Consider the following 144,179-nt stretch of genomic DNA (forward strand, 5'->3'; position numbering starts at 1 on the left):
TGGGGGCACAGCGAGATCAGCTATCCACCCGCCGACCTGTCAATGGCCAATTGAGGCCATTGACAGGATAATTAAAACAATTAAAGGACCTGCCCGAATAATCTTAAGGTTGGTGGGCAGGCCAGGAACCCCAGCTGGCTTCTGAAAAAACATGAAACCTCATCCACTGGCGGGAAGAGGTTTCATGTTGGGTTTAAAAAGGTTTATTAAAGTTTCAGTGAAATTTATTAACATGTCCCATCTCATGTGACATTGTTACATGAGGGGGACATGTTAAGGATTTTAAAATTTTTCTATTTTTAATAATTTTAAAAGTGTAAGCAATCTCCCTGAGGTAGCACTTAGATTCAGGGAGATGTGCGCTCTTTTGTGCGCATGCGTGAAAGTGTGCACTCTCGCTTTTGGGGAATTGCCCCCCCACCCCCGGCGCACACATTTAGAAGCTAAAATGTGGTACAAATTTCTGGTAAAACCCATTCATTCCCAGAAATCTCAAAACTTCTCATTTTGTTTTAAGTACTGGAAAATCCACAATAGCCTTGACTTTTGCATCTCTCGGAGTCACCTTACCATGTCCAATGGAATGTTCTTGATATGTAACTAGCACTTTTGCAAATTCACTTTTAACCAAGTTTATCACCAAATTAGCTTCTTGTAGTCGAGAAAATAATTCTTCCAGATGCTGTAAATGCTCCTCCCACGTCTGACTGGAAACAATTGGATCATCAATATAAACCACACAATTGCTTGGACCTGCAATTACTTTGTCAGTCTTTGAAGTGTCGCAAGTGCATTCTTCATACCAAATGGCATCACTTTAAACTGATATAGTCCACTTGGCATTACAAAAGCTGAAATCTCCTTTGCTCTTTCCGACAATGGTACCTGCCAATATCCTTTGAGTAAATCTTTGTGATAAATTTCGATTGTCCCTTTTCTCAATGCAATCTTCCAACCATGGTATGGGATATGAATCCACTTTTGTTGCCGCATTCACCTTTTGATAACTCACACACAGTGTTTGTGTTCCATCTGGTTTCAGTACCAGTACAATAGGCGAGCTACAATTACTGCAACTAGACTAAGTGATATCATTTTGAAGCATGAAATCAATTTCTTTTTATACTTGTGATAACTTTGCCAGATTTAATCTATAAGGTTGTTGCCTTATTGAAGATGATATTTCTATACATACATTATGTGCAGCTAAATTTGTCCTACCCAGCTTATTTCCACAAATAGGTTTGTGTGACTGCAGTGGCTTTTCCAAATCACTTTGACACTTGGTTGGAAGTTAACTCAATGTTTCATTTACATTTTCAAGCACCCCCTCATTATCCAATTTTATTAGAGGAAAATAAATTTCAGAGTCCTCTTCCTCATCATCTACCATCACCAATATCTCTTTTTGTTCCTCTTCCCTGTCAAAGCACTTGTAAGTTTATTTACATGACACACCCTCTGCTTCTTTCTTCTTTCTGGAATATTTATTGAATAATTTACTTCACTCAACTTCTTTTCAATCCTGTAAGGCCCACTAAATCTTGCATTTAATGAATCACCTAGTGCTGGTAACAAAACTCGTACTTTCTCCCCAGAAACAAAACTGCGAGCTTTAGCTTTCATATGTGCCTTCACTTTCATCACTTGCTGTGATATCTTTAATTGTTCCCTAGCCAACTCACATGCGCTGTTCAATCTTTCCCTGAAATTTGATATGTAATCCAGGAGAATAGTTGCTGAATTTTGACCCACCACATTCTCATGAATCAGTTTCAGTGGTCCCTTTACTTCATGACCATAAACTAGTACAAAAGGGATAAAACCAGTCGATGAATTAGGAGTGTCTCTAATGGCAAATAACAAAAATGGAATCCCTGTATCCTAATCCTGTGCATAATCCTGACAGTATGCTCTTATAGTTTTTGAAGTTTGATGCCATCTCCCCCAAGCTCCTTGTGACTCCAGATAATAAACAGTTGAATTAAACTGTTTATCCCCAAATTGTTCATTACTTCCTTAAACACCTGTGACATGAAATTTGACCCCTGATCTGATTGCATTTCTTTAGATAAACCATATCTTGTAAAAAAAATGTAATTAACTCCTCCACAATCTTCTTAGTTGTAATATTTCTTAAAGGTATTGCTTCAGGAAACCTGGTAGACACATCCATTATTTTCAATAAATACTGATTTCCACTTTTAATCTTAGGGAGGGGACCTACACGATCAATCATGACTCTGGTAAAAGGTTCTTCAAATGCTGGTACTGGGATTAAGGGCATCGTCTTAATCATTGCTTGCGGTTTTACTGTTATTTGACAGTATAACAAGTTCTACAGAATTTGACTATGCCCCTATGCAATCCTGGCCAAAAAAAAACCTCTGTATCTTTTCCTGTGTTTTCCTAATTCCTAAATGTCCCCCCATTGGAATTTCATGAGCAATCCTCAGAATCTCATTTCTATACCCTAATGGGATAACAATCTGGTGCACCTCCCTCCAGCTTTCGTTTGCTGAGACATGATCCAACTGCCACTTTCTCATCAAAATATCTCCCTGAAGATAATAACATACTGGGATACATATTGCTTCTTTTCTGAATAAGCTTTCTGATATAACTGTTTTAATTGCAAATAATTTTTCTGTAACTCCACAAACCTTTTTGAGTTAAACATTTCAGTTGAACTTTCCTGTATTCCTTCCACGTGAACAATGTTATCAAATACAGTGCCAGCTAATTGGATTTTGACACTTTCTCCTTGCCTTTGAACTGCCTGCTTATCTCATTTGTCTTGTTATTCCCTATGAGCCTTTTATCTCATTACAACACAATCAGGAAGCAATCCAGGATGTTCCTTCTGTAACACCTCTGTTGAAAGCACTTATACAGGCTGCTCAGCTACCAGAGGCATCACCCACATTTGCAATCCAGCTATATCATTACCCAGACTAAATTGAACCCCTGCAATGGGCAATTTTTTCACCCCTCCAACTATAACTTTACTTGTCTTCCATTTGCTCTTTAAATTTATCTTCCACAATGGAATAGATTTAGCATCTCTATGAACCTCACTTATTATTACCTTCTCCTGCAATACTCCCCTTGAACAACAAATATCACTATCCCACAACATTAAGGATTGACTAGACCCTGTGTCTCTTAAAATTTTAATATCTTTACCTACTCCACCCTGTTCACATGGAAAGACTTTCCCTTCACATACAAAACCTTTAAACATTTCTGCAACCTGCTCCTCAGAATTCTCTTGAGTGAACTGTGAACACTTGTTCTGGTGCTGGCTGTGGACCTGTTCCTGCAGCTGCACTTCTGATGTGCTGATCCTGACTGCTGCCTATTTTAAAAGGTGATTTCACCTTTTTTTACTCTATTTTGCTCAGCCTTCTGGTGATTTGGCTATGTCACTTGACTGCCTCTGCACTCACTCAGGTCTGACAATGGACCTCCATGTGCCCTGGTGGAGTCCTTCAGCCTCCACATCTGCAATAGAGCTTTTTTTTAGGGGATCTCCAACTGTGTCTTCAATTTAGGTGCAATCCTCTCAGGTCCTGTTTTAGTTTCTTTCATTTTCACGTTTTGAGATTCTGGGTTCCTTCTCCAGCTTCTCTGGGATTTTGGAATCCATCCTTCACTGCCACCATGTTGTAAGGTTGTTTGGTGTCTCACTAAGGTCTGGAGGCTTGTATGGTTGAAAATAACTGTCTATTGCCAACCCATAACTATATATATCTATATATATATATATATATATATCTCCAAGGTACTGCCATGTGTGGGTGCTGACTCCATGCTGGCTCCTTCCAAACTCTACATACAGTTTACTATCATGTGACTCTCTACATCACACCATGAGTGGTACTGTTCTCCAGTCCCATATTAACTCGTACTCTGCCTGAACACCCTTATACTACGAGTTGCTATATATTGTTTACCAGCTTTTCCCCTGCATTTTTGGAAAGATCAGTGTGCTTAAATTCATTTAACTTTAAGAAGCATGAAAAGGCAATTATTTTGGAAAGTCAGTGCATCTGCAGCTTACTCATTCAGGACATTATTGTATCCCCTGAACAAAGCCTGATGTTACTCATCAGAATGCTAGACAAACATTAATGGCATCAGGTGATCAGAGAGAAAAAAATAGACACTTTGCTCACCCTACTTGTCAAAGGTTAAAAATCCTGCTAAAAGATGCACGCATGGTTGATGAAAAGTATACAAGGCTAATAGACGAGATTAGTGAGAAGTTTGAAATCTTTAAAAAGTGTGGGAGGATGCTGCCAAGTCCAATTGTAAGCCTTCTATTGGCATGTGATTTTAACAAGGTAGTTGCCATGGATGAAAAGCAATGGGACAAAGACGGAAATATTTTCATCCCCAGTTTGTAAACCTAGTGACCAGATTTAGTCTTTCTACAATAACACTTAGTCAGGACAACAGGATAAATATCTACTTAAAGATATATAAAACCCTGGGGAAATGGATAGGGACTGGACTGATGGCATCGCTCAAATTTCTGACTGAAAACAGAGGGGAGTTTGCCAATGACAAGTTCGCAGCCATATGTGAAAACATGGGCATCAGTGTCATGAATACTGCAGCGGAATGTCCTTTCAGTAATGGACTCTGTAAAAGGAATCACATGTGGTGATCGATGAAATGCTGCATAAAATGTTAGCAGGTCAGAGTGCAAGTTGATTGGTGTTATGATGCAGCGGCTGATGTGTGCCAGGCGGATCAAATCCACAAGGGAAACTTGATCGCGCTATCACAACGGTTTTATAATTTGTATTTATTTTGAGATGCATGCACTGAATTCAGAAGTAATAAGTTTAGAGATCTTTTAAAAATCAAATGCAGATATTTATTAATAAAAAAGATTTCAAGCACATACATAAGGCAGGATTTTCCCCCTATCAGGGGCAAAGTTGAATGGCAGGCGCCCACAGGCACGCCTCCGATCGGCACCCCCAGTCAGGGGCGCAGCGCCATTTTAAGTGGGAGGGCCAATTAAGGCCCGCCCAGCGTGACGTCTGCATGGAAGTGCATGCACGCGAAAGAGTGCGCTCATCTATCTGAGGCTAAGTGCTACCTCAGGGAGATCGGCGGTTCTGTGACAAAAATTAAAAATAGAAAAATAAATTCCTGACATGTCCCCTCATGTGACACTGTCACATGAGTTGGGACATGTCCATAATTTTTACAAAAACTTTAATAAAATTTTTTTAAACCTACATGAAATCTCATCCCACCCGTGGATGAGGTTTCATGCTTTTTCTAATTCCTGCCAGGGCTCCTGGCCTGCCCGCCAACCTTAAGGTTGGACGGGCAGGTCCTTTAATTACTTTAATGACTCTGTCAATGACCTCAGTTGGCCATTGACAGGTCAGCGGGCTCACAGCTGATTTTGCTGTGCCCCCGCCTACTGGAAAACTTAAATGGGGTGCGGTGACATCGGGAGTTCCGTCCGAAATCATCCTGCGTAATTTTACGTGTCGGCGAGCGAACCCCGCCCCCGCTCGCTGATGGGAAAATCCTGCCCATAGCGCTACAAATTCCTACTATAATATCTCCTAAAATCCCTAATCAACCTGACTCCCATTTACACCCCCTTTAAAGCAATGGTTCACAAATAGATTTTAGATTTTAAACAGATCCAGCAAATTAACACAATACTCTGGACAGTGGAATTCCAAATGACTATCTCCTCCAGCTTCATTTTCGGTAGACAGCCGGTTTATGCACAAATACTGGAGGCTTCATTGAGGCTATTTCACACACTTCTGTTAGATCTTACAGTGCCTTCCCCTGACACATAGCTTCATTCTCCTTTATATATGTTTCTCTGCTTTTTAATATGTACATTAAATTGCTCATATGTCTTTGAAACTGTATCTTCCTCACAATATAAAAACTTTCATATTGCTACTATTTATTATCATTAACCTTTAGGAAAAATAAACAGGTTCCTTAGCCTTGCTTGTCTGGCTATTTGTAAACAGACTGAGGTCCCTTTGAAATCCAAATTTCCCCTTCATCTATCTAAGAATGCAAATTCCCTTCACACCTTACATGCTACGTCAGCATCCATGTTTACTCATTAGCATGTCAAGCACCTAGCTTCTTTCGCTGAGTCAAAGCCTGCAGTCTATTTGACTCCAAACTAATTGAATCACATGCAGACAGGCCCAACTACTACTTACCCCCATAAACCTACTTTACAATAAACCAGAAAAAATTATGAAAATTATTATACCCTCATGACACTAGTGTAAGGCATTTTGATATTTTGCGTGCTTCTGTGATGATGTAAGGCCTCCCTTTGTTTTTTTAATATGTATTATCGTTATACTTGTGTCAAAATATAACCAGTTGTGAGGTGGACCAATGTCCTGAGCTCAGAACCGGGTGCTAGAAACATGGAGGACATCGGATGAAGGAAGAAGACTTTTGACCGAAGGCAGCAACTCTGAGGCTTATATGGAACTTATTATAAAAAAAATAAAGACTGGACAAAGATATACACACACACAGACACAGACGTGTCAGTTCATGCCACTGGGGCAGTGGCTAGCCACCAGACACCCTGTCGACAGAAACTGATCTAAACAATGGTCTCTCGGGTTTGTGTGAATGGCTTTCTTCCTGTTTTACCAAGATACAGACATCACATGCATTGCTGGCAGGTATCTGGAGACAACACCTACTGAGAGCAGAAAATGACCATGTGCAGGTTGTCTTTGCATGGCCAGGGTGGGATTGATAATCCAATCAGATGACTCAATTTAAGACATTACCTTATATTCTGAGAGACCAGGGTCAGAAAGGGGTATAAAGCCACAGCTCTCAAAATATTTGGGCTGCAACCAGGAAGTGTGATTTGGTTAGTCACTGGAAGTCGTGAAGAATTTGTTCAGCGGACCAACCACCAGGGATGAGCACGCGGGTCTTACTAAGCAACTGGTATTGTAAGTATATATTATTACTTAGTGGGTTAATAAAGGGTTTCCACATAAAATGGAAATTGTATCCATAGTTTGTTTTGTGTCGTTGATGCCAAAGTACGGGGTGAGGGCCTTAGAGGGCAGTGAGACCCTGAGGTCAAAAGTCTTGCACTGGCATAGGTGGTTCATGTGAATAATTCACACCAGAAGATAGTTCTGATCAATTAGCTTATGGGTGAAATCCCAAATTGCATTCTATGCCATGCGAAAATTTCTCCTGCTATAGAAAGTACTATACTCAGCTCCATTTTTTTCTGTACATTGGAATGCTTTGCATGCAAGGCTTTCATCAAGTCTGATGTCCCAGAGAAAATTTGGAATGCACTGAGGCATTGTAGAAAACTATCCTAATCAAGATTTAACTCAAGGAGATTTGATGTATTATAAGAAGAAGAGTCATAGGGAATTGAAATGCCCTGTGCTACGAGATCCAACTTACCTTATCATTGAGCCGGGGTGCGAACTACAGGTCCCAGCATGCCCTGAGAATTTCTGTGCATGTGCAGATTGGGAGCACACGCAGCCTAACGTTTGGAACTCTTCAGGCTAAGGACAAGAACCCAGTGCACCTGAGTGAAGGAAAGAAAAAGAAGTGGCATGAAAACTGGATCATGTGACCGAGGACAGGAGTGCCATATCACAGAAAAGTCCCAGACAGGGAGAGGTCCCCAAAGAAAGAAAGAAGGAGAAAGAGCAAAGAAAGAGGCTCTAAGTAGTAAAGATGCTGCAACTAGCAGGCTTGAAGCAGTGAGGAGTCTGGAGAAGCCCTGGAGATCTGAGAAGGAAGCAGAAGGTTGATGATTCCATGCTATGGGCTGTTAGGGTAAAGGTGACCCCTTGGAGCAGGAGTGTTCTGCTTGGCACAGTTGGTGCTGGGGTGCAGACTCAGAAGTCCAGGGTAATTACAAAGGAATGAGGGCAGAGATGGCTGGAGAGGACTGGTAAAGGAGTTTAGCGGAAAAGATGGTTGATGAACAATAGCAGATATTTAAGAAAATAGTTCATGACTCACAACAAAGATATATCCCAGTGAGGAAGAAGGATTCTAGGAAGGGGATAAACCAACCATGGTTAACCAAGGAAGTTAAAGATAGTGTCAAATTGAAAGAAAAAACATACAACGTGGCAAAGATTAATGGTAAACCAGAGACTGGGAATGTTTTAAAAATCAACTAAAGATGACTGAAAAATTAATAAAGAGGGGGAAAATAAACTTTGAGGATAAACTAGCAAATAATATAAAAATGGACAGTAAGAGTTTCTTTAAATATATAAAAAGGAAGAGAGAGGCCAAAGTGAACAATGAGGCTGGGGAAATAATAATGGGGAACCAGGAAATAGCAGAGGGGTTGAATAAATACTTTGCATCAGTCTTCACAGTAGAAGACACTAATAGCATTCCAAAAATACTAAATAATCAAGGGGCACAAGGCAGGGAGGAAATAAATACAATAACCATCACAAGAGAAAAAGTACTAGGAAAAACTAACATTATTGAAGGCCAATAAGTCCCCTGGACCTGATGGGTTGCATCATAGGATATTAAAGGAAGTAGCTACACAAATAGTTGATGTACCGGTAATAATCTTCCAAGAATCCTTAGATTCTGGAAAAGTCCCAAAGGATTGGAAAACTACCAATGTAACAACCTTATTCAAAAAGGGAGGGAGACAAAAAACAGTTAACTATAGGCCAGTTAGCTTAACATCCGTCATTGGGAAAATGTTAGAGTCTATCATAAAAGATGTGATAATAGAGCATTTAGAAATGCTTAGTATAATCAAGCCAGGTCAGCATGGCTTCATGAAGGGGAAATCATGCCTGAAAGATTTCTTAGAATTCTTTGAGGAGGTAACAAGTAGGATAGATAAAGGAGGACCAGTAGATGTAATATATTTGGATTTCCAAAAGGCGTTTGATAAGGTACCACACATTAGGCTACCTAATAAGATAAGAATCTATGTCGTTGGGGATAGTATATTAGCATGGATAGAAGATTGGCTAACTAATAGAAGACAGAGAGTTGGGATAAGGGGGTGTTTTTGGGATGACAGCCTGCAACTAGCAGAGTGCCACAGGGATCAATTATTTACAATATATTAATGACTTGGAAGAGGGAAGTGAATGTACTATCGCCAAGTTTGTGGATGACACAAAAATAGGTGGGAAGGCAAGTGGTGAGGATGACACAAAGAGTCTACAGAGGAATATAGACAGGTTAAATGAGCGGGCAAAAACTTGGCAGATGGAATATAATGTGGGAAAATGTGAGGTTATGCACTTTGGCAGGAAGAATAGAGGAGCTGAATATTATTTAAATAGAAAAAGACTGCAGAAAGCCGCAGCACAGAGGGATTTGGGGTCCTCGTGTAGGAATCACATAAAGCTAGCATAAAAGTTCAGCAGGTAATAGGGAAAGCAAATAGATTGGATTATAAAAATAGGGAAGTCTTGCTAAAACTATACAAGACATGAGTTAGATCACACCTAGAATACTGTGAACAGTTTTGGTCCCCTTATCTAAGGAAAGATATATTGGCATTGGACGCAGTCCAAAGAAGCTGCACTCGGTTGATCCTGGGTATAGAGGGATTTTCTTATGAGGAGAGGTTGAGTAGGTTGGGCTCGTACTCATTGGAGTTTAGAAGAACAAGAGGTGACCTTATTGAAACATATAAGATTCTTCGGGGGCTTGACAGGGTAGATGTTGAGAGGTTGTTTCCCCTTGTGGGTGAGTTTAGGACCAGACGGCATAATCTCAGAGTAAGGGGGTCACACATTTAAGACAGAAATGAGGAGGAATTTCCTCTCTCAGAGGATAGTCAATCAGTGGAATTCTTTACCGCAAAGGGCTGTAGAGGCTGGGTCGTGAAGTATATTCAAGGCTGGGATAGACAGATTTTTAATCAGTAAGGGAATCAAGGGATATGGGGAAAAGGTAGGAAAGCGGAGTTGAGGATTGTCAGATCAGTCATGATCTCACTGAATGGCGGAGCAGACTCGATGGGCCAAATGGCCTACTTCTACTCCTACTTCTTATGGTTATGATCTTATATCATAGGCACAGCCTTGAAACTTTAAATCCTTTGTCCACCTTCAGCATCTGAACACTTCAGGAGCACATGGTCACTGGTCTCAGAAGCTGAAGAGATGGTGGCCAGCCCCACCTTAAAGGTGCTGAGAGCACACAGAAAGAATGATGGAACTCTGTGACACCTGCCCACGACATTCTGGCAGCAATGACCAGCACATCGAGGTGCAGGCATCACTAATATGTCCAGGGAGTGTGAGGCCGGACCATTACTTTGGTCTGAAGACTGCACAAAGCATAGGGAAAAGAGGCCTGCACTGAGACACATGCCTTTATCTTGTGCAGAAATGTTTCACATCTGAGTGACACAAACACTATGTACAAGTGATTAACACCCGTGCCCAGACTGTGCAAATACATCTTAACTTTCCTAACACTGCCACTGTGTCTTGGTATTCCCTGAACATCCACAGGGGAGGTGGAGGCAGCCTGCTGACTGCCATGCCCTGTCTGTGATGACTTTGACGGGTGTCCTCTGAAGGTCTGATACCTGGAGAGCCCCAGCCTGCTTTCAGGGTCCTGCTGTGTGGCAGTGGCATCCTCCTCGGCCTGTGGAGCTGGAGCTACTGAGGTCATAGGAAGAGGGGATTCAGATGAGCCAGATACTCCCCATGTCACCTGGGTGGATGGCCCCGGGATGTACACCTGCTGATCCTATGGGTGCCTGAGGGCCCCTGGCTAATTCCTTGAGGAGAAGGGGTAGCTGGAGTGAGATTGGGCTGCCCCACACCCCTCTCACATACACACTGTTGGAGGTCAACTATGGCATTGGTGATGGAGTTCAGCCCATGCAGCAGTGCAGGAGTGACATACTGGACCAAGGCTTCCATGGCAGCCGCCGTCCTACCAGTGTTGACCTCAGTATGTTGACATGCCAGTGCTATCACCTCAGCTAGAAGGCAGACAGACCTCCCCATCGTGCCTTGCAATCTGAAGAGTGCAGCAGACATCCCTTCTTGATATTCCCGAGCTTTCCTTTGCAGCTCCATCAACTGTGACATGACCATGTCAAGAGGCTCATCATCTGACTTGGACTCAGCAACGTTCTGGCCCCCAACAGTCCTCCAAGTGCCGGACACCTGGGAAGTCCTTGCTGCCACCTACTGTGGATCAGAAAGTGCGATGTGCTCACCAGATTGTGATCCCGAGGCTACTCTAAAGCTAGGTCCCACCGAGGTGTGCATCTCTGCGCTGGTGGAGGGTGTGGATGAGCACTGTGACGGGACTTCAAGGAGGGTTTGAGTGGATTCCACTTCTGAGCTTCCCTTGGGGCTTGATTGGAGGCCCTGGGTCATGGACTCTCTTAGCTGTTTGACAGATGTGCCCCTGCGAAAGCAAGGAGAGCTTTTTAGTGCATGGCAGTGACCTGTGAAACAGGACATGTCACGCACAGCATGGTTGTCTGAAGGATGTTGCACTGCTGGATCCTTACTTGGTACAGCACCATCAGCACAGGACCAATCCAGATCCTCAATGGCCAACTGGATGGCTCTGTTTTCAAAGTCTGTGAGGACCTTGATTTCAGGCATTCCTCCAGCAGTCTATGACCTCTCCACCTTGTTGTCTGCCTGCTTGCCCTGCATGAATAGAGATGGAGAGTGTAAGTAGGATGCCTGCCAGGCCAGGATGATAAGCATGTCTGGCATGTGTGAGTGGTGAGTGGTCCCATGAACAGGATGAGGACAATGAAGGTGTGTGTGAGAGGGTGAATGGTGATGTCCCTTTAACTGGCAGTGAGTGAGGGCGTTGTGGATGTTTGATGGGTTTGTGAGTATGTGAGTTGAGAGTGATGAGAAGAGTGACTTACCCTGGTGGAACAGAGAAGATCATTCATCCTCTGGGTGGCTGTCTTCTTTTGCAGGGCATTGACGCTGACCACTGCTGCCACTGTCTCCTAAGCTGGGTTGGTGATGTTACTGCCAATCCTGTGGCCAGAGCAGGAGTAGAGGACATCACAGCTTGCCTCCACTGCATCCAAGACACTTGAGGGACACGTCATTCAACCGGGGGCTGCAGTCTTCTTGCCTTTCTGGGCCATGTCCTCCATGCAGCAGTCCTAGACTGGAAGCACTGAGGGGTGTGCATGTGGCTGCACTTTAAATATGGCACCCAGCATGATGAAGCAGTAAAGTGATGACATGCCAGGAGAATGGCAGCCCGCCCGCCATGGAAACAGCGTGTTTCCCAGGAATGCATAATTAATGCAGCAGGTTTGGGATTATACAGCGCCAGTGGCCGCCATTAAGGCCACTAGGTAAAATGTCATTTTACCCACCTGCTACCGCACTTAGTGCAAACCTGGGACAATTCCACCCATTGTAAATTGTTTTATCTTTCTGACCTTGTATTGTGAAGTTTATTTTGTTTGTTCAAAAACCATAAAATTTTGTGACTTTATTCTCGTAGCAGGTATCTTGAATCTCAAATTTTGCCTACTTTAAACAAAAAGCTATTGGTCCCTAACCTGATCATACCAAAACTTGGGTGGGTCTGGTCCAGGATTATAACATCTGGCAAGCTAATAGGTCATGATGGTAAGGCAATACTTATCAAATATGACAATCAAACTGTTGGGTTCATTCATTCCACATGATTAATTAATCGGAATTTATTCTAAGGTCTCAGATTCTGGGTAGGTGATAGATGTAAACAAGGCAGCTTATACCTCAAATGTTCATGTGTTTTGTGATGAAGACTCTGAGCAACAGAAACCGTTTCTCAAGGCTGGATGGTGGTGATGTGAGTGATCATCATACATAGGACAGAACTATCTCATCCACAGGATAATTGCCCAGGGTGGGTACTTGGGTGACATATATTCTGGAAGGGTCGAGTGAATGGATGGATGCAACAATTGTGGGACGTGCTGGAAAAGCTACTCCCATGTTGAAATACTGGTTAAATGTTCAGAGTGATGGCCAAGAAACAAGGTCCATGGACTGGTAGAAAAGGGTGAAATAGTGAAGAGTAAGAAAGCTGATAGTAGGTTCAGAAGTAAGTCTTGCATCAGGAGATGCGTACCAGAGAAAGACCCTCCAATATTGCAAGAAGAAGAACTCACAGTAGAAGCCTCAACAGACAAAAAAGTGCAAGTAGAAGTCATAACTTGAATAGATTAGACAATGAATTGAAGTCCATGAACAGTCTTAGAACAGAGCTAAAAGCATAAGTCCTCATGTTTGTGAAGTTTTGGTCATTGCCAATAAACTTCAGGATAAACTAATAAGAAAGACAAAAGAAAGTGTTTGGAGTTTATTCTGAGGTACCAGATAAGGGACAACCCCTGTTGTCGCATAGGTGGATTTATACTGAAAAGCTGCTTTCAGATGGGACTTACAAGGTTAAAGTGAGGCTAGTTGCTAGGGGTTTTGAGGAGTGATACAGATATTAGATTGGGCTTTCCCACAGCTGAAAAGGTAATCTTGAAAATCTTTTTAGCTCTTTTCGAGCATAGATTCTTTGCAGCATAGATAAGTCGACATAAAAGCTGTTTCTGCAGGGCAATATTTTTCACAGAGAAGCATTTCTGAAACTGTCCAAAGAGGCAGCAGGTGCAGGAGGAAAGCTATGTGCAGGAATTTTCATTCGGCGCAGGGCCGTAGAACGATGTGCAATGAAGTCAGGCATGCGTCCCGAGGTCAACGCGATGTTTCGTTCAGTAGCGCGCACCAGAGTGGGCTGCGCACCCGTTGATATTTAAACAGCCTATAAACGCCATTAAAGAAGTAATTAATGCAATTGTTAATACTGCCCATCCAACCTTAAGGTTGGTAGGTAGGCGAAAATGCCAAGCAGCCTTCACGTTTTTTAGGAAACCTCACCCATGAGGGGGTGAGATTTCCTAAAGCTTTCATTAATTAAATAAAAAATGTTTCCTAAATATAAAAGCATGTTCCATCTCATGTGACACATGAGGGAACATGTTAAAAAAAATATTTAATCCATTTATTCATTAATTGAAATAGCAATTCAATCTCCCTGAGGCATCACACAAAAGAGCACTGACCCCGACTCTTTTTCCTCCCTCACGGGTGGCAATCGGCTCCACAACTGCCCCCATCTGCTCCCACTGAGCCTGCCTGCCAACTGAAAAATCTTGGCCTATGGAAACTAAACAAATGCATCTATGATCTGAATGATGCTTCAAGAGTGTGACTTTTTTGGTGAGGTTGTGCTCAAATAAAAGCAGATCCTGCAATGTTTTACTGGTATCAAGAAGGAAAACTTTCAGGCATTTTCATGATGCATGTTGATGATTTCTTATGGGGTGTACTACAGAATTTGAGAAATGTGTGATAAATAGGGTTGGAATAGAATTTAGAATTGGGAGGCAAGATTGTGCGGTTTTAAAATATACTGGTTTAGATAAGCAAAATAGGCCTGGAATAACTTTAAATCAACAATCCTATTTAGAAAGTGCTACTCCTATCCTGATTAATCATACTTGATCATCACAAAAAAGATAATGTTTTAAATAAAGAGACAGAGCAATTGTGAAGCTTGATTAGTCAGTTGAATTCTTTGGGCATTCAGCCAGATGAGATGCTAATTTTGATGTATTGGAGTGTAGCGCCACAATGAAACGTTCTAAAATTAGAGAATGTTCTAAGGTCTAATAAAACAAAAAAAATTGAGAAATGTGTATTTAGGTTCTCACCCTTAGGTGATCTAAAGCTAATGAAACTAGTCATTTTCAGCAATGCTAATCTTCTTAAGAGGTATTCTAATGCAGATGGTTTTATAACATTTTTGATGGGCTAAAATGGTAAATGTTGTCCTTTAACTGAGGAAGCCAAGAAAATAAAAAAGGTTTGTTAACAGTGCTTCAGCTGCTGAAACACTGGCTGTTGTGGAAGCAATAAATATGGGATTCTACTTGTTAAATATTTTAAGTTGGATTACATACATTGGGCATACCGAAGATTGTATACCCATTGGAGTTAAGTAGATAATCCTTCGATATGGAATGTACACTCGGTACATATAATGTCAGTAAGGAAAGGTTACAGATTGATCTTGCTTGCTTGAAACAAATGCTGGGAGAAAGGAAATCTCTAAAATTATATGGGTAGATTCAAGTCAACAGCTGCCTGATTGTTTTACAAAAGAAATGCATGAACGAAGAAATTGTTAGGAGTCCTAGAAGAGGTGTGTCTCACAATGGCTTTGTAAAGGATATGGGCATTTTTGTTGCAATTTGTTTTGAAATTTTGATTGTGCATATTTATTCTAATTTCTATTTAAAGAGAGTAGGGAATATGTTAGTTGTTTATAAATTGTATTTGATTGTATGCATGTAGAAGGCATTAACTGGGGGGTTCTCTCGAGCCCTAACTAGAGATAATCTAAAATAGTGGTTGTGGGGTCAGGAGGTGTATGGTCGTGCTGTGTAACTCTGTAAATAAATATACATAAGCATAAATATTAACTCCAGTTGCATCCTCACCAAATGGCTTTCTGGATCAGATCATCCCATATTTGATTTTAACCTGATTTGCCCACATTTCTGCCATGAGAGGACTGGGTTAAAAGCAGGGATAAAGACTCCACCTCCACCTAAATAATTTGGAGGGGATGGGGAAAATAACATGAAAATAAGATGCAGGAGTAGCTTTGAAATTCCCTACCCATCTTCTGATTGGTCTGTGAGGAGTTGTGGCTATGTTGTATAGGCCTATATGAGGCAAGAGTATGGCAATAATCCCACCGAAGGAGTTAATGTTGCTTGATAAACTCAGGACAGGAAAGATGTAATTGGTAGAAATTTAATAATTTACAATTTGAATTGGTCTGCTCTTTGTGTACTCTACTGTGAAGACAGACACAAAATATTTGTTTAGGCTCTGTTGACCCTCCTCTTACTCTAACTCATGGACCTCAAACTTTGGAAGACTGGGTCCTGCATTTTTGTGGAGATTCTGTTGCATTTCAAAAATGGCGGATGGACCCAAGATCTGGAAGTCCTGCCCCATATCTGACAGAAACCATTTTCACCGGAAGGAAATGAGGGCAGGACAAGACTCCCACATGTGGCATACCCAAACACAGCAGAGCCATTTGAATTCAGTGTTGTGGGAGCTAAGAATCTTTTAGAGAAGTTGTAAAAGCCCTGAAGGGTGGATAACATCTGTGGAACTGGCACCTGTCAAGTTCATTAAGTTTCCAGCTCCTTAAAAATTGAAGAAATAACTCCCTGCCTGCCTGTGAAGGTTGAAAAACATTGTCCTTGCAATTTCAATTGCTATTTGTTGACATAATCTTAATTGTATTATTAAAGCATTATTAATGCTTGACTGTTTTCCTCAACTTATCATAATCACATATGGGGAATCTGTAAGATCACAGTTTGATTGACAATTCATAGAGGATATTAAAGGATTAGTTGTCTTTGATGTGGGGCTATACATACAAATGTTTGTTTTTTATAAGGGATTAAGTACTTGAAGGGTTCTAAATGTATTGAATGGATTTTTGTGAATGAGAGATTATATATATCCAAGTCTGAAACAGATATTTAGAACTTTATTTTACTTCACCCCAGCATGGTTCCTGAGGTCTGCCCATGGTGAATATTGGGTGAGTTGGCAACGTTATTTTACCTGCCCACTACCGCATTTGGGCAAATCTGGGATGATTCCATCCTCCATCTACATCACTCTCTGGGGAAAAGAGTTCCAAAGGTTCACGACCCGCTGAGTGAAAAGATTTCTTCACATCTCCATCTTAAATGGTGGATTCCTTATTTTTAAACTGGGTCCCTCAGTTCCAGTCTCTCCTATAAGGGGAAACATCCTCTCAGCATCCACCCTGTCAAGTCCCCTCAGGATCTTAAACGTTTCAATAAGATCACCTTTCAATCTTCTAAACTCCAATGGATACAGGATCAGTCAGTCCAGTCCAGGTATCAATCGAGTGAACCTTATCTGAACTGCCTCTAATGCACTTATATCCTTTCTTAAATAAGGAGACCAAATACATTTATATCCTTTCTTAAATAAGGAGACCAAAACAGTACAGTACTCCAGGTGTGCTCTCAGCAAAGCCCTGTTCAACAGTAGCAAAACTTCCATATTTTTATATTCCATGCCTCTTGCAACAAATGACTACATTCCATTTGCCTTCCTAATCCCGTGCTGCACCTGCATACTAACTTTTTGTGATCCAAGTACCAGGACACCCAGATCCCTCTCTACCTCAAAGTTTTGCAAACTCTCTAAATTTCAATAATATGCTGATTTTCTATTCTTCCCGCTAAAGTGGACAAGTTCACATTTTCCCACATTATACTCCATCTGCCAAATTTTTACCACTTACTTAGTTCTATGTCCCTTTGAAGACTCCGTATGTCCTCTTCACAACTTATTTTCCTACTTATCTTTGTGTCATCAGCAAATTGAGCAGCCATTCATTAGGTCATTTCATCCAAGTCATTGGTATAAATTGTAAATCGTTGAGGCTCCAGCACTGATTCCTGTGGCACTCCACTCACCACATTTTGCCAACCTGAAAATGACCCATCTATGTCTATTCTCTGTTTCCTGTTAGCTAACTAATCCTTTATCCATGCCAATGTGTCATCCCCTACACCACAAGCTCTTATTTTATGTAGTAACCTTTGATGTGACACCTTGTCAAATGCCTCTGGAAACCAAAGTACAGCACATGCACAGATTCCCCGTTAACCAGGTTGCTTGTTACATCCTCAAAGATCTCTAATAAATTAGTCAAACATGATTTCCCTTTCACAAAACCATATTGACTCTGTCTGAGTGCATTGAACTATAACCTCTTTAATAATAGATTCCAGCAATTTCCCTACAACAGATGTTAAGCTAACTGGCCTGTAGTTTCCTGCTTTCTGTCTCCCCCTTTCTTGAATAGAGGAGTCACATTCACTATTTTCCAATCTTATGGGACTTATCCAGAATCTAGGGAATTTTGGAAAGTTAAAACCAATGCACCTACTACCACAGCAGCCACTTCCTTTAAGAATCTAGGATGAAGTCCTTCGGACCAGAGGACTTGTCAGCTTTTAGTTCTAATAATTTTCTTAGTACCCTTTCCCTGGTGATTGTAATTGTTTTAACTTCTTCCCTCCCTCTCACCTCCTGATTCACAATTATTTTTGGGATGTTATTTGTATCCTCTGCAGTGAAGACAGGTGCAAAACATCCATTTAATTCATCTGCCATTTCCTTATTTTCAATTACTAATCCCCCAGACTCTCTCTGTAGAGGACCAGTGATCACGTTATTTACTCTTTTCCTTTTCAAATACCTGTAGAAACTCTTACATTCTGTTTTTATATTTCTAGATACTTTTCTCCTGCATTCTAATTTCTCTTTGCTTATAAATCTTTTAGTAGTCTTTGCTGTTCTTAATATTCTGTCCAGTCTTCTGACCTGCCACTCATCTTTGCAGAATTATATGCTATTTCTTTTAATTCGATACTATCTTTAACTTCTTTAGTTAGCCACAGATGGCTCGTCCTTCACCTAGAGTCTCTCTTTCTCAGTGGAATGTGTTTTTTCTGAGTATTCTGAAATAGCTCCTTAAATGTCCACCACTGCATCTCTACTGACCTATCCCTTAACTCAGTTGCCCAGTTCACTTTCGCCAGCCCTGTCTTTATGCCCTCATAATTGCCCTTATTAAGTTAAAAACACTAGTCTTAGATCCACTCTTCTGTCCCTCAAACTTAATATGAAACTCAATCATATTATGGGGCGCCTTCACTATGAAATCATTATGAATTTCTTTTCTTGATAGCTGTAAGTCTTCCATGATTCACAGCCATACAACAATGTGCTGTTACCCATCAGCTTGGTCCTAAGGGTCAGCTTGATGTTATTCCACGTGCATTTCGTGAGATAGCCAAAGTTGGTAGCTGCTTGCCCTAATTGAGTACCGAGCTTCGCATCAAGGAATAGATTGTTTGTCACCAAGGATCCAAGGAAACAGAATTTGCCTACCACTTCCAGCCGGGTCTTATATTTAGTGCGATCAGGGCAACATCTTGTCCCATGACCATGGTTTTCTTGACTCATATAGTCAGGGAGAACTTGGTCCAGTCACTGAGAGATAGTCTATGAGTTTTTGTAGCAGAGTTCCATGTAGGCAACTAGCACAGCATCATCAGTGTGGAGCAGCTCTCTGATCTGGATGTGATGTTCTTTTGTCTTTACCTTCAGGCCGGGATTTTCTGGCCCCGTCATGGGCGGGATCCCCCGTAGGTGAGGCAGCGCCTCAGCCAGAAGTTCATTGACTTGCGGTGGGACCAGAAGATCCCAGCGGCGGGCGGGTGTGGAAAATCCTGCCCTCAGTCTTATTAGGTTGTTGAGCTTGTCGTCTGACCTAGTATGCAAGTTGACTTCTATCATATCTGCAGGGAAAGAAAAGGTCAGGAACATGGAGAGGAATATGCCAAACAGATTGGGAGCTAGGACATAGCCCTGTTTCACTCTATTCTTCATTCAAAAACTGTCAGAAGTGGAGCCATCAAACTTTAGAATGCAGTGCATTTTTTTCTAATTCATTCATGGGAAGTGGGCATCGCCAGCATTTATTGCCCATCCCTAAATGCCCTTGAGAAGATGATGGTGAGCTGCTTTCTTGAACCGCTGCGGTCCATGTGGTGTAGATACACTCACAGTGCTGTTGTTGTGGAAGGAGTGGATGAGACTGAGGAGCTTTGGTGGACAGCCAAATTTCACCAAAGTCTTGAAATGAGAAGAGTTTGTATTCCTACAGTTTCTTTCACAGCTTTGATGTCCCAAAGAGCTTTACAGCCAATGAAGTGTGTTTGCAGTGTAGTTACTGTTGCAACATAGAAAATGTAGTAGCTAATTTGAACACAGCAAAGTTCTGCAAATAGCAATGCGATAAATGAGATGCTCTGGGTTTTACTGCATGATCCTGGTTGAGAAATAATGATTGGCAAGACCTAAGGAGAACTCCCCCTGCGGTCAAATCCCACCTCCCTGAGGAACACTCAACCCTGAATCAAACACCACCCCTTGAGATTCAATCCCATCCCCACCCCACATCCCAGGAAAACAGTCATCCCTGAATCAAACACGAAACCCTGATTTCAAACGGCAGCCCCTGAGATCAAACCCCCACCCTCCCCAGAAAACACTCACCCCTGAATCAAACAGCAACCCCTGAGATCAAACACCATCCCAACAGCACCCCACCCCCCGCCAACCCTGAGATCAAACCCTATCCCACCCTCCCTGGAAAACACTCACCACTGAATCAAATCCTGCCCCTTGAATCAAACCCCACCTCCGAATCAAACCCCACCCTCTAAGATCAAGCATCCCCCCCAAGGAATACATACGAATATACGAATTATGAACAGGAGTAGACCATCAGCCCCTCAAGCCTGCTCCGCTGTTCAGTAAGATCATGGCTGAGCTGATTTTAACCTCATATTCCTGCCTATCCCTGATAGCCTTTCAATCACTTGCTTATCAAGTATCTATCTATCTCTGCCTTAAAGATATTCAAGGACACTGCCTCAACCACCTTTTGAGGGAGAGAATTCCAAGCTCTCTGAGAGAAAAATTTTTTCCTCACTTCTGTCCTAAATGGGTGACCCCTTATTTTGAAACAGTGATCCCGAGTTCTAGATTCTCCCACAAGAGGAAATATCCTTTCCACATTCACCCTGTCAAGTCCCCTCAGGATCTTATATGTTTCAATCAAGTCGCCTCTTACTCTTCTAAACTCCAGTGGATACGAGCCTAACCTGTCCAGCCTTTCCTCATAAGAGAACCGTTGTGATGACTGTCACTTTCAGATCAGTTCAACGGAGTAGGGGGTCATGTGATTTGTTCAACCAATGTGTGGCTAGTGCAGGGGGAATGAATTCTCGGGAGGTGTTTCCTAGGGAAAAGAAGGTGGCTCTATGACAGGCTGGCTGGATACAAGCAGCCACGGAAGCTCTCGTGTAAATAAAGTTCATTTTGTTTGACTAAGAATCCTCCCAGAGTGTGTTTCTACATTTGGTGATGAGAAAAGAGCTACCCTGAGACTGCCTCCCGCCTGCATCTGTGAATATTGTGTTTAATCGACGACTGTGAATATAAAATTATACTAGTCACCGAGATGCCGCTTTTTGGCCGGATAGATCAATTTGGCTCCTCTGCAGAGAAATGGGATAATTTCCAACTGAAACCTTCAGTCACAGTGCAACATTTTAAGTTTAATTCACGGGTGAGAGTCCTGGGGAAGTCGATCACAACGCACATTGTGGAACCCAAACAATTATCAGAGCATTGTAATTTTGGCATGGCTCTAAATGATATGCTACGGGACTGATTAGTCTGTGGTGTGTGTCGGTTGTTAGTGGAAGTTGATATCAATTTCAAACGCGCGATGGAGATTGCGCTCACTATGCAAAGTGCTGAGGCAAATGAATTGGAACTGCAGGGCGCGCAAAGTGGTGCCCTTCATCAGTTAAGGCGGTGGTGCCAGCCATGTTGCCAAATTAGACGAGGCCACGGGAAAAAGGGAAGCAGTTCCAGTAAGCTATAGAACTAAAAGATACAGTGGAGGCAGTCAGGCAGTGATTCCTAACGTCCAATCTTATCCATTTGGGAGTAACTGCACTCCTGAATCATGTCAATTTAAGGAGGCTGTGTGCCATTATTGTGGAAATAAAGGATACCTTAAGGAGCAATGCAGGGCTAGGTCCAGGCAGTCGAAAAGCCAATCCAACAAGATGTTACAAGTACAAAGTGTGAAAGACGCTGGTACCAGTAAGTTTGATATTTACACTCTTTCCAACATCAAGGATGTTAAGCCAGATCCAATCATTGTAACACTCCGTGTAAATGGAAAGCCTCTAAATATGGAACTAGATATGGGTGCATCAGTCACTATGATGGGCAAGCAGACATTCCAGTATTTGAGAGGGGGTGCCCAGCCTTTGAATTTAGACAGCACTTCAGCCAAGCTAAAAACATACACTGGAGAAGAAGTAAAGATGAGGGGTACCACCAGTGTACCTGTAAGCTATGGTATACCTCATTGAGATACTCATCATGGGGGCTAGGGGGTCCGAACATCTGGCAAATTTAGAAGCGGTGTTAAAAAGATTTCAGGATGCTGGAGTTCACCTCAAGGAAGAAAAGTGCACTTTTCAAGCCAGGGAGGTGACTTACTGGGACACAGGATCAAGGGCTACACCCTGTCAAGGAGAAAGTGAAGGCCATAAAAGAAGCGCCTTCCCCCACGAATGTGTCTGAACTCAAATAATTTCTAGGAATAGTCAATTATTATGGGTGGTTTTTGCCAAATCTATTCACTGTGATGGCCCCCTTACACACCCTACTAAAGAAACACCACCGCTGGTCTTGGGGAATTCCTCAGGAAACAGTTTTCAACAAGGTGAAGCAATTGCTGCAGTCTTCAAGCCTTCTTGTACACTTTGACCCTTTGAAGGAACTAATACTGACTTGTGACTCCTCTCCACATGGCGTTGGGGCAGTACTGTTCCGTGAAATGGCTTGGAAAGGCCGATAGGAAATATGTCAAGAACACTGTCAGTAGCTGAAAGAGGATATTCACAAGTCAAAAAAGAGGGCCTATCAATAGTTTTTGGAATCAAAAAGTTCCATCAATATCTACATGGGAGACATTTCACCATTGTTTCAGACCACAAGCTGCCGTTGGTCTTTTTAAGGAGGACAAGACTATTCCACCAATAGCCTCTGCGAGGATTCAGAGGTAGGTCTTGATCCTGGCCACATATGAATACACCTTCAAACACTAGTCAGGGATATGTATTGCGAATGCAGACACCTGGAGTTGCCTGGCCTTGAGAGAAAGTATTACATTTACTCCTTTTATTCAATAAATTGTCTTGGCCTTAAACCTTTTGGATACGCTACCAGTCTGTGCGGAACAAATCAAAACCTGGAGCAGTTGGGATCCACTGTTATCCAGAGTACGAGATAAAATCCTTATGAAATGAGGAAATGAGGCAGTTTCAGAGGGCTTGAAACCCGACTCCATCCAAAAACATGAACTTAGTTGTCAAGCTGGTATTGAGCTATGGGGAGTCCTGTCCCAGGCCGAAAGCTACTCCTGATGGAACTACACAGTGGCCACCTTCGTATCTCGAAAATGAAAATGTTAGCCAGGAGTTATGTATGGTGGCCTGGAATCGACACTGATATTGAAACATGGTAAGGCATAGCCAACAATGTCAGTTGCAGCAAAACCTGCCAGCCACAGCTCCACTACACCCTTGGGAATGGCCTGGGCAGCCATGGGTTCGCATCCATGTTGATTACATAGGACCATTTATGGGTACTCCTCGTAATTGATGCTCACTCTACAAGTGTATAGAAATTTTTGAGGTAAAAACACTGACATCGATGGCCAGCATCGAAAAACTGCAGCGCTTTTTTGCAAATCATAGTTCGCCTTAAGTAATCATGTCCAGTAATGGGCAGTGTTCCTGAGTGCGGAGTTTCAAAACTTCGCAACTCTCAATGGTGTAAAATACATAAAGACAGCGCCCTACCACCCACCATCGAGTGGCTTAGCCAAGAGAGCCACCCAAACTTTTAAATCTGGCATGAAAAAGCTATCAGGTGGATCTTTAGCAACAAGAATCTCACTTTTTTGTTGAGTTACCTTACCATCTCACACTCAACTACAGGTGTTCCTCCTGCTGAGCTGTTAATGAAATGTCATCTCAGGACGAGGTTAAGTCACGTCTTTCCAAATTTGCAGGGGAGGGTAGAGCCAAGTCAGTGCAACCAGAAGACAAGTCATGATTCTCACAGTAGAGCTAGGAAGTTCTCGACTAATGAAAATGTGTATGTGAGAAACTTTGGTAGCTGTCCTAGGTGGATTTCCGGAAGGGTAATCTCTGAGACCGGACCTCTTTCGTATCAAGTAAGGATAGAGGGACGGATCATTCAGAAGCATGTTGACCATTTGAGGGGTAGCAAGGCACTCACACAGTCAATGTTACCACTGAGTGTTGGTGAACCCTGTATACATCGAAGATTCTGTTCAACCTGTAATAAATGTCAAAGACATCCCTGTGAAAGTTAATGATAATGAATTGTCTATACCAAATGTGGCTGCGAGCCCAGGGTGGCTGGAGTGGAATACTGCCAGGGAGGAGGAAGCTACCTGTTCATGTTCCTGCAAGACGAGGAGCTCCAAGCAGGGCAGAGCAGAGCCCGCAGGCCCACTCAAAAATATCAGGAGCTGGTGGTCCTCCAGTAGGTATCCGTTAGTGCAATTCCGGAAAATGTTGATCCAATAGAAGCCTCACAATCTGTCAAACTATGCCAATCAACGCAAATTCAGAAACCATCCAAAGACTTATTTTATAACTATGGGGTCTATTGTATGTATTGTGTAACTGAAATCCAGGCTAACGACACGTAATTATTTCTGGAATTCAGAAGATTCTTGGTTCAATTGTCTAAAGCAATTGTTAACTGAAATGATGTACAGAGGCGTTCAGTGGGCAGGGATGTGATGACTGTCACTTTAAGATCAGTTTGACTGAGTAGGGTTCACGTGATTTGTTCAACCAATGTGTGGCTAGCGTGGGGGGGAATGAATTCTAGGGAGGGGTTTCCTAGGGAAAAGAAGATGGCTGTATGACAGGCTGGCTGGATACAAGCAGCCATGGAAGTTCTCATGTAAATAAAGTTTGTTTTGTTTGACCATGCCTTCCAGAGCATGTTTCTACACCCCCCATTCCAGGTATTAATCTACAAAGCCTTCTCAGAACTGCTTCTAACATATTTACATCTTTCCTTAAATATAGGAGAACAATACTGTACACAGTACTCCAGATATGGTCTCACCAATGCCCTGTATAACTGAAACAGAGTCTCCCTACTTTTGTATTCAATTCCCCTTACAATAAATGACAACACTCTGTTAGCTTTCCTAATTGCTGTACCTGCATGCTAGCCTTTTGTGATTCATCCACTAAGACACCCAGATCCCTCTGTAATCACTCGCTGTTTAGATAATATGCCTCTTTTTTATTTGTCCTGCCAAAATGGACAACTTCACATTTTCCTACATTATCCACTTGCCAGATCTTTGCCAATTCACCTAACATATCTAAATTCTTTTGTGGTTTACTTATGTCTTCTTCACTTTCCTACCTCACCTGCTGAAATGAAAAAACACCCCTGGAGTTCAAACCCAATCCACTGAGGTAAAACTACACCCCTGAGGTCAAACTCCACCAGAGATCAAACCCCATCTGCTGAAATCAAACCACATCCCCCAAGGTCAAAGCCCGCCCCCAAGATCAAAACCCACCCCTTGAGGTCAAACCCCAGCAAATGCCACATTTTAACCACTCTGGTAAAGAAATTTCTCCTGAATTTCATATTGGATTTATTAATGACTCTCTCATATTTATAACCTTGAGTTTTGAACTCTTCTCCCACTAGAAAATTTCTTCACTATATACACCCTATTGAACAGCATCATAATTTGAGACACCTTTACTAGGTCACTCCTCAGACATCTTTTCTGGAAACAATGGTCCCAAACTGCTAAGTTTTTCTGAATATTATAACCTCACTTCTGGGATCATCCCTGTAAACCTGGTTGGCTCCTTCTGCAGTGCCTCCATCTTTTTTGTAATATGGAGACCTGAACTGCGTAAACAGTGCTTGCAAGGATTGCCACCTTGGCATGGTGGAGAGGCCTGTGCTCTGACAGTCCCTTGAGTAATGCCATCGGGAGCTCCTTGCTCTTGACAGGGCCATCCATGGAGGCAAGGTTGGGGTAGTGCCAAGCAAAGTGCAGTCCAAAAAACCCTCAAAAGGCAAAACAGGCGAAAGAAGACTGTGCATCTCACCTGAGATCAAACACCACACACTGAAATCAAACCCTGCCCACTAAGATCAATTTAATCCACTGAGATCAAACCCCACCCCCTGAGGTCAAACCCCGCCCCTTGGTTGTCCCTGTCCCTGGTCAAAGCCCAGCTCTGCAAGCTGAGCATGTGACATATCCGAGGCGCGGCTCCGACCCTCGCGGTGTTTTGCGGCATTTTTTTTAGATTTCGCGGCAGTGCCGTGTAGTGAGCTCTCGGTTGACGACGGTGCCCAATTGTTGAAGCCGGGATGGGGAAACCACGCAGGAAAGGTCGGTGTGGCCGAGGTTTATGGATAGGGGGAGTGTTGTAACGTGCGCGGGACCCAGTGATGAGATGTGAAAGGCCCGGCAGCTGGGGTCTGGCGTTAGCCGTGTCTGTTAGTTTACGTTGAAATGTCTGTTTTCCAGCTTGCTAACTCGGGTTTGACTATTCCTGGAGGTTATACAGCTCTCCCGTCTCAACCGGTCAAGGAACCTTAAAATCTCCAACAATCATAACTAACAAAGATGTTCAAAGCAACTTAAACTTGCCAGATGCAAATGCCCAACTGTCCTTCATTCACTTGGAGGTAGTAGCCGAATTACAGAACTGTCAACATTTCTGGTCTCCATTTTATATTTAAAAAGATGTAAAAGGATCCACAGGATAATAGCAGAACTGAAAGGTTACAACGATGAAGAAAGACTGCAGGAAAGGGGCCCTTTTCTCCAGAGAAGAGAAGGCTGAGGGGTGACCTGTTGAGGTCTTTAAAATTGGGGGTTGACAGGGTAGTCATGGAGAAGAGGTTTCTTGTTTGCGGGCAGTTCGAACCAAGGGGGACATAAATAGTCACTGACAAATCGAATTGGGAACTCAGGAGAAGCTTCTTTAGCCAGAGTGGTTAGAATGTGGAAAAACCACAAGGAATAGTTGAGGTGAATAACAGGTACATTAGAATCAACACAGCAGGAGGTCATTTGGCCTGTCATGTCTTTGCTGTTTCTTATTCCCCATAGCCTTGCATTTTTTTTCTCTTTGGATACAGCAATTACTCATTTCTTTTTGAAAGCCTCAATTGAATCTGCCTCCACTACTCAAGCAGTGCATTCCAAATCCCAACTGTTTGCTGTGTTTAAAAAAAGTTTTTCCTCATGTTACTGTTGTTTGTTTTGCTAGTCATCTTAAATCAACATCCTCTGGTTCTCGATCTTTCCACCAATGGGTACAGTTTCTCCTTGCCTACTCTGTCCAGACCCCTCATGATTTTAAGTACCTCTATCCAATCTCCTCTCAACCTTCTCTTCAAGAATAACCCTAGCTCCTCCAATCTATCTATGTAATTGAAGTTCCTAACCTCTGGAACCCTTCTCATGAATCTTTTCTGCACCCTCTTTAATGTGTTTACATCCTTCCTAAAATAGGATGGCTGGAACTGTACACAGTTCTCCAACTGAGGCAGGTTTTTCATAGCTTTCTTGATTTTTGTCCCCATTTATAAAGCCCAGGATGCCATATGCTTGTCAATCTGCCCTGCTGCCTTCAATTTTGCGCACAAAGCTACTCCCATGTCCCTCTGCTCCTGCACCCATTTAGAAATGAACCCCTTACATTGTCTCATTCTTTCTACTAAAATGAATCTCTTGACAATTTTCTGTATTAAATTAAATTTCTGCCCTTGTCCACCTGTTCCACCAGTCTGTCTATGACTGTTTGAAGTTCTAAATCATACGCCTCACAGTTCATAATACTTCCAAGTATTGCAAATTTTGAAATTTTGCCCTATACACCCAAGTCTAGGTTATTAATATATATCAAAAAAGCAGTGGTCCTAACACCAATCTCACTACAAATTTTATTCCAGTCCAGAAAACAACTGTTTACCAATACTTTCTGTTTCCTGTTACTCAGCCAATTTCGTATCCATGTTGCTTTGTCCCTTTTATTCCAGGAACTTTAATTTTGCTCACAAGTCTGTTGTGTGGCACTTTATCAAATGCCTTTTGGAAGTCCGTGTACACCACATTAACGACCCCTTTAATCACATTTTGGTTTAATGTTTGTAAGTTTCCTTTAAATTTTGCTCTTGGTTTTACAGCTGACCTAAATTAGGGGCTGTGCCTGATTTATCCCAATTTTGTTAATTTTGTTTAATTGTTTTAACTCAACAAGAGTTACACCACATTAACAGCATACCCTCATCAACTCTGTCTCTGTTACCTCATCAAAAGTTCAAGTACGTTAGTTAAATATGATTTGCCCTTAACTAATCCCTACTGTCTTTCCTTAATTAATTGACATTTTCCCAAGTTTCTGTTAATTTTGTACTGAATTTTTTCCAAAAACTTCCCCATTACTGAGGTTAAACTGACTGGCGATAGTTGCTACGCTTATCCTTACACCCTTTTTTTGAACAGAAGTGTAACATTTAAGAAAGCATTTGACAAAACATGAAGGAGAAAGAAATAGAATTATATGTTGATAGGGTTAGGTGATTCGGGGTGGAAGTAAGTTCATGTGGAGCCTAAACTTGTAAGGACCAGATGGGCCAAGTGGCGCAATTTCTTGCTGAAATGCTATGTCATACAGGAATCAAGTGCAAATGTGGTTTCTGGGTGAAATGAGGTCAGAAGGGGAAGAGGCCATTCAGCATTTTCAGCTTGTCCCACCATCTAATTAGATCACAGCTGTTCTGTATCTTACCTCCATTTACCCATAGTTACTATGTATCCTTTGGGTCATGGAGTGCAGATGTGAGCTTGCCTTATTTTCCAGCCTTGCATTCTGTCCTAATTTTTACATGTTTGCACTATGAAATTATATGGCACAGTTTACAATGGAATTGCTTATAAGCTTGTGACACTATAAAACACTGTTGTTGTGAGTATTGATACTGCTGTAGCACCTCCTCTGATTGAGAGTGTCATTGCAGTGTGACGTGCATTTTGACAGCTTTACAAATATGGAATATATAGTGCAAAAGCTTAGCGGAATCTGGAAGACTTATAAAGTTAGATTTTGTCTGCAGGCAATGCCACAGGAGATTGCGCTTGTTGAATGCGACTGGTGTTCTGTAGCCCACTAAAATCTTTTAGATTGCTGTTAATTTCATGTCATTGAGGAATTTAAAATGACGCCAAGGGCCTGATATCCAATCGATTATGATTGCCTATTAAGGTTGGGAAGGATGAAGCAGTGGGTGACTTGTTTAACATTCACTCTCAGGTTGTGGGTGTGCACTGGCAAGTTGGCATTTTTTCTCCCTGCTCCTGGTTCCCATGTGAAGGTGGTGATGGACCACCTTGAATCATCATGTAACTGTTTTGATGCAACTGAGAAACTTGCTTGACCACCACAGAGGGAGTTAAGAGTCAACTGTGCCGGTGTCACTTATAGATCCAGACCAGTTAAGGATGGATGGTTTCTTTCCCTAAGGACTTTAGTTGAACTATTGAGGTTTTATGAATATCTGGCAGCTTCGCAATTATTTTTACTCTCTTCAATTTAGAACAAATCTAGAAATTAATTCAAGTTTGTGGTGGGCTTTGAACTCATTCTCCTGATCATTCATCCAAACCTCCAGATTACTATTTCAGTAATATAACCAGTTCTGTATCTTATCCCATTGTATGTGGCAATATGTGCAGGAGAGGCTTAGGATAATAGTTGTGGATTAACGAGTGCTTCTAAAGGATGGAAGTGAGGAGGATGGTGAGTGTTTGAGATGCTTAGGGTTTTTTAAGGAACATAACTAGGAACAGGAGCAGGCCATATATCCCCTCAATCCTGCTCCACCACTCAATATGATCAAGGCTGAACTTCTGCATAAAGTCTACATTACTGCTTTATCCCCATACCCCTTGATTCCAGTCGTGCCCCAAAAATCTATCAATCTTAGCTTTGAATGTAATCATCGACGGAGCATCCACAGAAGCCCTCTTGGACAGAGAATTTCAAAGATTCACAGCCCTCTGAGTGAAGAAATTTCTCCTAATCTCAGTCATAAATGGCCAACCCCTTATCCTGAGACTGTGATTCCAAGTTCTAGACTCTTCAACCAGCAGAAACAGCATCTCTGCATCCACCCTGTAAAACGTTTTAAGAGTTTTATATTTTTTAATGAGATCATCTCTCATTCTTGGAAACTCCAGATAACATTTTACTCAATTTCTCCTCATAGGATAATCTTCCCTATCCCAGGAAAAAAAACCTTGTGAGCCTTTGTTGCAACCCTAAAAGCAAATATGTATTTCCTTAAAATCAGCACTCCAGGTACAGTCTTGCCAAAGCCCGATATCATTGCAGCAAGACTATGGACAGGATTTTCTGGCCCCACCCACTGCCAGGATCATCCGGTCCTGCCGAAAGTTAAATCCAAATCTCCTGTGGCAGGTCCCGCCCCAACGGGGCTGGAAAATCCTGGCCTTTCTAACTCTTGTACTGTGACACCATCCCCCGCAATAAAGGCTAACATGCTATTTGCTTTCCTGAGTGTTGCTGTACCTGCGTGTTAAATCTGTGATTCGTATACAGAAGCCCCCAAATTCCTCTGCCAACATTTACTAGTTTCTTATCAAAAAAATTCTGTTTTTCCATTCTTCCAACCAAAGTGGATAATTTCAGACTTTCCCACATTGTGCTCCATATGCCACCTTCTTGTCCAATCACTTAATTGGTCTATATATCCACAGCCTCTCTGTCATCCTCATAGCTTACTTTCCCACCTAACTTTTTATCGTCAGCTAACTTCGAAATATCAGCTTCGGCCCCCCTCATTTAAGTCATTGAAATAGATTGTAAATAGCTGAGTCCCAAGCACTGATCCACAATCAGCATTCCATAAGTTACTCCCTGCCATCATGAAAGTGACCTGTGTATTCATGTACTCTCTTTTCTGTTGACCCTCAATCCATGCCAAAATACCCCAGTACCATGAGCCTTACTCTTGTGTGGCACCTTATCGAATGCCTTCTGAAAACCCAAAGATACTACCTTCACTGGTTTCCCTTGTATACTATATTAGTTACACCTTCAGAAGAACTCTAATAGGTTTGTTAAACACGATTTCCCTTTCATAAAATACTCTGCTCAATTATATTGTGATTTTCCAAGTGTTGTATAAATATGTCCTTAATAATAAATTCCAGCATTTTTCCTCCGACTGATGTCAAGTTAACTGACCTAAAGCTCCCAGATTTCTCTAATCACCCAACTCTGACCCTGGCTCTGCTGCTGCAACTCTCATCCATGCCTTTATTACTTCTAGATTTGGCTATTCCAGTGTTCTTCTGACCAACCCCCCATCTTCAACCTTGCGTAAACTTCAGTTATCCTGTTTCATATCCTATCATGCATCAGTGTCCTGCTCATGAATCACCCTTATGATTGCTGACCTTGGCTCCTGGCCCACCAACCTCTCCAGTTTAAAATTCTCAACCTCAAATTCAAATCATGCCTTGCTCTGCCCTATTTCTGTAACCTTCTTCACTCCTAAAATCTCTCCAAACTCTCTCTCTCCAATTCAGTCCCTTATGCCATCCCTTGCCAATTCCCTTCACCTCTGCATTGGAAACTGTGTCTTCAGCTGTCTAAGCCCTAAGCTCCGGAATTCCTTCCCTAAAGCTTTCCACCTCTATCTCCTCCTGAAGACTCTTTTTTAACCGGGATTTTCGTCACCTGTCCTAGTAATCATGTTTAGCTTGTGGTCTGATTACAGCTGTGTGAAGTGCCTTGGGAAGTTCCTCCACGTTAAAGTGGTTTTATAAAAGCAAGTAGTTAACTTCTGATCTCTCTTACAGTGGAGTTTAGCCATGCTGAACGGATGATGATGACGATTGCTGACGTCCTCAAGCAGCTGATTGAAGCACATGAGCAAGGGAAGGATGTCAACCTTAATAAGTAAGTAGCTGCACTAAACTGCTTGAGCAGCATGACAGAGGTTACCAAGCAGAGCTCTGCAATAAAACGAATCTAACCAGTTTGTATAGCCAATTCGTAGGAGAGTGAGGAAAGGCCCAGATATCACCCAAGTAGTCTCCTGCCCAATTCAGTCAGTGTCCCTCCCCCATCACTGGGTTGAACTGACAATAAATTGTGCTGTTGTGAAACTTTGGTTCTGCTAAGATTAGCTTGTACACAGCTCGCTTAGAGCCTCTAGCGGTAGCAACAATACAGTGCAGAATTCAGTACAGCGTCATAGGAACGGTAGGTGACCATTCAGCCCTTCGAGCCTGTTCCATAGTTTAATTAGATCCTGGTTGATCTGTATCTTAACTTCATTTACCTGCCTTGGTCTGTAACCCTTAATACGCTGAAATTTTTAATTGACTCCCAGCCTTAAAATCTTTTTGGGGGAGAGAGTTCCAGATTTCTGCCATACTTTGTGTGAAGAAGTTCTCCTTGATTTCACTCCTAAATGGCCTAGTTCTAATTTTAAGTTTATGCCCCCTTGTTCTGGATTCACCCCACCAGAGGAAAGAGTTTACCGCATCTACCATAGTCAATCCCTTTATCATTTTAGTTCAAAATCATAATTCAAATAATCCAGCAATTCAATTTGTTTAGCACTAAGCTTCTTTTGTGTCGTTATTTATAGTGTTTAATTGGAACGATTAGATAATTCAAATCTTTTAATGCAAAATGAAATAACTTTGAATTATCAGGTGTAGACTGTGCCATGGATACTGTCGGGCCATCAATATCACCATGGAAACAAGAAAAGAACTACAATGTGATTTGCTGCTAGGAAGTCAGAGTAGCAGGCTGCTCATATTCTTACCTTGCACTAATTCTATTCCTTGCCTGGTCCCTCCCTTATATAGACACTTTAAATGTTGCTGTTTTTGTCTGATTAGACTTCTTGGTCTGTTTCTCCATGTTAAAAGATCTATGTAAATGCTTATTGCTGGATAAACTGAGGCTGGATTTCAACCGTGTTTTGGTTGTAACTGCAAAAGTTCCTAAAGTGCCCATGTCAAAATGTAGATTTTCAGCCAACAATGAGCCTCACCCAAAAAAGTTGGTGCTCTGAACTCTGGAGCCAGCAGGATAATCTGTGGTGTTCTTGTGCAGCCCTGATCACTGCTGCTACATTTTTGATTTATTTTCGTAATTTGAGTCAGATTACTAATTCCAAGAATGGTCTGGTGCCAGATATACTCCCGACCCCCTCACCTCATCCCGCGTCAGTGTTTGAGTAGCTCCAGCGGCTCCAAACACAGACTCTCTGAAATGTTGGGGACTGTAAAATATTAAAGCTGCAATGTGTTTTATGGTTTAGTTATTCAATTAATCAAATGTATATTACAATCATGAATGTACAGTAAAATCACTATTTACTACTAATTGTCTAACAACAACTTGCATTTAAATGGTGCCTTTAACGTAGTAAAACATCCACAGGAACCAGAATCAGTATCAGTCAAAAATAGACACCGTGCCACAGAAGGAGATATTGAGAGAATTGACCAAAAGCTTGCTCAGAGAGATAGGCTTTACGGAGAATATTAAAGGAGCAGAGTGAGGCAGAGGAAGTGTGGAAGGGAAATCAAGATCTTAAGGCCTAGGCAACTAAAGGCACGACTGCCAGTTATGGTTAAAATCAGGGATACTCGAGCCAGAATTAGAGGAGGGCAGAAATTTCAGAACCAGGATTCTTGACACTGACAGCAGTTGGAGCAGGAAAAAACATTGCTGATGAAGAGGTTATTGAACTGTAGGCAGTTGGATCCCAGGCTTTCCCTCGCAGCCATGATTGATGAATTGCTTTGTGGTGATGTTGGACTGCAGGCTGGTGTCCTGCAATAAGTGACTGTTTATGAATGCCTAACTCTAGCTACCGAGTTTACTGGTCCTAGTGGAATTGGGTGCTGCTGATTCCAATTTCCTATCTAATGTTTTTGTGATATCAGTCTCTTAATGCTTTTACCTTTACTTTTTTTAAAGAATGAAAACAAAGACCTCGTCAAAGTACGGACTGACCTCACAACCTCGCCTTGTGGACATCATTGCGGCTGTGCCCCCTCAGTACAGAAAGGTGTTGGTACCAAAACTGAAAGCTAAACCCATTCGGACAGCCAGCGGGGTAAGAAGCGAAGTACTACATACTGGATTAAAATAAAATCATGGTGCATGTACTGACAAATGCGGATACAGATGCAGAAATATGCACACAGTCAGGCACACGTGGCAAACAGAAAGAATCCTATTGTCTGAGTTCACTCTTAAACTGTTGAGTGATCTCACTTTAAGGTTTTTATTTTTTTGACGTGGAACTAAACCATGTCTGAGTTTGTCTCCCTGATTGACTCTCTCCATTACATTACAGCCTGCAAACCCCTCTACTTCCCTATTACTTCAACATTTATCAGCTGAACCCATTAATCAGATCCATCTGTCTCCCCTTCAACTCCAAGCTACTGTCCTACTCACTGTTCCTGTATCCACATTGAGACTCATGGGAACAGGGTGCCAATTGCAGAATGTCAATCCCATGCCTGGTGTCACCAAGTGTATCTGTCTGACAAGGGCCCTGCCAAGGAGGAAACTGTAATCTGGCATTGACTGACTATCAGGGACAGATGTTGGCTGAATGCTTACTGCTAAATGGCATGCAATCTTTCAATTCTGACGATAACTCTTTTTCTCCCTCCACAGCTGCCTGATCTGCTGAGTGTTTTCAGCATTTTCTGTTTTTATTTCAGACTTCCATCATCAACATTATTTGCTTTTGCTTTAGCCTTTCAATTTCTTCAGTGATTATGAAGAGCCTAGTTCTTTTATCCAGAGATGAGAGTGACCCCAGCAGGGTGGGACATGGGAACTGGTGGGCACAGCGCACTTTGGGCATCATGCGCTGGGTTACTAAGTTCCATCTTGATCTCCGAGCCACTCTGGTTATATCCAACTTGCTGCTACTATTTGTCTCTCACAGACTCTCTCTCCTCTGTCCATAGATTGCTGTGGTCGCAGTGATGTGTAAGCCTCATCGATGTCCTCACATCACCTTCACGGGAAACATTTGCGTGTAAGTTCTGTGCTCTGAAAGTAAAGCTCCCTCACATCTGCCTCCATTCTTTTAAGTGATTTTAACTTATTTGCTGGTGGTCCCTTTGTCCATAATACTGGAAACAAGATAGTTTGCCAGCTAAGCTAACACTCATGCTTAAGTGCTTGAATGGGGGAATTTTGGCTACTAAATATTCCTATACTTCTCTATGTCCAGAGCATATTGTTCATTGCACCGAGATTCCTATCAGTGGATAATAGAAACAGATGTTCCCTGGGGGCTCTCTAGTTTTACACAAAGGAACTGTAACCTTATTATCATTACGTTAACAATGATGGTAACCATACCAATCCTACCAGTCCAGGAAGCAAAAGTATATCATTGGTGCTGATCTACATCAACCAGCTGGGGCGAGGATCCTGCTTGGTAAAGGATCCTGCTGGGGCTGGACGGGTCTCGTTTATTTTCTTTTACTCTCCTGTGCCAAGTGGAGAGCTTTATCAATTGGAAACTAGCAAGACCAGCCCTACTGAAGATGTGGGTTTGAGTGCTGTTGCGGAGCCACACTGTAATGTCTGTCCTTTAGTTACAGGAACTTGTTGGCCTACAGAGATTAGAAAAGAGGCCAAAAAAAGAACATGTGGAATGCAATGTCCACAGGAATTGTGGAAAGGTTACATGCTGCTATTTGTTGCTGAAATGTTGCAATAAACGAGTTCACAAGCTTTCACTTCATGCTCCAGGCATTATCTTTTCACAGGGAACTGTCTCTTCACCTTCCCGACTCCCAACTGCTCATGTTCAACACAAATACAAAGAGCTTTTGGATTTCTTTGTCAGTCAAACCTGGACTACCCATGTAGCCCACTGCAATGCCACCTTCCTTACTGCTAACATACCCATCTGTCCACAAGCTCCTGTCCCTCTAACACTTTATGTCTCAACTACTTCCCCAAGCTCATCATTTCGATGAGACCCTTATCCTACCCCCTCAAAGTGTTTATCCTACCCAGCGGCTGATCACCCACTGATGGGGTTCTGATCCATGGGCGCATATCCTTGGACCCAACCTGCAGGAACTCCCGACCCCTCTCAGTCCTAATCAGCAAGGTTGCTCGTTAACTATATCGTGGTGGTCTATTTTCATTGTGATAGGAGGACCTATACAAGGCAGCCCTTGGATTGCCACCTGGTCCAGCCGTCCAAAATGCATTGGCATTTAATTGGCAATCTCAGACAGGTCACAAGGGTGGTTAGCATGCGAACTGGAAGTGTCAATCTTGTTGTAGAAGATGTTTGTCCAAGGTTGATTCTAAGATGCATCTTCCAATCCTCTTTGGACAACGGGTGGTGCCAGAGGGTATTGGAAGATTACAAATGTTGCCCTTGTTCAAAGGAAGGGAAAAGGATAAAGCTGGCAATTGCAGACCTGTCAGTGTAATATCAATGGTGGGGAAGCTTTCAAGAAAAAAAAGGTCTGGAAATAAAGTAACAGCCACTTTGAAAATAATTGACTGATAAAGGAGAGCCAACATGGATTTGTTAAGAGCCAATTACGTTTGACTAACTTGTTTTGAGTATTTGATGAGATAACAAAGGATGGATGAGGCCACTGCTGTTGATGTTGTGTATGTTTTTGTTGAAAAAGTGTTTGTTAGCAAAACTGAAGCCCATGCAAGAAAATGGGCAGGAGTAACATGGATGTAAAATTGGCTAAGTGACAGAAAAATAAGCTATGAATGGCTGTTTCCCAGTTATAGGCACTTATACATTGGAGTCTCCCAGGGTATCAGGACCACTGGTGCTTTTAAAATACATTAATGACTTGGACTTAGGGGTACAGGCCACAATTTCAAAATTTATAGATGACACAAAACTTCTAAACAGTGAGGAAATTAGTAATAGACTTCAAAAAGATGTTGACAGGTGGGTGGAATGTCCAAACACATGGCAGGTTCTTGAGCCTGCTCTACCATTCAATTAGATCATGGCTGATCCTCAACCTGACTCACTTTCCTGCCCGATCCCCATATCCCTTGATTCCCCTTGAGTCCAAAAAACTATCAATCTCACCCTGAATATCCTTAATGACTGGATTCCACAGCTTGCTGGGATAGAGAATTCCAAAGGTTCACAACCCTTCTCATCTCAGCTGTAAATGACTGACCTCTTAACCTGAGACTATAGTCCCTAGTTCTTAACTCTTCAGGGAAAACAGTCTCTCCACGAAAAATAATTCAGTCTAAAACTCATTTTGTGAATTCTAGATACTGCCCAGGGGGCCCAGATTCGGACTTTGAATATTCAACCCAGTCTTACACAGGATATGAGGTAAGGAAGCTCTTGTGTTACCAGTAACTGCAGGCATTTTACCAACACTCATCAATCATCTTATGTACTGCTTGGTGTCAGTAACTTTTGTACTCCGGTCTCTCAATTACATTTTCCATGCGCTGGAAAACAAAACAAAAAGTGTACATCTCCAGCCAAGAACCCGAGAAGTGTATTAATGAAAGTATAGCATTTCCTGATCAGCAGTCACAAATAATTGGGCTTATTAAGCAATCTCAGCACAGATCAGAATATCAGCACCACAGTGTTACTTCCTTGTCTGTGATCTGCACTCCCATGTAAAGCTGTGAGCAAGGAATTGCTGGGTCTGCCCTTGAATTTCTGTGTAAATTTACAGTAACAACTCTCTTGTTAATCCTTCAGTGACATGTATTGTCGTGCATCAGTGACTGACAAGCACTGTCCTCAATTTTCACAGCTATAGGAATGCTCACTTACATGTACTCTTTGTACTCTGGCTAACTCTGTTCTTTCTGTTTGTCTCTCACTCTGTCTTCTCCTGTTTCTCTTTATTCCCCACCTTTCCCTCTCAGGCCCCTCTCCCACTGCCCCTCTCGGCCCCTGATCTTCCCCCTCCAGCTTCAGTCACATTCCCACATAAAATAGTCCCGCAGGGCTGATAACCCAGAAAGCTGCAAAATGATTTGGGAGCATGTATACATTCGCACAGAACAGACTGGCATATAAAGTGTGATCATTCTGAATGAAATCATTAAATAATTTTTGTATTAAAATAAAAGTTCCAGACCCAAAGTGTTTTCAGGTTATTACTCACGGCATGGTGCCTTGGTGCTTGGGAGTGTGGTTCACAGACAAGGACGTGACACTGTGGTGCTGATACTCTGTTCCCATGCTGAGACTGCTTAATGAACCTAATTATTTGTAATTGCTGATCAGGAAATGTTGTCCTTTCATTAACGCACTTCTCAGGTTCTTGGCTGGAGATATACACTTTTTTTTTTGTTTTCTAGTGCATGGAAAATGTAATTTGACGAAAAGAGGGACAAAAGTTACTAACAGGGGATGAATTGTCCCCAAAAAAAACATTGTTCTCTGAGGATACTTTTTTTAGGAACTTGGTGAATTGGCTTCATTAGACATTTACCTTTATTTCCTTTAAACAGCCAACCTCTATGAGAGCCATACGTGCAAGATATGACCCCTACTTACAGACAAGACACCGTGTAGAGCAGGTACGTACAGCGAGGGGTCTATCTGTTACCCCTGTCAGCAGTGATAAAACTCTCCTCAAGTGCTATTGTTTCTTAGTCCAGCTCCAAATAGTGAGATAATTTAATAAAGAAATTTTAGTGAAGTGAGTCATAGGGCAGGTGAAAGATGAGTATCTGAGATTATGGTCCCATCAGCCTCCATTTGATTTCACACTTCCATACACGAGAGATGTTATTTTGTAGAGCAATGCTTTGTAGTGTTTTTAGTAATTGCTTTAATTCTGCACGTTCCTCTATAAAGCTCATTTGAAAAAAAAGTCATCAAAAGGGGAACTGCTATCATTGTTGCGAGGTACTTGGATGCATAATCGTATTTGACATCAAGGTGAAGCAGAGAAGCAGCCTTTTCACCCCCCCACCGCTTTCACATCTGCCCCGGTGTTTTCTTCCTATAACAGATCTCTCTGGGAGGGGCTGTCTAGTGGTCTCAGCTGCTTTCAACAGGGAAGACAAAAAAGGTGATCAATGTATAAAAAGTGTGCGAAGGTTGTGGGGGAAATGGAGAGATTGTGGCTGGTGACCCACCGCGCCACCTAGTTTGAGATGAGGAACTGTGAGAACTCTGTGAAAAGAACATAAGAAATAGGAGCAAGAGTAGGCCGCACAGCCTCTTGAACCTGCTCTGCCATTTATTAAGATCATGCTGATCTTTGATCTCAACTTCCTGCCTGATTTCATATACCTTGATTCCATAAAGAGTTGAAACTGTATCAATTTCAGCCTTGTATATACTCAACGTGTGAGTATCCACAGCCTTCTGCTGTAAAGGTGACCAAAGAATCTCAAACCTCTGAATGAAGAAACTTCTCCTCATCCCAGTTCTAAATGCTGACCCCTTATCTAGAGACTACGCCCCTTAGTTCTAGACTCTCCAGCCAGGGGAAACAGCCTCACAACAACTACCCTGTCAAGGTCTTTCAGCTGCAAGTATGTAATATAGATTTTGCATGTCTGTACAGGTTTGACGAGGAACTGTGATGAAACGGGACAGTGTTACAGGATGTAAGTGATATTTACAGGGAGTGTGAGCATACGGAAGACTTTCAGTATTGTGGTTACACTGTAATTTACACAGGTCTTTACAATGAGCCTTTTCAATGTGACATTTCCCCTGTCCTCTTTTCCTCCATCTTTATCTCATTTAGCTGAAACAATTGGGACACAGTGTGGACAAGGTTGAATTCATTGTGATGGGTGGGACATTTATGGCACTGCCAGAAGAATACAGGGATTACTTCATCCGTAATCTGCATGATGCCCTCTCTGGGCACACCTCCAACAACGTGGCAGAGGCTGTCAAGTAAGTAATTGGTTTGAAGAGTTTCAGTGAGATGATAGAATAGAAATCCTCTCACTTGACTGAAGCTGTGATGGCTCTGTGTTGCTAGGGCCGGTTCCCCTGTTAGTTTAACAGAATCTGTTGGTTGTAGCATTAACAGAGCCTTTCCCAGATCTGTTCTTTCAGGTAAAGCTTCATCCATGTTAGCAGTCAGTGAGGAAGATCAGTTTCCCTGCAGTAACCACTTATTTCCAGCAGAGGGAAACCCGCCCTCAGGTGTGTGGATCTTTTGCAAATCCTCTCAACTGTTTGCCAACTTTTTCTTGCAGCTGCTTGCATCCAACTAGCTGTGATCCCTCGCAGCTACTGGTGCTCAGCTAGCTACAAACCCTCACAGCTACTCACATCGACTAGCTGCGGATCGTTGCAGCTACTGGCATCCGACTAGCAGTGCACCCTTGCTGCTGTAATTCTGAGTGAGTGGGATCTGCAAGGCTTGCATTATAGCCATCTCACTCCTTCATTGCTCCTTTTTTCTCTATCTTCTCTCTCTTTCTGTCACTTTTTCTTTCTCTGCATCTCTTTTTTCTATAACCCTATTTTTGTCACTTTCTATCTCTGCCCCACTCTCCCTTTTCTGCTGCTTTGTCACCTTGACAGCCACCTGCTCCATCATAGGTGTCAGCCATCACTCAGTTGGTAGCACTCTTGCCGCTGTCAGAGGTTGTGCATTCAAGTTCTGCTTCAGGACTTGAGGGAATGCTGCACTGTCAGATGTCTTTTGGATGAGATGTTAAATTAAGGCCCCATTTAGCCTCTAAATTGGACAAAAAAGATCCCAAAGCACTATTCAGAGAAGCGCAGGGGAGTTATTCCTGGTGTCCTGGCCAATATTTATCCCTCAATCAACATCACAAAAACTGATTAATTGTTCATTATTACATTGCTCCTTTTGGGAGCTGCTGTGCTCACATTGGCTGCAACATTTCTGACAACACAGTAGTGACTACACTTTGAAAGTATTTCATAAAATGCTTTGAGAGAGCTGGTGATCATGCCTAGTCGTCACCATGCTTGCCACAACTTGCACACACACAACCCCCCCAACCCCCAGCTCCATGTTCACTTGTCCCCTGCAATCCGCCATTGATCTGCTGCCTGCTTTCTCTGCTCCCCACCCACACGGGGTTTGCATGGATAAACTTAGTGGTGCTTTCTCCTCTGATAGTCTGATAGTTCATTTCAGTCCAATAACAGAAGGGAAGTGAAGTAGGCTTGTCTGAGCTCTCCAAAACTTTGCTGTTTGCCTACTTGGCCTCGTGACTCAGCTGGGTGACTAGTTATACAAATGTTCCAGTGACTTGTGAAATTGGACAGTCATCAGCCAACGAAGGACATATGTACAGGGTACATTTGTTGATCAGATGGTGGCTGTTTAACGATTTAAATTCACATAAGCATCAAGCAAATCACTCAGTGCTCAGACTTTTAAACCAAGGATCACAGCATCAAGGCAGAAGAGTGATCTGTTCTCTCATAGCTCTTAAAGTTTCTTCTTGCTGGACCTCCTTCCTCTCTGCAAATCTGCTTGAGTTTCCTCTGACTGCACTAAAGAGTCTGCAGCAATGTCCCATTTTTATGCTATTTTTGTTAGTTCAAGCGTTGAGTTAAAATTAGGAGAAGTCCTATTTTTGTCACTCCCTCAGTGTTGTCTTAATGATGAACGTTGGCTGGGCCACCCAAAACTGTTTGAAACAAGCAAATGTTTGGGTGAGACCAGGCCTAAACTTGTACTTATCTTTGTCCAGGATTTCAAGCTGTCCCAACACTGTTTTTCCAAGTTGATTTGAGAATCACACGCCAGCTTGAAGCTTCTTAAAGTTTCTGCACGTTTGCAGTTTCAACTTACAATGTCCAAAGGAGCAAAGTTACCCTTTCCTTCAGCAATAGAAGCTTTTTTCCCTGCTCCCTCGCTCCTTTCCCCACCTGTGCGAATGTGAGTAAAAGGATTGTCCCTCTGCTGCTGGGCCATATGTTAGGATCATATCCTAACTGTTGGGGATGAAAGTTACCCTCTTTCCAGCAGTGATGGTTTAAAGTGAGATGGCTCTGGACTAACCGATGAGTTATGATATGAGTTCACACGGAAGAAAGCTCCTCTAAATGTTTACTGAGTGGGGTGGTTGGAGTGGAACTGGTCTGATCAGGAGCACTTTCCTGAGGTCAGGGTTTAGACTTGCTGCAAGCAACACAGGAACTTCACTCTGATTCAGAGCTGTACTATTACAGGAATCTACTCTTCTGCAAGTTGACACTGACCCCAATTGCGCCTCCTTGTCGTAACTTCAGACAGGATGTTGGAAGTTAATCAAAAGCAAAGGTAGATTTGTGATACTGGAGATGACACAATGGGCACTTGTATTTAAATAGCACTGCCCGCATGTTAAAGAACAGTACAGTATGGATGAGATGGTGGCATGGTGGTGATGTCACTGGATAGTAATCCAGAGGCCCAGTTAATGACCTATGGACGTGGGTTCAGCAGCTGGTGGAATTTAAATTAAATTAATAATTTAAAATTGAAAAGCCAGGAGAGGCCACAACTCTGAGGTCAGGGAGCAGCGAGAGGCTGCTATGAAGGATATTGTGAGATTAGTCAAAAAGAAAAGGGAAGCACTCGTAAGGGCTAGAAGGCTGGGAACAGATGAAGCCCATGGAGAATGCAAAGCAAGTAGGAAGAAACTTAAGCAAGGAGTCAGGAGGGCTAAAAGGGGTCATGAAAAGTCACTGCCAACCACGATTAAGGAAAATCCCAAGGCCTTTTATACATATGTAAAAAGCAAGAGGGTAGCCAGGGAAAGGGTAAGCCCACTCAGGGACAGAGGTGGGAATGTGTGTGAGGAGCCAGAAGAAATGGGAGAGATACTAAATGAATACTTCTCATCAATATTCACCAAAGAGAAGGACTTGGCGGTCGATTTGTCTAGGGAAGAGTGTGTAGATAGCCTGGATCATGTTGAGATCAAAAAAGAGGAGGTGTTAGGCCTCCTTAAGAATATTAAGGTGGATAAGTCCCCAGGGCCAGATGGGATCTACCCCAGAGTACTGAGAGAGGCTAGGGAGGAGATTGCTGGGGCCTTGACAGAAATCTTTGTATCCTCACTGGCTACAGGTGAGGTCCCAGAGGACTGGAGAATGGCCAATGTTGTTCCATTGTTTAAGAAGGGTAGCAGGGATAATCCAAGAAATTACAGGCCGGTGAGCCTTACGTCAGTGGTGGGGAAATTATTGGAGAAGATTCTTTGTGACAGGATTTACCACCATTTGGAAGCAAATAGGTGTCTTAGTGAGAGGCAGCATGGTTTTGTGAAGGGGAGGTCGTGTCTCACTAACTTGATCAAGTTTTTCGAGGAAGTGACAAAGATGATCGACGATGGAAGGGCAGTTGATGTTATATACATGGATTTCAGTAAGGCCTTTGACAAGGTCCCTCATGGCAGACTGGTACAGAAGGTAAAGTCACACGGGATCAGAAGTGAGCTGGCAAGATGGATACAGAATTGGCTTGGTCATAGAAGACAGAGGGTAGAAGTGGAAGGGTGCTTTTCTGAATGGAGAGCTGTGACTAGTGGGAGTTCCGCAGGGATCAGTGCTGGGACCTTTGCTGTTTGTAGTATACATAAATGATTTAGAGGAAAATGTAACTGGGCTAATTAGTAAATTTGCAGATGACACTAAGGTTGGAGGAGTTGCAGATAGTGAAGAGGATTGTCAAAGGATACAACGGGTTATAGATTGGTTGGAGACTTGGGCGGAGAAATGGCAGATGGAGTTTAATCCGGACAAATCTGAGGTAATGCATTTTGGAAGGTCTAATACAGGCAGGAATTATACAGTAAATGGCAGAACCCTTAAGTGCATCGACGGACAGAGGGATCTGGGTGTACAGGTCCACAGGTCACTGAAAGTGGCACGCAGGTGGATAAGGTAGTCAGGAAGGCATACGGCATGCTTGCCTTCATTGGCAGGGGTATTGAGTATAAAAGCTGGGAAGTCATGCTGCAGCTGTATAGAACCTTGGTTAGGACATACTTGGAATATTGTATGCAATTCTGGTCGCCACATTACCAGAAGGATATGGAGGCGTTGGAGAGGGTGCAGAGGAGATTTACCAGGATGCTGCTTGGTCTGGAGGTTATTAGCTATGAGGAGAGGTTGGAGAAACTCGGATAGTTCTCACTAGAGTGACGGAGATTGAGGGGCGACTTAATAGAAGTTTACAAAATTATGAGTGGCATGGACAGAGTAGATAGTTAGAAGCTTTTACCCAGGGTGGAAGAATCAATTACTAGGGGACATAGATTTAAAGTGAGAGGAGAAAACTATTGAGGAGATGTGCGGGGCAAGTTTTTTATGCAGAGGGTAGTGAGTGTCTGGAATTCGCTGCCAGAGGAGGTGGTGGAAGCAGGTACGATAGTGGTTTTTAAGAGGCAGCTTGACAAGTACATGAATAGGATGGGAATAGAGGGATATGGACCCCGGAAGTACAAAATGTTTTAGTTGATGGGCAATATGATCAGTGCAGGCTTGGAGGGCCAAAGGGCCTGTTCCTGTGCTGTACTTTTCTTTGTTCTTAAAGTGGCATCAGCCACACAGGAAGTGATGTTGAAATGAATCTCTCAAAGCTTCAGGAGAGGGAAGCAGCAAGTGGGAGCACTTAGAAAAAAAACATGGATTGTAGCAGCCCCAGCTGGATACCTCTGCACCATCAGCACTCGCATTTCCACAACATCGGATCTGGATCTTGAATGGGAATGCAAGTCCAGGAGAGGGAAGTAGCGAGAGGGTGAGTCAGAAAGTGGGAGGTTCTGCGAGAGGGTGGGTCAGAGAGGGGGAAGAGGCCCCAACTTGAAGGTTGCTGAGGGTTGAGGAGAAGGAGGAGGATCTGCTGTGACCGGGGAGCAGGAGGTACAGGAAGCAGGATTGGTGGCAGGCAGGCTGTACTATAAGTAGAAAGTTACATTTTTCTTTTAAAACAGAATAAGTCTAAAAATATAAAAAATATTTCAATAACCAATGTAGGAATTTAGCTCTTCCAAGTTTTTAAAGTAAGTTTTGCATTATTCAGCTTTTAAAAAGTTTACTTGCATAGGTGTATTTTTAATTCCTTATATTTTCCTGTTTATTGTTTTATAAATGCTGTTTTTTTAATTGTACATGTGTATTTTTAAATATAATGGATTTTGTTTTAGGTATAGACGTTGCACTGTAACATTATATCATGAAGGAGTAGTAAGCAATGATAATTTAGTAAAGTAGTTTTTTTGCTATAGTGGCCCTTGCTTGAAAAGTAGTGAAGATCACTGGCTTAGATTCTGCTAGCTGGATTAGAATGGGAGGAATTTCCTGAAAAAGGCAATAGAGTGTGGGGGGAAGGTGAGGGGCACAGGGGTCAGGTTAGATAATGAACAACAACAGCATGTGAATCCCACACTGATTCCCTACATTTGAATTCTATTAGCTGCTATTCACAGAAGATCCTTAGGATTGTTGTAGATTTCAAACCTAAACATGGAATATTGGAAACAAGAGTGAGCTAGTTCAGAGGGCAGTCCAGACACAGAGCCCTTGTCCAGAGAGTGGTCCTAGAAACAGACCACTGGAGGGAGGTATCGAGAAAACAGCAAATACACAGAACCCTGGAAGGGAAGGATGCCAGAGATCAGCTCAGCCAGAATTCCCCTGGAGGCTGAGACAGTCCAGGCAGCAGTCTAAATGTAGACCCCTAGAGGCCAAGACTGTCCAGGGAGCAGTCTAGAAATTAACCCCTGGACAGGAAGGGTGTCCAGAGAGCAGTCCAGTCCAGGACATTGACCCCTGGTTGATGCTCCCTGAAGATTGTCCATGTGAAAGACTGGCTGTAGATTGGCAAGTCTGTGACCCTGACCAGGAAGGACATTGCAAAGAGGGCAGATCAGTTGCAAGGCAACAAAGAAAAAGTGGCAAAAATGTGAGATGGGATCGCACCATTGCAGATTCCAATACCCATGGAACAGTCCAGAAACATTGACTGGGAGGAGGCACACTGCCATGATCCTGCAGCCAAGTGACTGAGACAGTTATTGATACAACACTCAGAGTGTGGTGTTCATCATCATTTTCATTGGAGGTAATTTTTCTGCAGTGGGATTTTAACAAGTTCTTATTCCAGCACCTGCTCAAATAAGCATCTGGTGATTGAATATTGATTGGTAAAGAATGCCATTTATTAAAACAGATATTTTTATGATTTTGTGTTCAATGAGATATTTAAAGTTTCTTGTGTTTACTTTCTAAATGATGGCTTTTTAATGAAGCATCAATCTGAAACCATGTGTGAGACTATTGTGGGTGAATCAGCCAAGAGAGTGTTAGGCTGGATAGAGAGGTGGGAGCTGATCAGTCATTCCAACAGGCCGGCAGATTCAAGCAGCCAGCAATCCTCATGCGTAATGAATGTGAAAAGTTAGCTGCAGAGCGATGGGAGATGAGCTTGTGCTGACTATTGTCTATCGTATGTCATGTTCCAGTGTTAATGTTCCCTTTGAGACTTCGAAACCTAAATGATATTCACCAGTGGTGTTGACTGCCCCTGGACAGATCCCTCTCTGTGGCACATCCAGTGTGTTGCACCAAAATGAGGGAGCACTGACGGCTGAATTACACTCCTGTGAGTTACAAATAATCTTGGGCCATTTAGCAACCAGTAGTAAGTGCTCCGTGAACATAAACTCATGCAAAACTGTTGCTTGAATCAAGTTTTGCTCAGCCATCACCCTCCCTGTGCTTGCTGGCATACAATTCCCTGAAAACCTCTAATTCTGGCCTCGTGTGCATCCCTAATTTTAACCCTTCTGCCATTGAAGGCCATGCCTTCAGCCTCTGGAATTCCCTTCCTAAACCTTTCCTCTTTTCCACCTCTCCACCTTCAAGACTTTAATATCCACCTTTGTCCAAACTTTTTGAATGCTCCTAGCATTTTTCTTAATATTTTGGCTGGGTGTTAATTTTTTTCTGACTCCCCTCTTGTGAGGCACCTCAGGACATTTTACTATGTCATAAGAGAGGTGCTATATAGCTGCAAGGTATTGCTGTCATTGATTGGGAGCGGCCAGTGTTGAGTTAGGTGATGCCATGAGATTGAGCCAGTTTACACAGGGGATTGGCAGAGTGGCTTCAAGCTCTTCTTCTACCCCTCCCAACAGAAAAATTAAAAGCTGTTTGTGTAGGTGAACCGTGTCTCACAGAGGGAAGATTGGTGACAGTAGAATGTTTTCCCCCATAATCTTCCTGCGCAATATTTGATTTTTTTTTTACTAAGTGCTTCTCATGGATGCCGACCATGGTGGGGACTGCCACCATGATGTAAAGTGCTTGAAGCTGACTTGTAGTGGATGTAGCCTAGAAGTACCAGTGACCCAGCATTGTGTGAGAGCTGATCATTGTTTTGCCATTACCTTCAGGTAATCTTCAGGTAACCTTTGGATCAATGGATTTAAATTGATTTCAGGTATTCTGAGCGCAGCAATACCAAGTGTGTTGGGATCACCATCGAGACCAGACCAGACTACTGCCTGAAGCGCCATCTCAGCGACATACTGCAATATGGGTGCACACGACTGGAGATTGGGGTGCAGAGTGTCTACGAGGATGTGGCCAGGGACACCAACAGGTGGGGCATTTGACTTGGGCACTGTTAAAATTGCCACTTAGAACATAGTAACAGGAGTAGGCCATTTCGCTTCTCGAGCCTGTTCTGCCATTCAGTAAGATCGTGCTAATCTGTGGCCTAACTCCATATATCTACCTTTGCTCCATAGTCCTTAATATTTTTTGTTTAAAAAAAAACTATCAATCTCAGATTTAAAATGAACAATTAAAAGCATAAGAATTAGGATTTGGGGCAGCATGGTGGTGCAGTGGTTAGTGCTGCTGCCTCACAGCACCAGGTTCCATCCTGACCTCGAGCGTCTGTCTGTGTGGAGTTTCTATGTTCTCCCCGTGTCTGTGTGGGTTTCCTCCAGGTGCTCCAGTTTCCTTCCACTGCCCAAAGATCTGCAGGTTAGGTAGATTGGCTACGTTAAGCTGTCCCCTGTGTCCGCCTGTGCATGTGAGTGTGTAGTCTGTGATGGACTGATGTCCTGTCCTAGATGTACCCCGCCTAGTGCCCATTTCCTGTCGAAATAGGCTCCGACTCTCTGCGACTCTGAATTGGATGAAGCGATTCTGGAACAGTAAGTGAGTGAGAATTAGGAGAAGAAGAGGCCCATCAGCCATTCAATCCTTCTCCACTATTCAGTAAGATCATAGCTGATCTTCTATCCCAACTCCACCTTCCTGTACTATTTCTATATCCTTTCATTCCTTTAGTACACAAGAATCTATTGACCTCTGACTTGAATATACTCAGTGACTGAGCATCCACAATCCTTTGAGGTAGAGAATTCCAAAGATTCACAGCCCTTTGACTGAAGAAATTTCTCTTGACCTCAGTCCTCAATGGCAGGCCCCCTTATTTTGAGACTCTGACTCCTCGTTCTAGACTCCCCAGCCAGGGGAAACACCCTCCCTGTATCTACCCTGATCTAGCATCAACACTTGCTTGTAGAAGAGAGTTCTAAACTTTTACCATTCTTTGTGTAGAGAAATGTTTTCTAATTCTATTTCTAGAAGGCTTGGTTCTAAATTTTAGGCTATGTATATATAGTTTCTCTCAATCAGTTCCCCTTAATATCTTGATAACTTCAACCACATTATCTCTTGATCTTCTAAATTCAAAAATATAACCTAAGTTTACATAATCTTTTCTCATAATTTAATCCTTGGAGTCCAGATATCATTCTAATAAATTTACAGTGCATTCCCTGCAAGGCCAGTATATCCTTCCTAAGGTGTGGTGCCCAGAACTGATCATAGTTCTCCAGCTATGGTCTAACCAAGACTTTGTACAGCTGAAGCATGACTTCTACCCCCTTGTATTCTAGTCCATTAGACATAAAGGCCAGTATTTCATTAGCCTTTTGATATTTTTTGTCCCTGCTCATGTCATTTTAATGATTTATGTACATTGATCCCTGAGTCTCTTTGGACTTCCACTGCTTCTATCTTTTCACCATTTAGAAATTACCTTGATATATCCCTTTTAGATCCAAAGTGGATGACCTTACATTTGCCTATTGAAATCCATTTACCACAGTTTTGCTCATTCACTTAATCTATTAATGTCTCTTTATAACTTCGTGCTTCCATCTAAACTGATAACAATGCCCATCTAACTTTGTGTCATTGGCAACTTGGACATGTGGCTTTCTATCTCATCACTTAAGCTACTAGTGAATGCAGTGAACAGTTTAGGCACCATTACAAATCCTTGTGGGACACCTGTTTAATTAAAGTTCCTGCCTGTTATCCCTACTCTATCTTTTTCTGCTCAGCCAATTTCCTAACCAAGTCAATCATTTGTCTTTAATTCCATGAGCTTCAACTTTAGCTAACAACCATCTTATGAGGGACTTTATCAAATGCTTTCTGGAAGTCCATATAAATAATATCCATAGACATTCCCGTGTCCACAATGTTAGTCACGTTTTCAAAAAATTCAATCATGTCTGTAGGGCATGAAAACTTTTCGAGGTGTTCAGTCACTTCATCCTTTAGTTGACTGTAGTAATTGCCTCTGAGAATGGATGTTTGGCTGACCAGTTTATATTTACCGGCTTTCCCTCTGTCACCTTTCTTAAATAACAGAGTCACTTGTGCGGAATTCCAATCTGAAAAAATCCTTCTTTGTGACTTTTGTGTAACACGCTTTCCTAGTATTCTTTCACTATTAGGATTCTCAAGGACCTGTTTGGTTGTAAGGAGGAAATTGAGCAAAGTGTTATTTATTAATTAATTACATTGTCATGAGTCACATGGCCACTTCTGATGTGCAGGTTCTAAATAAGATTCCATATTTGTCACTAGAATAAAGAATTCTAGCAAATGCTAAAGAAAGGGATCATGGAATATTTATACAAGATGTTACTTATACCCCAAATAGTATCCTTTCATTTATCCCAAAACATACTGGCCATCACTATATCTAACCTATTGACCCCTAACAGACTCTCATTCACTACATCCCCCCTTGTCCTGTGATAGATTTACGCTGACTACATCTGTCCTCATTCCGTAATAGATGCATGCTCACTACGTCCTTCCTTGTCCCATAACAGACTCCCCACAACTATATTCCTTCTCTTGCCCCACACTTGGCTGAACCTCTCCATTATTGACATCTGGATTAGTTTAGGAAGGTGGGGAGAATTAATGCTTGGCTGAAGGCATAGTGCAGGAGGGAGGGCTTCAGATTCTTAAAGAATTGGGACCAGTTCTGAAGCAGGAGGTACCTAATGGGGAGGTTCACTAGTGTGATTTGGAAGGGTTTAAACTAAATTGGCAGCGGAGGTGGGTGCCAACATATATAAGTAGAAAAGAGGATTAAAGTGCACGAAGTGAGAGTGTTGGACAATACTAGAGAAGGGAACAACACCGCATTCAAAAGGATCAGACTAAGAAGGGCTACAAGGAATGCACAACAGCTTTACAATGCATATATATAATGCATAAAATGTGGTGAATAAGGTTGGTGGGTTACAAGCACAAATAGCCATGTGGGAATATGATGTAGTGGCAATAATGGAAATGATCTAAACCTTGTAATACGATTATCACCCTTACCCAACATGTCCGCCACAGACACTTGGTCCACCTCATTGTCGGATCCAGCACCTAGTTGCTTAATATTTAAGGATATAAAGTGTTCAGAAAATATAGGGAAGGAAAAAATGGAGATGGGTGGCAGGAATAATTAGGGAAGAATTGTAGTGTTGGAAAGAGGATGTCCTTGAGGGGGTAAATATAGAAACCATCTCGTTAGTGATGAGAAGTGAAAAGGGGATGATCACACTAGTAGGGGTGTTCTATAGGCTCCAAATAGTGAGATAGAGAGATGGTGGAGCAAATCTGTAGGGAAATCACATGTGTAAGAACTGTGGAATGGTGATAAGGGAGGGGGGGGAGGCCATTCAGCCTTTAAGCCTGCTTCACCGTTCAATAAGATAATTGCTGATCTGGTTGTCATCTCGATTCCACTGGTCTATCTGCACCCACCCATAACCTTTGACTCCCCTACCTATTAAAAATCTATCTAACTCCGTCTTGAATAAGTTCAATGACCCTGCCTCCACTGCTTTCTGGGGAAGACAATTTAACAGACAAACAACCCTCTGAGCAAAAAAAGCACAAAGGTGATAGTTGAACGGGACTTGAGTGAGCTAAGACACGGGCAGCAGACTTTTCGATGACTTCAAGTTTATAGATGGTAGAATGTGGGAGAGCAGCGAGGAATACATTGGAATAATTCAATTTAGAGGTAACAATAAAATGAATGAGATTTTCGACAGCAGATGAGCTGAGGCGGGGCAAAGTTGGGTGATGTTACGGAGGTGAAAAGATCTTTGACGGTGACAAGACATAATGATTTAGTAGTTAGCAAAGAATATAACATCTTGGGCTTCATAAATAGAGGTATTGAGTACTAAAGCAGGCAAATTCTGAATAGGCTGCAACTAGAATAGTGTTCTGTATGCTCACGACACATTGGGAAGGGTGTAAGGATCCTTGAGATGCAGGAGAGATTTACCAGAATAATTCCAGGGTTGAGGACTTGTACCTACAAGGTTAGGTTGGAGAAGCTGGGTTATTTCCCTTGGAGCAAAGGAGATTGAGGGGGTGATTTGACTGATCTGTACAGGATTATGACAGTTTTAGATGAGGCAGACAAGGAAAAACTATTCCCATTAGTTGATGGTACAAGGGCTAGGGCATACAGAATTTAGCTTTTGGGCAAGAGATGCAAAGGAGATGTGAGTAAAAACTTTTTTTTTATCAGCTAGTGCTACTGACTTGGAACTCACTGCCTACCAGGGTGGTGGAAGCGGAGGTGATCTAGGAATTGTATAGGTACTTTAAGGAAACAAATTTGCAGGGCTATCAGGATGGAGTGAGGGAGTGGACTGTCTGGATTGCTCTACAGAGAGCTGACATAGATTTAATGGACCAAATGACCTACTTCTGTGTTGTGAATGACTCCATAACTCTATTGTTGCCTGTTAGTCTAGATAGTACCTGTGGTTGAGGCCAATCTTGTCTGCATGTGCAACAACTGGGTGATACAGATAGGAGCCGAGTACAGAGTGAGGATGAATGTTTGTGTCCCAACAGGAGCAGATGTGTGTGGAGAAAGATGATATCACTTCCTAAGCACCTGATGCATGCCTAGGCACAATTACAAGGTTGCATAAACCCACAGCTGAAACAGGGATTTGATAAAGTAAGACTGATTTAAGATCACAGGAATGTCAGATGGTATGCAGTGTGATTTTTTTAAAAGATGTTTTAAGCCATTGGTACACATAAGAGTAAACTTCAGTGTAATTTTATTTTGGATCTTGCTGGCGTTGAGTCCCTGCTGTTTGACTGTGTCTTGCTGATAGAGCTCATGACTCGCTTGGCTAATCCTTTGCTTCTCTTCTTTCCTCAGAGGTCACACTGTCAGGGCCGTGTGTGAGTCATTCCAGCTGGCAAAGGATGCTGGCTTTAAAGTTGTGGCACACATGATGCCGAACCTTCCTAATGTTGGTTTGGAGAGAGACATCGAACAGTTCATTGTAAGTGTTCATCAGCTGGGTCTTCCTTTGTCCAAGTAAGCAGTAATTTTCACCATCCAGCAGTGTCTTCATTCTAAACGAGAAAAGAAGCACAATGGCCAGTTCAGCACAACAGCATACATGAGCTTGTGTCATTGACCTGCACTTGGCACCACTCCAGAAGCACTGGAGAAGACAATCGTGCCTTTGTCGATTCTTTGAAAGAGCAACCTAATTGGCCTGCTCCTTCCTCATAGCTTGTTAATTTTGTCCAAGTATAAATCCAAATTTCTTTTGAAAGTTACGATTGAATATGATTCCACCACAATTTCAAGCAGTGTATTCCAGATCAGCACAAACTGAGACAAAAGAAGATTCAACATAAAATGAAAATGCTTGTGTAACTCGTATGTTCCTTGAACTACCACTTCATTTTCTGGGTGTGCGCTTCACTGGCAAGGCCAACACTTATTGTCCATAATAAAAACAGAAAATGCTGGAAAAACTCAACAGGTCTGACAGCATCTGTGGAGAGAGAAACAGAGTTAACATTTCGAGTCTGTATGACCCTTCTACAGAGCTAAAGAGAAGTAGAAATGTGTTGAAAATTATATTGTTTAAGGGGGTGGAGCAGGTGAAGCTGGATGGAAGGTCAGCAATAGGTGAGGGCTAAGGAGAGATTGACAAAGATGTCATGGACACAAGACAAGGGGAGTGTTGATGGTAGTGGTAAGGGCTAAAGAAGGTGCTGATAGTGGCATAGAGGTAAGAAAGCAGAATGTGTGAATAGCAGAACAAGGGTGAACATTGTGTGAAAGAACAACATGGAACAAGAAATAGATGGCCCTTTGGAGAGGGGCGGTGGTTGGGCAAAAGGATAGAAAAAGGGATAAGGGGATAAAAAAAGGGGGATTAAACAATGAATAATGTGAATAAAAATAATTAAATAAAAAAAGTTAATAAAAAATGGGGAAATAAAAAATACAGATAAATTTAGAAAAAGGGATTTAAAAAGAGGTGAAGATAGAGGAGAGAACTCATGGTCAGAAGTTGGTGAACTCATTGTCAAGTCCAGAAGGCTATAAAGTGCCTAATAGAAGATGAGGTGCTGTTCCTCCTATTTGTGTTGGGCTTCACTGGAACTTTGCACCCCAACCCCTAAAGGGCCACCTGTAATTTGTTCCATGTTATTCTTTCACACAGTACTGTCCCTTGTTCTGCTATTCACACATTCTGTTTTCTTACCATTATGCCACCATTTTTTAGCCCTTACAACTACCATCAACACTCCCTTTGTCTTGTGTCCGTGACATCTTTGTCAATCTCTCCTTAGTCCCCACCTATCGCTGGCCTTCCATCCAGCTTCACCTGCTCCACCCCCCCTTAAACAGTATAAATTTCATCACATTTCTACTTCTCTCTAGCTCTGAAGAAGGCTCATACAGACTCGAAATGTTAACTATGTTTCTCTCTCCACAGATGCTGTCAGACCTGCTTAGTTTTTCTAGCATTTTCTGTTTTTATTTCAGATTTCCAGCACCCGCAGTATTTTGCTTTTATTTATCGCCCAACCCTCATTGTGCTGAGAAAGTGGTAGTGGGATTTCCTCGTGAGTTACTTGTAGCAGTTTGATACATTTGATGGACTTGCTAGGCCATTTCAGAGTGAAGTTAAAAGTCAACCACTATGCTGTAGGTCTGGAATCACACATGAGCCTGGACTGAGTAAGGACGGTAAGTTTCTTTCCCTAAAGAGCAATAATAAACCTTCTTGTAGCTACTTCTACCAGGAGATCTGCTATCATGGTATGTCATACTCATCTGTCCTGTGCCATCCTCATCCATCCACTGTAGCTCGTGTGCAGCCGTTTTGGGATATCCGTCATCCAACCATGCCGAGGTTGATCTTTTTTCTGCTCCACTCCACTTTGCTCTGGAGAAGAGATCTCTGTAGCTTTTCTGGTCAAATTGCCAAAAAATTGACATTTTCTTTTCTGGATGTCACTTTTCAGAGTTCTTGCTTGCAATTTCAAGCACCTCTTCATTTGTATTATGATTTGTGTATGAAATTTTAAGCATACATCTTAGCATCCACATTTCAAAGACATCTATTTTCTTCCATAGTTCTTTACTTATTGTCGAGGTTTCTGAGGTATATAGGAATGCGGATAGACTGTAGCATCTTATGAGCTTTTTCCCTTGTTACAAACTTGAGTTTTCTTGTCATTAATGCATCCTTCATCTTCATGAAATTACTTCTGATAATCACTATCCTTCTTCGATTTCAGCATCACAACTACCATCTCCTGTTATCATTTGTCCCAAACAGACAATCTTATCTACTTGTTCCAGCGCAATATCATCCATTTGCCCTGGCAAAACTGGAGTCAGTGCAAATCGGGGAAAACTCTCCACTGATTGGAGTCATACCTAGCACAAAGGAAGATGGCTACAGTTGTTGGAGGCCAATCATCTCAGCTCCAGGACATCACTGCAGGACTTCCTCAGGGTAGTGTCCTAGGCCTAACCATCTTAACCTGCTTCATCAATGACCTCCCTTCTATCATAAGGTCAGAAGTGGGGATGTTTGCTGATGATTACACAATGTTCAGCATCATTCGGGACTCCTCAGATACTGAAGCAGTCCATGTCCAAATGTAGCAAGACCTGGACAATATCCAGGCTTGGGCTGATGAGTGGCAAGAAACATTCTGAGAAACCAGTATCAGGCAATGACCATCTCTAACAAGAGAGAATCTATCTATTGCCCCTTGACATTCAATGGCATTACCATCACTGAGTCCCCCATTATCAACACCCTGGGAGTTACCATTGACCAGAAACAACTGGACTAGCCATATAAATACTGTGGCTACAGAACAGGTCAGAGGCTACAAATCCTGCAGCGAGTAACTTGCCTCCTGATTCCCCAAAGCCTGTCCACCACCTACAAGGCACAAGTTAGGAATGTGATGGAAAACTCTCCAGTTCCATGGTTGAGTACAGCACCAACAACACTCCAGAAGCTTCACGCCATCCAGGACAAAGTAGCCCGCTTGATTGGCATTTTCTACACCACCGACGCACAGTGACAGCAGTATGTGCCATCTATAACATGCACCGCAGGAACTCGCCACGGCTCCTTAGCATCTTTCAAACCCATGACAGCTACCATCTAGAAGGACAAAGGTAGCACACACATGGGAACACCGCCACCTGGAAGTTCCCCTCCAAGCCACCTGCTTTTCTGACTTGGAAATATATCACCGTTCTTTCACTGTCATTGGGTGAAAATCCTGGAGCTCCCTTCCTAACAGCACTGTGGGTGCACCTACACCACATGGACTGCAGCAGTCAAGAAGGCAGCTCACCACCACCTTCTCAAGGGCAATTAGGGATGGGTAATAAATGCTGGCCCAGCCAGTGAAGCCCACATCCCATGAATGAATTTTTAAAAACTTTAATCTTCACTCTAGTTTCTTCTAATGCATTCCTTCTAACTACTATTGTTTTTGTCTTTTTGTTGTTCATACTCAATCCATATTCTAAAATTCTAGATTTTGCTCAATCTATGATATTTTGTAGAGCCTCTTCTGATTCTGAAAGTAGTGCTGTGTTGTCAGCAAGTTTATGTTCTTGCCTCCAATTTTTACCCCTGGAATTACATCTAATTCTCTCAATGTTTGTTCTGTGTACAGATTGAATAATTTCAATGACAGTACACAGCCTTGCCATGCTCGTCTCTTCACTTGAAACATATCTGATTGCCTGTCTTCTATTTGGTGCTTGCTATTTGGTCCCAATCTTGGCTCTAGATAAAGCTCACATCTTTTATGACAATCTGACAGCTTCATTATCACCGTTACTGATACCAGCTTTTGCCATGATAACACACACGCATTCATGGTGCTAGTATGTAGTTAGAAGTTAGACAGTCTCTTCAAAAGTGCAGCGTCAGAAATCATAAAAGATTTTCCCCCTGAGGAATATTTGACCATTTTGTTAGGTTTAAAAGAATATGTTTCACAAGCTGAGTGACTCAGCATTTTCACAACTTTCGTGCAATAATTTAGAATCTTCGGTAAATACCTCACCCTCTCAGATAATTCTTGTAAGCTTGTTTTTATTGATTTTATAATGGGAAGATTACTTTTTCTAAATCCATGTTCTTTGACAGCGCATTCACACCACATGTTTAGTGCCTGCAAAAATTGTTTTGGCTTCACATCAGTGGTAAATCTGTGGAATGTAAATGGGATGTCAAGGATGGATCTAACAGGCAAATCAGATGAGGTTGATCTCTCCGGAAGCTTACCCTTGTCTCAAGCCAAGCTCTGACTCCAGGTTCAGATCGTACTGACATTTTAACTGCAGCATTGTTTTGAAGTGAAGCTGTTTTGCACAGATGCTGGAGCTCTAGCATGAATGACTTGTCCAGGTTCTGATGACAAAATGGACGTAAGCAGTGCCATCTGCACTGAGGAAATGTTAGAATTGTGCACTCAAGTGGAGTGAGACCTGTTTAAAATATGTGGGGCTGTCTTTGTTTTTGTGGAATGAGAGGTGCCAAACGCTATATTTTAAAACCAAATGAGTGAGTCTTGCTCCAAGTGAGAAAGACCTGTCAGGTCTGGTAGATAAGGAGGATCACTGTAGGGTCTTTGTGGCTGGGTTTGAGTTAATTGCACGAATGGACTTGGAGACCATTTTGACACCTGTAAATGTTGTAAGTGAATTGAACTTGTCTCCATCGATTTCCAACAAGTAGTTACTTCAGCTCATTGACCATAAGAAGAAAACATAAGAACATAAGAAATAGGAACAGGAGTAGCCCATTCAGCCCTTAAAGATTGCTCAGCCATTCAATTACGTCATCGCTGATCTTTTACCTCAACTCCACCTTTTCCCACTATCCCCATATTCCTCGATTCTCTTCAGTGTCCAACAGTCTATCAATTTCTGTCTTAAATATACTCAACAACTAAGCATCCACCACTTTCTGAGGCATAGAATTTCAAAGGTTCACAACCCTCGAGTGGAGATTTCTCCTAATTTAAGTCCTACATGTTCAACCACTTATTCTGAATCTGTGAATCTTAGTTCAAGCCCAGCCAGGAAAACCTCCCAACATCTGTTCCATGAAGCTTCTTAAGAATTTTGTATGTTTCAATGAGATCACATCTCATACTCGTAAACTCTATGGAATACAGACATGCACATCTCTTCATAGGATAATCCCCTCAATCCAGGAATTAATCTAATGAACCTCTGTCCTGTTCCTTCTAAGGTAATTATATCTTTCCCTGGGTAAGGAGCTCAAACTGTACACCATACTCCAGATATGGCCTCACGAAGGCCCTGTATAATTAATCCTTCTGTAATAAAGGATTGCCTTTTGGCAGCTAACATAAAAGAGAATCTCAGATATAGGCATATAAATAGAAAAAAGGTAAAAGGTGCAGTAGGGACAATGAATGGACCAAAAAGGGAATTTACACATGGAGGCAGAGGGCATAGATATATGAATACTTTGCATCTATTTTTAACAAAGAATAAGATGCTACCCTCGCCATGGTAAAAGAGGAGGCAATTCAGAAACTAAGGGTTTAAAATTGGAAAGGAGGAGGTATTAAATAGGTTATCTGTTCTTTGGAGTAGATGAGATGCACCCAAGGATACTGCAAGAGCTGAGAAAGGAAATTGTGGAGGCACTGGCCATAATTTTTTTCAGTCTTCCTGAGACTCAGAGGTGGTGCCAGAGGATTGGAAAATTGTAAACGTCACACCCTTGTTAAAAAAATGGTGTAAGGATAACTTCGAGAAACAATAATTCGGAACAAAGTTAATAGTTAAAAGCCAGCATGGATTTCTTAAGGGAAAATCATGTTTAACTAACTTGCTGGAGTTTTTTGAAGAGGTGATACTGTGGGTTGATGAGGGCAATGCTGTTGATGTGATGTACATGACTTCCAAAAGTTATTTGATACAGTTCTGCATTATAGGCTTGTGAACAGAGTTATAGCTCATGAAATAAAAGGGACAGTAGCAATTTGGATACGGAATTGGCTGAATGGCAGGAAACAGATAGTAGTGGTTAATGAATGTTTTTTGGGCTGGAAGAAGGTTTGTAGTGGAGTTCACAGGGATCAGTGTTGGGACCCTTGCTTTTCTTGATTATATATGAATAACCTAGACCTTGGTGTACAGGGCACAATTTCAAAGTTTGCGGATGATACAAAAGTCGGAAGTATTGTGAGCTTGTGGAGGCTTCGAAAGGACATAAAAATGTTGGTGGTATGGGTGTACAGGTGGCAGATGAAGTTCAATGCAGAGAAATGTGAAGTGATTCATTTTGGTAGAAAAAGCATGGAGAGACAGTATAAAATAGGGGGTACGACTCTAAAGTAGGGCGCAGGAGCAGAGGGACCTGGATGTATATGTGCATATGTTCATTGAAGGTGGCAGGACAAGTTGAGAGAGCGTTTAATAAAGCATGCAGTATCCTGGGCTTTATTAATAGGAGCATATAATACAAGAGCGAGGAGGTTATTTTGAACTTGTATAAGTCACTAGTTCAACCTCAGCTGATGTATTGTGTCCAGTTCTGGATGCCGCACTTTAGGAAGGATGTGAAGGCCTTGGAGAAAGCACAGGAAAGATTCAGGAGAATGGTCCCTGGCATGAGGAACTTCAGTTATCTAGATTGGAGAAGTTAGGACTGTTTTCCTGAGACATTTGATAGAGGTGTATAAAATTGAGGGGTCTGGATAGAGTAGATAGGGAGAAACTGTTTCCACTTGTGAAGGGATTGAGAACGAGAGGGCACAGTTTTAAGGATTTAGCAAAAGAAGCAATAGTGACATGAGGAAAAACCATTTCACATAGTGAGTGGTTAGAGTATGGAATGCTCTGCCTGAGGGTGATGGAGGCAGGTTCAATTGAACTTTTGTAGATCAAAAAGTAACTCAACTGGAAATATATTCAATGACCCAGCCTCCACTGCTCTCTGGGCTAGAGAATTCCAAAGATTAACAACCCTCTGAGAGAAGCAATTCTTCCTCATCTCTGTTTTAAATGGGAGACCCCTTATTCTGAAATTGTGCCCCCTAGTTCTGGATTTCCCCTTGAGGGTAAACATCCTTTCAGCATCTACCCTGTTAAGCCCCCTCAGAATCTTGAATCTAGTAAGATCACTTTTCATTCTTCTAAATGCCAATGAGTATAGACCCAATAGTCTCAATCTTTCCTCAAAAGACAAGACCCTCATTCCAGGAGGCAACCTAGTGGACCTTTGTTGGATTGTCTCCAACACAAGTATATCCCTCCTTGAATAAGGAAACTGAAACAGAATGCAGTACTTAAAAACACCCTGAACAGTTGTAGCAAGTCTTTGCTACTTTTATACTACATCCCCATTGTAATAAAGAACCTATTATGACCCAGCCGATGGTAAAGGCTGAGTTGCTCAAATCCCAGAGGGAAACTTGAAACAACTGTCATAACCCATTTTTGCAATTTGTATGTTTTGAGATGCAGTACTAATAAGACCACCGAGTCTCGAGGTTTTTTATAAAACTAAATTAAACAATTTATTAATACAAGAAAAATTGTAAGCACATTTATATGTCTACACAATTACTACGATAATAACTACAAAAATCTCCTAATTAATCTGACTCAGTTACACCTCCGTTAAGACAACAGTAAAACTTAGAGATTTAAAAAGACCCCAGGCAAAGCACATTTGACCTTACAAATTCAAAATAAGGTCCCTTGCATGTTGGTTCCTTGCAGACACAGTTGGAGGCGTACAGGCTGGTTAGTTCTTAAGTGCCTCTGCCTTACACACACAAACTCCTTTCTGTTTATACCTAGCTTTTCCTTTGAATGTAAATTTTCTATTGTATCACTTGGCTTTAAATGTTACACCTTCTAACAATATCCTATCATTCCACCAATTTTATTAGTAAGCTGAAAAATAAACACATTGCATGGCATCTTATAGCTAGGTACAAGATTTCACCCATTCTTTTGAATGGTTTATTTAAAAATGCAAATTGTCCCCTTGACACCTATGTTTCCAAAAACTTCCCCATGTTTATCTAATTACCATTTCAAATCCACTATTTTCTATGCATCGAAGCCTCTAGACCAGCTGGCTTTAATCCAATTAACACATACACATAGACACTATTAAACTCTATTTTAAAAAAAAATTCCAATAACATTATAGACATTAACCTCTTCATGACAGCCAACAGTCCATTTGCCTCCCTAATTATGTGCTGTGCCTGCATGCCAATATTTTGTGATTCATCCCTGTGTGTAAAAGAGAATGTCAGTCAAAGAAATTGCTTGAGTAACTGAGGCAGTGACAGAATAGGAGACAGGAGGAAAGAATGTCAGAAGAAGACTTGAGAAAGGGAAGAGAAACACAAACACAGAAAAGGAGGCCCAGACAAGCTGGAGAAACGTAGTGAATTCCCAAGAGAGAGTAACAGAGAAAGGGGAAAAAGTAATGAAAGACATTTCTATTGAAAGCAGGATTGTGGCAGGGTCCCATTCTGTGAGACCAATGACTGCTGTATGTGGATGTTTTGCTCGAATATAACTGACTGAGGGTTCTGTGGAATTTAATGTGTTGTATGTATTTCATCAAAGTACAGGATTTCTGATGGACCACAGTTTAAAAACTTTACATCCCAAACTTTAATTGAAAATCTTTCCTACATAGATGATGATTAATAACCCAGTTTGGAAGCAGCTGTAAGCCACACAAGGAATGCTAAAGAGTTTGATTTTGCCAGCAGCCTTGTTCAAGTTTAACACAAATGAACGTGGCTGAGCTGGGCAAGAACCAGGCCAAGTTGATTGATCTAGAAGTTGGTCCATGGGCTTTATTTCTGGAACCCAGATGACATCTGTTGAGTATTCTATCCATAGTTGTGCTTTGAATTATGGACAGTTGACAATTCTGACTTCAGAGGTCCCTGGGCTCAACTGAGAAATTCTCCCATTTTCTTAAGTTAAGCAGGAAATCTGAATTCTGATGGATTAGCTGTGCCTTGCTTTGACCATGCGCATATATATCTGAACAAACCATCGCTGACAAACTTGACTTTCATCCAAATGCTCTGTTGCTCACCAAACTCCAATAAATACTTTGTGAAAAGTGGGTATATATACTGGCTGTGGACTGATCCTGTTGTCATTATATTTAAGCATTGTGTCAGTTGAGCATCCTGCTGCATCATTTGGCTTCTGTATATTCCAATTCTGGCCTTTTTTGCATGCCCAATTTTAATAGCTACACCATTGGCGGTATGCTTTCATCTACCTCCCTCTCCCCTTTTAGGTAGCTCCTTAAAGCCTACATCTTTGACAAAGCTTTTGGTTACTTGTCTGCTGTCTCCTTCTGTGGTTCAGTGTGAACTTTTGTGTGACTTCACACCTGTAAAGCATCTTGGGACATTTTATTATATTAGAGGTGCTATATAAATACAAGTTGTTTAGCCTGTAAATAAATCATACAGTTTTAGCCTGAATATGTTGTTCTGAAGTGTGATTTTCTGCCTTCCAAGAGAGGCACAGAGACATAAGACGCTTCCTCAGCACTGGCAATAAACGTTGGACCACAGCTAGGGGTTAGTGGTTAAAACCAAGCACACCAATCTAATTAAAAATACACAGGTCTTAGTTTGTAGGAGACTTGATTTAGCTGTTAGTGCAAGATAAAGAGCTGATAACATGTATGGCATGAAAGAGTAGCAGTGTTCATCACTGTTAGATGTTAATGTTTGAGCCCCTGCTAAATGAGTTTTGTAACACTGCACAGGCAGGAAGCTATAGATTTTTGTTTGCTTCTCTCAGGACATAATATGGCTGCTGCTGGGAGGGACCATTAATAACCATAATGCCTAGTTGCAATGTGGATGAATGGGCCAAGCTCGATGGAGCAGTTGGTCTTTTCCTGTCTGTCATTTTCATATGTTTATGTACCTTTTATTATTTTATATGATTCACATTTGCCATGTATATGGCATCAATTAGAAGGATTTCTGAGACTGAAAGGACAGAAATAAATTCAGAGTGCTTTCCAATGCTGACAGCTCAATTTCCTTTCTGAGAAACTGAAGCCATTTACCATCAGATGCATGGCCCAGTGAACCTTAACTAGGAATGTCCAGTAACATTGACTTGTTTTACTCTTTTTTCTTGTTCCTGCTCCTCCATTTTTCCAGTTAATATCTCGCAAATGTTCAGGTCCCTGGTACTTGGTGAGAAATAAAATTGTCATTTGTACTCACACTCAGAGAATACCCACACTCAAGATGTGTTGATAGTGGGAGTTTGTTTTAATATTCAATGTTGGGTGTGATATATGGCCTGAATTTTATCACTTGATGTTGGAGTGTGATTGTGGGAATATGTTTTATTGTTTGATTTTGGCCTGTCATAGTGGGTGTGTGTATTATTGTTCAATGTTGGGATGTGCTAGTGGGGAGTGTGTTTTATCATTCGATGTTGGGGTGTGAAAATGAGCAGTTTTATCATTCAGTGTTGGGATGTGCTAATGGGAGTGTGCTTTATTGTTCATTGTTGGTGTGTGATAGTGGAAGTGTGTTTTATCATTCGATGTTGGGGTGTGATAGTGGGCAGTGTGTTTTATTGTTCACTGTTAGTGTGTGTTTTGTCTTTTGTTGCTGGGTGTGATAATGCACTCACCTTGTTCTTCCCTGCAGCATGATCCTGATGGCTTCAATTTTAGGTGGGGTTCATGCACAGGTACTAGGATAGCACTAAGGCTGCGACAGCATTTCTGGACCTGAGTTAGACCTGATCAACAGGCAGTGATATGAATTTCGTGCCAATTTTGTAATGTTACTGCATATGATACAGAACACTCAGGATTGATTTTACAGGGCGAAGGCAAGGAAATGGAAGAGAAGACGGATTCAGTAGAACAACTGGCACTGACATGGGCTCAATAAGCTGAAATGCATCCCTTTGTGCCTCTGTAAACCAACTTACAGCCCGCAAGTTGGCATGCCATCGTTTGATTAGTTCAATTTTAATGGGCCAATAAGGCTATAAATCAGTAGTCATTGAGATTATTGTAATACAGAGATTAAATCGACTGCTGATTTCTGTTAGTGAATGTAATATTCAATAAAGCTGACACCTGAGACATCTCATTGAGCACTGATAAACGCAACAATTTCCACTGGACATGCTCTAGATTGACTATTAAAAAGGGATGACAGACCAAAACACATACATCAACTTGGCAGACACCATGTGCTGTGTCATGCGTATTCATTCAACACAGACCTGCTCCATTACAATGGCAGGTAATTCAAAGCTTATCAAAGTAATCTCTGTAAAATGCATACATTTCATGGATTATAATTGACAGGTCAGTCTGCCTGAATTGTAATAAGGGTAAGTGAATAGTCATGGCAAGAAATGCAAAAAAATGCCCCTAAATTTTTATAGTTGCATTTTTACTGCAATTTGCAGTTCTGGTGCTATGGTTTTCTAAAGGGTAATGAAAGTTCCACTCTAAATGGGACTCAGTGATCATAATCTTATTTGCTGCATAGACATCCTCACAGAGGCAACTATTCCACCAAAGGATCTTAGTGAACATTAAAACAGTAATAGTCACGCAATATCTCTGTATTCATCCCAGAAGATTAAATGTTGGGTATATATACAGGAAATATTACAATCCAATGACAGAGTTATATCTTAGCCTGCTGCTAATTGAGTATTGAAATATTTTGGGCAGGCGTGCACCTCACCCGCTGAAGCATGAAATGACATGCATTGATGTCAGGCGAGCATCCTGAAGTCAACACGCATTCACGCAATATTTCGGTCAGTGGGCGTGCATGGGAGACGGAGCCATGCCCGCCATTAATTAAGAAGCCAGTTAAGACCCTTGCCACCTCAATTGTCAGTGATTTAATGTTGCCCATGTGATTTCTCGGCCATCACACAGGCAAAACGGACATATGGACAAGCTACAATTTGCAAAAGCTCAACTATGGATGGGATAAGAAGGGTCAGCAGCATTGTCAATATGAGCAATGAGGAGTTTTGGAGATCGTGTGCTGCTGGTTGCTTATTTGAACTGTACAGCTTCATCTCGTTCAGAGCTTCATTCTGAGCATTTCAAGGCTTCGTTTCAGGACTCATTGGTGTCTTCCAGGCCCTTGGAGGATTCATACCGTGTGGGCCCTTCCAGTTATCAGACACCCTTCCATTACCTTGCTAATGGGGATTGTGGTCTCTGCTAGAGGCACCTCTTCTGAGGAGGCACAGTGGGGCAGAAGGGAGAGGAGGCCAGGTGTCCCAATGCAGCTTCCAGGGGAGGAAACTGTGGGAAGAGAGGCGCAGGCACAAGGGGGGCAGGATCAGCCGGAAGTCGAAGGCAGAAGGAGACGCCGACGATGGCACTATTCTGCTGCTGGGGCTTATTGGAGGTGATGCAGCTACCTCAATATGTCTGAGGTGCAGTGCTGAAGGAGGCTCCGCCTCACCAGGGAGACCGTTAACTCCATTTGTCAGATGTTCGGGCCTGAGATCTGCTCCGACTGTGTGGGTGGATACCCCATGCACGTGGCTCTTAAGGTCACAGCAGCCCTCAACTTCTATGCCTCGGCTCTTTCCAGGGTTGAGTGGGGGATCTGTGAGGAGTTTCCCAATCAGCTGTCCACAGTTGTGTCAAACTGGTGACAGAAGCTCTGTTCAGGCGGGCATTGACTTTCATTCATTTCCGCACAGATGAGGCCAGCCAGACTGAGCGAGCCAGAGGCTTTGCGGCAATTGCTGGGTTCCCCCGCGTCTAGGGTGCCATTGACTACACGCATGTGGCCATCAAGGCGCCACTGGGTGAGCCGGATGCCTTCGTCAACAGGAAGGGATTCCATTCCAGCACACGATCTCCAAAACTCCTCATTGCTCATATTGACAATGCTGCTGACCCTTCTTATCCCATCCATAGTTGAGCTTTTGCAAATTGTAGCTTGTCCATATGTCCGTTTTGCCTGTGTGATGGCCGAGAAATCACATGGGCAACATTAAATCGCTGACAATTGAGGTGGCAAGGGTCTTAACTGGCTTCTTAATTAATGGCGTACAGATAGTGTGTAATTCACAAGGTGTAGGTTCAGCAAGTCTGTGCAAGGTACCCTGACAGCTCCCATGTTGCTTACATCCTGAGACACTCCCAGCTGCCGAGGCTCTTCAGTGCTCCAGTTTGACTGGATGGAGGGCTGCTGGGTGATAAGGGCTATCCCTTGAAAAGGTGGCTCATGATGCCTTTCCGCCACCCAAGAACAAAGGCGGAGCAGCAGTACAACAGGAGCCACGCATACACAAGGGTGGTGGCAGAGAGGACCATTGGTCTTATCAAGATGTGCATCAGGTGCCTGGACCGTTCAGGGGACGCACTGCAATAACCCCCAGAGTGGGTGTCATCGATTGTGGTTGCATGCTGCACACTCTACAATCTGACACTGGCAAGGGGGGAGCCCAGTGGAGGAAGAGGATGTTGATGCAGCTGCACAGGCAACAGACGATGAGTCCAGTAATGAGTCCGAAGATGAGCATGGTGAAGAGAACACTGAGGGCATGGAGGCAGACCTGTTAACCTCCAGGGAGGTATTGACACCAAGGACACATTCATCCAATGCTCCTTCAGCTAGGCTACCAAATAAGAACTACCACCTCATGCCAGGGCTGCAGCCTCCATCCTAGATCCCAGAAATGAGCATTTCCTTGGCCACCAAGATACACTCAGTGCCGGTGCAATAAAGTTTCAAGAGACCCATATCCACCATTAAATACTGACCTACCCTGCACCTACAGAACAAATGAAGCATACTCAGGCCAATAACACAAAATCAAATGTCATTTAATGTTGGAGCTCTCAGATTCTTGAACTGAACATTAACCGGTGCTGGTAGTCATGCCATTAAAAAACGAAAAGCAAAACGGGAGAACAAAAGATCACCCGTGACCAGACCCTCTTGTTCTTACGGTGCTTTAAACTTACATTTACGGGTGCTGCATCTAGGTGCTTCCCCGCCTCATTGGCATCAACATTGGAGATAGTCTGCTGACTCTGCTGTATTATTGGCCTTGATGACCTTGGCGGTGGTCCTCTGGCCTGTGGAGCCTGTGCTGACCCCGCCTGGGAGGGAGCAGCCATGACTGGCATCTCCTCAGCTGCTGCAGCCTCATCAGATGCCACGGTCACTGGCAGAGGGACGGAGGAGCTGCTGCTGCTGTCATCCAGAGCGCCCTGAGAGAAGCCTGCAGAGACGACAGGCAGCTCTTGCACCAACATGAGGTCGGTCTGGACTGCCCTGCTCACCATTGATGAACAGGCACCTAGCTAGGACACTCGGTGCCCTATCTATCTCACATGGACACTGACCAGCTGAGATCATTGCCTGTGTGTGGGCTTGCAGGTCCAGGAGCATTCCTGGGGACCTCTGATTTTGTGCCTGGAGCAGCCTCTCCAAGTGAGTCACCACTCTTCCATGGAGGAGGCATTGTGCTCGGCTATGAGGGTCAATGCGATGGTCATGCTCCACAGGGGCTCCTCCAAAACAGGGACAATGACATGCATGCCCTTATGGATCTTTGCTAAATCTTCCCGCACACCCTGCTGGACATCCAACATCTGCTGCCTAATGGACAACACCAGAGGCCCATCAGCCTTCAACTAAGCATTGTCCTGGTCATCAACAGTCCTCCGACTGCCAGCGCCCTAGGCACTCTCTGCCTTTGCTTATGCCTCAAGCAACTGTGAAGCGCCCTCACCAATGTGCACCAAGATACTAGATGGTGATCTTATGCCCACTGAGGTGCTGGTTTCTGCTCTGGTGCCTGCTTGAGAGAGTGGGTGTGATGCAGGTGCGTGGTGAGCATGAAGGTCCTCCAGGGTCAGGGGTGTACCTTCAGGGTCTTGAGTGTGAACACCTGCTGGTGAACCTAAAAGGGAGAAGAACTGCATGTCATTAGTTAAAGCCATCACATTGTCACTGTGCATGCCAGGCACCCTGGTGAGACAGCGGAGATTTGCATCATGGTGCCCTCATCTTTCGATTATCAATAGGGACTCCTGGTTCGAGGCTCACATCACTGAAGAGAGTACATTAGAATGGTTGCCCAAGCCAAAATTCTCACCTCAGTGCACTGCACTCTTACCTTCGTCTGATACCCCGACCTCACTGCGGCCAGTTGACCATGGTGCGTGGCGCCTCTTAAACTCCAAGGCCTCTTGCTCATAGCGGATGAGGAGGTGTCAGGGTCCCCCACTAGTCCGCAACCTCTCAATACTGTTATGGAATGTCTTCTCCTGAAAGGATAGAGGAGCATTGATTAGTCCACTCTCTACCTGCAGCGCCATCGCAGCCTGACCAATCCCAACAGAGGAGCACCTTGCATGGCACATCCAAGTTGTGGCCCTCGAGCCACAAGGCACTCAGTCCAAGCAGCCAGGGCTCACCCCTTGGCCAATTCCGGCGTCATTGACAAGTGGCACTCAGACTCTAGCACCCCTGAGCTCCACGAGTGGATGGCCACTTCTCCATACTGACCCATGCCAACACAGTACTTGCCCTTCCTGAGCGCAGCAGGTCATTGAAGCACTTCCAGCACTGCACCCAGGTGCGTCGCACCATGTCGTGTCTGCTCATCCGGGCTGCTTCTCTTCCCATTCTCTCTTGGTGAGGTGTGGTGGCCTCCTCCTCTTGTCTCTGGGGACAAGGGTGTCCCTTCTGGCAGCCACCTCCTCCAGGAGGGCAGCCAGGCACTCGTCGGAGAAACACGGGGCCGATTGCCCTGCTGACCTCACCTTCTGCATGGGTTCTCCTTCCTGAGTTGCAGCCATGTCGCTGTTGCAACTCCGACACAGGGAAACCTCCCCGGGGCTACCTGAGCCACTTTTGAATCGGTCGCCATCGGACCCAGCTGACGACAGGCCCCCGCCCCCGCCTGCCACTTCTCGGGGGTCCTCCAGCCGGCTTTCACACTGGGCGGCCTTAATTGTGCCGCCAGTGTGAACTTGCCTTCTGGCATCAATTGCGGGTGGCGGGTGACTCCCTGACTTCCCACTCCCACCAAGTCCACCCATCAAAGTCAAAAATCTGTCCTAAGTTGTTCTCCCTAACCTACACTCACCACCATTTGAAATAACAGCAACTTCATTAATTTATGAAAAAGTCCTAAGCAGCTTCACCGAGTTAAGGAAGGAAATTCTATGCAGGATGATCAAAACTTTAGATGAGGAGGTGGATTTTAAGGAGGAGAGAGAGGTGGAATGGTTTAGGGAGGAAAGGCACAGCCACCAATGGTCTGACCATAGGGAGAGTTTCTTGAGATCAGAGGAATGGAGGGTGGGATTGGGGGAGGGGGGGCTGGATAGGGTTAAAACCACAAGTTTGGTGGCATCTTATGGTGCTTCCTAATTTATCATATCTTCTTAACTAGCTGAACCTTGATATTGTTCCGCTTAGAGTCTGGGCCATTTATATTAGGCAGCCAGTAAACTATCCATAATAGTTTCACGATGGTTCCTCTTCCAGTAAATTACACTATTTGTTTTGTTGCAGGAGTTCTTTGAGAACCCAGCGTTTCGCCCTGATGGCATGAAGCTATACCCCACACTGGTGATCCGTGGCACTGGACTTTATGAGCTCTGGAAAACTGGCAGATATAAGAGTTACTCACCCAGCACACTGGTGGATTTGGTGGCTCGAATCCTTGCACTCGTCCCCCCGTGGACCCGGGTGTATCGTGTTCAGAGGTACTTCAAAGCAGCATCTTCCACCAACTTCTTAAGAATACTCATATTCTCCTGGGTGTAGCCCAACTTGTTTCCTTGTGATAGAATACTCCTCAGTAAAAGTCATGCTGCAAATATTGTAAGTAGAAATCATCCAGTTATTTTGTACAATACACAATGTGTCCACGCTTACCTCAGTCTTGACTCACAGCTGCGTGTTACAAGAGATTAAGCTTTCTTCATACGCATGTATCCCCAAGGGGTGGCTGCACTTTTCCCAACCAAGGCTATTTGTTTGACCTTGGAGCACTCCCAGTGCAGAATCTTGTGCTGGCATAGTAGGGTTGATGAGGGTAGTGCGTTTGATGTAGTTTGGATTTCAGCAAAGCTTTTGACAAGGTCCTACATAACAGACTGGTCAGAAAAGTAAAAACCCATGGGATTCTGGGGGAAATGGTAATTTGGATCCAAAATTAGCTCAGTAGCAAGAAGCAAAGGGTAATGCTCGAAGGGCTAAGAAAAATCACAAATGCCCAGAAAGCTGAAATAAAGTAGAAGTTGGTGGAAGTACACAACAGGTCAGTCAGCACCTGAAAAAGACAAGCAGTTTTAAATACTTCAGGTGGTCAGGGAATGTTTGCTGACCTGTTGTGCGTAGGAACAGGAGGATGGGCAGGCTTAATGGACCAGCTGGTTGTTTTCTGCCCATCAATTTCATTTGTTCATATGTAGGAGGAGGCCATTCAGCCCCATGCATCTGTTCCATCATTCTCTTAGATCACGGCTGATCTGTACTTCAACCCCATTGCTCGCTAACCGTTGATCCCCTCAACAAGTAAAACTTATCAATCTCAGTCGTGAAAATTTCAATCAACTCCCAGCATTCACAGCCTTTAGGGATGGGCAATCTAGATTTCCACTGCCCTTCATGTGGAAAGATATTTCTGAATTCACTCCTAAATGGTCTGGCTCTAATATTAAGAATATTCCTTCCTGTTCTGGATTTCTCACCAGAGGAAATAGCTGCTATATATTGACTCTATCAAATGCATTAATTTTAATAATCATGATTCTATTACCTCTCATTCCCTTGAATTTACAAGCCAAGTTCATGCAACCTGGTGTCATATTTTAACCCTTTGTTACTGGTATCGTTCTGATGAATCTGCATTGTTTCCCCTCCAAGACAGTAGATCCTTCCTGATTTTCGGTGCCCAAGACTGACTGGCCTGACCAAGACTCTGTAAAATTTCCTCCTCTTTTTATTCTGAGCTCTGAGATAAAACCCAACATTCCATTAGCCATTCTTGTACCTGTTTACCAAACTTTAATTACTTGTGTAAATGGATACACAATTCCCTTTGCTCCTCCACAGTTCCTACGTTTTCACCATTAAGAAAATGTTGCAGTTTGCTTTTCTTGGAACAAAGTGAATCACCGCACACTCCCGACGTTCTACTCCATTTGTCATAGTTTTGTTTGCTCACTTAATCTGTCTATGTCCTTTTGTAACCTGCTGCTCCCCCCTTCATAACTTGGGTTTTAATATCATCGCTACTGTAATGCATCTAAGAGTAAAAATCCAATTTCCACACGAACAATGAAGTAGGAGCATACTTGCCATCATACTTCATACTGAAAAGTGTTGTCACTGGAGTTGTGAGACTAGCTTGGTATTTGTTCATTGGGGATCAATGAATGTGTTTTCTGCCCAAAAAGCAATCTATTGAAGAATGACCATTGTGCTCTATACAGTGCAGAGTGCTTGAAAATCCTTTAAACCTGATTGAATATTAGCCCTTTGAAAAATAAATAGCATTTGGAATCCACATTGGTGCATTAAAATGGACTGAGCAAAGAATGATATACCAATGTCACTTAAACCAGAAGAACTGTAAAATTATTGACACGCTTATGAATCATATCCTTTCTCTCTGATGTCTGTGTGAGATAGTAATTTGTCCGCTGTAATCAGTGCCTTTTGACTGACTCTTAACTGGCACATGGGGCCACCAGGTATCTTTTATTTCCATGGGTATGTGTGTGATAGAATAGCTGCTTTATGGAGGGCCATTATTTCAGTCCTGCAACTCAGAGAATTTTAAATTAGGTGGATAAAGTGGAACAAATAGTTCAACATCATGAACTGCCATGAAATTCGAATGAGTCTTGGCCGAGGCGCCCAGATGTTGTGGTGAAAGAGGGAGCGTAAAACCAAGGAGCTGGGCAGTTTTGTACTCTGGGCAGTAAGTTAAAAAGAAAATTAAAAGGAGAAGAAAAATACCACATCATCCCCTCCTCCCCTCATGAAGTATTAGAAGAACTCCCTTGCCTATATATACTACTGAAACCTTGGTTGATATTCTCTCCCAGGGAGAGTTGCCATTCTGGGCCTTTGCTCTGGTTTAATGGTCTGGATTGTGGGTTGGGGCGACATGAGGGGGAGGGGTTCAGTCACGGCCTCCATTATCAATCCCTGGACAACTCTGTCCATCTCGAGATATTCCAGAGAGGAGAGGACATTTGGTCCATTGTAGTTTACCCTTCCAGATAGTCCCAACCTTCCCTTTAGCCCCATTATATCATCTAGTTGTTTCCTACGTGGTTGCAGGGTTTTTGCACTGTGTCCAGGAGGTCTATCCATGTCTTTATCATTCTCTGTGAAGAAAGGCTTCTGAAATTCAGTCCCACATTTTACCAATTAGAAACCTGTGACCGCTTGCCTTACTCTCACACTTTATATTCTTTTGGAGTTGCCTTTTCTGCACTTAGCCTGTCTTTATATATCTGTGCAAGATCACCTGTCAGATGCCTCTTCTCAAGTTTGAAAAGGACAAAAACTATCTGCATCCCTTGCGGTTAACTCAGGTTTCTAATTCTCAGGGTGAACTGCTTACCTATTCCCCGCACCATTGCCATCCATGATATAAGCGAGACTTACTCTTATGTAGCATCTTTCACAACCTCAGTACATCCTATATTACAGCCAATGAAAGACTTTTGAAGTGTAGGCACTGTTGTAATACAGGAAAACACTGCCAATTTGTGCACAGTAAGATCCCACACTTATCGCAATACTGTTTCACATTGCTAAGGACCTGATAATCTGTTTTAGTGATGTTGATTGAGGGATGAATATTTGCTAGAAATCCAGGAAGAAGTCCCATGTTGCCCTTCAAAATCGTACTGTTTGATTTTCCACATGTTCACGAGAAGGCAGGCAGAACCGTGGTTTCATGATTCAGCGGAAAGTCGAAACCTCCAACAGTGCAGGTTGGCCCTGTTGGTTTATTGCCTTCCTAGAAACTGCCTCTTCAATTAGTTGCAGAATCCCATCAGCTGCCTGATGAAAAATGAGGTATAATCCTCCATCTGGTCACTGCCTAAAAGAATTCCAGCATTTACGAAGTAAACTAATATAAACTCATGAAATCACGTTGAAGATTCTGTATAGCCTATCTGCTATTGCTGTAATCACGAACTGTCTGACAGGTTCTGAGGACAAATCTGTTTATAATTCTGATTCCCCCTCTCTCTCTCCCTCCCCCCCAACCCCATCTCCCCTGCAAATTTTTCCCTTATTTTGATCACATGAACCAGCTCTCCAGCACAGCCATACTTGAAACTTCTAGATGTATTAATCAAGAGATTGGGCTACTTAATTGTCAACTGTATCCCATCTGACCTTGGTGCTGTGTAAACATGCAGGGCTTTGAATTTCTTCATAGTGTGTGTCTGACTGACAGTCTTGTGTTATGAATGCTAGTCCATTTTGGTAACTTTTTAATTTTGGTCAATTTTCGTTTAACACAATTGTCATTTCTTGATCTACATCCCCTCCTCCTAGTCCCACAGTACCTCTTAGCTTCAACAGTCTGCACACAGTAAATACAATTTTAATTGTGTTCTGATCCCTTATCAACTATATAACTTTCATGATGCCGTTTTCTTATCCTGATCTGATTTTAGCTTGGCTCGCATGTTCCCAATACGTTCTTTCTTGTATTTCTGAGCTCTTCCCTACTTTTTAGGCTATTTTAACCTCCTTGTACAGCCACTGTAGCTTTCTTTTGCTATTATTCTCATTATTGTCTTAGGCTTCACCCTCCTCCCTGGTTATTAGTCCCCCACCCTGGATAATGTATTGACCTATTTTCAACCTGTTTCCCCCACTTGGATGCATAAGTCAACTATGTGCCAAACAAATGTAGACTGCAAGGGACCTTAACAAAATAGTTTTAGGACAATAGTTAATCTGATGAATGTATCTGTTCCTGTGGCTTCATGAGATCTGATCAGTACTTTAGCTGTTTTTTTTTTGTAGAGATATCCCAATGCCGCTGGTCAGCTCTGGAGTGGAGCATGGAAACCTACGAGAATTAGCCTTGGCCAGGATGAAAGATTGGGGAACTGAGGTAAAGGGTCAAAAGAAAATATGCACTTTTTTAAAAGTCATTTCACCCTATCCGATGGAATTTGTTACAATGAATTAAAATGTCTGTGATGTAATTAATTGATCCAATAAAGTATCACCACCAAGCAGTTAAATGTTTTAATCTGTGACAGATATCTGGTAAGATTGAGTCCTTAATAAGCTTAGCACTTTGCAATTCAGTTTGTGGCTGCCTCAGTCTAAACAGTTACACGATGCTGTGTCGTATGCAGTCGGTATTGCTATGTGTTTGTATGAGTATTTCTACAGACTTTGTGAGAAACACTTAACAATGAGGTGATTCTTCAAATATTCCCATGGTATGAGACTTGGAGTTTGACCTTTGGTCCTATATTATTTTCAGTGTCGCGATGTCCGAACAAGGGAGGTTGGGATCCAGGAAATTCATCACAAAGTGCGACCCTATCAGGTATGTGTAGTCTTTGCTATGGGCAGAATGAATGGGTACTTTCCATCTTTTATAGGGACGATCTTTTATAGGGTGACAATCAGACTGGTGCGCTTCTGATTTTCAAACCACACATGTTCTAGACTTTGAAAGTGAACCTTTCATTTCTGAAACCTGTTTTTTTTTTCTACTGTGAAATATTTTAAAAGGCAAGTGAGGATGAGAGAGGCCATTAAACCCATCTAGTTCATCCTTCCATAGAAACCTACAGTCTCTTCTTCCATGTAATTCACTTGAATGATTCTACTGTTTGTGCCCCTATTATCTTTTCTAAATCCATTTCAAATATTAATCACTGTGTATGTGTGAAGATGGTTCTTGACATCAATCCTGAACTTTACATTGGATTTACAGCACAGAAACAAGTCCATTTGATCGAACTGGTTTATACTGATGTTTATATTCCACAGGACCTTCCATCATAATTACCTGTTCCCACCTTGCTACCATAGTCTTCTATTCCCTTCTCTCTCAGATTTATGCATCAGTATTCTATGCTTTAATCACTCCATGTGACAGCATGTTTCACATCTTCACCACAGGTCTACAGAAGAGGCCGGTGGTGAATGGCTCTCTGATTTTGTTTGCCTTGTCTATGCAGAATCTCTGGGTCTCTGTTTAAATGGGCACTCAATGTAGAGGATTAGGGGCCCAGATGTGGTCCCCTTGCAGCACAACACATTGTAACATGCAGGGCCTTCCATATTGATGTCTTGGGGTGTGCATTCCTCACTGGTCCTGACAACAGGTAGTCCCACAGGCTGAACTATGGTGTTTGATTCCCTTCGGTGCAAGTCTGTGCCAACTGCTATTAGCTCATAGTTTCTAAAATGGTGGGTGAAAAAACTGCATTCTGTAAACTGGAAGTAGTTCTTAAGTTGTAGGAAGCTTCACCTTTGCCTATTTGCAGCAGTGCACAAAGGATAGGAAGAACTGTTGGACACCTCCCTCCCTCCATGTATCCCCTCACATATTTATATTTTTATCACCTTCATTACTCTCAGGTTATCAGATTATAATCTTTGTGCTTCCTGAGTGGCAGAAAGTAATTTGGATGATAAAGGAGCATTGAAATCTTACTGAAGTGCTTCAGGGACTGGCTGAGATTCTGTTCCACATCATTCATTTCCTTACTAACTTCTGATTATCAGCTCTCTGGAGGGTAAAGTATGTTGGGCTGCAGCTCAGAGATAAGGTGTGAAGACAAAATAAAAGAAAATTGTCTCTTAACAGGAATGAGTGTTGATAATACCCAAGAGGTCACAGTCACTGAACCTTCAGCATCTGAAAATGTACCTGTGCTCCTGATAGCAGATATTGTTACCACAAATTGGCCTGATCCCATCCAGATCACCCGTGAACTTGAATAGTTTAGATAAGCAGACGTTTGCACTGTAAACTGCCAGAGTAAATAATTGGTCATTTAACCAATTCAGTTTTTCACAACCATTTGAGTCCTGTTTAGAGCCGTAGAAAAGCTACAGTGCAGAAAGAGGCTATTCAGCCCATCAATTTCTGTGCTGGCCAAAAAGAGAAAAAGAAACTTCTCATTTTATTCCCACTTTCCAGCACCTGGTCCGTAGCCTTACAGGTTATGCAGATCCAGGTACCTTTTAAATGAGTTGAGCGTTTCAGCCTCAACCACCACCTTAGACAATTGATAGGTTAGCAGTTTATTGGCAAACCCACATCCTTTTTGTTCTTTTCCAACACCTCCTCCACCCATTTTCAAACTGGTTGCATAAGCTTGGGTTCTATTCCCTTAAGTTTCGTGGAGGTTAAAGGGTCGAAGGGTGATCTAATTTGGGTGTTTAAAATGACAAAGGATTTATTAGGGTAGATAAAGAGAAACTGTTTCCTCTGGCGAAGGAGTCCAGAACAAAGGGACACAATCCTAAAGTTAGAGCTAGTTGCTTAGGAAAGATGTGAGAAGGATTTTTTCACAGAAAGGGAAATCTACAACAATCTCCCTCAATAGGCTGTGGATCCTGGAACAATAGAAAGATTGATATTGGGCAAGGGTATCGAGGGATGTGGAACAGAGGCTGATATTTAGGGTTGAGGTACAGGTCAGCCATGCTCTGATTGAATGGGGAACAGGTTCAAGAGGCTGAATGGCCTCCTGTTTCTATATAAACCTGACTGCACTGGCACAGAGTGATTGGAGTTGATTCTTGTTCACTTTATTGCATGATCACCTCTGACCCAATGTACCTTCATTCCTCACCTTACAAGAGTTACTGCACTAGCCATCCTGATCAATTTGAATGTGACTAGCAATTTACACTGAACTAGGGGTTGAAATCCGTATTTAACTAAATTCTCTCCAATTCAATCCCACTAGTAATACATTGATAATCCCATTCAGGTTATAGGCAACTTGTGTATAAAGTGGAGATTCTGCTACTGTGGGGATTTCTTCATCTGAGACTGGGCTTAAGTATTTAAATAATTGCAATATAGAAGGCCATTGATTCCGCACTGTGCCTCTGGCCCCTGTACTATATCTCGCCTAATAACGCCTGGTCCTGATGATGGTGAAAGGTCATGTCAAACCTTAGTAAGGCCGTAGTTGGAGTTCAGGGTGCAGTTTTGGCACAATATTTAGATGCAAAGAAGGCACATCTTGGATTCACTAAGTTGCTGCCTAGTATGACAGAATAAAAAAAGAACTTGAAAAATTTAGGTTATTTTTGTTAGAAGAGGGAGGTAAGGGATGATTTGGTAGCGGTGTTTAAAATTAGGAGAGGGTGGAACGTATTGTTTCTCTTGGTTGAAGGTCAAGGTTGAGAGAACAGAGAGAAAAGATTAAATGGAAAAGATTTAGGGCAGAGAGCAGGAGAAATTTTTTCTTCCACCGAGAGTTGTGAGGCTGTGGAGTACACTTCTGAAGTTAACGGTTGAAGCAGAGACCATGTCAGCATTTAAGAATAGATTAGATAGGTGGTGGATGGAACAGAGAATAAAGGGACATGGAACACAGTAGGCACATAGGATTAGGACTGCTGCTGCCAAAGAAGATAAACACCAACACGAATTGGTTAAGCCAGGTCACCTGTTTCTTTGCTGTAAGTTATACTTTCTGCTTGCATGCTATATTAGATACAAAATTCTCCCCAACACATTTCGTCCCTGTAATGAGAGAGCGTGAGTGTGTGGTTAATTTAATAGCCTGCCCTCTTCAATGGGAGGACCTGAGAGTGTGGTTAATTGAATAACCTGCCCCTTGTGTGGTTAATTTCTTTCAGGTAGAACTGGTGAGAAGAGATTATGTTGCGAATGGCGGTTGGGAAACATTCTTGTCCTATGAGGATCCTGAGCAGGACATTCTAATTGGATTACTCCGCCTGCGGAAGTGCTCCGAGGAAACCTTCAGAACAGAGCTGAAGGGAGGAATCTCTATTGTGCGAGAGCTCCATGTATATGGTAGTGTAGTGCCTGTTAACGCACGGGATCCATCCAAGTTCCAGCATCAGGTAAGGTTGAAACATTTGTGCATTTTAATTCCACAGATGAGTCCTGACACAGGTATCTTTTCATAAAGATTCCGGTTTCAAAAAGTGACAATTAATTTTAATTTCCATTTGTTGACCTTCATCTGAATGTTGGGAGTTTTACGGTGACTGTGAAATGGTTAACCAACCATCCCACCTAACGATCAACTGTAGGTCAGTGGAGGGCACTATTTACCATACTGCAAAGAGGTGCTGAAACGCTCTTTCCATAATATACTTGTAAAAGTGTCATCATCCTGACATTGCTTACAGCTCAAAAGCAGACCATTCGGCCTATGGTCTATGACTGTGTTTATGTAACTCCCGAGCCTTCTCCCACACTACTTCATCTCGCCCCATCAACATAACCTATTTCTCTCAACCTTGTGTTTATCTAATTTCTGTTTTAATGCATCTATTCTATTTACCTCAACTACTCCTTGTGGTTGTAAGATCCACATTCTCATCACTCTCTGGATAAGGAAGTTTCTCCTGAATTCCCTATTGGAATTATTAGTGACTATCTTATTGTAATGATGCCTAGTTGTGATGTGTCTCACAAATTTAACCACCTGCCTTTGGAGTCCTGGTGACATATTTCCAGGGCCCCAGAGCTACAAGCTGTTTTCTTTTCACACAAGGTTAAAGTACAGCAACTATCAGTTACCACTCCCCACCCCACCCTCAGTTGCTGAGGCCAATCACTAGCATTGATATTTCAAGTAAACCATTGGGCAGACATTACAAAGTGGACCCATCACACTGCATTCATTCAGATTCAGAAAGGTAGCATGTTTTAATCTGTATCATTCAGAAAAACCAATAAACCCCTTATTGGACTTCACAGAGTTTGCAAAACATCTCAAGATCTTTTTCATTACATTTCTCAGCCTGGTGAGGAATTGCTAGTTGGTGAGGGAGACAGGGCACATCAGGTCAACTCCATTGCATTGCTGACTGATTCCTGAAAATTTAAACCTACCACCTGCCCGTAATTAAAGTATGCTTGTTTCTTTAGGAAACTTTCTCCCTCTGTCTGTTTAAAAACTAGCCAGTTAATGCAAGACAGATGTAGGTGGGACTTAACAAGTCCAGCCAGAATATACAAGTGTGAATCTTTTCCATTTCACTCATGGGTTGACTGCATTGGGTCAGCTTACAGCTGTTGAGAAATTTAGCAAAAAGTAAATGAGCCTTTGATTAATGTTAGTGACGAGTGCTAACTTGTGAGAAGATCTTGCCTGCGTGTATAAAGGAAAATACTTGTAATCAACAGTAATTGGTTTATATCAACAATTTTTAGTTAAAATTAGCCTTTCTCTTTGTTAACCTTTGTAAAGATATGAATGAAATAATAAAAATAGAACTATTACTTTTAACCCTTGTGTCAGGTTAAGCTATGTGACGTGGTATGTTCTAAATGTGTTGCATTCAAGTACATTGGAACTGATAATGTGAATTTCCTTGGTTTGAAATTAGGCTTCCAATGGTTAATAGATGGGGAAGAATCTCCAATAGATTGTCCTGTTCTACCAAAGACTTTGGCACATTTCCTGACTCTTCTACTTCTGTTCTTGTGTTTCATTGTTCTGTCTTCTCCACTAGGGTCAGAGGTGTACACACAATCAAAAGATCAGTTCATTTGACCTCATGCCTCTGACTCCCATTACGTCATCTAATTGTTTTTTTTAATGAGTCTAGTGTCCTAACCTCAACCTCCTTTCCAGCCAACCAATACCAGCTGTTGATAACTCTCTAAATAGAGGAATACTCCCTGGCATGGATTCTACATCTGATTTTTCACCTTACCCTGCTGCCTTGTTAAAGTATTGTGGTTCTACCTTCCATATCCCATTCGGTATCTTGTGAACCTCACTCCCTCTTGCGTTCTTTGAAAAAAGAAACAAATAAAGATCTTGCATTTACATAGAAACCATCACAACTTCCCGATATCCCAAAGCTCTTTACGGTAAATTAAGTACAATTGAAATGCAGGGTTTCTTTTGGTTAAGATAAAGGGCTTTTCACAAATACAACACCTGACACCGAATCATTGCCATTTTTATCCTACAGCATAATTCAGCCAGTTTCTCCACTTGCCAGCCTTTTCATTTTAATCAATAGCTTCAGCAATCCAATTTAAGACGGAGATGCGGAGGCATTTCTTCTCTCAGAGGGTCATTAGTCTTTGGAATTCTCTTCCTCAGTGAGCAATGGAGGCTGGGTCATTGAATATATTCAAGGCTGTGTTAGACAGAAATGGCCTTCTCCTGCTCCTATTTCTTATGTTGTTATGTTAACCTGCATTTTTATAATGTTGTTAGTGTAAATAAACAACCCAATGGACTTCACAAATGCCAATGAATGTTTTTGAAGGACGGTGTCTGTTGTGATGAGGGAAACACGACAGACAATATGTGTGCAGACTGTCACATTCCCCACATTACATCATTAACTGCCCTTTAAAAGTACTCCATTGCATCTATTTGTCTGCCTGTTCCCACTTGAGAAGTACCTTTGGATGCTTATTTATATTAACAACACCGTAAAATCAATAAATTGCATTTGTAACGAAAGGGCTGGTGAGTGGAAAATCGGAATCCTGATGTAGGTTGAAAATGGCAATGGTGTTGGGTGTTCGTTGTGAAAAGTCTTTTATCCTAACTAAAATTAACATTGCATTTAAAACAAACGTTCCCATTGTTCTAAATGAGGAATCTCCTAATTTAGCACTAACAAATGCCATGAGAGATCCATTATGTTAAAACATGGAATGTCTGGCCAAAAACTGTGGGGGAAGCAGAATTCAGATTAAAATGATACATATTTGAAAAACAAAATGTTAAAGGGTATTGGGAAGGTAATGAAGAGCTAGAACTAAGTGGAACAAAAACAAAAATACCTGGAAAAAACTCAGCAGGTCTGACAGCATCTGCGGAGAGGGATACATTTGACAAGTTGATGGAGTATCCCTCTCCGCAGATGCTGTCAGACCTGCTGAGTTTTTCCAGGTATTTTTGTTTTTGTTCTAGATTTCCAGCATCCGCAGTATTTTGCTTTTATCTTAGAATTAAGTGGATCTTTCCTTAATAGAGTTGGCACAGACATGATGTGCTCAATAGCCTCCTCCCGTGCTGTAAATTCTATGATCCTAACCTTTCTTAGTGCAGTTCTTTCTTATCTGGGATTGCCACTTTTGTTCCTCAGTTTTATTGATTTTCCATGTTCTCAAGGGTTTTGGAATGCTATTAATGGAAGAGGCAGAACGGATTGCTCAGGAAGAGCACGGATCCTCCAAAATTGCCGTTATTTCAGGTAATGTTCACTTTAAGTTCATGGAATGAAATGCTAGTATGTTTGATAAAGCTTGCTGTCTCACGTTTCAGCACACACTTTAGTCATAGTGAGTTTTACTAATTCTCTTGATCTGGAATATTTCTTCTTGATGGAGCACAAATCTGAGCATCAGTAGAAAGTTTTTAAAAAGGTGTAAAGAATTTCGATGATGACTTAAGCACAACCTGTAACACACTTCAAAACACAACTTATTGTTACTTTATTATTACGTATACTTTACTTTATCAACTGCATATGTATAAATAATTTAAATCTTTTTTTGGTAACGTACTTTTGGGAGTTAGGGCATGGGAAGTGAGTGGTAAATAAGAGTACTCCTTCATAGTTTAGGAGCATAGGAAAAGGAGGCCCTCAGGTCCTCAAGCCTGTTCCACCGTTCAATTAGGTTATGACTGATCTATATAGCAACTCCATTTGCCCACCTTGGTTCCGTAACACTAAATACACTTGCCTAGCAAAAATCTATCAATCTCGGTTTGAAAGCTCCAATTGACCCCCATCATCCACAGGGTTTTCAAGGAGAGTGTTCCATATTTCCACTACCCTTGTGTAAAGAAGCTGATTCTGACAAAGATATTTCTGCTGGATTATAACGGGACTGTCTATACTTCAAAATGCTCTCTATTAGATTCTAACACCCCTGTATAATAATTCATTATTCACTTTGTTTTCCTGTTACAATGTGCCTTCTATGTCTTTTCACAACCTGTTTACACCGTTTCTCATGCACTGTTTTTCATTTGACCTTGGCAATGAGCGACACTAACGATATAGCAATTACCATCTATCCTTGGTGGTTCTGAATACATTTGGAGTCAGGGGTTTGTAAACCCAAGATCAAGAGTTCAAATCTCACAATGGCGAAACTATGTAACTTCATCTGAAACAGATGGAAAACATGTTTGTACTCGAAAGAGTTACATTTGGAGTCAGGCTTGGTCTAAATAGCCAAGTGGTTATGGTACTGGGCTTGTAACCCCAAGATCAAGAGTTCAAATCTCACCATGGCAAACTATGAAACAATGTAATTTCATCTGAATAGGAACAGATGGAAACGTGTTTGTACTCGAAAGAGTTACATTTGGAGTCAACCACACAGGGTAGGACTGGAGTTGCTTAAAGCAAAATAGGTGGGGGTGATTAGACAATCAGTTCGGTTTTTACAACATTCCAGCAGCTTTACTGAGTTCCAACACCAATTAGTCATATATTTTTATCTGCAGTACAGCACAAGACAATTAAACTTAATGCTATATGTGGATGAGTGCCCTGAATGTGTTTCAGATTAGAATGAGTGGCCCTGCTGGGCTGTCCAACATCATGATCATGTGAAAGCAGTTAGTCTGAGTGTGTTTGGGAACACTGCTTCTAACATCCAGCAATCACATCTGTTGTGCTGGTTCATTAGCCTAGTTGCAGATTTGTATTTGTACTGTCATTACATTCTGAAAGCTGATATCATCACTGAGGAACCGGCTGCTCCATAAATTATAAATGGCCAAGGGGACCGGTAGTGAGCACACTGAACATTGAAAGATGATGGCAATCTCATTGTACTCTCATTATCAGCAGTGTAGAGGATATTATAGTTCTAACTGGAGAGATGGAAAGCAGATCAGATTAATTTGTGGGTTTCTGTTGCTGATTATAGCCCAACACTATTTGCATTTGACTAACTATCACACAGTTTTAGTAAAGGCTTGTGTGCCATCATTCCAATGAAGAAAGTAATTGTGGAGAAAGGAAGTTTTCTCATGCCAGGATATATATGTATGAATTGTCTCTATTGTTTAATTGTACTGTCAGAGAATCTTGCAGCGCAGCAGTAAGCCGTTCAGCCCATCATGCCTATGCTGGCTCTATGGAACAGCTACACAATTAGTTCCACTTCCCTGCTTTTTCCCAATAGTCCAGCAAATATTTCCCTTTCAAGTATTTTATCCCCTTTTGAAAATTACTATTGCCTTTCAAGCATTGCATTCCAAATCACAACAACTCACTGCATAAAAAATTGTCCTCATCTCCCTCCTGGCTTTTTTTTCCATATATTTTAAATACGTGCCCTCTGGTTAAAGACGCTGCTGCCAGTTAAAATAATTTATTCCTATCAAAACTCTTAATTTTGTATACTGTTATGATCCCAGCTGATGTTATTACTGGGCAAGCCAGATCTCAGGGTGGAACCCAGCTTGCTAGATCCTAACTTTTGTTTCGATATGTGGAAAGTAGCTACTGAACAGAGTTACAGAAGTCAGCTGATGAACTTTTAACAAAAGAATAAAACATTTATTAAACAAGAAAAGATGAACTATATTATAATACTCCTTCACCCACAACTATATCTTTACAGATATGTACAGATTTGTAAGGATAACACAAGTTCCAAAAGCTATCTTATACTCTAATGTTCACAGTAAGTACACAGTGCATGTAAACCAATAGATGACCTGTGGTCAGATGCACGACACTCTGAAACCAAGTGACAGATGCTATGAATCTCTTCTCAGCTCCCCCCAGATGCTTGTCACACTGTGAGCCAACCAGCCTCACTGAACCCCATCTTTCACACAAGGGTTTCCAAGCTCCACTCTCCAAGAATTTGCTTTGGAATCTTCTCCCAGACCAGACTTTCTCTCAGATACCTTTCACAAGGGTCCACCTCCAAGGTTTTGAATTCTCCTTCCAGTGTTCCTCTCCCCTGGATCGCCACGTACATTCAAACTTCCTTCCATGCACTCTCTCTCAAATGCTCAGCCATGCCAACAGAACACCATTGCTTCACATGCCCATAGTAAAGAGTTACAGACCTTCAGCTGTCTCCTTGGAACTTCCGGCTTCTCCAAAGCCTTTATTGCTTTAAATCTGCATCCTGCAGCTTTCCTTTCTTTAAGCTTGGAGCCTTCCTCTTTACTTTCACTTCCACAGAACAGGACCTTATCCAGATTCCTGTCCTTATCCTTTGATTATTCTGTGCTCTTTGGACCTTTCCTGTTCCACTCCCCTATATTTGGGACTTCCCTCTTTAGTTTCTGGAACCTGCTTCTATAGTTGCTTCTCCTGTGTCCAGCCTCTCTAGCAGCTGGCTGGCTTCAACTTTAGTTTGGGACAACATCTCTGGAATCCTGGCTTCAACTGAACTTCGGTTTGGGACTTGCTATCCGTCCCTGCTCTGCTACTTTTCTAGTTTTCTCTCTCTCTCTGTGGGGCCTCCTGTTGCTAGGCAACAGCACAGTTTTATCTAACCTTGTTTGTTTTTAACTCTCCTTCAAGAGTCATAAAATCTTCATTAAAATGCAGGCATCTTTTAAAGTGACACTAAAACTCAACTCATCTTTTCTTAGCACACAAATACAGAAACACAAATCAAACTTAAACATTAAAACTAAAACGCATTCCTTATCCCCTACAAATGCAAATATAACTTACTTAAACTATCTCTATTTCCTAAAAACACCTCAAATCTTCTCTTAACCTTTAATGTTCTATGGAGAGCAATGCAAGCTTCTCCCAATGTTTCCACACAACTGAATTTCCTCATCCCTGGTACCATTCAAGTAAATCTCTTCTGCATCCTCTCCAAGGCTTTGACATCCTTCCTAAAGTGTGTTGCCCAGAATAGGATGCAATTGTCTGGAAGAAAAAGGAGAGTTGAGGGAAAATGTTTAGATTTTTTCTCAATGTTGACCCAGTCTCTGCTTCAATCATTAACTCCAGTGAGTGAGTTATGCAGTTTCACAACCAAGGTTTCCTCACATTTATGTGCAGGCCCTAGCAATGTACTATATTGAAATAAACAGGCCACTCGCAACTTTGTGAAAGTTCAGTGACTTTTAAAATGTAAATTGTCCATAGACAAGAAAGTAGGGTGCTCAGAAGAGTTTGTAGGCCACCCAGTATAAAGAAAAATTAGAGGGAACACTGCACACAACCCTCTGTATGATAAAAATTTCTTCGACTCTCTGTTCTAAGTCTCTTGCATATAATCTTATATCTAGGTCTCCTTATTCGAGACTCCACTGGAAATTGTTTCTATCAACGTGCCCTCTCTTAATAACTTTAAACTTCTTCATCAAATCACCCTGAAATCTTCCCTGTCCTAATTTTTCATATCTTTCCTTGTACTTGTATTCCCTCATATCAGGCAGCATCCCAGTGAATCTACGTCTATACCCTCTCTCTGGGTCAGTATCCTTCCTGTGTTGTGGGTCCCACAAATCCAATCATGCTCTTATTAAAGTTTGACTAAGACCTTTCCCCGCATCAGGAGCATACTTTCCTAGTATGGAGGTCAGAGACACTGCATGGAGTCAATCATTCCCTACACTACTACCATTTAAGTATTTTAATCCCAGTCTCAGAGAAAGAAATACCTATCATAAGCATCTACTTTATGTACCAATTGCCTATAATCTGAGTGGATTTACCAACTTAATGCAAATGGGTTTGCTGTTGACCTCTCTCCCCACCACCAACATGTGCCTCTTCCCATCACCACTATTTACTTAGCCACTCTCCTCCCGCCGTGCTGTCTACCTCTTCCCTACCTCCACCACCCCAATTCCCTACCCACTAACTATCAGCCTTGCTGCTCGCTATCGGATGTGTACAGTAGAGTTCACATCAGAGTTCAGTGCTGCAGAGCACCTTTTATTGTGATTTGGACTCTGTGTGTCTTTGTGAACAGAACCTTAATTTTTGCAACTTGGAAAAGTGAATGATTCCTGCTGGACTGAGGGCAGGTTCTCTTATGTGAGATGTTGATATTGACTGGAATGATTGTGTGGCAACTGTATTTACCAATCATGCATGGCATCAAAAAAATAACCCAATTCTATATTTGTGATGTAAAGCTGAATGAAAAATAAGTTTACTGCTCCCAATGGAGGAAGACAGAGTGAATTTTCAGGCAGAAGTTATCTGTTAGAGGGTAAAAGTTCTCTTTGCAGCCTCTTGCAGCTTTCCATTTTACTACCATGCAGCCCAACCCCAACACCAGCACACCAGAGATAGGCAGTGCAAAATTGCCTCAGAACATGGTGTGTTGGCTCTCTTGACAGATTAAACATTCACTTTGACAGCACCAGCTTTTCGAACACGGCTAGGGCAGCCAAGTAATCAACTCACCAAACGGATCAGTGCGGGGGAAGAACCTTTTTGTATTGGGGGCTGTGGCACACCACGGAAGCAAATTTAGAATGACTTCTGTTTCAAGTGAAGATTGTTTGTCAAATTCAGTCTTGTTCTCCCATTCCCTCTGCAACCTGTGTTCACAGGCACAGAATTTTGATTATAGGCACAGAATTTTGATTACAGGCTTCAAAAGAGCAAATTGCTGCTAAGTACTGGGAAAGCTGCCCATATACTGACTCTAGAAATGAAGCAAAGCAAGGCATTGACAATGAATGGGAGGGGAAATAATCAGATTGCAGGGAATGGGAGGGGAATTGTGACAGTTCTTGGAACAATATGTTCTTGATCCAATAAAAAATTGACCATTATAAATGTAGCAATGAGTATTAAGCCTAAATTACTCTAACAGTAAGAGAACACCTAGCTAAGAGTGATCATGAATTATTGAATTTGATATTAGGTTTGAGATGGAGAAGGGTGAGTCATGAACTAAGGTTTTAAATTTAAGTAAGGCTGAGACAATGGGCAGAACAATGAATGGATGAAATTTCAGATGAGCAGAAGGAGGTACTAAGTGGACTATCTGGTAGGACACAAGACCTGTATGTGCCCAAGCGATCTACTTGTGTAATTAAACAACCTTGGTCAACAAGAGATGGTAGGAAACTAAAAGAAAGGGCTGATAAAAATGCAAGATCCCACAGACTGGGAGAGATATAAGGAAACAGCAAAGGATTACAAAGAAACCAATAGAAGCAGCAGAATACCAGAAAAACCTTGTGAGGGATATCAAGAACAACAAGAGAATATTAAATGAAAGAAAGTGACTAAGAGTAATGTAGACCCCTTAAAAACAGATACAGGTGATATAGTAATTGAAAATCAAGAATTGACCGCCTTGCTAAATATTTTTTTTTTGTGATATTCTCCACAGTACAGTAGAGGAGAGGATCAATTACCAGACATACAGGAAAATCTAAAAATAAATCAAGGGGAACTAGTTAAGGGTTTAATACAAGTTTTTAAAAAAAGTATTGGGAAAATACTGCATCTGATAGTTTTCAACCGGAGTGTTGTAAGCAGTAGGTAAGAAGATTATAAATGCTTTAGTCATCATTATCCAAAGCACTTTTGGTTCAGGAATTGTTCTCTTGAATTGGAAAATTGCCAATGTCACTCTGTCTTTTAAGAAAAGTAGAAAAGATAAACTTAGAAACTATAGGCCTCTTAGATTAATGTCAGTTGTGAGAAAGTTATTAGAATGTAAGCTCAGCATAACTAAGCATTTGGATAAACACGAACTGATCAGGGACAGCCAGCAAGGAAATTAGTAAAGAGTGAGTTACGTCTAATGAACCTGGTTGTATTTTTTGAGGAGTTAATTAACTTGATAGATAAAGGCATGTCTACGGATTAAAAATAAAAAGCGCTGGAAATCCTCAGCAGGTCAGGCAGCATCTGCAGAGAGAAACAGAGGTAACATTTCAGGTTAATAACCTTTCATCAGAACCTGTTCTGAGGATTTCCAGCATTTTTTTGTTTTTATTTCAGATTTCCAACATCCTCAGTATTTTGCTTTTGTATTAGTGTCTAAGGATATTATTTACCAGTACATGAAGTGAGAAGAGAGAGTTAGGGGAGGAAGAGACAGATCACAAGAGTTTATATGAGACAACAATGCAGCAGTCAGGGGAACAGGGAAAAAAAAGAAAGACTTGCATTTCTATGCTGCTTTTCACAACCACCGGATGTCTCAAAGCACTTTACAGCCAATGATGTACTTTTGAAGTGTTTTCAGTATGTAATCTAGGAAATTAGATATGTTTTATTTTCATTTTTGTCCCATGAACAACATCAGAGGAGATCTGATAGTTTGTAAACTTTTTAACTTTTAATGGAGCTGATGACAGTGAAATTTCTTTTGAAATTCCTTCTGACACGGTTCTGATCTCAGACGCTGTTGATATAATCTCAAATCAAGCTTTAAAGCATTACTCAAATATTACGTGCTGATTCTCCCACAGTGCCATTTGTCGAGAGTGCAATCCTGATGTGCTACATTCAAGGCTTTTAAAAACTCGATGTTCCCATCTAATGTATTTCTCTGTTCAGTGCCTGTTCTTGTGCATATCACACAAATACATGCTTCTCTCTCCTTCAGTGCTCTTTCATCCTTTAATATATACTGAACAATCACTAGAGTATCAACCTGGATCTTGTGTTAGAGTCTCTGGAACGGAGCTTGAACCCATGATGTTCTGACTCAGAGGCAAGAGTGCTACCACTGAAGCCATGGTTGTCACCTAAATAAGAGAAGATGCTTAAATACCACACTGTACCTGGCATCTCAATTCTACAATCTTCTCTCTGTTCATGATGTCAGTGCCTGCCTCCTGCATTGGTGTCAGAGTTTGCAGTTTAACAGAACCTTCCTCTGTTTGTTCTATTGTTGTGTGTCAGCTTCTGCTGCAAGAAGAATGGCAGTTGAATATTGTGTGCCCTACTGAAACTTTTTGGAGATATGTGAGGCAGCCTAGCATAGTGTATCTGCTGAGAAGAAGATGCAACACTTGTGGTCAAGCGGGGAAGTAGTTGTAATGGCAGTAGCAGGTGTGTTGAATGGGAACTGAAGGAGTTGAAACAAAATGTCTCATTATGATTTGAGGAGAGGCATGGGAAATGGAAGAGGAAAAGAGTACCATTGCTGGGGCTATAGTAGGGTGGTGCAGGCCTGTTTGTAGCATAAGAGATATGTGATATGCCTTACCTTTGTTGTCCTGGTGAGGTAAATACATTTCTTACTGCACTGGTGTGTAATGCTGATGGCACTGGCCTGCTGTATTGCCTGTAATGGCATTAGTTTGCATGGCTACTTATGGCACTAGTTGCTTCGCTACTTGTGATGGCACTGACCCGCACTGTTGCCTCTCCATTGCATCTGGCTAGTTGGGGTATTATCAAGGTTTCAGATGTTTGTGTAGTTTTTAATTGGGAGGTTATATTCTTTGAAAGGTATGGTGGGCATAGTCTTCCAGACTAGTTTTAATCATCAGAGATGGGAGGTGGCTTGGAGAGCAATTTCCCAGATTTTTTCCTTCAAATTAGCCTGGGTTTTTTGCCTGTCCCTGGAAATCACATGGTTATAGGATGGGGTGGAGAGTATACGTATTGTGATGTACAATATATCACAATTGTGTGCTGAATGGACCAAGAAGGTCTTTTCCTGTTCACCATTGCTCGTACATTATGTAAAGGGATTGCCCAGTTACCAGCACAGTTCTGAGTGTAAAAATTACCTTCCTGCAAAAAGATTTAATATTCATCAGAAGGTTGCTTAATTCTGGTCATTATCAGAAACCCGAGAGAGCAATAAACTAGAGAAAGAGGAACCAAAGCTGGAGTGCGCCTGTGTGCAATACAGTGCTGCTGCTGATGAAAAGTATAAGTGTTCCTCTATGAAGTTAGATAGCTCACCGAGGGCTGGACAATAGATCTTCGTACCAAACATAGTCAGCTCTAGCTACCGTTCATCACAGGCTTCAGAATGAGCCAGATATTGAAAGGACAATTACGAACTGCCTGGTTGGATATAGATTGGATTTGAGAAGCGATTATGTTGTGAAAAGAATCACTAATCTATTAGGGAGCTTTGAGTTTCATTGGTTTTTACATCTTTTGTGTGAACTGTCAATGTGTCATTGACAAAGCGCTAATGCATTGAAAAGTGAGTGTGAAGTCCAAATTAAATTATCATAATTCAGATGCTTCCTGTTCATGTATTTTCCTCAGGGGGAGCTGATGTCTTCATTGCAATTCTGTGGGCTCCCACCCAGGGCCCAGTGGATAAAGGTTTGTCTGTTGTGCGCTGAGCATTATACTTCAGAATATCTCAGGTTCAGTTCCTGAGGAAGTTGAAAAAAACAAAATACTGCAGATGCTGGAAATCTGAAATAAAAGCAGAAAATGTTGGAAAAACTCAGCAGGTCTAGCAGCATCTGTGGAGAGAGAAACAGAGTTAACATTTCGAGTCCATATGACACTTCTTCAGAATGGATCTTGACCAGGACACCTGTCAGTATTTCTGCTTAGTTGGACGGGAGATGTCATCCTCATGTCAGTACCTGTGGGGTTAAAGCCCCAGCATAGGTCTGGAGTGGGTCAAAATGTGAAGTTTAAACTCCAGCACACACAGGAAAGGAGATTCTGAAGTTGTGGAGAACTTTTGCTGCCTGGTGCAGATATCAAAGAGCCACCTGTGTGCTGCACTTACAGACCTAATTAGCTTCCACCAGAATTTTAAAACTTTTAAAGATGAATAAATTTATTTAGCAGTTTGCTGGCCATCTTTCTCACTCGTTGCACCTGTATTTGGAGAGATGCTGAAGGTACACTTCCACATTTGCTCGATATCGAGTTTGGATGGTCACCGTGGAGCTGAATGTTCAGTGTGACAAGTCACTCAGTAGTACAGTGTACTCCTGAGGAAGTTGAAAAAAGCAAAATACTGCAGATGCTGGACATCTGAAATAAAAGCAGAAAATGCTGGAAAAACTCAGCAGGTCTGGCAGCATCTGTGGAGAGAGAAACTAGAGTTAACATTTCGAGTCCATACGGCACTTCTTCAGAGTGGATCTTGGCCAGGACACCTGTCAGTATTTCTGCTTAGTTGGACGGGGAGATGTCATCCTTATGTCAGTACCTGTGGGGTTAAAGCCCCAGCACAGGTCTGGAGTGGGTCAAAATGTGAAGTTTAAACTCCAGCACACACAGGAAAGGAGATTCTGAAGTTGTGGAGAACTGTCAGCCTCTGTCAGCCATGTCTCTGTTGATTGTACTCTCCTCTGAGTCACAAACTTCTGTGTTCAAGCCTTACTTCAGGACTTGAGTACAGAAATCAAGGCTGACACTCTACTGGTAAAGTACTGAGGGAATGCTGTATTGTCAGAGGTATCTTCTTTTGGATGAAGTGTTAAACCAAGTCTGCCCTCAGGCAGATGTAAAATGTCCCATGGCACTATTTTGAAGGTGAACTGGGGAGTTATCCACTGTATTCTGACCAATGTTTAGCTCTTAATAAACATCATAAAGATCAGATTATCTGGTCATTATCACTTTGTTGTTTGTAGGAGCTTGCTGTGTGCTAATAGGCTGCCATGTTCCCTACTCTACAACAATAACTACACTTCAAAAGCACTCAGTCCTTTACCAGTAGAGTGTCAGCCTTGATTTCTGTGCTCAAGTCCTGGAGTAAAGGCCGTAATGGGCTTTGAGCTGTCCAGTGGTCACGAAAAACGCTTTAAAAGCAAATTTTTCTTCCTTTGAGTTCCTCCCAGGTGTTTGGTTTTAGAAGCACGTTAACTGAGCATTCCAGATGGCAGAGCTGCTTTGAATATGAAGAGAGCAGTGATTGCAACCAGCCTATTGGGACATGGATTCTACCTGTCAAGGGGAGATTTTTTTTCATCCTCATTATGTGAGGACTGGTCCTTGATCTAGGCTGATAAGAATCTGCAGTCCAGCCTGTAATGTTGGGACTTGTTTTGGACTTGTCTATCTTCAGTTTTCTTGTTGACCCAAGTGCAACAGATTATTGGATCTACCCTGGGCCTCTTTAACAAAAACAATTTAAAAACTCACCTCAAAGTTGTGATTGGTTGAAACAGCAACTTGCATTAATGTGGTGCCTTTAGCGGAGAAAAGGTTCTGAGGCAATACGTAGAGAGCTACTGCAATCAAAAAACTCAATAGTGGGCCAATGTAGGGGATATAGAAGCAATGACCAGAAGTTTGGTCAAAGAGGTGGATTTTAAGGAAGCAGGCAGAGATGTTTGGGGAGGGAATATCAGAGCTTGGAATCTAGGTGACTAACGGCACTGTCATTAGTAGGGTATGAAGGGGGAGGGGATACATGAGGCCACCAGTAATGGTGACAGCCTCCCAATACTCAGTGCAGATTTCAAACAACATATCCAAACTCTCAAAAATAATCCCTTTGTCCCAAACTTACTCAACATGCAGCCTAATAGGCAGATGGAAATACACAGCATCTAGGAAAAGCAGGTCCAGGCAGGTACAGGGTTGTATGAGGTGGTATAGTCTTACTGGAATGAGGGAGTGATGTCAAACTGGTCTAAAAGACTCTTAATGGGATACCGTTCTGTTAATTTAATTTCTTGTTTGGTCTCAGTAACATCAGCAGTATTCCCTCTAATCATCACTTGTTGAACCAGAGTTGCTAACAATGCGACACTTATCCTTGTATAGATTGACTGATACCAAAATTATGAAGTTATAACTATCAGAGTAGGCTGGGACTCTTTTCCCTGGAGAATAGAAGGCTGAGGGGTGACCCAGTAGAGGTCTTGAAAATTATGATAAAATTCTGAACGGCAAGCATAGAGAAAATGTTTCCACTGGGAAAAACCAAAACTAAAAACTATAAATATAGATTACATAGAATTTTGCAGCACCAAAACAGGCCATTCAGCAGAAATGGCGCATACTGTTGTACATGCTCCACCTAAACCTCCTTCCACCTTTCTTTGTATGACCCTATCAGCAGAACCCTCTGTTCCTTGATTTCTCTTGAATGCTTTTATGTTGGGTGTTTTGATTTGGTTGGAGATACAATTAACACTTCCTTGAAGCAAAATCAACATTTCTGCAACCTTTGTTCAGATTCCATAACAATACACAGTAACAGGAGTAGGCTCTTCAGCCCCTTGAGCATGTTTCACCATTCACTTAGATCATGGCGATCTGTATCCTAACTCCATACATCTGCTTTGACCCCATATCCCTCAATATTTTTGACTAGTAAAAATCTATCAATCATGGATTTAAAATTATTAATTCTGCTAGCATCTACTACCTTTTGTGGAGGAAAGTTACACATTTCTGCAATTCTTTGTGTTTATTAACTTCTCTCCTGAAAGACCTCGCTCTGATTTTAAGCTTGTGACTGTCCTAAACTCCTCTAGCAGTGGAAAAAGCTTCTCTCCATCTATCCTATCAATTCCCTTCAAAATCCTAAAAACCTCAGTTAAATCACCCATTAACTTTCTGTATTCTAGGGGGAAAAAAGCTTGGTTTATGTAATCTATGTTAGGGGGAGGTGGTGGCATAGTGGTATTGTCACTGGGCTAGTATTCTAGTGACCCAGGGTAATGCTCTGGGGACCTGGGTTCAAATCCCACCATGTAATTTGTGAAATTTTTCTGAAAAATCTGGAATTAAAAGCCTAATGATAACTACGAAACCATTGCTGATTGTCGTTAATAAACCCATCTGGTTCACTAATGTCCTTTAGGAAAGGAAATCTGCTGTCCTCACCTGTTCTCGCCTACATGTGACTCCAGACCCACAGCAATGTGATTAACTCTTAAATGCCCTCTGAACAAGGGCAATTAGGGATGGACAATAAATGCCGGCATAGCCAGCGACGCCCGCATCCCATGAACTAATTTTAAAAAACTCTCTTTATAATCTATGACTGGAAGCCATGGTACCATTCTGGTGAATCTACTCTGCTCTCTTCAAGGCCAATATATCCTCTAAAGTACAGTGCCCAAAACTATAGTACCCTAGATGTCGTTTATCCAGGGTTTTGTATAGATATAGTAAAACCTCCTCACTTTTATATTCTTGCTCTAGCATGGGAGGAGTCTTCTATGGAACATAACCACTGGCTATGGACTAGCCTGTTCCTGTTCTTAAACACTTTGTAAAGCTATGCAAATTCTCCATCTGTCTGTCCTCCGCCTGGGTCTGATGAGGCGAACATCTATCCCTGCTAAGCTGTCATTAATTGCACCCTAATGTTTATCCTGCCTGGTGAACACAGCTAGACTCTGTACCTCACCTCAGTCTCCCTTTTTGCTTCATGGTCATTGCCACTACAGCATGAAATCAAAAAGTTCCTAACCTTTTGACTTTTTAAAATAATTCAAACAATTTTTTTTTCAAAAAGGACCAAAAGCTAGACCTTAAGTCAACATTTTTGAAGTGATTTGACAAATAAAGTAAAAATTTGAATATTTTTGCATTACTTGTCCCTATTTTAGCATAGGTTCTCTCCATAAATTTTAGTGGTTTTTGACGTAGATAAAGCCTCTACTCTGCCTGCTCATATTTTAAAGAACTTTTCACATTGTTCCAGTGCAGTGTTTTCCAATCCCATGCCATTTATCTTTGATCTTTATTAGGTATAATTTGTCCTGTGAAGCGCCATTAACTGCACCTTGATTTGAATCTGACGAAAAAACCTTGTATTTTTTTCCTGCTGCCTGAAAATGTTGTTTTATTGCCCCAGCCTGGACTGGATTCAGATCTAACTCCCTGAAGCGAAGGGAATCATTTATTCTTAAACCCCAAAATGTGACTGTTGACCAGTCTGAGTGGGAAAAGATCTGCAGTGAAGTGAGTACGATCCTGGGGAGAAGAGGAATGGTGCCCAATGACTTGGATAACTGATGCATAATCTGAGTGTAGGCTCTATAGTCCTTTGGAGAGAATTTTAGAGCTGATAGTGTTTGTGTTATTGCTTTGCGGTGGTAACAATCACTGAACAGATAACATAACTGAATTTCTGGAACAGCCACAAACAAGCTCCCTATGCTCACCTAATTTGAATTTAGCAGTTGCAGCGAGATGTTTAAATGGTTAAGTGGAAGATTTCCAGTGTCCCACACTAACTTCAATCGTTGAATCAGCAGTCATTGGGCCTGATGAATTGTACCTGATCTCTCTAGTTAATCCCTTCACAGCCTCTCATAAATCAGTGTATGAGTCTAGATTGCACAAAATGATTACTTGGAGGCATTAGTCTATTACTAGAGTTCATGGTCTGTGTTTTTGATGTGCATCCCTATCACACTGAATAGCAAGTGTTGCCCACAGTTAAAACCCAGTGATGTACTTCTGGCTCCTGAGTTAATAATGAGCTGGCTCACTGTGTTGTTTCAGCATTTTGTTAAATTGCCTATAGCACTATTTCAATGTTCATGGCATTTGTAGTACGGAGGTGTTAGAATTCTCAGTTGTGTTTCTAATCTATGAATATAATTTTAAAGCCTAAACTAAGTTTTGGAGAATTACATGGAGCTACATTGCTCTATCTGATAGCATTGCCCGTCATTTAAAAGTTGTTGATACTTGTAGGTTAAAATCAAATACCTTTCAGTCCAGATGAAAATTCTGCTTCTTAATTTGTTTCTAATTACTACTTTTCATTTCAGTTTCTCTTTAATACCTTTCCTGAAGACAGACAGACATGGGTACAGGGCACCAGTTTGTAACAGGTTGATAGGAGGCAGAAAGCCAACAATGCAGTAGATATCAGAGAGTGAACTGCAGGCCACTAATTCCAATAAGGGATTCAGGCAATGAAGTAAAGACACAGAGAACCTGACAAACTCTTGAAGCTGGTAGGTAGGTTTGTTTTTAATACTTCGCAGAGTGTAAGGTGGTATAATGGCATTAAGGGTTAAGATCCTTAACTGCATCATATAACAAGAATGGAATCTTTTAAAATTGCATTCAGTGTAATCAAAAATAGGAGTCAGGGTAAATGATGTTTGCGTTGCTGTTAGTCCCTCAACGAAAAAGTTCCAAATTTCCACTACCTGTTGTGTAAAATAAGTATTTCTTGATTTCCAGATATCGCTCAACTTTTGTGTAATGAACACCTTTTGAAATGCAGTAATGTTATAGCTATTTCAAGTAGATTTTGAAAAGGATACAGAGCCATAGACATTAGATTTTAAAAATAACTGTCCTCAAACTAAAAACCCTGATATCCCAGGTTGTAGCCTAATCAGAATGTCACTGTCATCCTGCCCCTTGAGCCTGTTACACAGAGACAGGAGGTGGCCATTCAGTCCCTCAAGGTCCGTTTCACCATTCAATTGGATTCTGCTGATTTATATGTGCCATACAACAATCACTTCCTGCATGAAATTCAGTTTACACCAAAGATGGATTAGCCTGCCAACTTTCACTGCCTATGCTCACATGTGAAATATATCGACTTGATTGATATATTTTATATTTTAACCTATCAACAAGACCCTAACATAAAGGATCAAGAAGGAAAGAAGACAAATTTGGATAGAGTGTTACAGCACTAAATAAACAATGGTTCCAATACAGCCCCCATCACCCCACAAAAGTTCAGAAGTAGGAAGAAAGATTCTCCCTTATTGAGTTATCAGTAGCATGACAGGAGAGGTTGAGAGAGAAGCAAGAATAGATCGTGCTAGACAGACTCAGCAGATAAGGCAGCTTCTGTTGAAAGAAGCAAGAGTTAAGGTTTCAGGTTGATGACCTGTAGGAAGATTTAATAGTTTTCAGGCAAAGTGTAGGGGATGGGAGGAAAGAACAGAAAGGAAGATCTGCAATAGGATGGCAGGTAGGAGAGATTAAATGAAAAAAAAGGATAATGGAGCAAGGCAAGGGGGGAGGGGTGAGATGGCAATGGGACAAGTAAAGAAAAATTAGTTTAGAGGAGCTGTACATGGCAACAATAGAGCCAGTACCAACAGCTGTCCGAAAAAATAGAAGCAGTGGGTTATTAAACTCAATGTTGAGTTCAGAAGGTTAGGTAACTGTTAACCAACAGGGAAGTGAAATCCACTGTCAAACACACAACTAGTTTGTACTGTACCTTGTAGAGAAGTGAGAAAGCCCTGAATAGGTAAGTCACCTAAATTTAAAATAATTATATTTCCTGCTTATTAACAACAACTTTCATTCATATAGTGCCTTTAATGTAGTAAAATGTTCCAAGGTACTTCATAGGAATATTATCAAACAAAATTTGACACTGAGTCACTGATAATCGAGATTAGTTTTAAGTGTTTTAAAAGGAGAGAGAAGTGGAGAGGTTTGTTCCTGAGTTCTTGATCTCTACCACATCTTGTATGTCCACACGGAAGGACCAAGCCCATCCTACTCCAACACCTCTTTGCGTTGTCAAGTTGAGTGGGACTGCCCTCATCTAATTCTTCTCTTTCTCACTCAGGAGTGGCCAGAGAATATCCTGCAATTCCCCCATTCTCTCTTACCCCTGGAATCCCCCAAGGATTTATCCTCAGCCCCCTCCTATTTCTCATCTACATACTGTCTCTCGATATCTCCACTGTCTGTGTTGTCAGATTGCTGATCCAACATACAACCAAACTTTCCTCCAACTATACAACCAAACTTTCCTCCAATTAGACATTGGGAAGATCAAACCCATTGTTTTTTTTCCCAATTCTGATGAATGGTCACCGATCTGACCCAAATTAACTTCCTCACTCCACATGGCTGGCTGACCTGCTGATATTTCAAGCATTTTCTGTTTTTATTTCCGATTTCCAGCATCCTCAGCATTTTGCTTTGAAGTTATTCCCAATGACCTGGGCAACATTTATCCCTCAAACAACATCACTAAAAGATACACATTATCTGGTTGCTATCACATTGCTGTTTGTGGGAGCTAGATGTGCACAAATTATCCATCGTCTTTCTTGTATTACGCCAGTGGCTACTTCAAAAGTACTTAATTGACTGTAAAGCCCTTTAGGACGCCCTGAGACATGAAGGGTGCTATATAAATGCCAGTCTTTTTTAACATATTTGGATTTACAAAAGGCCTTTGATAAGACACTGAATGGTGGACTCATGACTAAAGCCAGAGCATGTGGAGTCAAGAAACAAGTAGCAGAATAGATAACAAGTTAGTTACAGATAGAAAACTGAGAGTAGGAGTTATGGTAACTACTCAAATTGGTGGAAGGTGGGAAATGCTATTCCACAGGTTTTGGTGCTAGAATATAGGGACAGGCCATTCAGCCCCTTGAGCCTACGCAGCCGACCAATTAGATCATGGCTAATCTGTATATAATTCTATCTACCTGAGTGATTCCATATCCATTAATATTCTTGCCTAACAAGCATAATCAATTTCAATTTTGACATTTTCATTTGACCCCAAGCCTCAGTGTTTTTTGGGGTAGAGTGTTCCAGATTTCCATTACCCTCTGTGTGAAAAAGTGCCCCATTAATTAGCCCTGAACAGCCTAGTTGTAATTTTAAGGTTATAGTGTCTTGTTCTGGACAATCCTACCAGAGGAAATAATTTCTACCTATCCTGTCACATCCTTTAATCATCTTAAACACTTCAATTAGATCATCCCCTAATGTTTTATACTCAAAATAATATAAGCCTTGTATGGAAACTGTCTTTATAAATTAACCCAATATTGTTCTGGTGAATCTGCATGCTCCGGGCTGACAAATCCCAGGTCCGAATGGACTTCACCCTAAGATCTTGAGAGAACTGGCTAATGAGATAGTTGCATTGGTTTTAATTTTCCAAAATTCCCTAGATTCAGGGAAGCTTCCACTAGATTGGAAAATAGCTAACGTAACTCCTTTATTCAAAAAGGGAGGGACGCAGAAAGCAGGAAACTATAGGCCAGTTAGCCTAATATCTGTCATAGGGAAAATGTTAGAAACTATTATGAAAGCTCTTATAGCAGGGCACTTAGAAAAATTCAAGGCAACCAGGCAGAGTCAACATGATTTCCTAAAAGGGAAGTCATGTTTAACCAATTTACTGCAGTTCTTTGAAGGAATCACATAAGCTGTGGATAAAGGGGAACCGCTGGAAGTTCTATACTTAGATTTCCAGAAGGCATTTGATAAAGTGCCACATCCAAGGTTATGCAAAAAATAAAAGTTTGTGGTGTAGCGGGTAACATATTGGCATGGATGGAAGATTGGCTAGCTAACAGGAAGCAGAGAGTTGGCATAAATGGGTCATTTTCTGGTTGGCAGGATGTGACGAGTGGTGTGCCACAGGGATCAGTGCTGGGGTCTCAACTTTTTACAATTTATATAAATGACTTGTATGAAGGGACTGAAGAAATGACTGTTAAATTTGTTGATGATACAAAGGTAAGAAAGTAAATTGTGAAGAGAATGTAAGGAGGCTACAAAGTGACATAGATTAAGTGAGTGGGCAAAGATCTGGCAAATGGAGTATAATGCGGGAAAATGTGAAATTGTTCATTTTGGCAGGAAGAATAAAAAAGAAGCTGGTTAAATAAATGGTGAGAGATTGCAGAGCTCCAAGATTCAGAGGGATCTGGGTGTCCTAGTGCATGAATCACAAAAGGTTGGTATGCAGGTACAGCAGGTAATTAGGAAAGCTAATAGAATGTTATCATTTATCATGAGGGGAATTGATTACAAAAGTAGGGAGGCTATACTTCAGTTGTACAGGACATTGGTGAGACCACATCTGGAGTATTTTAAAGAAAGATGTAAATGCATTAGAAGCAGTTCAGAGAAGGTTTACTAGACTAATACCAGGAATGGGTGGGTTGTCTTATGAGGAAAGGCTGGACAGGTTAGGCTTGTATCCACTGGAATTTAGAAGAGTAAGGGGCGACTTAATTGAAACCTTTAAGATTCTGAGGGTCTTGACAGGATGGATGTGGAGAGGATGTTTACTCTTGTGGGAAAATCTAGAAGTAGGGGGACACTGTTTAAAAATAAGGCATTGCTCATTTAAGACAGAGATGAGAAATTTTTTCCCTGAGGATTTGAGCCTTTGGAACTCTCTTCCTCAAAAGGTGGTAGAAGCAGAGACTGAATATTTTTAAGGCAGAGCTTGATAGATTCTTGTTTAACAAAGAGGTAAAAGGTTACCTGGGTAGGCAGAAGTGTGGGGTTGAGATTACGTTCAGATCAGCTTTAATCTTATTGAGTGGCGGAGTAGGCCTGAGGGGCCAAGTGGCCTACTCCTGCTCCTAATTTGTATGTTAATATGCTCCCCCCTCCAAAACTTCCTGAGATGCAGTGCCACAACTGAAAGCAGTACTCGAGATGAGATCTGACCAGATCTTTATACAACTGTAGCATAACTTCCACCCTTTTGTATTCCAGCTCCGAATAAAGGATAAAGGACAACATTCTATTGGCATTTTAAATAATTTTTTGTACCTAATGTTGAGACAATTGCTCGTAATTTACCTAACTGATTTACGCTTGGGAATCAGAAGTACAGTTTCAAAATTTGCAGATGACACTAAATCAGGGTTATAATTGATATTGAAGAAGATAGCAATAAAATGCAAGAAGACATTAATAAAATTGCAAATAAGTTTTGATATAGATAAGGGTGAGATGGTGCCTTTTGTTTGGAAGAATAGAGGTCACATTCTGCTTGGACAATAGCCTAAATGGAGTAGAGAACTAATAGGATTTAGGGATACAGATGAAGAACTCATTAAGAGTAGCAAAGCAGGTTAGCAAGGCCATAAAAATGTAAACAATGAACTGGGGCTCATTTTTAAAAATTCATTCACGGATGTGGGCTTTGTTGACTGGGCCAACATTTATTGCTCATCCCTAGTTGCTCTTGAGAAGGTGGTGATGAGCTGCCTTCTTGAACTGCTACAGTCCATGTGGTGTAGGTACACCCACAATGCTGTTAGGAAGGGAGCTCCAGAATTTTGACCTAGCAACAGTGAAACAACAGTGATATATTTGCAAGTCAGGATAGTGAGTAACTTGGAGGGGAACTTCCAGGTGCTGGTGTTCCCATCTATCTGCTGCCCTTGTCTTCTAGATAGTAGTGGTCCTGGGTTTGGAAGGTGCTGTCTAAGGGACCTTGGTGATTTCCTGCAGTGCATCTTGTAGGTACTACTACTGTGCACCAGTGGTGGAGTGAATATTTGTGGATGTGGTGTCAATCAAGTGGGCTGCTTTGTCCTGGATGGTGTCAAGCTTCTTGAGTGTTGTGGGAGCTGCACTCACCTAGGCAAGTGGGGAGTATTCCATCACACTCCTGACTTGTGCCTAGAGTGACTGAATTGAAATGCAGGAAAGTTTTGTTAAACATATATAAAACCTTGGTTAGACCACATGTGCATGTGCTCTGGTCTCCATATTACAAAGACAAAATGATCTACAAGCACTGGAGTCTGGAAGAAGTGCAAAAACATTTACAAGTCTGATACCAAATCTCTGAGATTATAACTATCATGAAAGATTTAATGGGCTGAGACCCTTTGCTCTAGAAAAGAGGTTAGGGGTGACCTGATTGAGGTCATTAAGATTATGAGAGGGTTTAATAGGTTGGATGTCGAGAATATGTTTCCATTTGTGGGGAGTCTGAAATAGGGGTCATAATTATAAGATAGTTACCAGTAAATCAAGCAGGAACTTCAGGAGAAACCCAGAATGTGGTGAGAATGTGGAGCTTGTTATCACAAGGAGCAGTTGAGGTCAGTAGCATAGATGCATTGAAGAGGAAGCTAGATAAGAGCTGTACTAGAGGGAAAAAGGAATAGAAGGATATGCTGATAGAATGAGATGAAGAGATGTGAAAGGAGACTTGTGTGGTGCAGAATCACCTGCACAGACCAGCTGGGTGTTTCATTGCTGTAAGTACTATGTAATTCCATGTAATATATTCCCAGTCAGTTCAAACATTTCAGGATATTGAGTGACCTGTTCTGACCATACAGCAAGCATCAATTTCCAGCTGAATCTAAGAACCCGAACTCATTTTCCTGCACTGATCCTGACACTTGCAAAGTTGTCTATGGACGAGTTTAATTCTGGAATGGTTAAACTTTGAATGTGATGGCTTCGATGGTTGAGCAGCTCAATAGCAATCACTGTCCCGCATGTGAAGCGTAAGCACTAGGGCAAGTTAAAGGGAGCTGATGAACTTTGTGGAACAAAACTTTAGGCAATCAGTCTACAATGAAAGCAATTTTCAGTTCACTTTTTGAGCTCGGGTCCTACTGACTTTCTTAATTCTGTAGTATTGGAATTCCAGTGATATGTGCAGGGGCTGTGTTGTGTATTTATTGACTTTTTTATTTCAGAGTTCCAAGACAAACGATCACCAGCAGCTCCAAAAAACAAAAATTGTGCATCCAAAATCTCTTGATATCAATTCCACACAGATAAAGCGCAGGCACCTCGTTCATACACTATTCACAGCAGAAACCTGTTTTTTCACTCTTATTGATTGCCGTGGTGCTGGCTAACACACCCATACCGTATCTGAAGGTTAATGAGATGTCCCATTATCAGCTGCCACCAGGGTAGTTTATAATCCCAGCATTCGCCTCAGGCTGTAATTTACAGCTTAATGAAATGCTTCTTTCTCATTACAAGAGCAGTGAATGGAACCGTGCCAGCTGCTTACTCCTGTGGTCCTTGAGAATATTTACATGTGCAACATCCACTCAGATCTTTTGCTTCGAGTCCTGGGCATCCTTACCCTTAAATCTCGTGGCTTTTTAAAGTAAATTGCAAATATTTTTCTACAGTCTTGTTGAACCTTACTATTTATCGTTTCTATGTTCTTTAATTCTCCTGTCAGTAAACTGAAGTAGCCTTGTAGAAATAATAACCCCCTGTGGTATGCCCCACCGGTTCACGTTTGGACCTAGGTGATAAGTGTGGGTATCACTTCGGAAGTGAACCCTGTTTTAAATAAACCTGTGAAGCCGCAATGAAAATCTGTCCGCAGTTTCTGTAGAGATTTCTCTCGGATTTTAGCTTCCATCTTTATTTATTTCACTCATCCAAGCCCCGTTCTCGGTCACCTTTTCTTTTCTCTGTAAACTCCAGGACACCGTTTTTTTGAGTGACTCAACACCTTGACCTTGCCAACTCACCCCTCTTTCCTGCATCCCCTCCACACCTTAATATCTTGGTTTTCCTTTGTTTCTCTTGTGGTGATTATTATGACACCGCTGATGGGAATGCTGAGTTGTTCAAATCTCAGAGGGAAAGTTGAAACAACTGTCATAACCAATTTTTGTGATTTGTATGTTTCGAGATGCAGACTTTGAATTCAGTTATAATAAGACCACCAAGTCTCAAGAGGTTTTTATAAGACTAAATTAAACATTTATTAATTAGAAGGTTGTAAGCACATACATATCTCTACAAATTACTACTATAATAAACTTCTAAAAATCCCTTAATTAATCTGACTCCCAGTTACACCTCTATTAAGGCAGCAGTAAAACACACAGATTTAAACAGACCCCGGCAAAGCACAATCTGGACAGTCGCATTCAAAATGAGTTTCTTTCAGCTCTTGGTCCTTGCAGCTTACAGGCTTGAGGCTTACAGGCTGGAAGCTTTAGATCTTGGAATCCCCCTCCTTTTTATCAACAGTCTTCTCTTTTTTTATACATATTTTCCTCTGAACACAAATTCTCATTGTATCACTAGGTTTTTTTAACTTTACCTCTTCTAACAATAAAACCCTTTCGTAGCACCAATTTTATTAGTAAGCTTTGGGGGAAAAATAAGCACATTGTTTGGCTTCTTCTGGCTAGGTGTAATATTTCACCAATTCTTTTGAATGGTTTAATTTAAAAGTGCAAATTTCCCCCTTTACACTTCACCATCTAACTTCCCTATGTTTACCTAATTAACATTTCAAATCTACTTCTCTTCAATACATCAAAGTCTTTAGAACAGCTGGCTTTAATATATTAAGACACACACACAAACACAGACACTGCTAGAACTCTATTTTAAAATCATTTCCAATAACATTATGGACATTATTATATCTTCTTGACAGTGATATAAACTGCCTTAGGCTTTTCTCCAAAAGCACAGTAGCAATCAGTAATTTTCCTATTGGGAGTCCAAGGAAGAACATAGTACTGTTCTCATTTTAAGAAAGCTTTCAGTGAGACACTCCTGAAATGAACTTTGATGATTTGAAGAATAGCAGAAATGATTGTGACTTCCAGCTTGAAATAACCACAGGGCTCTTTCTTCCTTTATATACCACAGCAAGTGATTAGGAAGGCGAATGGAATATTGGCATTTATTGTAAGGGGAATAGAATATAAAAGTAGGAACATTTTACTACAGCTGTACAGGGCCTTGGTGAGACCACATCTGGAATACTGTATACAGTTTTGGTCTCCTTATTTGAAAGAAGATATAACTGCATTAAAAGCAGTTTAGAGAAGGAGCACTCAACTCATTCCTGGGATAAGGGGCCTATGAAGAAAGGTTGAACAGTTTGGGCCTATACCCAATGGAGTTTGAAAGTAAGAGAGGTGAGCTTTTGAAATTTATAAGAGCCTGAGGGGAGTTGATAGGGTAGGTACCGAGAGGATATTTCCACCTGTGGGGGAGACTTGAACCAGGGGACACAGTTTAAGAATAAGTCTACCGTTTAAGACGAAGTTGAGGAGGATTTTTTTTTCTCAAAGAGTCATTAATCTGTGGAATTCTTTTCCCCAGAAAGCAGTGGAGACTGGGTCTTTTGGATTTATTCAAGGTAGAATTGGACAGATTTGGATTGACGAGGGAGTTGAGGGTTATGGGGGGTGTGTGTGTGGGGGGGGGGGGGGTTGACAAGAAAGTGGAGCTGAGAACGCAACCAAATTAGCAATGATCTTATTTGAATGGCAGGGCAGGTTCGAAGGGCTGCATGGTCTATTCCTGCTCCTAAGTCCTATGTTCCTATGAGTCCGAATGATTGAGTTAAGCTTTAATTTCACGGCCTGTTTATCTGTTGGGAGCAGATGTTTCATTGGCGCACAAGCCCCTACCCAAAGTGCCTTCAGCTCTTCAAAAAGCTTAAATGCATGTTGGGAGGTGAATGATTAATTAGTTTATCAAATACTTTATTTTGAAGCTATATTCATAGATTCTGCCTAAGAGACAGTCACGCATGACATGGAGAGGCAGTATAATGTAAATGGTACTATTTTGACTAGGGTGTAAGAGGAGAGAGACCTGAGAATATGTTCAGAAATCTTTGAAGGTTGTAGAGGGTGACTAACTGTCCCGGATTTCCCAGGACCATCCCGTGTCCTGGGTTGTCTGCGTCCAGGATGCTGTTTGTCCCATATTCTCAACCACCTGCACATGCGCAGTGCTCTCTCCTGCTCTCCTCCCGTATTTTGCACCCATGCTACCACAGACTCACCAGCACTCACCCCCCCCGCCCCCCGAATCTTACCTTAGATGCCAAAGTGTCCCTTAATTTATTCTCCGAGATTTGGTCACCCTGGATTTAGAGCAAGTTGATGAGGTGGTTAAGAAAGCATATGGGATACTAAGTAAGAACATTGAGTACAAAGAACTCATGCCAAATGGAACATAATGTACAATTCTGGGCACCACACTTTAAGAAGGGTGTCAAGTGGTTTACCAGGATGATGCCATGGATGAGGCACTGCAGTTATGTGGAGACACGGGAGAAGCAGGGATTGTTCTCCTTAGAACAGAGAAGGATAAGGCAGATCTAATAGATGTATTCAAAGTTATGAGGGATTTTGATGAGGTAGATAGGAAGAAATTGTTTCCTCGAGCAAGTGAATCACTAACCAAGAGGTCATTAATTGAAAATAATTGGTAAGAGTTAGAGGAGAAATGAGGATATTTTTTCACACAGGGTTACTAAGATCTGCACACACTACCTGAAGGCAATTGGGCATGTACTTGGAAACTAATTTTCAGGGTTATGAGAAAAAGCTGGGGTGTGGGACTAAATTGGACAGCTCATTCAAAGACCTTGCACATGTAAAATATACCAAATGGCCTCCTCCTGTGCTGTAAGATTTTTATGATTCCAGCCAGTGCACCAAAATACTGAAGATATTAATAAATTGATTTTAAACAAGCCTCCCACCTCATATTACCTGAATTACATCCTTTCTTTGCCAGAGACCTTTGGGAACTTGTGCCTAGACTTTCAAGTTATTTGCATTGTTAGTGGTGTATCTATAGTTAATAATAAGGAACGTGACTATACAGTGACTGAAGATGGTTTATATCTCATCTCCCCGGTAACTGGTACCATACTAGTAAATCTCCTCTGCTTCCTTTTTAAGGCTCTGGCATCCTTCCCATAATGTGATGCCCAGAATTGGCCACAATACTTAGCTGTAGCCTAACCATTGCTTTATAAAGGTTTAGTAAGGAAGGGAATATTCATCCCAAAGTGCAGGGGAAGACTTGGGGAGAGATTTGTGAGACATTGAAGGTCATAATGAGAGAGTCTGGGTGCTGGGAAGGTGCCAATAGATTAGAAACAGATTAATGCGGTGTCCACATTTAAAAAGGGTGATAAATTAGACACCGGCAACCACAGATCTATTAGCCTTACTTCAATTCCATATAAAACAATGGTGTAGATTATCAAAAGTAAACCTGAGGGTCCATCTGTACAATAATAACTGAATTAACAGCAGTTGGCATGGATTCAGAGAGAAAAGATTCCGGTCACCAACCTCCTTGACTTCTTTGAGGAAAGCAACCCAGGTGGATGGTGGGTATACCTAGACTTCCAGGGAAAGAAAATCATTCACCCAGTCGTCCATCTAGTTATTATACTGCCCAGTTTCACGTCATTCATGTGCACGTTAGCTGGGAGCTAACCTACTCACAAAGGCCCAATCTTGCCTTTTTATTATTGGTTGCTCTGGACAGTGATGACAACGGCCCATTTGTTGGGTCTTTACTAATGGGTTTATGCAATTTTGTTGTCCATACTGACCTTTGTAGTGATTGCTTGGGTGACTTACTAGTCCATTTCAGACAGCACTGAGTCAACCACATGGTGTGAGACTGCTGTCACATGTAGGACAGCCACGTGTATGAGTGACAGATTCCTTTTGCCCAAAGGACTTCAGGGAGCCAGTTGACTTTTTTTTAACAACAATCCCAATCCATGTGACTTAACACCTCACTAACTTGCTAAGCCATCAGAGTAGCCAAAACAGTCATTTTAAAAGATGAACACTTTCAAGCTTTTCAACAGTAGCTTGCATTTATAAAATGAATATCTTTAATAGAGTAAAATGTCCTAAAGCACTTTTGCCTTCAGATCCCACTGCCCCATCCCCAAGATTAAAACAAATAGATGCACGTGTGTACGTATATAAATGTGAAATGAAGTAGTGAATCTAGAGAATTCTGTCAGGAGTTTTTGGATAAAGTGTTGCAACAATCCAGTTATGAAGTTTCTAATCTAAAGCTGCTGAAGTGTGCCAGAATCTTGGGCTTGTTTCATTGATTGAAGTTAAACTGAGTCAAGGTGTGAAACTGAATTGAAACCATGATGTTTTGAGCTGTGAAAAGGATAGGCAGTTTTGCATCAAATAATTTCCTGAAGCTACTCTTCAAAAAAAAATTGCACTCAAGTGACAGTGAGGTATAGTTACTGGACCTACAGACATGCACATTGTTTGGGAGCGTAGAGCTACAGTTAGTAGGATGGACAGTAACTGGCTCCCTTCCTCCATAACTCCCCCCCACAATGGGAGCAAATTTACATAATGACGCAGTATATGACGCTACTCTCCATTAGACTTGGGTTCAAGGGGTCCTTGTGACTCAGAACGCCTCATGTAATTACAAGATAAGAGTTGACAGATGTTACAATTGCAATGATTAATGATCCTGTGATATGGATTCCCTGGTTGAATCTCCATCTTGTCACCTCTGCTGAAGTTTTGCCCCACAGAAAGCTCAGTAACTCCAAATAATGTTAAAATTCACAACACTTTTGAGCAGTGACTGAACCAGCATTACATCCCATCATGTAAACTGATGAATTTGTTTAGCATTTCACACACTAAAAGCTCATTATTTTCTAATAGTTTTTATTAGAGAACGATACAGCACAACAAAGCCATTTGGCCTATTGTGCCTGTGCCAGCTCTTTGGAAGAGCAATCGACTAATACCGCTTCTCTGTTCTCTCTCCATAGCCCTGCAAATTTATCCAATTCTCTTTTGAATATTGCTATTCAATCTGCTCCAACTCACTGCATAAAAAGAATTCTCCTCATCTCGTTGCTGGTTCTTTTGTCAATCACTTTAATTCTCTGTGTCCTCTGGTTTGATCCTTCTGCCACTCAAAACAGTTTTTCCTATTTATTTTACCAAAATTAGTTGTCATTCTTTTTAATCTTCTCTACTCTAAGGAAAACTACCCCAGCTTCTCCAGCATTTCCACATAACTGAAGTTCCTCATCCCCGGTATCATTTTAGTAAATGCCTTCTACACCCTCACCCTCGGATATCTTTCCTAAAGTGTGGTGTTCGAAATTGAACACTGGACCAGCTGTGGCCTAACCAGGTTTTTTTTTTGATAGTTTATTGTAACTTTCTTGGTTTTTTTACTCTATTCCTCTATGAATAAAGCCAAGGATCCCATGTTTTTTAACAGCCTACTCAGCTTGTCCTGCCGCCTTCGCATATTTGTGAACAAATTCCTCAGGTCTCTGTTCCTGCCTCCCCTTTAAGATTGCGCTATTTAGTTTATATTGGCTCCCCTCAGACTTCCTACCAAAATGTATCACTTCATAATTCTCTGCCTTGAATTCCATCTACCTTGTGGCTGCCTATTTCACCAGTCTGCTGATAACCTGCTGAAGTATGTTACTATTTCCCTCAACATTTACTATATTTCCAAGTTTCTTATCATCTGCAAACTTTGAAATTATGTCCTGTATAAACAAGTCCGGCTTACTAGTATACATCAGAAAGAGCAATGATCCTAATACTGACAACAGAGTATACTTTCCTCCAATCAGAAAAGAAAACTGTTCATCACCATTTTCCGCTTTCTGTCTTGTGGCCAATTTTGTATTCTTGATGCCACTGTTCCTTTAGTCCCATGGGCTTTAATTTTTCTAACAACATTTTATACAATGAGTTATTTGAGTTTTATTCCTCAAAACATTACGTTCGGTTCTTTGAGCCTATTCGGCCATCCAGTTGGATCACAGTTGATATGTACCTCAACTCTACTTACCTGTCTTGTTCCATGTCCCTTAATACTCTTGTCCAACAAAAATCTATTTTTCTCAGTTTCAAATTTTAATTGATCCTCGCATCCACAGCTTTTGGGAACAAGAGTTTGTTCATACCCTCACTGAAACAATAACCATATAGAACTGAGCTGAGACTGCCCAAGCTCATTTAGAAAAGGATCCTTACAGCCAACAGTGAGAGAGAAACCTTTAACTCAAATCCAACCCAGGGGTGAAAGGCAGTTTAGCAAAAAGTGCTGCGCACATTTTAAACCAATATGTATGTGTGTGTGTGTAATATATATTATTTGTTTGTTACTGGATAGAAATAGATATTCAAAATGCATTTTGAAAGCTGAAAAACGCCTCAGTACTTATAGGGTTAAAATACTGCCTCTGTCAGACGCTGAATTTCCTGTGTTCACTGACTTGTGAGGTGCTTGCGTCAGTAGAATTCCGGTAAATGTTAATATCCTCTACTTGGGAAGATTAACTGCTGCCTCTGGTGGGTTTTTATAGTTTACTGTGAAACACAGATGTCTGCTAATAATATCGATCTTTTATTTCCCTCCTCTAATGATCCTTCTGATTGTTCCACACGCCCGCCTTTCCTGACAGCTGTAACTCATTGTGCAGAGTTTCTGCAGGCACTGCTGACCTTCAGGTTCTTCTCCATACACTGAGGTATCTATCACTGGGATGGACACCACTTACCTGATAGCCAAGGATTGGGCCTGCCCAAGTCATGTGGTTGCTGCTAGTCACTGAGAGACTACTGTGGGGTGGAGGGGGAGGGGATGTTGGTGTGTCTTATTGTAGGGGCCGGAAGCTGCCTCTTTGTAAGGACAGAAGAGCAGGATGGGGACCATTCAGTCCCCCAAGCCTGATCCACGCCAATCATTTAGATCATAGTGGATCTGTATCTCAACTCTGTTTTTCTGCCTTTGCTCCAAATCCCTTGATATGTTTAATAATCTATAAATCTCTGACTTGAAAGCTGCAATTATCCACAGCTTTGGCGTGTGTTCCAGACTTCCATCACCATCTGTATGAAGAAATGCTTTCTGGTTTCCCTCCTGGCTCTATTTTTAAGCTCCTCTTGGCCCTAATTTTTAAGGTTATGCTCCTCTTGGCCCTAATTTTAAGATAAAGCTCCTTGTTCTGGATTCCCCTGCCCTCTGCTTCCAGCATTCCGAAGGGACCGTTCGCTCTGTGACATACTGGTCCACTCCTCAGTCACCCCTAATGCCCCCTCCTTTCCCTGCATTTCCTTGCAAGCGCAGGAGATGCAATACCTCCTTCATTTCTTCCCTTTTCACTGTCCAAGGCCCCAAACATTCCTTGCAAGTGAAACAGCAATTTACTTGTACTACTTTAACAGTGAACTGTGTTCACTGCTCACAATGTGGTCTCCTCTACAATGGAGAGACAAGACGCAGACTGGTTGACTGGTTGGGGAACACCTCCATGCAGTGTGCAAGCACGACCCTGAGCTTCCTGTCACTTGTTATTTTCACTCTCCACTTTGTTTCCACTCTGATCTTTCTGTCCATGGTCTGCTACAGAGTTCCAGTGAAGCTCAACGCAAGCTCGTGGAGCAGCTCCTCATTTTTTGTCTCGGCATTCTACAATGTTCTAGATTCAGTGCTGAGTTTAACAACTTTAGGTCGTAACTTCTGCATCCATCTTGTTCCGCATGTTTTTTTTTTTGGCTGGCTTGTTTCTTTCTTTATCCCTTCATGTTTAGTTCAGATAACTGCTGTATAGCCATTCACACTTCATCTGGACACAACCTTTCTTTCTTAACCCATTACCACTCCCCTTAGCTTTTGCATCATGAAATCTTTTGTTAGTTAATCTCTCCTGTCCTCTAACCTATCACAGATCTTCCTGCCCTCTTCCACCCTTTAACTGACTTAAAAGCTCTTATATTTCTATCTTTCTTCAGTTCTGATGGAAGGGCATCAAGCTGAAATGTTAACTCTGCTTCTTTCCACAGATGCTGCCTGATCTGCTGAGTATTTCCTGCATTTTTTTCTTTCTCAGGTTTTCAGCATCTGCAATATTTTGCTTTTGTACCAAAATTGCTTTGTTATTCCTCAACATCACCATGGTCTCTCACCATGGAAAAATAATGTGTGTATGGATTGTATATCCAGTATCTGTAGGGCTTGCAGGAAGCGCATGAATAGGTACATGTATAGGTACTCGTGGGAGCAATACATATATTTTTTGACGGTGCCTCATATTGCATCCTGTGTTACACGGAGCCTGCTGGGTTCAGCACTTGGACCCATATGTCCAGTAAAGTGGTCACTACCTGTACAATGGGATTGCAGCAGCAAGAAATTTATTTTATTTATTCATAGGATGTGGGCGTGACTGATTAGGCCACCATTTATTGCCCATTCCCTAATTGCCCTTGAGAAGGTGATTGTGAGCTGCCTTCTTGAACCGCTGCAGTCCATGTGGTATAGGTACACCCACAGTGCTATTAGGGAAGGAGTTCCAGGATCTTGACCCAGCAAAGAAACAGCAATATATCTCCAAGTCAGGATGGTGAATAGCTTGGAAGAGAACTTCCAGGTGATGGTTTCCATCCATTTGCTGCCCTTGTCCTTCTAGATGCTGGTAGTCGTGGGTTTGGGAGGTGCTACCTAAGGAGCCTTGGTGAGTTCCTGCAGTGCATCTTGTAGATGTTACACACTGCTGCCACTGTTTATCAGTGGTGGAGGGAGTGAATGTTTGTGGATAGAGTGCTAATCAAGGGGCTGTTTTGTCCTGGTCATTGATGTAGTGATGTGGAAAACTGACACTCTTCAAATTGAACCTGTGTGTTCGATCTGGAGAAGAGAATTACTTGCTGTAAACTTTCCAATCAGCAGGTGAGATGTGAGCAAGTGTTACCGACAAATGGCTAGTGGGGTTTGAGCCAGTGTACCGGTATTCAGCCAGTGTACCAGCAGGTGATGTGGTTTCTTCCTAAATTTATATTGTTGTGATTTTCTTTCTGTTCCAGGTGTTGGTACAAGGAACTACTATAGAAAGATTGGTTATGAATTGGAAGGCCCCTACATGGTCAAACGTCTGGACTGATCTCCTTCATTGTCAAGCAGGATGCTGTTTGAAAATCCTGACCATCGCAGGTTGTGCTTAATAAACATTGACTTTGCTATGTTGCACCTTATAGGATTTGAGTACCCAGTCCTTGTCTGCAAAACCACAGATTCCTGTACTGGCTTTTGACAAACCATGTGGCTTAACTGGATTGCAAATGGGAACTGAAACTGTTAATTGATTATTAGTAGGCCCAACATGATTCTCAATCACACAGGGTATAAGCAGGCATCATCCCTATTACAACAGTGGGCTGACCTCATCTTAAAAGTGTGCATCCAGCAAAAGGAGGAATTTATATTGTCATACAAGACAATGATGGATAGAGAAGGCCGTTTGGCCCTCCATTGTAGCACCCAGTTATTAAATAATTCCCAGATTTTGCCTACACCAGGAGCCCATCTCACGGATGGATCATGTCTTTAATAATGAAGAGCTCCTGCCATTATCTTTTACTGCTTTCAAGCTGTGTCCCTTTTCCCAACTCTCAATTTATTTGACGTAATTGTAGGCTTTCCCTTCCCATACAGCGAACTCTCTTCTGTCCCTCAGCAAGATCTTTCCTGGTTGAAAGGCCCTCGCCCCACCCTACAGCGATGGGATGTGTCAGGTTGGATTGTCGGAAGTCAGCACTAGTTCCGGTTACTAGTTCCAAGTAACCCAACAGCAGGAGGTGGTTACGGAAAATTGAGTTCAAAACTTTAGTCTGTTATCAGTGGAATGATCAATTGAGAACAGGAGATGCTGCAAAAAAAAACTATTAAAGTTGAAGGGATGTATTTAATATTTTAAACATTCATTTTTGGGAAATTAAACCTGTATTTTGCTTGTGAACAAAAAAAAGTTATTTTTGTTATGAGTTCAAGATAACATTGTGTTGGGGCAAAGAACTTTTATTACAAAGGATTAAGAGTTGCAGTATTTGCAGGAGCCCTTCAACTCTGTAGTAGGAAAGCTGTTGGGGTAAAGTTATGGGGTATACAAAAGGGAACAGCATGACACCCTTCCCATCACCAACAGAAACACCCTCCGCCGTTGACAGGACTGCACTACCTACAGGAACACTACCGCCCCCCCCCTCCCCGCCTTGAATTTTCACTGACAAAGCCCCACCCCTGCCCTGAGAGAGCCCCACACCTCGCCTGAATTATCACTGACAGAGCCCCACCCCCCACCCTGAATTATCACTGACAGAGCCCCACCCCCCCACTGACATCCCATGAATGAAAAAAAATCTTGCACCGAAAACTTGCACTGTGGTTAAACGACAAAAGATTTTGCTGCATAACATTTTTTTTAAAAACTGAAACATTTTTGTTGAGTTTGCAAATTGGATTAAATGAAGTGGGAACTTTTAAATTTCTTTACTTTCCAATACAACTTAAGAGTTTTGCTGAAAGTAAATGGTAATTTTGATTTGAAATAAGAATTCAGTCCTCTAACCAGCTCCCTTTTTACTTGGCCTCGACATGCAGTGATTGGTGTGATCCTAGTGACCCCTAACACAGTAAGGAACCCCATATACTCACCAGTGTCTGTGCCAGGGCCAGTTGGTTAAATATCCCACCACGAACATTGCACAAATTAAGTGCTGCTCCTTTAAGACTTATTCGCTTTCTGCTTTTAACTGCTTCAATCACTATTTTTTCTATTTGGCCATTTCCCTTAAGCTTGTTGCTTGTTTATTAGATTCCAGTGATGATCTGCCCAATTGTCAAATTATGTTCCACTAAAACTGCCCCTGATGACCAATGAGAGTTTGCCTGAGCACTTGGTTGTCAAATACATCTCATTTTATTAGATAACACAATGCACATTTGCTATGAGCAAGATTATTTTTCCAAAACTTTGCACTCAGGACTGTTTTATTACAGTACAATTGCATCAAAGGGAAACCCATTCATCACAGAATAAATTCACTCACTGGAAAACAACATATCAAGAAAGTAGGCAGTGAGGGAATGAACTGCCAAATTGGCAGCAGAGGACAGAATAGCGAAGGAGGTATCTAAGGGACAGGGTGCAGGCTAACATTGGAAGCCTCCTCAGTTCTCTGCCCCTCTATGTCATTTGGAGCCATCTCCCCTTACCAAAATGAGAACGGAACCTTCCCTAACTGAGTTTGCATCATCTTCTGTTGTGCTTTAACACTGACCTTTTCACCTACAAAAGGTGAACTGACTTCAGGATTTTTTTGAAGGATTTGTTTCTTTGAGAATCCTGATTGCATGTTTTGTGGCTGCATTAAATGGCATTTGGCTATTCTGTGAAACAAACATTAAAGCGGTGCTATTAGTGTAAAGTACAATCCAACAAAGCAGCTTGTTTAAGGTTTGCTTTTCCTAATCTGAAAGCCACTTGAAGATGACTGGTTGGGCTCCTTATTCACTTCTAGAAGTGGATGACGGTGTCATGTTTAGTAAAGATCCAGGACTGGAGCGCACACAATTTAAAATTTCATTTGAAATCTTGTTTATTGGCTATAAAAATATTAGTGTCAGTCAAACAATGCATTGGACTATCATCCAATTTTGTAATGGAGAATCTGCTCACTTTCTGACTGGCTGTGAAGACAGGGCATAGTCAGGATGGAAATGTCAGGTAACCAATGACATCAGTCTGGGTTCAGGGCATCATGAGACTAGCTATGCCAAGTGAATGGTGGGAAATGGAGCATTGGTGGGGCACTAAGAGGATAAACATTATCAATGGTGGGAGTGTATGGGCAGGGCAATTGGAGGTATGAGATGTAATGGCCCCTTCAAGAATATGTCCAACCATGGTTGAGTTCCCAAAAAACTTCTGACCATTTACAAGTGAAAAGTCACAAGTCTGATGGAATACTCTCCACTTGCCTGGATGAGTACAGCTCCAGTAACACTAAAGAAGCTCAGTGTCATCCAGGACAAAGGAGCATGCTTTATCAGCACTGTATCCACCACCATAAACGTACGTTCCATCCATATCTACACATAGTAACAGCAGTGTGCCCACTACAAGATGCCCTGCAGCAACCCACCAAGGCTTCTTCGACAGCACTTCCAAACCTGTGACCTGTACCACATAGAAGAACAAGGGCAGCAGATGCAAGGGTACACCACCTCCTGAAAGTTCTCCTCCAAGTCACAAGTTATCCTAACTTGGAACCATATCACTGTTCCTTCATTGTTGCTAGGTCAAAATCATGGAATTCTCCCTAACAGCAACATGGATGTACCTACACCATACAGACTGTAGCAGTTCAAGAGCACAGCTCCACCACTTTCTCCAGGACAAATAGAGATTGACCCACATCTCATGAATGACAAAAAAGTTGGCAACCTGTTACCTGCCTTGAGAAGGTGCCAATGGACTGTTTTCTCCTGGATTAGACTCAAATCTGCCCAAAGTGACAGTTACAGACCTTTTGAGTGTGCATTTCCTCATTGCATCTAAACATCTCTGCCAGTTATGGAAATGAAATGGGAAAAATTGAGGAAATTAACACACTGCGCCATATCTGGTCAGATCCTGGAGATCTCAATTCTTCCACTCCCTCAGTTGTTCCGTCTGTTCGCCAACACACTGCTGGGTTACAATACCATGAGTCAATTGGCCACTTGGTACATTGGCTCTGACGGCAGCAAAAATCCTTTCAGGCTCACAAAAAGAATATTTCATTTCACAGCTATGTTCCTCTGACAGTGCTGCCATTTCTGTATGGAAAATGCATCAGTTGGTGTAGAAAATGAATCCTTTCTAGAGGAACAGAGACACTCCATACAATAATCTGACATAAACTACAAACCAGGGCTTGTAAGAGCAAATTATACACTTGGTGGGAGGCAAATTGTTTGGATATTCTAGGTGAGGTGTAGCAAGCACTTCATGCAGTTCCTTCCAGAAAGTTTCAGCAATTTCCACCTCCAGTGTTTGGTTTGAATGTAGATAAGATTGAATCACCATCCAATTTACTGGGTCATCAGGAATGGCTCGCATTGTGTGAAGGGACACCCAGATTGGTTTGCTAGTATCTTCAATCGACAAGTGCTTAATTGGTTTCACACTCATTGAAGAGATTTTTTTTTTGCCAAACAGTGAAAGCTTTAACCTTCAGTACGAGGGAGTCAAAAGCAGATACAATTCTGCAGTGTAATCCAGTGTAAAACATAAATCATAGGGATTTAAAATAGAGATCAAAACAAAAAACTGCGGATGCTGGAAATCCAAAACAAAAACCTGGAAAAACTCAGCAGGTCTGGCAGCATCGGCAGAGAAAAGCAAAGTTGATGTTTCGAGTCCTCATGACCTTTCAACAGAACTGAGTAAAATAGGAAAGGGGTGAAATTTAAGGTTGGGTGGGGGGGGTGTAGTTGTAGGGACAAGCAAGCAATGATAGGAGGAGATAACCAAAAGATGTCACAGACAAAAGAACAAAGGTGGTGATATTATCTAAAAGAATGTGCTAATTAAGAATGGATAGCAGACAAGCAAGATACAGATAGCTCTAGTGGGGGTGGGGTGAAATAAGACTAAAAGGGCATAAAAGGTATGGATTTAAAAATAATGGAAATAGGTGGGAAAAGAAAAATCTATATAAATTATTGGAAAAAACAAAAGGGAGGGGGAAGAAACAGAAAGGGGGTGGGGATGGAGGAGGAAGTTCAAGATCTAAAGTTGTTGAACTCAATATTCAGTCCAGAAGGCTGTAAAGTGCCGAGTCGGAAGATGACGTGCTGTTCCTCCAGTTTGCGTTGAGCTTCACTGGAACAAAGCAGCAAGCCAAGGACAGACATGTGGGCAAGAGAGCAGGGTGGAGTGTTAAAATGGCAAGCAACAGGGAGGTCTGGGTAATGCTTGCGGACAGACCGAAGGTGTTTTGCAAAGTGGTCGCCCAGTTTATGTTTGGTCTCTCCAATGTAGAGGAGACCGCATTGGGAGCAACAAATGCTGTAGACTAAGTTGGGGGAAATGCAAGTGAAATGATGCTTTACTTGAAAGGAGTGTTTGGGCCCTTGGACGGAGAGGTGGGGGAAAGTGAAGGAGCAGGTGTTGCATATTTTGCGTTTGCATGGGGAGGTGCCGTAGGTGGGGGTTGAGGAGTAGGGGGTGATGGAGGAGTAGACCAGGGTATCACAGAGAGAACGAACCCTACAGAATGCCGCCGGGGATGGGGGGGTGGTGAAGGGAAGATGTGTTTGGTGGTGGCGTCATGCTGGATTTGGCGGAAATGGCAGAGGATGATCCTTTGAATGCGGAGGCTGGTGGGGTGATAAATGAGGACAAGGGGGACCCTATCATGTTTCTGGGAGGGAGGACAAGGCGTGAGGGCAGATGCGCGGGAGATGAGCCAGACACGGTTGAGGGCCCTGTCCACCTTAGGTGGAAAACCTCGGTTAAGGAAGAAGGAGGACATGTCAGAGGAACTGTTTTTGAAGGTAGCATCATCAGAACAGATGTGATGGAGGCGAAGGAACTGAGAGAATAGGGTGGAGTCCTTACAGGAAGCGGGGTGTGAGGAGCTGTAGTCGAGGTAGCTGTGGGAGTTGGTATGCTTGTAATGGATATTGGTGGATAGTCTATCACCAGAAATTGAGACAGAGAGGTCAAGGAAGGGAAGGGAAGTGTCAGAGATGGACCATGTGAAAATGATGGAGGGGTGGAGGTTGGAAGCAAAATTAATAAATTTTTCCAGGACCTGACGAGAGCATGAAGCAGCACCAAAGTAATCATCGATGTACTGGAGAAAGAGTTGTGGGAGGGGGCCGGAGTAGGACTGGAACAAGGAATGTTCCACATATCCCATAAAGAGACAGGCATAGCTGGGGCCCATGCGGGTACCCATAGCCACATCTTTTATTTGGAGGAAGTGAGAGGAGTTGAAGGAGAAATTGTTAAGTGTGAGAACAAGTTCAGCCAAAGGGAGGAGAGTAGTGGTGGATGGGGATTGTTCGGGCCTCTGTTCAAGGAAGAAGTTAAGAGCCCTCAGACCATCCCAGTGCGGGATGGAGGTGTAGAGGGATTGGACGTCCATGGTGAAGAGGAGGCGTTTGGGTCCAGGGAACTGGAAATTGTTGATGTGACGTAAGGTGTCAGAGGAATCACAGATGTAGGTGGGAAGGGACTGGACAAGGGGAGAGTGAAGGGAGTCAAGATAGCAAGAAATGAATTCCGTGGGGCAGGAACAGGCTGACAAGATCGGTCTGCTGGGACAGTCCTGTTTTTGGATTTTGGGTAGGAGGTAGAAGCGGGCCGTCCGAGGTTGGGCGACTATCAGGTTGGAAGCTGTGGAAGGAAGATCTCCAGAGGAGATGAGGTCAGTGACAGTCCTGGAAACAATGGCTTGATGTTCAGTGGTGGGGTCAAGGTCCAGGGAGAGGTAGGAGGAAGTGTCTGCGAGTTGACACTGAGCCTCTGCGAGGTAGAGGTCAGTGCGCCAGACAACAACAGCACCACCCTTGTCAGCGGGTTTGATGACAATGTCAGGGTTGGACCTGAGAGAATGGAGTGCAGTAAGTTCAGAGAGAGACAGGTTAGAATGGGTGAGAGGAGCAGAGAAATTGAGACGACTAATGTCACACCGACAGTTCTCAATGAAAAGATCAAGAGAAGGTAAGAATCCAGAGGGAGGGATCCAGGTGGAGGGAGAATATTGGATGTGGGTAAAAGGGTTGAATGCGGAGAGGACTCCTGCTCAAAGAAGTGAGCACGGAGACGAAGGCGGCGGAAGAAGAGTTCAGCATCGTGTCGAGCCCGAAATTCATTGAGATGAGGGCGTAAGGGTATGAAACTAAGTCCTTTGCTGAGCATTGAACGTTCAGTGTCGGAGAGTGGAAGGTCAGGGGGTATAGTGAATACATGGCCGGGGCTGGGATTGGAAGATGGGGTGGGGACGGAGGGACAGGCAGGAGTGGAGGGTCCTGGATGGGTGTTGGTGTCGATGAGTTGTTGGAGCTTGCATTCCTTAGCACTTGAGAGAAAGAGAAAATGTTTCTTGTTGAGGTGTCGGATGAGGCGAAGAATAAAATGAAACTGGGGGCACACAGCTTTGAAAAAGGGTACGGCGGTGCTGCTGGAGGGAGAGTTGAGTGTGTTCATATGGTGGTGCATGGCACTCAGTGTGGATCTCAGAATGTGACTGGAACAGCAGTCCGAGAAAAGTTTTATGTCCCAGAGATACCTGTAATCCTGGGTGGGTTCAAAACATGAGGGATGGAATTTCAGTTGAAATCCACGTGGGGTAAGTCGGAGACGGAGACAGTCACTGAGAAAGGAAATATGGCTGTGAAAGCGGGTTTTAGTAAACACCTTGTCAAACACTAGGAGGGAAATGGAAAGCAATGAAGGCGAACAAGTGCTAAGGAACGCAAGCTCCAACAACTCATTGACACCAACACCTATCCAGGACCCTCCACCCCTGCCTATCCCTCTGTCCCCATTCTAACCCGTCTCTCTCTGAACTTACTGCACTCTGTTCTCTCAGGTCTAACCCTAACATTGTCATCAAACCAGCTGACAAGGGTGGTGCTGTTGCTGTCTGGCGCACTGACCTCTACTTTGCGGAGGCTGAGCGTCAACTCACAGACACTTCCTCCTACCTCTCCCTGGACCATGACCCCACCACTGAACATTAAGCCATTGTTTCCAGGACTGTCACTGACCTCATCTCCTCTGGAGATCTTCCTTCCACAGCTGCCAACCTGATAGTCACCCAACCTCGGACGGCCCGCTTCTACCTCCTACCTAAAATCCACAAACAGGACTGTCCCAGCAGACCGATTGTGTCAGCCTGTTCCTGCCCCACGGAACTCATTTCTCGCTATCTTGACTCCCTTCTCTCTCCCCTTGTCCAGTCTCTTCCCACCTAAATCCGTGATTCCTCTGACACCTTACATCACATCAACAATTTCAATTTCCCTGGACCCAACCGCCTCCTCTTCACCATGGACGTCCAATCCCACTACACCTCCGGGATGGTCTGAGGGCTCTCAACTTCTTCCTCGAACAGAGGCCCGAACAATCCCCATCCACCACTACTCTCCTCCGTCTAGCTGAACTTGTTCTCATACTGAACAATTTCTCCTTTAACTCCTCTCACTTCCTCCAAATAAAAGGTGTGGCTATGGGTACCCGCATGGGCCCCAGCTATGCCTGTCTCTTTATGGGGTATATGGAACATTCCTTGTTCCAGTTCTACTCCGGCCCCCTCCCACAACTCTTTCTCCAGTACATCGATGATTACTTTGGTGCTGCTTCATGTTTTCGTCGGGTCCTGGAAAAATTTATTAATTTTGCTTCCAATCTCCACCCCTCCATCATTTTCACATGGTCCATCTCTGACACTTCCCTTCCCTTCCTTGACCTCTCTGTCTCAATTCTGGTGATAGACTGTCCACCAATATCCATTACAAGCCTATCGACTCCCCACAGCTACCTTGACTACAGCTCCTCACACCCCGCTTCCTGTAAGGACTCCATCCTATTCTCTCAGTTCCTTCGCCTCTGTTGCATCTGTTCCGATGATGCTACCTTCAAAAACAGTTCCTCTGACATGTCCTCCTTCTTCCTTAACCGAGGTTTCCTCCCACGGTAGTTGACAGGGCCCTCAACCGTGTCTGGCCCATCTCCCGCGCATCTGCCCTCACGCCTTCTCCTCCCTCCCAGAAACATGATAGGGCCCCCCTTGTCCTCACTTATCACTCCACCAGCCTCGGCATTCAAAGGATCATCCTCCGCCATTTCTGCCAACTCCAGCATGATGCCACCACCAAACACATCTTCCCTTCACCCCCCCAGCAGCATTCTGTAGGGATCATTCCCTCCGTGACACCCTGATCTACTCCTCCATCACCCCCTACTCCTCAACCCTCACCTACGGCACCTCCCCATGCAAACGCAAAATATGCAACACCTGCCCCTTCACTTCCTCTCTCCTTAACGTCCAAGGGCCCAAACACTCCTTTCAAGTGAAGCAGCATTTCACTTGCATTTCCTCCAACTTAGTCTACTGCATTCGTTGTTCCCAATGCGGTTTCCTCTACACTGGAGAGACCAAATGCAGACTGGGTGACCACTTTGCAAAACACCTTTGGTCTGTCCGCAAACATTACCCAAACCTCCCTGTCGCTTGCCATTTCAACACTCCACCCTGCTCTCTTGCCCACATGTCTGTCCTTGGCTTGGTGCATTGTTCCAGTGACGCTCAATGCAAACTGGAGGAACAGCACCTCATCTTCCGACTAGGCACTTTACAGCCTTCTGGACTGAATATTGAGTTCAACAACTTTAGATCTTGAACTTCCTCCTCCATCCCCACCCCCTTTCTGTTTCTTCCCCCTCCCTTTTGTTTTTTCCAATAATTTATATAGATTTTTCTTTTCCCACCTATTTCCATTATTTTTAAATCTATACCTTTTATGCCCTTTTAGTCTTATTTCACCCCACCCCTACTAGAGCTATCTGTACCTTGCTTGTCCTGCTATCCATTCTTAATTAGCACATTCTTTTAGATAATATCACCACCTTCAACACCTCTTTGTTCTTTTTGTCTGTGACAGCTGTTAGTTATCTCCTCCTATCACTGCTTGCTTGTCCCTACAACTACCCTCTCCTTCTCCTCCCCCCACCCCCCCCACCTTAAACCAGCTGAAATTTCATCCCTCTCCTATTTTTACTTAGTTCTGTTGAAGGGTCATGAGGACTTGAAACGTCAACTTTGCTCTTCTCCGCTGATGCTGCCAGACCTGCTGGGTTTTTCCAGGTATTTCTGTTTTTGTTTTGGATTAAAAATAGTATTTTTCTGCAGTATTTCACCTTCCCCTTTCTCGCACTCCCTGCTCCCTTTCCCTAATCCACAAATTGATCCCAAGAAATGTGCTGATTATTGTTGGTTCAAACTTCTGTGTCCGTTCTTTGCTTATCCCAGCACAGAACTTTTTTTCAAGGAGCAGCGGTCCCCAAATTATTAAACAGTGCTTAAAATAACAGCACAGAATTACCTGACATCTGAAGATCCTGATATGCAGGTTACAAAACTGACAGCTAAAATAGATCCAGGTGTATAAATGACAGAATTGCAGCAAATATAGACAGCAAGTAGTGGGGGCAAGGGTGTGGGGAAAAGACAGCTATACAGAGCAGGGAAAACTCTAGTCCTCCATTGGCAAATTGACCTTTGTATTCCTTAAAGAGGATACCATCAGTTGGTGACGGGGTTGCCAAGAATAACGTTAAAATCATGCGTGTCTCTCAATGGAATGGATTTGCTGGGCCAAATAATCTATTCTCACTCTAGACTATGATTAAATTACTGAAAACTGTTTAATTTATCAAATGTAGGCCAAACTAAATTTATATCAAATACTAAGACACTTAATTTGTTTGGCCGAGTTGTTGGTAACAGTAATAAGCTGTCTCATACATATTCAAGCATTAGTTACAGCACTCAGTTTAAAAAGCACTTTTGTGCGGTACTTCTTAGAAACAGTTATTTTTAAAATTTCTTTCACAGGATGTGGGTGTCACAGGCTAGGCCAGCATTCGTTGCCATCCCTAATTGCCTAGAGATGGTGGAGTTGCCTTCTCGAACTGCTGCAATTCATATGGTGTAGGTATACCCACAATGCTCTTAGGAAGGGATTTTGACCCAGCTACAGTGAAGGAACAGTGATATAGTTCCAAGTCAGGATGGTGTCTGGCTTGGAGGGGAACATACAGGTGGGGTTTCCCATGCATCTGCTGCCCTTCTCCATTATGTTATTAACACTCCCTTTGTCTTGTGTCCATGGCACCTTTGTCAATCACTCCTTAGCCCCTCACCTATGGCTGACCATCCATCCAGCTTCACCTGCTCCACCCTGTTTAAACAGTATAAATTTCATCACATTTCTACTTCTCTTTAGCTCTGAAGGAGGGTCACATTGACTCAAAACGTTAACTGTTTTTCTCTTCGCAGATAATGTCCAACTTGAGTTTTTCCAGCATTTTCCATTTTATTGCAGATTTCTAGCACTCAGTATTTTGCTTGTATCCTTACTTTTATGTTCAATTCCTCTTGTAATAAGGATAGCATTCCATTAGCCTTCTTGATTACGTGCTGTATTTGCATCCTAACTTTTTGTAACTCATGCACGAGAACACACTTTTTTATTCTCCCTGCCAAAGTGAAGAACTTCACATTCTCCCGCTTTATACTCCTTCTGCCAGATTTTTGCCCACACACTCAACTTATCAATATCAGTCTGCAAACTTAAAGAGTCTGGATGATTGACACTCTCACAGGGCTGTAATGAAAGATTTTTAAAGTTTTATGTATGACTTTTTTTCTCCCATCCTATTATTATAGGGTTCATTGATTCTGTATGGAGTGTATAGTGGGTGAATATGATTGGAAGTGCCTAGCTTGGCATAGAGGGTATAAAGGGCCATGGGTGGATAGAGGTAGCAGAATATTGTAAATAAGCATGGTGTAATTGACAGAATAGATCACAGAATAAGAACTGTCAAGTAATGTTTTCTCTGGTTACGGCTGTTTCAGAATAATGGATGTCTGGGCCCTCAGCCAAGAACGCATAATGAAGCTTGGCTGAGAGCCCAGATATCTATTATGCATGTAAGAAAGTAATCCCTATTGCTTTTGAGAATACGTCTATGAGAATAAAATGTCAATATCTGGACCCTTTCTGCATCCTTGCCCCACATAAAGGTGAAGTCACCTGCCTCTGCAATTCAGGAAGTTACTGTTTCATGTTTTAACACTGCATTCTCAGTGGGGCTTGGTGGTTTTGTTCAATGACTTAAACTGCTCAATGGCAGACTGGAGTACAATTTTATTTGTCTGACAGGGCAGCATTGTGCTGTGAGGTTTCAAGACTTCAGTTTGAGGTAAACAATCAACATTTAAACACATCCAAAATCAGGTGTAGAACAGCCAGCAGCAGACAGAAACCCAATAAGACATGTTAACAATTTCCATGAGACTTCAGGAGAACCCTCTTGTACAAAATCGGCTTGATAATGTCCCCAAACAACTACCACTTATGACCCTTGAAACATCAGAATGCAAGCTGGTTTCAGTGGGACTCTGAACAGGGACTGCGTGAGGATCTCAAAGATCTGGCACTCAGCATAGAAAGATTATCCCCCAGGCCAAGCTGGACATGACTAAGTAGCAAAGATGAACAGTACAAGCCTAGTGAATTTTTAAATTTTATTTATTGACGGGATGTATGCTTCACTAGCTAGGCCAGCATTTATTGTCCATCCCTAGTTGCCCTTGGGAAGGTTGGGGTGAGCTGCCTTCTTCAACTGCTACACTCCATGTGGTGTAAGTACACCCATAGGTGCTATGGGAAAGGGAGATAGTGAAGGAACGGTGATATATTTCCAAGTCAGGATGGTGAGTGGCTTGGAGGGGAACCTCTAGGTGGTGTTCCCATCTATCTGCTGCCCTTGTCCTTCTAGATGGCAGTAATCGTCCTTAGAAAGTGCTGTTGAAGGAGCCTTGGTGAATTCCTGCAATGCATCTTGTAGATGGAACACACTGCTGTCACTGTGCATCAGTGGTGGAGGGAGTGAATGTTTGTGGATGTGGTGCCAATCAAGTAGGCTGCTTTGTCTTGGACAGTGTCAAGCTTCTTCAGTGTTGTGGGAGCTGCACTCATCCAGGCAGGTGTGGAGTATTCCATCACACTCCTGACTTGTGCCTTGTAGATAGTGGACAGGCTTTGGGGAGTCAGGTGGTGAGTTACTCACTGCAGGATTTCCAGTCTCTGACCTGCTCCTGTAGCCACAGCATTTATATAGTTAGTCCAGTTCACTTTCTGGTCAATGGTAACCTCCAGGATGTTGATAGTGAGGGATTCAGTGATATGCCATCAAGTCAAGGGGTGATGGTTAGATTCTCTTGTTGGAGATGGTCATTGCCTGGCACTTGTGGCATGAATGTTCCTTGCCACTTGTCAGCCCAAGCCTGGATATTATCCAGATCTTGCTGTATTTGGACATGGACGGCTTTAGTATCTGAGAAGTCACAAATTGTGCAATGTTCAGCATCATCAGTGAACATCCCCCTTCTGACCTTATGAAGGAAGGTCATTGATGAAGCAGCTAAAGATGGTTGGACATGGGACACTATCGAGGAACTCCTACGGTGATGTCCTGGAACTGAGATGACTGACCTCCAACAGCCACAACCATCTTCCTTTGTGCTCGGTACAACTCCAACCAGGAGAGTTTTCCCCCCCAATTCCCATGACTCCAGTTTTGCTAGGGTTCCTTGGTGCTACACTATGTCAAATGTCATAGGGCAGTCACTGCCACCTCACCTCAGGAGTTCAGCTAGCTGAGTGGCCCTAGGGGACCCCAAAATGGGCATCAGTGAGCAGGTTATTGCTAGGCAAGAGCACTCATAGCACTGTTGATGACCCCTTCCATTACTTTACTGATGAGAGTAGAATGATGGGACATTAATTGGCCAGGTTGGATTTGTCCTGCTTTTTCTGTATAGGACATACCTGGTCAATTATCCACATGGCTAAGTAGATGCCAGTGTCACAGCTGTACTGGAACAGCTTGGCTAGGGGCACAGCAAGTTCAGGAGCACATTTTCAGTACTGTTGCCGGAACATTGTCAGAGCCCATAACCTTTGCACTATCCAGTGCCTTCAGCTGTGTTTTGATATCACGTGGAGTGAATCAAATTGGCTGAAAACTGGCATCTGTGATACTGGGGACCTCTGGAGGAGACAGAGATGGGTCATTTACAAAGGAAAGGGAGGATATAGATATAGTAGTCCAGGAGGAACACTGCAAGAAATTGGACAGAGTAGTCGTAAAGAGAGAGAGGAAGTACTCGAAGGATTGAAATCCTGAAAAGTTGATAAGTCACCAGGGCCAGATGATTGTTTCCAAGGCTGCTGAAGGAAGTCAGGGAGGAGATAGCAGATGCTTTGAGGATGATTTTCCAATCTTCACTAGATACAGGGGAGGTACCAGAGGACTGGAGAAATGCAAACATAATTCCATTGTTTTAAAGGGATTAAAGGAAATGCCAACAATTATAGGCCAGTTAGTCTTACATTGGTGGTGAGCAAATTAGTAGAATCAATCCTGAGAGATAGGATTAACTGTCATGTGGAAAGGCATGGACTAGTTAGGGATGGTCAGCATGGATTTGTTAAAGGAAAGTCTTGCCTCACAAATTTGATTGAATTCTTTGAGGAAGTGACAAGAAGGGTTGATGAAGGTAGTGCAGTGGACGTTGTGTACATGGATTTTAGCAAGGCATTTGACAAGGTCCCACATGGCACATTGGTCAGGAAAGTAAAAGCCCATGGGATTCAGGGGAATGTGGCAAACTGGATAAAAGGTTGGCTTTGTAACAGGAAACAAAGGGTAATGGTCGATGGATGCCCTTGCAAATGGAAAGTTGTCTTAAGTGGTGTTCCACAGGGCTCGGTGTTGGGACCCTTGCTGTTTGTGTTATATATTAACGATTTGGATGTGAACCTGGGGGGCATGATTGGGAAATTTGCAGATGACACAAAGATTGGCTGAGTAGTGGATAGTGTAGAGGATAACCATAATCTCCAAAACGATATAGATGAGTTGGTAAAGTGGCAGATGGATTTTAACAGAGAAGTGTGAGGTCATACATTTAGGGAGGTCAAACAGTTACAGGGGTTACACAATAAATGGGAATATACTAAGTGGGGTAGATGAAGTGAGAGATCTTTGCATACAAGTACACAGGTCCATGAAGGCAGCAGTTCAAGTAGACAAGGTTGTAAAGAAGGCATATGGAATGCTCTCCTTCATTGGCAGTGGTATAGAATATAAAAGTAAGGATATAATGTTGGAATTATATAAAACACTGGTGAGGCCACAACTGGAGTATTGTATGCAGTTCTGGTCACCACATTACAGGAAGGACATAATAGCTCTGGAGAGAGTGCAGAGGAGATTTACAAGAATGTTGCCAGGGTTAGAGAAGTGTAGCTACGAGGAGAGATTGGATAGGTTGGGGTTATTTTCCTTAGAACAAAGGCAGCTGAGAGGTGACTTGATTGAGGTGTACAAAATTATGAGGGGAATAGATAAAGTGGACAGGATAAAATTGTTTCCCTTGGTGGAGAATACTAGAACCAGGGGACATAAATTCAAGATAAGTGGCAGAAGGTGTAGGGGGACACGAGGAAGAGCTTTTTTTTTAAAATGCAGAGGGTAGTGGGTGTCTGGGAATTTGCTACCCAAGTTGGCGGTGTAGGAGAAACTCAACGCTTTTAAAAGGTACCTGGATCTGCACCTGAAGTGCTGTAAGCTGCAAGGCTATGGGCCGGGTGCAGGAAGGTGGGATTAGAAAGGGCACCTGGGTGTCCTCGGGCTGGCATGGACACGGTGGGCCAAATAACCTCCTTCTGTGCAGTAACTTTTCTATGATTCTATCCACTTAGCCTTTCTGGTTGAAGATTGTAGCAAATGCTTCAGCCTTATCTTTTGCACGGATGTGCTAAGCTCCATCATTGATGATGGGGATATTTGTGGAGCCTCCTCCTCCAGTGACTACACCACCATTCACAACTGGATGTGGCAGGGCTGCAGGGCTTAGCTCTGTCTATCGCTTGCTACTTATGCTGTTTGGCACACAAGTAGCCCTGTGTTATAGCTTCACCAGGTTGACACCTCATTTTTAGGTATGCCTGGTATTGCTCCTGTCATGCCCTCCTGCACTCTTCATTGAACCAGGGTTGATCCCCTGGCTTGACGGTAGAGTGGGGGATATGCCAGGCCATGATTGTGTTCAAGTACAATTCTGCTGCTGCTGATGCCTGGAACCCCATGGATGCCCAGTCTTAAGCTGCTAGATCTGTTTGAAATCTATCCCATTTAGCACGGTTGTAGGTGTGAACACGATGTGCAGGTGGAACTTCATCTCCACAAGAACTGTGCAATGGCCACTGCTACCAATACTATTATGGATAGATATAGCTCTGCAGCAGACAGGTTGGTGAGGATGAAATCAAGCACGTTTTTCCCTCTTGTTGGTTCCCTCACCACCTGCTGCAGACCAAGTCTAGCAGCTATGTCCTTTAGGACTGGACCAGCTACCAAGCTACCCTTGATGGACATTGAAGCCCCCCACCCAGAGTACATTGTGCCCTTGCCACCCTCAATGCTTCCTCCAGCATTTATTGCCCATCCCCAGTTGTCCTTGAGAAGGTGGTGAGCCACCTTCTTGAACCACTGCAGCCATGTGGTGTGGGTACACCCACAGTGCTGTTAGAGAGGGAGTTCCAGGATTTTGACCCAGTGACAGTGAAGGAACAGCAATATATTTCCAAGTCAGGATGGTGAATGACTTGGAGGGGATCTTCCAGGTGGTGATGTTCCCATCTAGTTGCTGCCCTTGTCCTTCTCACTGGTAGCAGTCAGGGGGTTGGAAGGTGCTGTCAAAGGAGCCTTGGTGAATTCCTGCAGTGCTTTTTGTAGCGCGTACACACTGCTACTACTGTGTGTTGGTGGTGGAGGGAGAGAATGTTTGGTTGTGGTGCCATTCAAGTGGGTTGCTTTGTCCCGGATGGCGTCAAGCTTCTGGACTGTTGTGGGAGCTGCACTCACCCAGGCAAGTAGGAGTATTCCATCATACTCCTGACTTGTGCCTTGTAGATGGTGGACAGCTTTGGGGAGTCAGGAGGTGAGTTACTCATCACTGAGGGAGGGTAGTACATGGTAATCAGGTGGTTTCCTTGCCCATGTTTTGACATGATGCCATGAGACTTCATGCCTGTATACCACTGTGCCACCACCTCTGCTGGGCCTGTCCTGCCAGCGGGACAGGACATACCAACAGATTACAATGGCAGTGTCTGGGACAGTATCTAAGTTATGATGTGACTATGTCAGGCTGTTGCTCGACTTGTCTGCAAGACAGCTCTCCCAATTTTGGCATTAGCCCCCAGATGTTAGTAAGGATGACTTTGTAGGGTCGACGGGGCTGAGTTTGCCATTGCCTAGGTGGATGCCAGGTGGTCTGTCCTGTTTCATTCCTTTCAGACTTTTGATACAACTGAGTGGCTTGCTATGCCATTTCAGAGAACATTTAAGAGTCAACCACATTGCTGTGTGTCTGGAGTCACATATACCACACCAGATTTCCTTCCCTAAAGGACATTAGTGAACTAGTGAAGCAGATGGATTTTTACAACAATCAACAATGGTTTCAGATATCATTTGACTTATAATTCCAGATTGTTATTGAATTCCACCATCTGCTGTGGCAGGATTCAAACCCAGATCCCCAGAGCGTTATCCTGGGTCTCTGGATTACTAGTCCAATGACAATATTGCTACACCACCACCTCCCCCAGGGCAGACAAGATTCTCAGGGGAAAAAAAATCAGATTTGCTAGAAAAATTGATGTTGCAAATGAGTCTAAAAACAGAAGGGACATAGCCCAAAGATCCTCAGAAGCTTGTGTAAACTTGTGTCCCCAAACATCAACTCACCTTTTCTTGGGAGTATTGGCAGACCTTCTGTGCACTTTTTACATTCCTGGTGTGCCAGTTACAAGGCAGAACCAACTAGAATCAGCATTAAACAGGTCAGGAGGTACATCCACCACAAAGATCCAAAGATGTCAACCAGTTCACTATCTGGTAACTGTGGCTAGGGCAGTCCCAGGAAACCCAAAAAATGGATGGATTGCACAGCACAAGGGAGTCAGCAGAGAGGTCCTGTTCTAGGCAGCTGTCAAATGGGGGCGATCCAGCAGAGCAGACAAGCTTACCTATCTAGGTAACGGTTTAATACTGTGCCATCTTGGTGTATAATAATAAACAGGCTACTACAAAGAGAAAGAAAAAACATCTCTATCTGCCTGCCACCAACTAAGTAGAGTTATTGGAGAACATGTGCAAAAATCCAGCTGTCATTCAGAAGGAGCCAAAGAGCCACACCCACTACACAAAAAAAACATTGTTCCAAGTAACAATTTAACAATGGGGTAGAATGAGTTAAGTCCTTTATTTCTCAAATTTGAGTCACAAATTATCTGTACTGAACACATGTTCCTCAATTCCACACATACCAGATCAAGATGGACCACAAGGACAAGGCCCAAGGACTGTCATCCAAAAGCACAGCCCGTATAATCACCAAGTGCCTGTGGACAGGCTTGTCTGCAATCTTCCAGTAGAACACCAAGGAGAAAGCTTGTGGTCATCACCTTGCCCCTGAGAACACGGCTTGATCAATTTGCACCTGTAGGAGTAAAGGCATCTGGCCATTCTTGGGGATTAAAGGCCAACATGTCTCTTAGAAGTTTCTGGATACCTTTGCTCATAACCGTTTTACTATTCATAGGAATTGGAAGCACCAGGCTGGGATTCTCCACCAATGCCTTGCCCACAGGGACTAACTCATGACCACGAGAAAAATATATACCTGCAAAAGCAACCCCAACCATCCCAGATTAGAGAATTATACTATTCAATATCCCTTCAATCAGCAATATTTCAATTACTGGAAATTGAGGAATTATGATCCTGGACAAGACAGGGTGGGAGTCCAGTGTTGGCAACAATAGAAACATCAAGAAAGAACAGACTAAGTGGATATCAAACTGGATGGAGGGAGGAATGGCAACAGCACGCAGAGGTGTACAAAGAGACGCTGACAGCCCCTTGTTGACAACAGCTAATTATGGATTGATGGATCTCCTTCCTTTCTTCGTGAAGTTAGGATTGATGAACTGATAGTGTAAATAGAAATAATTACGTACAATCCGATGGCCATTACTGAGACATGATTACAGGATGACAGACCGGGACCCAAATGTTGAAGCGTATATGACATTTTAGAAGAATGAGAAGTTAGGAAAAGATGGAGGGTTGGCTCTGTTAATTAATGATGGTATTAGCACATGAGATGGATGACCCAAGATCAGGAAACCAGGATGTAGAGGCAGTTTGGATCATGAGAAATGATAAAGGCAGAAAGTCACATGGGAGTGGTGCACCACCAACCACACGGTAGGACAGATTATGAAAAAAGAGAGATAATGGAGGCTTGCCAGAAAGGTACAGCAATAATCATGAGGGATTTTATTGTACATATTGACTGTAAAAATCAGAAGGGCAAAGGTAGCATACATGAGTTCAGAATGCTTTCAATATAATTTCTTAGAACAGCACATTCTGGTGCCAACCAGAGAGCAGGCAATACTAGACCTGGTATTCAGCAACAAGATAGGGTTAACTGATAACCTAATGAAGGCACCCCTAGGTAGTAGTGATCATAATGATTGAATTTTACTTGTTTCTCCCTCAAATTGAATGTGTGTCCAAGACTAGTATTTTAAATTTAAATAAGGGCAATTATGAGGGCATGAAAGCAGAGCTAGTCAAAGTGAACTGGCAAATGAGGTTGAGGGATATGTCAATAGAAGTTCAGTGACAGACATTTAAAGAGATATTTCAGAATACACTGAATATACACATTCCAATTAGAAAATAGAATCCCAAGGGGAGGGCCCACCATCCGTGGTTAACTAAAAATGTTCAGACAGTATCAAACTGAAAGAAAAAGCATATAATTATGCAAAGACAGGTGGCAGGTCAGAAGATTGGAAAGAATATAGAGAGAGAACAGCAAAGAATGACAAAAACACTAAAGAGGAAAAAATGAGTATGAAAGAAAGCTAGCTAGTAATGTAAAGACAAATAGTAAGAGTTTCTACTGATATTTAAATAAGAAATGTCAACAAAATGAGCATTGGTCCTATAGAAAGTGCATCTGGGGAATAGATAAATGGAAAGTAAGGAGATGGCTGATGAATTAAATAGGTATTTTGCTTTGGTCTTTGCTATAGAGGACACAAGTCACAATTATTCCTGGGATGTTAATCAGGAAATGGAAGGAGAAGGAGGAACTCGGGAAAATTACAATCACAAGGGAAGTGGTATTGAACAAATTGTTGGGGCTGTGGGCTGACAAATCCCCAGGTCTGGTTGGACTTCACCCCAAGACCTTGAAAGAAGTGGCTAGTGAGATAGTTAATACACTGGTTTTAATTTTCCCCAAATTCCCTAGGCAACTACAGGTCAGTTAGCCTAACATCTGTCATAGGGAAAATGTTAGAAGCTATTATTAAAGATGTTCTAGCAGGGCACTTGGAAAAATTCAAGGTAGTTAGGCAGAGTCGACATGGTTTTGTAAAGGGAAATCATGTTTAACTAATTTATTAGACTTCTTTGAAGGAGTCACACGTGCTGTGGATAAAGGGGAACCAGTGGATGTACTGTACTTAGATTTCCAGAAGGCATTTGATAAAGTGCCACATCAAGATTATTGCAGAAAATAGAAGCTGGTGTAGGGAATAACATATTGGCATGGATAGAAGATTGGCTGGCTAACAGGAAGTAGGGAGTTGGCATAAATGGGTCTTTTTCTGGTTGACAGGATGTGATTGATGAGTGGTGTGCCACAGGGATCAGTGCTGCGGCCTCAACATTTTACAATTTTATATAAATGACTTGCTTGAAGGGACGAATGGAATGGCAGTTAAACTTGATGATGACAAAGATAGGTAGGAAAGTAAATTGTGAAGAGGGTGTATGGAGGCTACAAAGTGACAGATAGATTAAGTGAGGGGGCAAAGAATTGGCAAATGGAGTATAATGTGGGCAAATGTGAGATCATTCATTTAGGCAGGAAGAATAAAAAATTATCTAAATGGTGAGACATTGCAGATCTCAGATTCAGAGGTGTGCTAGTGTATGAATCACAAAAAAGGTTAGAATTCCAGTAATTAGGAAAACTAATGGAAAGTTATCATTTATTGTGAGGAGGAATGGATTACAAAAGTAGGGAGGTTATGCTTCAGTTGTATAGGGCATTGGTGAGACCATATCAGGAGTACTGTGTACTGTACTAGTCTTATTTAAAGAAAGACGTAAATGCATTAGAAGCAGTTCAGAGATGGTTTACCAGACTAACACCAGGAATGGGTGGGTTGTTTTATGAGGAAAGGCTGGTCAGGTTAGGCTTGTATCCACTGGAATTTAGAAGAGTAAGAGGAGACTTAACTAAAACCTTCAAGATCCTGAGGGGTCTTGACAGGGTGGATGTGGAGAGGATGTTTCCTCATGGAGAATCTAGAACTAGGGGTCACTGTTTAAAAAATAAGGGGTTGCTTGAGAATTTTTTCTCTTTGAGGGTTGAGGTCTTCCTTAAAAGACGGCAGAAGCAGAGTCTGAATATTTTTAAAGGTAAAGCTAGATAGATTCTTGATTAACAAGGGGGTGAAAGGTTATCAGGGTGGACAGGAATGTGGGGTTGTGGTTACATTTAGATCAGCCATGATCTTATTGAATAGCAGAGGAGGCTCAAGGTGCTGAGTGGCGTTTGTATGTTCACATTTTGCTGCAACCAGAGGGAAGGTAACTGCAGTGAAATCAAATATTGTTTTGACATTATTCTCGTTTCTTAATTCATGAAGTTAAGATTTGATATTAATTGGAGCAACAATGCACTGAACCCAATTATCAATTTGAAAATACTCAAGGGGCAGATATTGAACTTGCTGCCTGGGTGCACATTTGCCATCAAGGGATGGGGCTGTTATAGAAACTGTCTGCTATTTCCTTTTCATTGGAATTGGATTGAGCAGGTTGTGGTTAATTGACACTGATTTTACACCCCGATGGCAAGTTCAAAAATCTATCTAACCTGAAAGAGGATGACAAATATATTTTAAAAAGTAATATCTCAAAAAGATTTAGTTGAAAACAAGATTTGAAGATGCAGAAAAACTCAGCATCTAGTTGTAGGCTCTACTTTGGAGAGTCATCAGCAAGTGATTTTGAACTGAACTTGGGACAAAGTGGCCTTCTTTTGCAGAGATTAAAGTCTTTATTTTAATTTTCTCCCCTCTATGAAATGGTTTCATATCAAGAATAATTGGGCACGTAGTGCCCTTCAGGGTGAAGTTTGAGATTCTCGCCACCCTCTCAAGGCAAAGCAGGAGGGGGGAAAGCACTTTGATAGGCTGAGCTATCTCATTTACATCTCTCCCATTGATTAGGGAGACACCAGAAAACAGGAGGAGGCAATCAAAAAAAAAATCAGCATGACTTTGGGAGAGGATGTTCAGGAACAAATGCTTCTGAAGTCCTTTGGGGAATATACTGCTCACCTTCCTTTGAATACCTCAGTCACAAGTCAGTAGCCAGCAAAACTTATCGCCTGCCTGTGAGGTAATGGCATGTCTAACAGGGCATTTTAATTTAATGTCTCCATTGTTGCAGAGACCTGTAAACAATGCAGGTCAGTGCGAGAGACTAGAATCAGACTGGCTGCAGAAACAAAAAGTTAATTTGGGCAATGTCTGTACTCAGAGGAATCCTAAAGAACATCCATTGTAGAAGAGATCATAGTCTATGAGAGACACAAATATAGATCCATTTATAAAGACAAATTTAGGAAAAAGAGGCAACTTTTGCAACTCATTGTTCCCCAACTGTTGAAACAAGTCAAAAATCATTCATTAACTTTCCCACATACCGATTCCGTTAAGTATTATGGGATTTTTGAATTTACAGGAATGGTTAGTAGTCCCTTTAATTCAGCTGATGAGCGATCTCATGAATTTCTATCTGAGATAACATCCCCCCCACAAAACGTAACACGCATCAGCGATAGACGAGAGTGGGGAGAGGAGAGGGGAAGAAAATTCATAGGGCTATGGGGAAAGAGCAGAACTAATTGAATAACACCAATGAGCCAGAACATGCTGCTTCTGTGCTTCAAGATTCTATGGTTGCCTCATCTCCTGGACATCAATTCAACCCCATTACACAGGCTGGGAGGTTGATCCATTTGATGGATGTAAGGGTTCCACATAAGGAGTTGGCTGGTCTCAGTTGATACGTGGGTTGCTGTTCAAAAAAAGAACCCCAAAACCTCTCTCAGCGATAACGTATAGAATGGAACGGTCCACTTGTTGTAGTGAAAACACAGCATTAGGTTTCATTATGCAAGTTGACGACACCCAATTCTACTTCACCACCAGTACTTCCTTCAATCCCTCTGCTTTCCCTAAATTGTCAGATTGCTTGCCCAGCATCAAGCACTGGATAAGCAGGAATTTCCCCAATTAAACCAAGACGACCGAAATCATTTTCCTCACTGCTCCCTAGCCCACCAACTCCGCCTCTTTCCCCAAGAATGGGGGGCTGAAACAGAATGTTTGCAACCTTGGTGTTGTATTTGATCTCAAGATGAGCTTCTGACTAGCTATCTGCTCAATCTCCAAGACCACCTATTTCAACTTCTAACATTACACCCCTGCATCCAATCCTTTGCTTACCTCTAGATTTGACTGTTCTAGCACACTACTGGCCAGCCACCTACATTGTATCCTCTAAACTATAGGTTATCCAAAACTCTGCTACCCATGACCTAATTTGTACCAAGTCCCATTCACCTGTCATCCCAAAGCTGACTGACTTACCTTGGCTTCCAGCTAAGCATCCTAGTCTTTAAAATTCATCTATGGTCATGACTCTCCCCATCTCCAAACTCCTCTAATCCTACAACCCTCCATGAAACCTGCACTGCTCCCAGTTCCAGTCTCCAAGCATCCTTGATTTTATCATACATCCCTGATTTTAAAATCACTCTACAGTGGTAGCCATGCCTTCAGCTACCAAGATCCCCTCCAGTTAGAATTCCTTCCCTAAACCTTTCCACCCATATTTCTATCCTCCTTCAAGATACTCCTTAAAACCCATCTACCCCTATGTCTACAGAATTACCTGGAAAAACTCAGCGGGTCTGGCAGCATCGGCGGAGAAGAAAAGAGTTGATGTTTCGAGTCCTCATGACCCTTCGACCGAACTGAGTGAATCCAAGAAAGGGGTGAAATATAAGCTGGTTTAAGGTGTTTAAAAATAATGGAAATAGGTGGGAAAAGAAAAATCTATATAATTTATTGGAAAAAACAAAAGGAAGGGGGAAGAAACAGAAAGGGGGTGGGGATGGAGGAGGGAGCTCAAGACCTAAAGTTGTTGAATTCAATATTCAATCCGGAAGGCTGTAAAGTGCTTAGTTGGAAAATGAGGTGGTGTTCCTCCAGTTTGCGTTGGGCTTCACTGGAACAATGCAGCAAGCCAAGGACAGACATGTGGGCAAGAGAGCAGGGTGGAGTGTTAAAATGGCAAGCGACAGGGAGGTTTGGGTCATTCTTGCGGACAGACCGCAGGTGTTCTGCAAAGCGGTCGCCCAGTTTACGTTTGGTCTCTCCAATGTAGAGGAGACCGTATTGGGAGCAACGAATGCAGTAGACTAAGTTGGGAGAATTGCAAGTGAAATGCTGCTTCACTTGAAAGGAGTGTTTGGGCCCTTGGACGGTGAGGAGAGAGGAAGTGAAGGGGCAGGTGTTACATCTTTTGCGTGGGCAAGGGGTGGTGCCGTAGGAGGGGGTTGAGGAGTAGGGCTTGACTCCCTTCTCTCTCCCCTTGTCCAGTGTCTTCCCACCTACATCCGTGATTCCTCTGACACCTTACGTCACATCAACAATTTCCAGTTCCCTGGCCCCAACCGCTTCACCTGCCACTTCACTTCCTCTCTCCTCACCGTCCAAGGGCCCAAACACTCCTTTCAAGTGAAGCAGCATTTCACTTGCATTTCCCCCAACTTCCTCTACATTGGAGAGACCAAACGTAAACTGGGCGACCGCTTTGCAGAACACCTGCGGTCTGTCCGCAAGAATGACCCAAACCTCCCTGTCGCTTGCCATTTTAACACTCCACCCTGCTCTCTTGCCCACATGTCTGTCCTTGGCTTGCTGCATTGTTCCAGTGAAGCCCAACGCAAACTGGAGGAACAACACCTCATCTTCCGACTAGGCACTTTACAGCCTTCCGGACTGAATATTGAATTCAACAACTTTAGGTCTTGAGCTCCCTCCTCCATCCCCACCCCCTTTCAGTTTCTTCCCCCTTCCTTTTGTTTTTTCCAATAAATTATATAGATTTTTCTTTTCCCACCTATTTCCATTATTTTTAAATATTTTTTAATCTTTTATGCTCCCCCCACCCCCACTAGAGCTATACCTTAAGTGCCCTACCATCCATTCTTAATTAGCACATTCGTTTAGATTATATCACCAACTTTAACACCTATGTGTTCTTTTGTTCTGTTGTCTGTGACATCTTTTGATGACCTGCTTCTATCACTGCTTGTTTGTCCCTACAACCACACCAAACCCCTCCACTTCTCTCCACTGTCCACCCCCCCCACCCCCCCCCCCCCCACACACACACACACACCTTAAACCAGCTTATATTTCACCCCTTTCTTGGATTCACTCAGTTCGGTCAAAGGGTCATGAGGACTCGAAACGTCAACTCTTTTCTTCTCCACCGATGCTGCCAGACCCGTTGAGGTTTTCCAGGTAATTCTGTTTTTGTTTTGGATTTCCAGCATCCGCAGTTTTTTTGTTTTTACCCCTATGTCTATGTGGCTCAGCATCCAATTTTTTTTGATAGTGCTGAAGTGCCTTGGGACATTTTATTATGCCAATGACACTAAATCAATACAAGTTGTTCTAGTTGTTGCTCATATTGAGGTCTATTGTTGGGACTGAGTAGGAAGGAATTGTAGAAAATTACTTCCATCCATCACTTTCACTTAAATTAAAAGCTAACTTGCAAAGATGGGAGTACTGTAATTCCAAGCAAGGTGACACCTTGGAGGCCTGATTGAGGAAATTTGGCATTTGTTTGCCAACACCTACCGCTCTTCTCCCTCCCCTCCAAAAAAAAAGATACGCGCACCTAAAAGCTCTTTCTTGACTTCAGCATCTCCAAAGGTGACTCGCTCGATCATGGCCCAGAATATGATGCCAAGGGCAAAAATGTCAACTATGGCCGAGTACTGCCCCTCCCAGAGCTCTGGTGCCGTGTAGAAGTCAGAGCCACAAGCTGTTGACATCTGCTGTCGATTCACACTGCCTTTGCTCTGGCACATCTTACTCAAACCAAAATCAGCCACCTGGAATACAATAGGTGAACAGAAGTCAGACACCATCTTCTGGTAATCTGCAGTGCTGCTCCTGCTTAAAAAAAATCTTTGCACATTGAGCATTTATTGAATTTGTACAAGAGTAAACTACTGACCAGATAGCAAGAGTTGGAAATAGAGGTCTGAGACACATCTGAGAGCCATTAGTGTTTGAACATTTACTTTAAAAAAAAAATTCATTCCTCTTGGATATTTGTTTGTAGTTAAATACTCTATAAAAAGATTGAATAGTGGAGTTGTGGTTTAATGGACACATGAAGCAAACAAGTTGGACTAGGACTAGCAACTATAACAGAAGCCAGCTATTTAGCTTAAAAGTCCCATGTTGGTGTTTATCTTCTATGGCAGCAATGCTAATCCACATGGTTGTTCAGTTCCCTTCTCCCTTGTGAGATGGTCCCTGCTTCAATCAACTCCACTAGTGCATTTCACAGCTGCACAATTGTCATTTTTAAGTTTCTCCAGCTCTATGTCCCAAATCTTCTCTTTTCAGTGGTTGACAATCTAGAAGACAGTCTATCCTGCCCCGTCCCTTGGGAAGTTCAAATATCAACACTTAACCTCCTCTGGTCTAATGAAAGTAGCTCCAGTTCTTCCAGTTAAACAAAAGCAAAACACTGCTGATGCTGAAATCAGCAAGAAAATGGAAAATGCCAGAAAAAAAAAATCAGCATTTTATAAAGGAGGAATATTTTCAATTCTTCAGTTCTTTGTTCTCTGATAAAGATATCAATCATGAAGGGGAATACCATTCAACAGTGGGTGCACACAGAAATAAAACAGCTAAAGTTTGTTAACATCCATTTCTAAACAATGGAAACGTTAGAGTAACCGGTACACGAGGTTCAGGGGAAATGAAAAGCTAATCAGAATGGTTGCAGTACAGGATGCCATTCAACCCATTGTGTCTGTACCAGCTATCTACATGAGCAATTCACTGAGTGCCACTGCCCTGCCTTTTTCTCCAGGCCCTGCAATTTTTGTGTGTCTTCAGACAATTATCCAATTCTCCCTCGAAAGCCACAATTGAATCTGCCTCCACCACAGGCAGTGCATTCGAGATTCTAACCACTCGTTATGTGAAAAAGCTTTTCTTCAGGTCACCAATCATTTCAAAATTGGTGCACTCTGGTTCTTAATCAGTCCACCAATAAGAACAGTTTCTCCCCATCTTCTGTCCAGACCCTGCGTGATTTTGTATGTGTCTATCAGATTTCCCCTCCCTCCTCCAATCTTCCAATGTAACTGAAGTTCTTCATCCCTAAATCTATTTTCAAATCTTTTCTGCACCCTCTCTGGTGTTTTCATGTCCTTCCTAAAGTGTGGTGCCCAGAACTGGATAGTACTCCAGTTGAGGCTAAGCCATTGTTTCGTACAGGTTAACACAACTTCCTGGCTTTTGTACTCCGTGTACTCTATTTTTAATGTCCATGATCCCATATGCTTTATTAACTACTCCAAGATTATCAAGAGAAACAAAATCACTGTTAAACAGCATCAGAACAACCTGAAGCATCCACAGGACCCTTCCCAGAGATCTCAACCACATCACCACCCACCTCCCCTCCTGCAAGGGCCAACCCTACCCTCCTAAATGCAGCAACAGCCTCAGGTATTTTTTTAACTACAGAAACCCTCACATTCCACCTTATGACCTTGTCTCAATATCCTGTACTGCATTTTATACTCTCCCCTTTTCCCCTCCAGGTTTTAGTGAGTATGTCCCAGACCCTTTCATTTATGGAACTCCTTGTTTAGTTCATCCTTTCTTGCATTTTAATCTCCTTTCTCAAGCCCATCATTTCCATCACCTAGCACCTCAATGTTGGAATTTTGTCCTCTTGGAATCGAAAGTCTTCCACCCAGCAACTGTCCATGAACCACAAGTCATGCCCCCTACACCCAATCTGCTTCCTGGAGTTTGGATGCAAGTTCGCCCTAGTGGGATCCACAACCTGGAGCAGGATCTGGGATTCAGCTATTTTTTTAGCCTATAAACTGATAATTGTCATTTTTTCACAAAATATTTGAATGATTAGATGATCAGTTACATATACTGCAGAGTAATAACTTCAAGGAGCTATCACAGGTAATACTAAAAGTCAAGATTTGGTGTCAGCTGCTCAGTTATCAGACAAAGATTTATTTCCAAGTTATTATAATGTAGCCATTAAATTATAATCTGACTTTTCAACAAGCCCTATTCTGCAAAATCAGCTCAATGTTTCCAAATAACCTTTTTAATTCGTGGCAATTTTTATATTGTGCAAATCAATAATTTATAAAGGTTTGCAATTTGGAATGAGAGTAAAATCCAGTCTATGTAAATAAGTAAGATCTGGCTGAACAAATAGTGATGTGGGAATCAGTTATTTTCTAATACTTTATGTTAATGCCCATGTTAAAGAAAGGAGAAGCACCAAAAGAATGTGTTAGGTCTGTAGCTACTATTGAGAAGAATTTGAGTGCTGGGTGGGGGGCAGGCTGGGGGGTACACATGTCTGTCAGCATAACTCAGGACTTCAGATGGTGACGGGAGCAATTTTAACAGATTTAATTTCATGGGGTCAAGGTATTTTATATAGGGTGAATAGCAAGATGTTTTTATAATATTCCAAGTACAGGAATCAGAGGCCTCAGCTCTAATGGGAAAGATAATCAGTAACACAGACTTGAATGGATAATAGCGACCCGTTCAGTAGGTCATGTGACCCGTTCACAGAATTGTTAAAGCAGAAGAGGCCATTTGACCCATCATGTCTGTACCAGTTACCCAATGAACAACTTCCCTAGTGCCATTCTTCCACCTTCTCCCCATAACCCTGCCCATTCTTCCTTTACAGATAATAGTTCAATTCCTTTTGAATGCTTTGATTGAACTTGCCTCCACCACATTCAGGCAGTGCATTCCAGACCAAAACCACTCAGCGTGAAAGTTTTTTTATCTTACCAATTACTTTAAAATTGTTCTGACCCTTTAAGTAGGAATGATTTCTCCCCATCCACTCTGTCCAGAGACCTCATGATTTTGAATACCTCAATCAAATCTCCTCTCAGCCAACTTTTCTTCAAGGGAAGAGTCCTAACTTCACCAATCCTTTTTCCTCATACTTTCATGGGATGTGGGTGTCACTGGCAAGCCCAGCATTTGTTGCCCATCCCTAATTGCCCTTGAACTGACCTTGCTAGGCTATTTCAGAGGGCTGTTAAGAGTCAACCACCTTGCTGTGGGTCTGGAGTCACATGTAAGCCAGACAAGGACACGAGATTTTGATCCCTAAAGGACATTAGTAAACCAGATGGGTTTTTATGACAATTAATGATAGTAATGGTGACCATGAAACTGAGACTAGCTTTAGATTCCAGATTTATTAATTGAATTTAAATTCCATTAGCTGACATGGTGGGGCTTGAACACATATCCCCAGAGCATTATACTGGGTCTCTGGATTACAAGCCTAGTAACTTTACCACAACACCATCATCTCCCCAATTTATCTATGTAACTTCCTCACCCCCGGGACCACTCGATCAGAATTATGGTGCAGGCGGCTATTCAGCCATCGTGTCAGCACCAGCTGAACATTTTAACTTAGTGCCAATCTCTTGCCTTTTCCCTGTATCCCTGCACATTGGATGATTATTTAAATAGAAATAATGCCCTCTTAAATGCCTCTGAATCTTTTATGCACTCTCATCAATGCCTTCACATCCTTTTTAAAGTCCAGCATTCAAGAACTAGACAATTGACACTGAAACAGTGCTCTGAAGAGTCATAAAAACAAAAATTGCTGGAAAAACTCAGGTTCTGAAGCTCAGCTGAGAAAAACTCAGCAGGCTCTGAAGAGAGTCATATGGACTCAAAACTTTAGCATCTGTACAGAGAAACAGAGTTGTCAGACCTGCTGAGTGTTTCCAGCATTTTGTTTTTATTTCAGATTTTCAGCATCTGCAGTATTTTGCTTTTATCTTAGTGTCTTTTCCATGTTTTTTTTAAATTCATTCATTGGATGTGGGCATTCCTGGCTAGGCCAGCATTTATTGCCCATCCCTAACTGCCCTCGAGGTGGTGAGCAGCCTTCTTGAACTGCTGCAGTCCATGTGGTGTAGGTACACTCAGTGCTGTTCAGGAGGGAATGCCAGGATTTTGACCCAACAACAGTGAAAGACTGGCGATATATTTCCAAGTCAGAATGGCGAGTGGCTTGGCAGGGAAATTCCAGGTGGTGGCATTCCCATGTGTCTGCTGCCCTTGTCCTTCTAGATGGCAGCAGTCATGGGTTTGGAAGGTGGTGTCTAAGGAGGCTGAGTGAGTTCCTGCATCGCATCTTGTAGATGATACAATGCTGCCACAGTGTGTTGGTGGTGGAGGGAGTGGTGTTTGTGGATGGGGTGTCAATCAAGCAGACTGCTTTGTCCTGGATAGTGTCAAGCTTCAAGTGTTGTGGGAGCTGCACTCATCCAGAAAAGTGCAGAGCATTTCATCACACTCCAGACTTGTACCTTGTAGATAGTGGACAGGCTTTGGGGAGTCAAGTGGAGAGTTACTCACTGCAGGATTTGTAGCCTCTGACCTGCTCTTGTAGCCACAGTATTTATATGGCTAGTCCAGTTCAGTTTCTGTACAAATGGTACCCCATAGGATGTTGATCGTGGGGGGATTCAGCGATGGTAATGCCATTGAGTGTCATGGGGTGATGATTAGATTCTCCCTTGTTGGAGATGGTCATTACCTGGCACTTGTGTGGCACGAATGTTATTGCCACTTGTCAGCCCAAACCTGGATGTTGTCCAGGTCTTGCTACATTTGGACATGGACTGCTTCAGTATCTGAGGGGGTCCCAAATGGTGAACATCTAACATCCCACTTCTGACCTTATGGAAGGAAGGTCATTGATGAAGCAACTGAAGATGGTTGGGAAACTACCCTGAGGAACTCCTGCAGCAATGTTCTGGTACTGAGATGACCGACCTCTAACAACCACAACCATCTTCCTTTGTGCTAGGTATGGCTCAACAAGTTCATCATTCCTCAAGTTTGACTTGAGTACAAGAACAAGGAGGCTATATCCCTATTAATAAAGCCTAGGATACTGTATGTTTTTTTTTAAAACCATTCACCTGCCCTGCCACCTTCAATGATTTATGCACATATACACCCAGGTCTCTGCTCCCTTCAGAATTATACCCTTTATTTTGTACTGTCTCTCCATGTTCTAATCACTTTACACTTCTCCACACAGAGAAAGGGTCCCAACACTGACCCCTGTGGAACTCCACTACAAACATTCCTCAGATCCAAAAAACATTAACCACTACTGTTTTCTGTCACAGCCAATTTCACATCCATGTTGCTACTGTCTCTTTTATTCCACAAGATATAAAGCTTCACTCAAGTCTGTTGCATGGCACAAAAATCAAATGCCTTTTGGAAGTCCAGGTACACCACATCAACAGCAATACCCTCATCAACCCTCTTACCTCTTCAAAAGAAGAAAAAAAGAAAAACACTCCAGCAATTAGATTTTTTAATGGGAAATTGTGTTTAACATTGCTGGCTTTCTTTAATTAACCCATGTTTGTCCATGTGACTATTAATCTTGTCCCAGATTATTTTAAGAAGTTACTCCACCACTGAAGTTAAACTGACTGGCTTGTTTATCTTTTATCTTAAAACTGGGTTTATCTTTTTCACCCTTTTTTGAAAAAGGGTTTAAAGTTTGCAATTCTCCAGTCCTCTGGGGCCACCCAAGTCTGAGGAAGACTGCAAAACTATGGCCAGTGCCTCCACGATTTCCAGTCTCACTACCCTCTGTATCCTTGGATGCATCCCATTTGGTCCTGGTGCCTTATCATAGCCTAGCCTTACCCAATACCTCCTCCTCCACATTAATTTTAAACCCTTCAAGTGTCTGAATTACCTCCTCCT

General features: G+C 42.3%; 1 protein-coding gene, 1 non-coding gene and 1 pseudogene across 3 annotated transcripts; 1 reads left to right on the forward strand and 2 right to left on the reverse strand.

Annotated features, from left to right (window-relative positions):
• Positions 1-26,120: 26,120 nt before the first annotated feature.
• On the forward strand, positions 26,121-113,031 carry elp3 (elongator acetyltransferase complex subunit 3). Of its 2 annotated transcripts, XR_005943051.1 has the most exons (16): positions 26,121-26,268; positions 31,774-31,873; positions 33,920-34,058; positions 34,930-35,000; positions 37,250-37,313; positions 38,459-38,527; positions 39,712-39,866; positions 47,395-47,556; positions 52,471-52,597; positions 69,204-69,397; positions 73,701-73,791; positions 74,173-74,238; positions 77,526-77,753; positions 81,005-81,086; positions 112,091-112,217; positions 112,719-113,031. XR_005943051.1 is itself a non-coding variant. In XM_041188166.1 (15 exons), exons 1-15 carry the CDS (start codon positions 26,247-26,249, stop codon positions 112,165-112,167), a joined length of 1,647 nt encoding a protein of 548 aa, XP_041044100.1. In that variant the 5' UTR covers positions 26,121-26,246; the 3' UTR covers positions 112,168-113,031. The 2 variants fall into 2 exon arrangements, 1 of the variants encoding a protein (XP_041044100.1); XM_041188166.1 differs by having other exon boundaries at positions 112,091-113,031.
• On the reverse strand, positions 102,143-102,277 carry LOC121278546. The gene has a single exon (XR_005943205.1). It is a non-coding gene; the product is annotated as a U11 spliceosomal RNA (small nuclear RNA).
• A 17,384-nt stretch (positions 113,032-130,415) lies between the features above and the next one.
• Positions 130,416-144,179, reverse strand: part of LOC121277736 — a 22,146-nt pseudogene continuing 8,382 nt past the window's right edge.

Source organism: Carcharodon carcharias, chromosome 5 (assembly GCF_017639515.1).
Source record: "Carcharodon carcharias isolate sCarCar2 chromosome 5, sCarCar2.pri, whole genome shotgun sequence".
Classification (NCBI taxonomy): domain Eukaryota; kingdom Metazoa; phylum Chordata; class Chondrichthyes; order Lamniformes; family Lamnidae; genus Carcharodon; species Carcharodon carcharias.

Coding starts and splice junctions, on each gene's coding strand:
- elp3 (XM_041188166.1), top strand. CDS start 26,247: ATGGGGAAACCACGCAGGAAAG. Junction 35,001..37,249: donor TTCACGGGAAACATTTGCGT/GTAAGTTCTGTG, acceptor TGTGAATTCTAG/ATACTGCCCAGGGGGCCCAG. Junction 37,314..38,458: donor AGTCTTACACAGGATATGAG/GTAAGGAAGCTC, acceptor TCCTTTAAACAG/CCAACCTCTATGAGAGCCAT.